Source organism: Monodon monoceros, unplaced genomic scaffold (genome assembly GCF_005190385.1).
Source record: "Monodon monoceros isolate NGI ecotype Baffin Bay Population unplaced genomic scaffold, NGI_Narwhal_1 Super_Scaffold_16, whole genome shotgun sequence".
Taxonomy (NCBI): Eukaryota; Metazoa; Chordata; class Mammalia; order Artiodactyla; family Monodontidae; genus Monodon; species Monodon monoceros.
In genome coordinates, this window is record NW_021703772.1 from 28,819,360 (window position 1) to 28,963,538 (window position 144,179).

A 144,179-nucleotide genomic window follows, 5' to 3' on the forward strand; every position below is an offset into this window, starting at 1 on the left:
TTAATTACTGATATAATTTTCATCCCTGTCTTCCTTTAGTCTCCACGGGCAGGTGGCTCATACATAAGTCCTAAGAAAGTTCAGCCTCAGGTTGCTCTGGCCGGGTTGGCATGATGTGAAATGAGCGACACACCCTCTAATACCACCCTTATCAGTAGCTGTGATAAAGAAACATCTGCCCCCATAAAAAAGTCAAGGGCAGAGGTCATCTGGCATTCCAAGGGAACTCTCCACAGCAGGGAGCTTTCTAATTGGCTGGTATTGATCAGTAAATTGTGTCTCTGCTGTGATTAATTCTAGCCCCCCACCCCCACCCCCAAACTCCCTCAGCATGAGCGTGATAGGTCAAGGTTGGGGCCTCTAAGCATCCTTTACAAATGGAGCTCAGGTCCTTAAAGGTGCCGGTGAAAGACTGTAGCTTGTTAACTCTCTCCCAGCTGCTAATGCTAACCCAGGAAGCTGGTTTCATTAAGTTTCCTTGCTCTCCCTAATAGCGGCTTAATGGGATGCTAATGTGAGGAACAGAAGTTATCAGATGGCTTGTAAGATTTATGATGGATTTATTACCACTCTGAGTTCCCTTGATGTTCAGTGCATTATTTCCCCATCCAGCCCTGTTATTGGCCTTAGTAAATGGTTTCATAATTAATTAATTTTTTTCCTGGAGGGGGTTAAATTATTTTTGCCCTGCTGCTTTTCCTCCATATTTAATTCCCAATGGATGATTCTTCTCTGTGTGCCTACTAAAAATGGAGAGAACAGATGTTAGTTAGTATATTCCTTTCCTGCCAGCTAATGCCTATTCATCTTTCTACAATAGTGGTTCTCAAACTTGACTCTTCACTAGAATTACCAAGGAGAGCTTTTAAAATACTTATGCCCGGGTCCCATTCCCAGAGATTCTGATTTGATTGTTCTGGAGTACTGCCTGGGTATCAGGAGTTTGAAAAGCTCCCCAGGTGATTCTAACGTGCAGTCAAGGTTGGGAACCACTGGATTAGACTCTTAAATTCATCTTAACTGCTACCTCTCCCATGATGCTTTTTCTTGTCTCCCAATGGGCATGATCTGTCATTCCTTGGAATCCGTGTATCACTTTGTATATGTCCTTGGAACTCAGTGCTTTGTATATTTCCATTGGCAGTTTACCTATTTGTGAACTTGTCTTATTGCCATTATTAGACTGTGAGCTTACTGTGGGCAGTGCCTGAGCTGTCTTTGTGCCCGTTGTGGTGCCTTGCACCTACCTGGGACACAGTAAATATTTATTGACCTGAGTTTTACCAGTGACCATGCTCTATGGGACGCTGTTCTCTAACCTCCAATCTCGCATACATCTCAGGCAGTGTGAGTGGATTCTATTTTATGATCTTTAAGATAGATTTTGCCTGCCAGTATGTCCCTGCTGCCTTCTACCATCCCTTCTCACCAGGGAGACTACATGTCCTGGTTTGCTGGGGACAGTCACTGTTTATGCCTTTTGTCCCAGCATCATTATGTATAGCACCTCCTTTCACTCTCAAAGGTGTCCCAGTTTGTCTTTCCTCAGGTCAGCCTAAAGACAAACTTCTTTAGGGCTCAGACCTTCTTTATGTGGTAAGCTTAAGTAAACTGCAAAAAGGCTTGTACTAATAATTCCATATATAAAATTCCATGTCTAATTCCATGTACAAAAAATTATAAATCAGACAACTAAACTACAGTGTTAGGAGTCAGGCTAGTGGTTTTCTTTAGAGTTTTCCAGGGCATGGGATGGGGTACACAGGGGCAGTTCTGGGATGCTGGAAATATTCTGTTTCTTCATCCAAGTGTTGGTTATACACCTGTGTTCATTTTGTGAAGTCCTTCTTGTCTGTATGTATGTTATACATCCATAAAAAGTTTTCCTAAAGGGAGGGCTAAATTATAATCAGTACAGATGCAAAATTCAACACATCCTTATCAACTAATATGATCACCCTGATTGACGAATTCTTTTTTTTTTTTTTTTGCGGTACGTGGGCCTTTCACTGTTGTGGCCTCTCCCGTTGCGGAGCACAGGCTCCGGACGCGCAGGCTCAGCAGCTATGGCTCACGGGCCCAGCCACTCCGTGGCATGTGGGATCTTCCCGGACCAGGGCATGAGCCCGTGTCCCCTGCATCGGCAGGCGGACTCTCAACCACTGCGCCACCAGGGAAGCCCACAAATTCTTGTTAAGCATGAGCAAAGTGCTGCAATGGACAGAGCACCCAAGAAATCTACTGTTTATCTTCTTGGAGGTATATGTTGTTATTGTTTCATTAAGAAAATATATATTGTCTATCACCAAATACAGTGTAGTCTTGTTTGTTATACAGTTCTTCCAGTGACTCTCTGACCTAGGTGGCTGTTTTCTCATATTACAGATGAGAAAGCTGTCACAGATCTGGTAAAAAAGTAGGCTGAGTTTTCATACAGGCTGAATTTATGCACAGTAGTTTGAAAAATCAGCTGGTTTTTCAGCTGTCTCGATGACAGAAGCAGATTAAATGTATCAACCTTATTGACTGGACAGAAATCAAGTAAGAGAGCTTAAAACAAAAAATTACACTACAACTAGAAAATAAACAATTTCTTAACTTTAAATAGAAAAGACCAGAGAGTTGGTAGCTGAATAGAGATTAGGAGCGATAGTTGCTGAGTTTCCAGAAAGCATTATAACAATCCAGGTACCTATGAGGGTCTTAGTCTCAAATTGGAAGAATTCTCTGAGGGTTCAGTGTGAACCTTGCCTGTGTTTAAGCCCTGTTCTCCTAGCCCAGAACAAGAGGTTTGTCAACATGGAAGCATCCCAGAGAATCCTTAATGACTGTCTCTGTCTCCTTTTCATTCTACCCCTCTAAGCATGATCAGGAAATAAATGTCTTCCCTTTTTAGATGTAGCTAACTTGGGCAAAAGAAGTGAGTTAGTTTTCACTATTACAGATAATAAATAAATCTTGTGGTGAAATAAATAATATATAATAATGGACTAAAAATTATGGCTGAAAACACATAAAGCTCTATAAAAGCAGAAACTATCAAAAGTAGAGAAAGTCAGAGAGCTAATCTGTTCAGACAAAAATACAGCAGCAAAACCCTGGGGCCTCATGCACTATACCAAAGTGAGTTTTAGCTACCCATGCTGTGTTAACTCCCGATGAAATGCCATTGAGCTTAAAATAAAATAAGTTTGTAGTCCCAGATAACACTTCACAAGATCAAATAATGTTAGGCCACTCTATCCAGTTATATGAAGAAATAACTCATAGCTATGTACCAATATGTCAAGATTTCTCACAGGAGGCAATATGAAAGCTAGCTGGATGGTGTCAGGCTTGTTTAAAAGCTCATTTGCCCCCCTTCGTCACTGTCCTTTCACCTTTCCATGTCATATATCCTGGTCTCTTGTCAATGTAGTTGTCAAAAGCACCAGCTTAATAGTGCTGGTCCCTCAACAGAGATGTGTTAATGTAAAGATGGCAAAGTTCCCTGCCGAAAGGGAAATGCAGAGAAGTGGAGCCAGCTGAAGTCATGAGATATCAGGTGACAATAAGACTGTGTCATTTCATAGCACATTTCCCTGAGGTACCAATGAACTTTACATAGAGTTTTTTTCTGTTTTGTTATTCTGACATCCTGAAAAAAAAAAGGTTGAGGAAAGACATTTCCATTCTACAGAAAGAGAAACTTGGATTCAGAGGAGTAAAATGAATTGTTCTAGATCACTTTAGTTTTCGGGATTTCCTGGCTTCCGTAAACAACCGCCAATCTGCCTGCACCTCTCACACACATGACAAGCACACACCTCTCTCCACAACTCCATAGAAATCTTTGCATTCGGAGGAGCAGATTTAATGTCTGGGATGGGAGAGCGGGTGTGTGAGGTGAATGAGAAAGTCCATGGCCTCCTGTCTCCTGAAGTGATCACAACATGTATCATCCACAAAATCCCATCCTGGTTCAGTGCAACAAGTGTTTCTTTAATTAAACTCAGCCTCTATGGGCTTCTCTTCCACCTCCTGATACTGCCCATCTACAAAATCCAGTGAACACCCCCAAGTCATAGGAGGCTGTCCAACGAGAAGACTACACACTTTCCAGGTTTCAAGTCACAAGACCTGAGTTCCGCTTTTAGCTCTGCCCACTCACTAAAGACAATACCCAGTGTCTGTCTTCTGTCAAGTGGTCAAATTCAGTAAATTCTTTTGGCTTCTTATTTCTTATCTAAATGGTATTTATGATAATTTAATGGGCTAACTAATTTTATTTATTTATTTATAATAAATTTATTTATCTAGGCTGCATTGGGTCTTCGTTGCTGCACGCGGGCTTTCTCTAGTTGCGGCGAGCGGGGCCTACTCTTCGTTGCAGTGCGCGGGCTTCTCATTGTTGTGGCTTCTCTTGTTGCAGAGCACGGGCCGTAGGCACGCAGGCTTCAGTAGTTGTGGCACTCAGGCTCAGCAGCTGTGGTGCATGGGCCCAGTTGCTCCGCGGCATGTGGGATCCTCCCAGACCAGGGCTCGAACCCGTGTCCCCCCGCGCTGTCAGGCGGACTCCCAACCACTGCGCCACCCGGGAGGTCCCCTAACTAATTTTAAATGGTCTGACACAGGAGTTGTCAAAGTACAGTCTGCTTGCTACCTATTTATGGAAATAAAGTTTTATCGGAACACAGTCACGCTCATTCATTTAAGGCTCTTATATGCTTATTGTCTATGGCTACTCTTTTGTTACAATATCAGAGTTGAGTAGTTGCCACACATAATAGGTACTCACTGTATATTAGTTGCCTATTCATTTTGTTTTTTACGTTGGTTCTTACTCTTAAATAAGTGCTCCTCATTGGTCACTCTCTGATCATCCTCTTCCTCCCTGGAAACGGATTGACTACGATTGACTACACTGCCTTTGAACTGTTATTTCCTGGAGAGTTTCAACTTTACTTTGGGGACTTCTACATCTTTGTAATAATAGGAAATTCATCTGGAGTAGGTAGGGGTTGACAGTCCTAGAAAACAGGAGAGAATGGAAGCATCGCAGCTCCCTGCTTCTGAGTAGGCTCAATGAGGAGACACCTCAGATGCTGGTTCAGGCTCATGTCTCTATTTTTTTTGCCAAGGTTTCTATAATTTGATTTTTAGTATTGAAGTCTTCAAACAACTACGGGTTGTTATTTGTTTATCTTTAGCAGGGGCATATGGTGTAAGGGGCAAGTCTAAATATTTTTTTTTCTCTAAATTTCAATATCACTAAAAAAAAAAGTCCATTCTCCATTATTTTGTGGGAACAACATAGTAACAGGAGGTGTGCTTTGGGAGTTCAGAAAATCTGGGCTCAAGTCCACATTCATCTTCATTTTATTATGTTGGGCAAGTCTCCTAATTTCTGAGTATCAGTTGCTTCATAAAGAAAATAGGCATAATAATTGTTTCACTGCATGGTTTTGAAGCATAAAAGATAATGCAAGTAGAAAGCTTTGTAAACTACAGAGCCATCTATAAATGTGACATTAAGTGTAACAGGGTCTGTTCCAGGGTGTTTGATCACTTTCCTTTGGTTTATATTTTTACATTTGTATCAAACTCACAGTTTTAATTACTGGTATTTTACACCTATGTTCTGATATCCGACAAGATTGATCCCTAAGAATATATTTTGCTAACTTTTCCTCTTTAGAGTTTTGGGCCCTTGTTATAAGATAAGCACCAAGCTTGACAATTAGTCCACACTAATTCTAATGACTTCCCAGAAAAGTCCTGTTGTATTTTTGGATAGAATTATTTTAATAAGTTTGAGAAGCCTTGACATCTTTATGTTGAATTTTTCCACCTAATAAAAATGTAATTCTTCCTATTAATTATTAAAATTGTATCTCTCAATCAAGGTTTTAAAAGTTTTAATACATTTCTCATTGAGTTGGTAGGTCTTTTATATTTGTTGCTCTTTGAATAGCTTTTCTTTTCCATTATATGGTCTATTTAGTTATTGTCAGTATATAGGAGTACTATTGCTTTTTAGGTAGTTATCTTATTCCAAGCCACTTTATAACTCTTTATTAATTAAGAAAGCTTTTAGCTAATTCATTTGGCTTTTCCAGATATGTGCTTATGTGATTTTCAAGTACTTTAGTATCTTAGTTCACAAAATTGATTCTTTTTGTTTCATGACTTATTGCCTTAGCCAGAGAATCTAAAGTGATAATAATATTAAAGGACATCTTTGTGTTTGTTTCTGATTTTGAATATTTCCAATGTTTACAAATTAAATGTACTCTTTATTTATTTTAAGCCAAGAGCACCTTTATCACATTTAAGGGGCATCCTAATTTTATTTGAATGTTTACTTCATAATTAGGGGAATGTGTTGATTTTATCAAATGTGGTGTCTATGAAATGATCACATAGGTTAATTATTGTTGAATCAGTGAATACTCAGTGGATTCTTTTTTTCCTTGGAAATCAATCTCTGTGATCAGGTGACTGGCTCTGCTAACAAGGACAAATGTGCAAATGGTGCCTTTATGAGTCTGAACATATCAGGACCAAACTCAATACACAAGAAAGTGGGCCAATGCAGAAGCACGTGTTATGGGAGAGAACCCCCCTGAGTTTCTCTCCTTGGGCACATTCTCTAAAGTTGGTAGCTTTGGACAGTTTTTAAAGATAATGACAGCTGACATCACAGTTGTTAACACTATGAAGAGAACACATTAGAAGGGGCACCATGGAATACAGTGGAGAAGTTGAGGACATGCCATGTCAATACATGATGCTTTGGCATGTTAAGTACTTTGCGTTAAAGGCGCTTGAAAAACAGCAGAGGCAATAAGGGCACTCTGAGGTACCAGGAGAAAGAAACATTCTCATCAGCAGGGATGGGGAGTTGAAGCTGAGAAAAATTTGTACAACGGACCTTGTCAGAGTAGTTCATCCTCCTTTTGTTCACCCCTTATGTTTTAGCTACTTTCCCTAGACTGCTACTCTTTGTTCAACCTAGTATTGATGCACATAGGTCTAGTCCCTTCTTTGGGTCTTCATTTTTCTTGTGAGGATCCCCATTTACATGTAACTAAAATGTGTATACTTTTCTCCTGTTAATCTATCTTTTGTCAGTCCCAGCTGGAGATCACAGGAGGGTAGAGGAAATTTTACTTTCCCTACAATGGGAATGAAAATCAGCGGCCTGCTCATGAAATGTGAAGTTCAAAGGGTGTCCAAGATGGTGCCTTTGTGTGTGTGCCTCTCTTTCCAGCCAAAGGTGCAGGCCCTGCTCCCTCAGCCAAGCCAACAGGTCCCTCAATTGCATCCCCCTAACCCCTGCGCTAGCTCATACTTGGCCAGCTCAGGCCTCTGGGCTTAAGACTGAGAGTAGAATTTCAATGCCATGAGCCTTGCATTTTAAATGCCAAGCCTAAAAATATCCTCCAAAACGTAGACAAATGAACTACTAACATCAGTGTCTATACCAGGTCCTTGCTGGCACTCTGGCTGCTTGTATGACTTTCAACACAGCGTTTGAAAAAATGATCAGCGCTTTCCTCTTCCCCTGGCAGCTCAGAATAGCTCTGTTTCCTTTCCTATAAACAAGTCATATCTCTGGGAATTTCTAAAGCCGAATATTGTCTGCTTAGAAGTCGTGACTCACACTCTTTCCTGGCAGTCCTGACAAATTCATGAACGCCTCTTGAGGAAAGGATCCCAGACAATAAGAGTGGTCACAGAAAGCCTCAGATTCCTTTATGTCAAACCCAGGAAGCTGAGCGACAACGGAAAATACCAGCAAGAATCCCTGGCCACGGCATCCCCCTCTTCTTGGCTGAACTGTCAGAGCAGGAAGGGGAAACCCGCCTAGAAACTTGTCCCAGTCTGGCTTTAGGTCATCACCCAGCCAGCCCCCTCTGTTTGGGAATTTACCTAGCTCAGCTTCCTCTTGATTCTGATTCGGTAAAAGTTCTCTGAGGGGTGACTCCCCGGGGAAATTACCAGGAGGTCACACACCCCGGGTGGTGGGGCTACCTAACTACTTTTAGCAGGAACTCTGTGGACAAAAAAAAAAAAATCTTTCTGCACATTCTCTTCCCAATACTTTCTCCCCTCCTCCACTCCTGGTCCTGTCTCTCCATTTTTTTGTCCCTCCTTAGTGCCACATCTTTTTCCTCAGGCTTGTTAAATTGTCAAGAAACAAAGGAAAAAAATGTTTATTTGGCTTCTCCCTCTCAACAGCATAAAAGTCGCTGTGTGTTTGTGTGTGTGCGCACGCGCGTCTGTGTGTGTGACACATATGTAAACAATAACGCAAGGACCTTTGTTGAAGAGGCTGCATGAGAAAAACTGAAAAAGCTCTGGATACACAGGGCATTGTTGTAGTTCCACCCATTTCTTGGTTCCATACTAATGAAGGGACAAAGGATTGATCTGCTTATGGCCCAGCAAATGCCCTGTGGTGGAAGGTTTAATCCCAGCTGGCCCACAGTGCGTCCTGAAATCAGTCTCACTATAACCAGAACATTGAAACTCTGAAGCATCCATAACTGTGTGATCTGTGAGATGATAATGCTCACCATACATAAAATGCGACATAAGTGTCCAGTATGGTGGTAAGTACTTCACATGTATTTTCTCAATTGCTACAACCTAATAGTTTTTAGTATTTCACAGATAAAGAAGCAGTACTAGAGAAGTTTAATTAGTCATTCAAGATTTTTTGAAAAACTCATGGCAAGGCTGAAACTTAGGCCCATATCTATTGGAAACCAGAGTCTGGTTCTTAGTCAATGTGCCAGAGAGATACCCTGAGAGACTAAGATGGGATGGGAAAGGAGAGAGAGACAGAGAGAAAAAGAGAAGACAAGCATGTGTGTGTGTGTGTGTGTGTGAGATACTGTGATTTATAATAAGAAATATATATTTGTTCTTCATCCCAGTTTCTTGCACAGAGCTCCTAAAACCCTTAGAATTTTCTAATCAATGAGAATGATAAAGGTGCCTTTTGTTATATTAGTGAGGTGACTTTTGAACCACACCTAAGGATGGGGGCTGGTTGCCAGTGGAATCAACTGTGTGATCAGAGGGTTAGAACTTCCAGTCCCCCCACCCCTTACTCCTCATCTCCACGGAGGCGAGAGGGACTAGAGATTGAGTTCAATCACCAGTGGCTAACGATTTAATCAATCATGTCTGTGTAACAAGGGGTAGTCGGGGTTCAGAGAGCTTCTGGGTTGGTGAACCCATGGAGATTCAGGGAGGGTGGTGGCTGGGAGAAGGCGTGGGGGCTCCGCACCCTTTCCCCATATCTTGCCCTCTGCATCTCTTCCATCTGGCTGTTCCTGAGTTATATCCTTTTATAATAAACTGATAACCTAAGTAAGTAAAATGTTCCTCTGAGCTCTGTGAGCCACTCTAGCAAATTCATCAGACCCAAGGAGGAGGTTATTGGAACCTCCAATATAGAGCATGTCAGTCAGAAGCACAGGTGACAACTTGGACTTCTGATTGGTGTCTGAAGTTGGGGGATGGGGGGCAGACTTGTAGGACTGAGCCGTTAACCTGTGAGATGTGACACTATCTCCCAGTACATAGGGTCAGAATTGAGTTGAATTGTAGGATGACCAGCTGGTGTCAGAGAATTACTGATTGGTGTGGGAAAAACCTCCACACATTGGAATTGGTGACAAGAATTATAGTGACTGTTACACTAATATGATTTACTAATTTCATTTCTTCCTCAATTCTTTAGGGTGAACAGCTTATCCAGGACCTTTGTTATCCCATCTGGAGAGAGTAATTAAGACCTCAGACACCCTCCATAGTTGAAGAAACATGGTTTCCAGGGGCATCAATTCAAATGAAAAATCTAGGACAACCCCTCTCCTACTCCCACTTTCTCAGAAGCAAAATAGAGACCTGGGGACCTCGTCTGTACTATAGCCACTGCCTGGGTGTTAGCATCTGTTGCTGTCTCTCAAGGGTCCTTCCTTGGCTCCCCTCCCCCAAATGTTCTTATTGTTATTTTAAAGTCCTAAATTTGGCTTGACCTAGGCTGGGGAAAGTTATCTTTCTTTTTCACTTCTCCTTCAGGTGAAAAACGAGGCTGACATATTTATGGATTTTTGTTACTTCTTTAATAAATGGCTCCCTGGGATGCGATTCTAGGAAAATGGCCCTTTAAGGAATAACGTCTCAGAAGGTGGTGACTGGGCAGAATTAGCCATTGTGGTAAGAGGTACTCCACACTAGGCATTTCCAGGAGACTGGTGGTGGTCAGAAATGCTCCTATTGATTCTGTCCACAAAAGTGTACACGTGTTGGTAAAATGCCTTTCACGGACATTTATAGGACTTTAGGATGAAGAGAGAGATGCTTTTCCTCTCCACTGTCGTTTCAGATGGAAGAAGTAGGGCTGAGACATGCCAGAGAACTTGTCATACTTCTTCAAGAATCTGAAATACTTTTCTGAAGAACAATTTCCTCCAGTCTCTTCAGTGACACTCTGTTTCTCTTGAGGGAACAGGAAATAATGACTCTGAGTATTTCATAGGGTGCTGGAAGAAGAAGGAGTCTTCCTGATGTAGTTGTATAATTTCCTCATTTTTAAAGGTGAGGAAACTGAGGCCCAGGGCAGTAAAGGAAGTCACCCTTGATCTCACAGTGAGTTTGCATGTGTGAGTCAGGCCAAAGCTCAGTTTCCCTTTTTGGTGCCCTATAATTACCTGGGAATAATCTCAAGAAAACATGTTCCAAACCCTGGAACCCAAGGCCTCAGCCCCTCCTTTTCCCTTTTTTGCTCGTTGCTCACCTGTGCTTTGTTCAGTAATGGCCCTGATGTAGCCTGTTCACCAGGCAGCCCATGGACTCCTCAGAGGGCATTAGCCTTGGGCTCTTCCGTCAAGGGCCCTGATTCATTTGTAGCCATGATTGCATCAGGGTGCACATGTGTCTCTGTGTGAGAGATGTGGGTATTTCTCCAGTCACATGTGGGACTTTGCCTCAGCTCCCCACCCCCATCACACACTATCAGCTATGGCTAAAGAATAAAGCCAAGAAGGAGGCAGCCGCGTGGGATTTCATACAGACTGGAGGTCTGGTCCTCTTAAAGATTATGAATGCTGCCAAAGGAAACATTAAGAATTAAAATCATGATTTTATTGGGCGTTTCCTTTGTGATCCTCACTAGCATTTTGAGTCAGTGAATAAAGTGAGGCTGGCGTTTTGATTGGCTTCTTGCAAAAGTGGTTGGGCAGGTACTCAGGCTTTTTGGGGAAGTGTATGGACATCTTCAGATAAAAGGTTTTATATGAGGGAAAGGTTATTGCTATTATTTTGAACTTTCAGAGCGGTTTCGTTTTTCCATATTTATGCTATTAATATAGCTTTAATAGAAGGCTTAATGTGCAAGTCGCTAAGCACATCGCCCAATGGAAAAAAAAAATGATACAACTACTGCAATGAGAAGGCAGTTTTCACCTACACTTTCATTATCTCTCTTTCTTAAGTAGAAAGACTTGATGAAATCTTAAAAGTATGCTGGAAAAGTTTCTAGAATGAAATAGTTTAATTTTAAGATTTATGTTTTAGGTAAAGACTAAATAGTATTCTCTCCATTTGAAAAAACAAGAAAAGGTGAAAGTTAAAAGTTTCATAATTGTGTGATATCTGTTACTATCAGAGAAATTGGATGTTGAAATGGACAAGCAAGACTGAAAACTGAAGTGGATATATTCTTAAAAACTGTGTGAAAGAGGCAGGGGGTGTGGGGTTCTTTAATGAAATAAATCTGACGTTGACCTAAACCTATTTTAGCACTAGGCTTTGGTGTAGACTATGCATTACTTGAGTAGGAAAGTTTGGGCACAGTTCTTTCTTAAATAGTGGAAACTGTGGCTTTGGGCTTGTAGATCATGTTTTATTAATTTTCAAGAAACTGGATGCTGTCCACTGTGTCTGTGGATGGAAATTTTATTGCAGAAACTGTTTACTGTTATGTAAGTCTGTTTCATACAACCACGCGAGTTGGCTCTGCTACATATTTACAATCTCTAGCTTTTGCTGGGTCCTCACTGCACCCATAATCCTATGCCTCCTTTCCCCAAGAAAAGATTTAAATTTTTCACTGTTATTCTGAGCAACCCGGCTCATGACATTACCTCTTAATTCACAGAAAACGTACATCCGATCCAGCAAGAACTCTCTCAGCTTCTTTCTTCTGTCATGTAGAAACAGTGACATGCACACCTCTCCTTCCCTCCCAAGTCCCCCTTCGTTCAGACCTAGCCCCTCTACGTGAGTTCTGGGTTGCAGTCACTTCCGCCCCCCATCTTCTCAGGGAGCTCAGTTAATCACTCTTCCCTCTACTAGGTGCTTTCAACCACTCTTTTTCTATTGGTTTCTTGTTCTCAGCACATAAATATGCTCAATTTTTCCCCATCTTAAAAAATACATAAACGACTTTCCCTTGACCCAGGGTGTCCTAGCTATCGTAAGTCTCCTTTCCATATACAGTCATAAGAGTAGCTTATACTTATTCTTTCTACTTCCTTATGTTTCATTTATTACTTAGCTAGGCTCCACCTTACTTCCACCCCCACCGCTCCCCGTGAAATGCTCTCACCGAGATCATTTAGCGTCTCCTAAACTCCGAATCCAGTAGACCTTTTGTTAGACCTCTGATTATCCGGCTCTCTGTGGTAGCTGCTTAGGGTAAAATCTTCCACGCGATCTCTGACTCTCTCTCTCACATCCCACATCTGACCCAACAGCTCTACTTTCAAAATCTATCTAGAATTCAACTACTTCTCACCATCCCATTGCCACCTGGGCCAAGTTAGGATCACTTTTTGCCTGCATTATTGCAATGGTTTCTTAACTGGTCTCCTAGCTCCTGCCCTCACCCTCCACACCCTGTTATCATCCTGCAGCCAAAGAGTTTAAATGCTTAAACTAGGCTATGCTGTTTCTCTCCTCCTCACTCTCCGATGACTGCCATCTAGCTCTGGGTAACGAAGTTCTCAGTAGAAGCCGCAAGGCCCCACAGGGTCCTCCCCCTATTCCTGTCTGTTTCCATCTCCTACCACCACTCTTCCCTCCCAGAGCTAGGACTAGCATGAAGCTCTCAGAAAGCGCCTGGGGTGCAAAACTGAACAAGGACCCCACTCTCAGGGTCTTGAAACACTATTGACAACTTCTTAAAATCCCTCTTCTTAAAACTCTTCTTTCCTTGCTTATGTTGCCCAGTTTTCCTTCGATTTCTTCAACTTTCTCCTTAATTCCACCCCACTCCCATCAAAGCAGCATGGTATAGTCATGGGATGGTCAGGTTTTTGCTGTGCAAATATGGAGTTAGAGTGCTTGAGTTCAGTTTCTAGAGCCATGTGACAATAGACAGTTACACTTTCTAAGCCTCAGTTTCCTCATTCGGAAAATTTAAATAATAATGTCTACCCTGCAGTGTTGTTGTCTGATTAAGTAAGCCATGTAGACATTTAGCATGATGCCTGGCATAAAGCAAGTGCTCAATAAATATTCATTATTATAATAATAACAACTGATATTATTACTTCTGTTTGCATCCCCTTAACCCCCCTGTCCTCTCTGGTAAACCAACTGAGTTTTTCCAGAACTGCTGCAAAATAATTCCTGATACAAATCAAGCGATTTTGTTTCTAAAGGCAAAGAAGAGAATGACATAGTTCACATTTCCTTTCTTGCAGGAAAAATGTTACGGGTCAGACTTTTGCTAAGAAGCTTGAAAAACGAAGTTAATTAAAACATTCCTAGAAAGAAAGAGGAAGAGAACATTACCAAAATTCCCTTATCAAATCACATGTTGAAGTTATACAATGCCAGTGACATATAAGATGGAAGAGAAATTATAATCACATGTGTGGGGACCAGCAGGGATTTTTACCTGATATACCAGTGGGCTGAATCTTGGCATATGAATGGTATATACATACATAGGTGAAGTGTTTGATGACTTTAAGTTACATTTTTCTAAAACTCCAGGCTACTGGGAGAGAATTTGTTTAGCTAACAGTGATTTTTGTAAGTCATCCTATGAGATGCAGCATTAGGATTTATACTGTTGGAGCACTAGCTATGGGCTCAGCAAGGAACTAGATGTGTTCCTTTTGCCTGGCATAGTCTGTCTTCAGATTCTCTCTCTCTCTCTTTTTTTTTTTTTTTTTTTTTTTAACGGTACGCGGGCCTCTCACTGTTGTGGCCTCTCCCGTTGCGGAGCACAGGCTCCGGACGCGTAGGCTCAGCGGCCATGGCTCATGGGCCCAGCCGCTCCGCAGCATGTGGGATCTTCCTGGACCGGGGCACGAACCCGTGTCCCCTGCATCGGCAGGCAGACTCTCAACCACTGCGCCACCAGGGAAGCCCCAGATTCTCTCCTGACTGTCTCCTTCTTGCCACTTAGGCGCCAGCGCCTTAATCTCCAAGAGTCAGAACCCCTCACAGTCCTTCTCCATCTCATTATCCTGTTGTATTTTTGACTGACAACCAGCAGTCAGAGAAGGGAGTGTGGTCATCTTTCTGCTTCCTTTCTACTCTTACTTCCCCATATTTCTAAACTTGCTTTCTGACTCCTCAAGTGTTGAAGTTCAAGGCAGGACTTAGTAAATGTTCAATGTTTTATCTTTCTCTTCTGGACACTTCCCTGGATTCTTTGGAGATACTGCATGTGGTCTTGTAACCTGGAGTTCCCTTAACATAAATGAATGTATTTCTATTGTGGCAGTGTATGGGAACCCTCAGCCTGGCCTCATTGCGTAGCTACAACAACGAAAAAATTCCCAAGCCAGTCTCCTTTTCCTGCTCTCTCAACACATTTTCAGACAAGCTTTGGAAGCCTGCCTTGCTGCCCTCAGATAGCCTCATTATATAAGTAATGAACCTTTTCGTACCCCTTTGGTGTGGTGTCATTGGTCTTGACATTGGAACCAAATTTTGGGTAAGGGAGTCCCTCTTGCAAGGGACCACAAAAACTGGTGCAGCAAGCTGGGTGACCACATTATTTATTTTGCTTGATATTAGTATAGCCATTCTTATGGCTCTCTTATGGTTTCTGTTTGCATAGTATATCTTTTTCCATCCTTTTACTTTCAATTTATTTGTTTCTTTCGATATAAAGTATGTCTCCTATAAGTAGCAGAAAGTTGGATCTTGTTTTTGTTCTTTAAATCCAATCTGATAATCTCTTCCTTTTGATTAGATTGTTTAGTTCATTCACATTTAACGTTATCATTGATAGAGTTGGACTTACATCTGACATTCTGATTTTTTGGTTCTCTGTGTCTCGTGTCTTTTTTCTTGTTGTTTTCCTTATTTTCTGTCATTGCAAGATGCTCTGGGTTCATCTTGTATATTTCTTGCCCCTGTCCTAGAATCAGTCATTTCTCTTAGAAAATCCTGTTTCTCTAATAAAGAGAATGGTATTAGAAACCAAAATCTGGGTGCTAGGTGTGCCCGTTAGTACTGTTTTGCATGTCTCACAATTTTTTTGAAACTGGACAATTTGGTAGTATAACAACTCTAGATACTGATTCCCTCCCTTACTCCCCAGGAGTGGTGGTGGTGGTTGTTGGCTTTGTCAGTTGTTTATTTATTTAGTGACTTGGCGGAACTAATCCTGTGACATCTATTTCCCCCCTAGTGTGCAGCCCCTGTTACCAATGCTTACATTTTTTCCCCCTTGTTTTTGTCTTTTAGCCTGGCTACCTAAGGATCATCCCTGGGTCTGTGTTGGCATAAGCCACTTATTGGTCAAAGGTTGTACTTAGCCAGTTAGATTTTTGCTCTCTCTATTTTTTTTATTGCAGTGTAATTGCTTTACAATGGTGTGTTAGTTTCTCCTGTACAGTGCAGTGAATCAGCTGTATGTATACATATATCCCCTCCCTCTTGGACCTCCCTCCACCCCAAGCCCACCCATCTAGGTCATCACAGAGCACCGAGCTGAGCTCCCTGTGCTATCCAGCAGGTTCCCACTAGCTATCGATTTTATACATGGTAGTGTATTTATGTCAAACCTAATCTCCCAGTTCATCTCACCCTCCCCTTCCCCACTGTGTCCACATGTCTGTTCTCTACAATCTGCGTTTCTATTCCTGCCCTGCAGATACGTTCATCTGTACCATTTTGTGTGTATGGCCTCGAGGTTGCTATTACAGTTCAGGGAATTTGTGTTTACTGCCCCATGTTCGGCCAAGGGCTTGTAGCTTGGAGGTTCTTTCTCTGATTGTTCCCAAGAGGGCTCAGCCTTGGGCATGCCCATAATCTGCCAGGTCGTCAGGGGTGAGTGTAATTTTAGTTTTAAACCTAGGAGTCACCCTGGATCAGAATACCTATTGTTCACGGTTTGGTCAAGGGTGGTGTTTAAGCCCCTTGTGCCAGCAAGGCTTCCATCCTGGGATGACTGATCCCAGGAGGGCTTCTCCTGGCTGCTCTTTTCCCAGTTCTCTCTGTTAAACTTCTGGCTGCACTGCTGTTTTGCTTGTCTCCTGGAGCTATCATTCTCCTCTTAATTACTGTCTACCAAGATCTCCAGTGTTTTCAAAAACACCCTTACGTATGGAACTCTCTACTCTCCGTTCCAAACAGTCAGCCCCCTCAGGCAGAGCTTCAGAACTCTTCATCCTTTGGGTCTGCCTCACCCCCTGGGTAGAACCCCCATGCCACCGCACCAGAGCTATACTCCAGTTCTATAAGAGGGCACTGCTTGGGGGGCCAGTGCCAGCCCCTGGCCTTCTCAGCTTGCCCTTCCCCAAAGGGAACCTCTATGATGGAGCTGGGCAAGGGTGATCAGGGCCCCTGTACTTTTAGTGGGCTACAACTGCTGCAGGACTTGGGAAGGGAGCTGCATCCCCGAGATCATTCCTCCTAGGAACAGAGCTTCTGTAACACTAGGTTGGGGTGGGGTGGGGGAATGAGAAATATTACTGGCAACATGCCACTCTTGGGGTGAAATCATAGCTCAGACTGTGCGCTTCCGGAAGGGGAGGGCTCTATCTTCCTGGCTGCATATGCCCAGGGTGTGGGAGTTAAAGGAGCAGGTCGTGGCTGACATGCCATGGGTGCTTGTTGTTCTTATGAAATTTAGTAAATTGTCTTGAATGAATAGTCCTCCTTTTGCTCTATGCCCTTAAGATAATTTCCAGGGACTTTTAAGTGATTTTACTTTAATTTTTGTAATTTTCTCCGGTTAAATTGTTGTTATGCTGAGGAGAGTCCACTGGAAGTCCCATCCACCCAACTTTTATATTCTTTTACACCAACAATTATGTTCCCTACCATGAATACGAGAGACAGTCTTCCACTATGTTGATGTTGCTGCTGCCACGGATTGCTTGGTGGGGAGGTGGGGTTTGAGAATCAATGAGAATGTGACAACTATAGGAGAGCTAAGGAAAGAACTGTCCCTACCATCAGTGAGGAAGGAAACAGGTTTTATTTTTTATCAGTGGCTTCTGATTGTAATTCAGGTTGATGATCACCATCCTGGCCCTCTTACTGCATTCATTTCAGCCTTCTGGGGGTCCTGATATAGCCATCTGATGCTTCCTCAGGCATCTGAACTAATGTCAGCATCAAGTCGCATCTGTTCACTGTGAGGAGAGAAAATGCGCATTCATTGCAGCAGGAGGAATTTGGGGTAAATGTGAGGAGATAGTCCCTGATCAAAAGCATTAGCCTGAGAGGTCTTTTTCAAGTGTAAATCAGATCATGCCACTCTCCTGCTTCAAGCTCTCCAATGGCTGCCCAATGAAATTAGAATAAAGCCCAATCTCTTAACCAAAACCTACATTTCATTTCACTCTCTGTCATTCACCATGCTTCAGTAACTCGGGCTTTCTTTCTGTCCTTCAAGTCCACCAGGCTTGCTCCTGCCCTAGGACCGCTGCGTTCACTGGTTCCTCTGCCTGGAATGCCCTTGCTCAGATCTCCACATGGGTAACTGTGATCAACCATCTTAATGCCAAGGTCACCTTCTCAGGAGGACTTTCTGGCCCACGATATCTAAGGTAGGTTCCCCTTACTCCCACTCTTCATTGTTCGCTCTTCATTATTAACTTGCTGCCACTCTCCCACTAGAGTGTAACTTCCAGGCGGCAAGAATCTTGATGAATCTTGATTACGCTGTCTGCTCTCTTCTAAGTACTAGAAGTGCTTGCCATCCAGTGGGAATTTAATAAATCCAAAGAATAAATGGAAGAATGAAAACATGGATGGAATGAATATCCATAGTTTTCTTTATAGGTTTTAAAGAAATGAATAAAATACTCTCTTGATGAGGTGTCTCAGAAGAGGGGCCTAGATAAGATTCAGTGGTGAGGTCTTGTAATGTGGGGATTCACTTTACTAGTAGAAGAGTGCTTTACAGAAAGTGGCAGACTGAAGTGTTTTCCAGGGAAATAAATCCTCCAAACAGGAACAATTCAACATATATTCAATTATTCAGTTGTTCAGAACCTGGTTTTTAGTTCCACTTTGGCCCCTGACTGAAATAATTTCATGTGCACTTGTGCCCTGTTTTGTTATAACACCCAAGGGCAGGCGCAGTAAGAGTGATAGCACCACTGTTGACATCATATACTTGTGATTGCAATATCTTTGAATATTATGACTCATGGAAGACACAGAAACCCCAAATAATGCTGCCTTTGCCAATTTAAACAAAGCCTGGCTCCTTTCTATTTCATCAATCAAATGAATGTCCCTTTCCTTACCCCAGTGATTAAACCAACTATTTTGTTCCAAGATGTATTTTCTTTATCAATTACTGTGCTGAGAAATTCTTTCATCTTGGATTTAGAAACTAATCTTCTTATGAGAACTGCAGAAAAATGACCCTGGTTTTAACAAGTCTAGGACTTTGAAATCTGCATTACGGAAGGGTATGGAAACATGATATTTGATCAGGGGAGGTAAGGGAGAATTGTATAGGCTCTGACTAATAAATAATGAACCAGATACATCTATACATGAACTATTGTGTACCTGATCTGTTTGCTCTTTAAACTCTTAGCAAAGATTACACATAAAGAATAATTATTACATATTTCCTTTGAAATGGTGACCAAGCGTACTGAGAAATTACACAGTGCACCGAACAGGGCATAGTGGCCAGATTTTAAGTGGCCTCCCCCCACAAATCCCCAATTCCCGAAGTAGAAATGTGAATTCTCAAGTGCCCAAATTGTTAATAACTTCAGAAGTTCACACAAGAAAACCAATATTTCAAAAATTCTTTTATCATGATAATTTTCAAACATACAAAATTATTGAAAGAATAGTACAATTATTTACCCATATACCAACCACCTAGATTCCACAATTGTTAGTATTTTACTAATCATTTGGATGTAATACTTTATATTTGAATACTTCAGTATTCATCTCCTAAAAAGAAGAACACCCTTTGGTATAGTCACATTTAGGACCATTAACAGTAATTCTCTAATATCATCTAATAGTTAAATTCAAATTTCCCCAATAGTCCCTGAAATACCTTTTATGTATGTTATTTTTCAAATGAGGATTCATTCAAAGTCATGCGTCGCATTTGGTGTTTCTGGTCTCTTTTAATCTGGAACTGATTCCACCCCTATTTTTTTTTTTTTTCCATGATGTCAGTTTTTGAGAGACTAGGCCAGTTATCTTGCACAGCTTCCCACATTTTGAATTTTTCTTACTGTTCTATTGTGGTGTTATTTAACTTTTTTCCCTCTATCTCCTATACTTCTTGTAAATTGGAAGTTAGGTCAAAGGCTTAGTTCAATTCAGGTTAAACATCTATGTCAAGGGTTCTTCAAAAGTGATCCATACTGCATCACAGCAGGAGGCATGTAAGGTTAGAATATTCTACTACTAATGATGCTAACTTTTAAAGTTCTTTAACTTCAGTGTTTCTATAAGAAAACAGTTTATATTTTGGACAGTAGAGAGCTCCTTTGTGCTAAAATTAAGGTGATTTGCAGCTTACAAAACAGATACAAGCAACAGTTTGCAGGGATAGTCTAAAATGATGACTCATTATCCATTATTCCATCAGTGATGGGGGAGATACAACTGGATGTCAAAGGGACTTGAGAAATAGCTGAAGTCAGGCTACCTCTCCCAAGGAAGATGAGCAAATTCCCATGTGGCCTGGATCCCGGCAATAACTTCAGGGAAGTGGACTTGGGTACCTGGGTGACACCAGGTAAAGGGCTTAGGAGGTTGGTGTCGCTCTTCCCCTAAATTTTAGGAAAATTTCCAGGGAAATAATTGAACAGCCCAAGTGGAATTTCTGGCCCTATTACTTGTACTGCTGTTATTTCAAGTGCAACGACTTTATCCATTTGATTTAAAAAACTGGTTCCTGCTTTAAAAAGCTTTGGGGCACCAGAACAGTAAAATTGTCCAATAAAATGCTGTTGAATCAATTGACAGCACCACATTTAGAAACACAGTGTATCACAGAGCAACATAAATGCCACGACCAGTGTGAGATTCCCTGTGGCTACACAGATTTTTAAAGACAGGCTTTACACTGGATTACACATGTGTAAACCTGGGTCTGGTTGAACCAATGAAGGCAGACGGCATGATAGAAAAGCATGTCCTTCCCCTGATTTAGATGCACAAGGTGGGGAGCTAATAGCACCCTCAAATTACTATCAAAGCTAAACTTTATCTCTTGTTTACTGGGCCCTGGGCTAAGAGACTCACATTTTGTGCCTCATTTAATTGTCACAACAAATGTATAAAGTCACTTGTTTAATGAATGAGATATGTGTGTGCGTGCGCATGTGCATGCATCCTACTACGTGCAAGGAATTTCACTCTACTGGGCTCTGGAACAAAATCAAAATCCAAAACACACAGGGCTCCTCAATCCAGGCTGACCTCAATTCGGGCTGACCCTAAATAGTAAGGGTCTTGGATTTGTAGATAAAACCTGATGAGGGGCTACATGTCAACAAGTTATGTAACTGCTAATGCAGGCATTTCAGGTTAGTAAATCTTTCCGTTCTGACCATTACATGGACTGTGTGCTAACAGGCATTTTGGAGGTCTGTTAAAACTGATCACAGTGTAGGCAACATACTAGCATAAGAATGGGCTCAAGGAAGCTGATGTTGTAAGAAAGGAGTGATGGAGGGAGAATCAAGAGGCAAGAGGTTTACGTGAAAAGTATCTCCCATATGGATTGATCATATTTGCTGTGTTTTCTTTCAGTAATAGAAACTAAACATAATAAGAAAAAAAGCCCACTTTAACAGAACACATTTATGTTTCTATTTTGGGCAGAAGGATTTTTATGAGGAGATGTAGTAGCTTATTTCAGAGAGGGGTGTTTCAACAGTAACAGGGCAAACAGGAGAGACTTCTTTTCATTTGCACAGTTTGGTTGAAAGCTTATCAAACTTATACAAGTGCAGAGACTATGGGGTGAAAACACACTTGAATTTTTTTTTTCTTTTTTTTGCGGTACGCGGGCCTCTCACCGTTGTGGCCTCTCCCGTTGCGGAGCACAGGCTCTGAACGCACAGGCTCAGCGGCCATGGCTCACGGGCTCAGCCGCTCTGCGGCATGTGGGATCTTCCCGGACCGGGGCACGAACCCGTGTCCCCTGCATCGGCAGGTGGACTCTCAACCACTGCGCCACCAGGGAAGCCCTGAATTTTTTTTTAAAAGACCGAGAAAACAACAGCATCTGTCATTGTTTGGGACTTTATAGTGTTCAAATCCCTTTCAGATACTATATCAGAAATACCTTATGTGTATCTTTTCATCCTCATTGGATTCTCTCACCCTCACTCACCCCATGGCCTGGACTCTCAGCTCCATGTTCTAAACAGCTGCCCCTCCTGAAGCTGTGGGGCTGTAGGATTTCACCACTGTGGACAACTTGCCACAGGCTTGGGGACTCTGGATCTTCCAGACACTTTCAGACTTGGATGAAATTTCGCACTAAAGGACATAGGAGTAGGCTTCCTGGGTGATTTCAAGGGGTGGAGGGATGGGGCAATCTGGAAGTATTGGACAGTAAATTCTTCAGTGGGCAAATATTCATCAGTGTTTCATCTTTCCTTGATGGGTTGCTTTGAGGTATAGTTTCTGCATAGATATCTTGCATGGTCCTGTGAATATGCCTGTCAAATGACTGCTTGTGACCCTTTGTGGCTTCACATGAAGCACTGGTCAATGTGGTAACTCATCATCTTTTCATTCCTTCCCATTCTTCTTGTCTCGTTTCCTTTTGCCTTCACTCTGGATGCCCTGGGATTGTACCTTCCAGATAAAGCACCAGTACTTAATCCCTGCCTCAGGCTCTGTATTTTAGGAAACTGGGTCTCATACACATATTTGTTTCCAACTCCTTCCAATACTTTGAAGTACACAAGAATGTTAGTGTTAGTCATACTTTAAAGGTGAGAAACCGAGGCTCAGAAAGTTTAAGTGATTAGTCTGAGATTACATTCATTTATTTGTTCATTAATTCACTCATTTATTTAACAGACATTTCCCAAGCACCTTCTGTGTGCTGATGGAGTCTGAGACAGACAAGATCTCTGCCTTCACGGAACTTAAATTGTAAGTTAGAGGAGACAGATGGCACGTAAGTACCATCAGTATCTGCTGAATGAATGAATTAATGAATGGATGCAAGAGTCTTATCTTTCCCAGGTTGACTACTTAGATTTTAAAAAAACATATCAAATTTCAAATTATTTCCTCCAAAAAACCTTTCTTGGGGTGCTGTTGTTTTATTGTTGTCCTGTACTTCTGCTTAATCTGCCCATCGAGTAATCCAGTATCTGTTGACTACCAAATGATTAGTAGGCTCCAGGTACGTTTAGGACAATATGGGCAAGAGGGGACAACAGGTACAAAGATGACAAAGTATAAACAAAGCCTGGGTGACTTCAGAAACAGAAAAGAGGCTGGTGTGTCTCGGAAGTAAAGGGTGAGAGGGAGAGAGGTGTGGGATGAGGTCAGAGAGATGAGCAATAACCAGAGCATACAGAGTTCTGAAGAAGGCTTATGATTTATAAGGACAGTGGGAAACCACAGGAAGGTTTTAAGTGATATGATTAACATGATTGCTAAGTGGTAATTCTCAGGCCTTCTGACTCCTGGACCTAAGGACTTCTTCTACACGAAGCAGGTGTCAGAGCTGGGACTAGAAGCTAAGCTCCGAGGCTCCCAATTTCTGATAGAGTGGAGCCAGCTTCATAATGGTAGCTCAGATAGGAGGCCCTCCGATAATGCAGCAACATGACTCCAGTGGCACCCCTTCCCCTACAATAGATGAAAAGACAGACTCATGGAGTCACTTCCAGCCAAACAGGACTTTACCGTTCCATCTATAGATTGGGAATGATATAACCTTTTATTCAATAGTGAGGTGGAGGGGCAGAGACCTTCAGGTCCTTGGGAGCAGGGAGCATGTGACCTTGGGCTGCTGAGAATCAGCTGTGGTTCAAATCAGTCTGAGTAATCCAGGCATCAGATCAGCAGTGCCTGTCCTATTCATTTAATAGGTGAAAATTATGATATTGCCTTGTCTGGTGTAAGAGAACTGGGTGGTTATGTTCAGTGACAAGAGAGGTGTCAGCATGGGCTTCACATTGTTTTGAACATCATCCAGAAAAGTCACAGGCAAGATGGGTAAGTGCAGCCTGATTAGTAAAGTTTTGTTTTGTTTTTGTTAGTTTTGTGTGAAAGGATGTTGGATTTTCCTACACGGGGTGCCTTTGCAAGGGATTCTGTGATCCTCAATAAATGGGTATGGGAATGAAAATGTAGGGGTCACTGTCCTGAAGAGGATTCAGGACTTATCCATAGGTTTGAAGTTTGGCTCTCCCTTTGCCTCCCAACTTCCATTTTCTTAAGAGAGAACTCCAGCCTGGGGACACAGCTCCCCTTTTCCCTGGGATGCTTCCCTCCAGGAATTGTGGATCAGGCAGTCAGTCCTCAAGCCTTCAGTAACTCACGAACCTTGGGCCTTTGCACCACAAGTCCCCTGTGTGGACACCCCTTAATCCCCAGCCTATTCTCTCTTCTGGCTCTGCAGCTCTCAATTCAATAGTTTGCCTTGAGGCCAGCAGAGACTGTTCCTATTCAGCTGACCACTAATTGATATTTTGACGTTATTAATGTGTATTCATCTACTCCCTTTCTTCTCCCAAAAGGAGCGAGGGAGACAAACATTTCAGAATAGAGATGAGGGGACTGGTGGGGTGATCATGTAGGTTTGGGGGAAAGGGGAGAGGAAATTGAAAACATGGTGAGCTTGATGGAGCCAAGGAGGTAGAGCAGATGCCAAGGAAAGCTGGTAAACAACAGTGTTTGTGCATCGCAGAATCACACCTGCTCCGAGTCCACTGTCTCACCAGCCTGCCCCCGTCAGCCCGGCGCGTCTTAGCAATTCCCCAGCTGTCAGCTCCCTACCTGCCCGGCTCTGGCTGCTCGGCTCAGAGCTGCTCCCCTGGGCCTCTCTCTGGCTTGTCAGTGGGCTGCGTCAGCATCACGCCACACTGTCTCCCGTTGGCCCGGTGATCAACGCCTGACGGGCCGGCCCTCTCTCCCCTCTCAGCTAGGGCCAATGGGAGTCAGGGGAAGGTTTTGGTTACAAATGAAAATAAAATAAGTAAGTCATACTCCTGCACTCCAGAGTCTGGGAGAAACATCTTCATGGCCTCGTAAATCTTTCTTTTTAAATTTGTCCTTCTCCTTCCAGATGCCCCTCCCAATCCCCTGCGCACACTTGGCGGCCCCTCACGGTGCAGGGAATGCGAAATGAGAGGCTTGGGCTTAGGCTAGATGTCAGTAACCCCTCCCCCGCGAACCCCCAAAGGCATTTGTGCTGTGCGTGTGTGCGTGTGTGTGTGAAGAGAGGAACCAGCCAGCCAGGATCCAGGCCAGTGACAGCTTGTCCCCTCCTCTTCTGACCTTTGCAACAAGACACCCAGCCCCCTCCCAAATCCCCCCTCACCTGGCTAAATTACCCCCAAAGCTTGTGGTTTCTTTATTTCTTTCCATTACAGGGGGCTCTGATAATTAAATGCAATACTCTATTTTAAGATGCCTAGGAGTTTTTCTAACTAGATATTAGACATTTTATTAAAGCTCGTTGACTTTGAATGTTTTGCTTAAGACTTCGTCGTCTATTTAAAGACACATCTTAAGACAGGGGATGCTATTAATCTCATACACCTGAATGTGAATAACAGTGCCCAAAAGTTGGGCCTCAGAGCGTCAGGAGAAAGAGCTAGAGGTCCTGAAGTCACCAGGTGGAGACGTGTGTGAGACACCAAGGGGCGTAAGCTGGAAAAAGCCGTAGACCCCTTTGTGGTTTGCCGAGGGGTGCCCAGGTCACGTCATAAGGAGGATTAGTTGGGGTGGTGGTAGGAGGGAAGCATGGTCACAGGGGCCAAAGGATTAGAAGGGAAGGAAAGCAAGAGGGTGGCTGCTTGGGCAACCAGTACTCAGGGCAGGGGAGCCTTTCTCGCCCTCCCAGCCCCGCAAAGGATCAGCTTTGTCTTAAAAAGTCTTTTTAGGGCTTCCCTGGTGGCGCAGTGGTTAAAAAGTCTTTTTAGGGCTTCCCTGGTGGCGCAGTGGTTGAGAGTCCTCCTGCCGATGCAGGGGACACGGGTTCGTGCCCCGGTCCGGGAGGATCCCACATGCCGCGGAGCAGCTGGGCCCGTGAGCCATGGCCGCTGAGCCTGCGCGTCCAGAGTCTGTGCTCCGCAACGGGAGAGGCCACAACAGTGAGAGGCCCGCGTACCGCAGGGAAAAAAAAAAAAAAAAAAAGTCTTTTTACTTTAGGCTAGGGTGGACAGTCCTCCTTGACCACTGCTATCCCACACTCCTTCCCCTCTCTTACTTCAGTGCATTATCCATGAAGGGAGAGGAGGTGTGCCATCCATTAACTGTGGCCAGAGGGTTCATCTTGCCAGTGTCCTGAGCTGCTGAGGGGTCGAGGAGAGATTTGTACCCGATGTGTTATCTTACGGGCTTAAGGAGGAGGAAGAGACTGGGAAAGGGTTATAGGTTTAAGGAAAAGTTGCCCAGCTTCTGCCAAATGGGAACAATGGAGGCACCACAGGGCAATGGGGCTGCCCTCTGAGGGATGCCAAGATGGGGCCATGGCAGTTCGGGAGGGTAGACAGGCAAGCTGTCCGCTTTCACATTGTTATCCAGGAAGACTTCAGTGTTCAGAGCCATGTACATTTCTATCTCTCTGAACTTTTTCTATCTGCTTCCCCTGCATGGTTGCCATGCTGAGGTGAGGTTTTTATAAACTGTACTTTTGGTGGGTAGAGTAGCTTCCACACTGGCTTGGGGCCAAGACAAAAAGGTGCCATCACAGAGACTCTGGGTGCCATGTAGAGGTACATTTGCCACAAAGCTGGTGAAGTTTAAGGTTTAGAGTCCCTCATTTGCATGAGCTCTGTCCATGGCGCTGAGGTTGGCCTGGGAATATTTACACCAGGGTACAGTCTGCCCTTGGGAGGACGGACAGAGGAAGAGGCCTAGGTCGGCCCTGTCTGAACAAGAAATTCCAGGATGCCATATATATGTAGCAAGATCAGGAAGCGGGAGGCATGGGCTTTGAGTATACGTATGCATGTTTCTTTGACCCCATAGACGCCTTGCCATGTGTAGAGGGACAGAAAGAGTGGAGGAGCAGAGTGTAGCCTGTAAAGTATGGATTCCCTCTAGCCTGGGTTAAGGGTGTTTCTGCTAGTATCCCAATAAGGTGCCTAAGACTGGGAGTACATGTGTATACAGAGAGTAAAAATATTTCAGATGTGCAGGGCCAGAAGCTAGTCTGTGGAAAGTTCTTCCAAATCTTAAATCTCATATGTCTGAAAGACACGATGAAGATTTCCCCAGATTTGACAACCATCCTAACAGTTTCCATGACAATACCAGTAATCACTTCTGGGACTGAAGAAGCTTTTCTAAAGTATCAATAACAAAAGGCAAATTTTGACCAACCATGCTAGAAGAAAGACTGAATTACCTTTCTATTTCCTCTAGAGGATAAGATATGACAAAATCACTGTCATGTGAAGAAGTCATCAAAGAGCAAGCAGCCAAAAATATAGAGGAAAAATTATTATAGAGCCACGTCAGGAAGTTAATTAATAAAAATATTACTTTTTTTTCTATTCGTGATGTACGTGATATTTATCCACTAATTTTGTGTTTTGTGTTTTGTTTCTTCATTCTAAGTAAATAGGTTTTTTTGGTGCCTAGTTTTGAACTCGTAGCTTAGCACTGTTTTTCTTTCAGAGGGGCTTCTAAGTTTTATAAACTTCAGCCCGCATGAAACCTGTACCAGCCGCTGCCACCCTATTTTTTTCTGGGTAACAGTATTTAATGTCCTTCATGACTGTAGCTGAGAATGAAGGAAATTATTGTAACCACTTCATGTCCTCAGTAGATTGGGGCTTATAGGCTAAGCCCAAATTTCATAATGTTTGTGATGTTATAATGTTTATAACGTTTGGGATGTTTACCAAACTTGCAGTTTCATATGATCTTCAGTAAGCTACTGAACGTTTTGGATTTTGGATTCTTCATCTGTAAAGTGAGAGAGGCAGATAAAATGTTTCCTAGTTTTCTCTCCAGCACTAATGTTCTATGCTTTTCCCACTGAAAACTGAACTCAGCATTAGCAACTGGTATAAGCTGAGGACTGTCGGTATTAATTATAATCCACAGCAGTAACTAGATCCCCAGATAACGTCTTCCCTGAACAGCTTCCAATCGCACTTCCCCCCATATCCCACCTCCACAATGGTGTGGCTCACAATTTACACAACATATGTGCTTCTTCGAAGTCATATTTTTCTGATTCAGAGTATATAATGGATATGCTGGGGAGGCCTTTAAGAAAGAAAATCTATCATGAAGTTCTTATTGGCAAATGTAAGCAAATGTGACTTTATAAAAGGATTCTTCAAGTGGATTCCCTCCATGCCAAGATATTCACACCTCATATATAATTTCTTAAAATTCATATATTCAGATTAAGTTATATGAAGCCACATTAACAACGGCAAAAGTGACAAATAAGAGCCAATTTTGATCTTAGAATGGGGACAATGGGATGAGATGGAGAGATTTGAGGTCTGGAAGTTGAGTATATGGATAGAAAAGCGCCCCCTTATCCCCAAATGTCTGGGTGACACCAAACTGAAAGACAGCTCTTGGAATGTGTCTCAGGTGCTACACTAACTCCTACTTTGACTATATTACCTTCTGGCACCAGAAATATGGCCAAGACAATTCCACGCATTCCTATAAATGGGTCTGTTTCTGCACATTGTGTATAATACGTTCAAAACCTCTAAACATTCATATATGTCCCTAACTGGGAGATCCACGCAGTGATGCAGCTAAGGGACTTATGCCCAAAGGAGTCTTGATCTCCAGCTCTAACAAAGACTGCTCTGATTCCTTGCGATTGTTCAACAGGCATCTCTCCCCTCTTTTACTATCCCTGGGAAACTGTTTCTATGCACTTCCCACCTCTACCTGCCCTTCAGATGCCCACTAGCTGGGTGCGTATGTTATTCTGAGGCAATAATGACTCTGAGTACACGTTTCTTAACTCATTCTGCTGTGTCACTGTCTCACCGGATCAATATTTGGCCCGGGAAGTGCTAACTCAAAGTGAAGGCTGCTTCCTCCTTCCTCTTGTAGAAGAGCCGTGTCTCCCTGGAGTGTGGCTAACCCTTGTGCACTTACCAATTCTTTTTTCCTCCTGCTTCTGTCTTCCTTCATCATCTGAGGCTGACCCTGGTTTTAAGGATGAATTTCAGGATGGAGGACTTAGATCTTTTTTTTTCTTTTTTTCATTCCTGTGCAACGTTTTACTTTAAAACAAGGAAATCATCTGTTTATTTCTTAGCCCAGGCAGTCCTGGAGAGTTTAAGCACGTGGATATGGAGAAAACTTCCTGGGTTCCAGTATTTCCTATCTGTGTGTCCTCGGGCAAGTCACTTAACCTCTTTACGTCATAATTTCACAGTTTGGGAAATGGGGATTAAAAAAGTAGCTCCCTGAGGAGCTGTGAGATTCGGCGACCTGATGCCCGTCAGGTTCCTGGCATGGCTCTGACAGGTGAACAGTAAACGCTCAATGAGTGTTAGCTAGCATTTATTGCTTCCCATGTTTCCTCTACATTCTGTACTCCCGTGGGTAGGGGGTTTGTTTTTATGAGCTGAGTTTCTGCAAGAGAGACAAGAGGTTGGCTTAGATCTATATTTTTAGCCTTTTGGCCTTGTACTGTGGCCTTTCCCCCCTTTATCTTTCTTGCTTTTCTTCCCTAAAGCCTAAAATATTTATTTTTATTTTTTTAACATCTTTACTGGAGTATAATTGCTTTACAATGGTGTGTTAGTTTCTGCTTTCTAACATAGTGAATCAGCTATACATATACATATATCCCCCTATCTCCTCCCTCTTGCATCCTTTCTTGCCTGCCTTACCTCACATACACATCTCACATACACATTCACCTTGACTGGGAGTTTCTCAGTGGTCAGTAGCAAGTGCCTTTGTCTCTCATCCCCAACTGCTGACTGAGGACACAATTTAGAGCATATGTCCAATAAATGTCGTTCAAGTGATTTCCTTTCTATAGTCTCATCAGATTCTTGTCTTGTTATTTTTATTAGAGCCCTACATTCTGAACATTTGCTTGTTTTGGCAATGGAGTCTATGTTTGTAAGATATTCTTATAAGACTGTGTCCTAAAATATTTCCCAAAGTACGTATGACCGGCAGGGACACTAACCCAACGAGAAACATCAGGAGAAAAGATGTCTGTGGTTGTCGGCCTCTCCTCTCCTGCTTTGTGAGGAGTGGACACTTGTGAAGAATTGTCTGGTGGAGAGAAAAATTACAAGTTGAGACCTGCAGAGGAATGTTAAGGGGCCTGTGCTTTCTTTGTACATTTAGCCTTTCCTGCACAGAGATTGTTTAGGGAAGACCCTATCCAACATCCCTACCTGGTCCCCTTCACCTTGAAACTCTTCCCCTCCCTCTTCTCAAGTCATTCTCCTCTAACCTACTAGTATTTGTGGGTATTTGTTTGGCCACCAGAATTAGCTACCAAACTTTGCCACATTGTTTTCTACTTCTCCCCTTTTTAAGGATGTCCAGTAGCGTGATGCCTCCTCCCCCTGTCCTTCCCAACAGGATTCTCCCCCTAAAAAGCATTATTTTTCATTGACCTCTCCACAAAGAAGAGTCATAGTAAATTCAGTCATCTTAAGCTAATTCCTAGAATTGAGAAGTTGGGAGACACTGATCTAGGGTAGTAATTCTTTTTTAAAATGTAAATAAATATTTTAAAATATTTTTCGGTTTACAGAAAAATTGCAAAGATAGTACAGAGAGTTCCTATATAAGCCTCATCCAGTTTTTCTTTTCTTTTTTTTTTTTTTTTTTGGTATGCGGGCCTCTCACTGCTGTGGCCTCTCCTGCTGCGGAGCACAGGCTCCGGACGTGCAGGCCCAGCGGCCATGGCTCACGCGCCCAGCCGCTCCGTGGCATGTGGGATCTTCCCGGACCGGGACACGAACCCGCATCCCCTGCATCGGCAGGTGGACTCTCAACCACTGCGCCACCAGGGAAGACCCCCTCATCCAGTTTTACCTGTTGCTTATCTTCTCAAAGAACCAGCTTTTAGTTTTATTGATCTGTGCTATCGTTTCCTTCATTTCTTTTTCATTTATTTCTGATCTGATTTTTATGATTTCTTTCCTTCTGCTAACTTTGGGGCTTTTTTGTTCTTTCTCTAATTGCTTTAGGTGCAAGGTTAGGTTGTTTATTTGAGATGTTTCCTGTTTCTTAAGGTAGGATTGTATTGCTATAAACTTCCCTCTTAGAACTGCTTTTGCTGCATCCCATAGATTTTGGGTCATCATGTCTCCATTGTCATTTGTTTCTAGGTATTTTTTAATTTCCTCTTTGATTTCTTCAGTGATCACTTCGTTATTAAGTAGTGTATTGTTTAGCCTCCATGTGTTTGTATTTTTTACAGATCTTTTCCTGTAATTGATATCTAGTCTCATAGCGTTGTGGTCAGAAAAGATACTTGATACAATTTCAATTTTCTTAAATTTACCAAGGCTTGATTTGTGACCCAAGATATGATCTATCCTGGAGAATGTTCCATGAGCACTTGAGAAAAATGTGTATTCCATTGTTTTTGGATGGAATGTCCTATAAATATCAATTAAGTCCATCTTGTTTAATGTATCATTTAAAGCTTGTGTTTCCTTATTTATTTTCATTTTGGATGATCTGTCCATTGTTGAGAGTGGGGTGTTAAAGTCCCCTACTATGAATGTGTTACTGTCGATTTCCCCTTTTATGGCTGTTAGTATTTGCCTTATGTATTGAGGTGCTCCTATGTTGGGCACATAAATATTTACAATTGTTATATCTTCTTCTTGGATCGATCCCTTGATCATTATGTAGTGTCCTTCTTTGTCTCTAATAGTCTTTATTTTAAAGTCTATTTTGTCTGATATGAGAATTGCTACTCCAGCTTTCTTTTGGTTTCCATTTGCATGAAATATCGTTTTCTATCCCCTTACTTTCAGTCTGTATGTGTCTCTAGGTCTGAAGTGGGTCTCTTGTAGACAGCAAATATATGGGTCTTGTTTTTGTATCCATTCAGCCAATCTGTGTCTTTTGGTGGGAGCATTTAGTCCATTTACATTTAAGGTAATTATTGATATGTATGTTCCTATTCCCATTTTCTTAATTGTTTTGGGTTCGTTATTGTAGGTCTTTTCCTTCTCTTGTGTTTCTTGCCTAGAGAAGTTCCTTTAGCAGTTGTTGTAAAGCTGGTTTGGTAGTGCTGAACGCTCTCAGGTTTTGCTTGTCTGTAAAGGTTTTAATTTCTCCATCGAATCTGAATGAGATCCTTGCTGGGTAGAGTAATCTTGGTTGCAGGTTTTTCTCCTTCATCACTTTAAGTATGTCCTGCCACTACCTTCTGGCTTGCAGAGTTTCTGCTGAAAGATCAGCTGTTAACCTTATGGGGATTCCCTTGTGTGTTATTTGTTGTTTTTCCCTTGCTGCTTTTAATATGTTTTCTTTGTATTTAATTTTTGACAATTTGATTAATATGTGTCTTGGCGTATTTCTCCTTGGATTTATCCTGTATGGGACTCTCTGTGCTTCCTGGACTTGATTAACTATTTCCTTTCCCATATTAGGGAAGTTTTCAAGTATAATCTCTTCAAATATTTTCTCAGTCCCTTTCTTTTTCTCTTCTTCTGGAACCCCTATAATTCGAATGTTGGTGCGTTTAATGTTGTTCCAGAGGTCTCTGAGACTGTCCTCAGTTCTTTTCATTCTTTTTTCTTTATTCTGCTCTGCAGTAGTTATTTCCACTATTTTATCTTCCGGGTCACTTATCTGTTCTTCTGCCTCAGTTATTCTGCTAGTGATCCCATCTAGAGTATTTTTAATTTCATTTATTGTGTTGTTCATCATTGTTTGTTTCATCTTTAGCTCTTCTAGGTCCTTGTTAAATGTTTCTTGCATTTTGTCTATTCTATTTCCAAGATTTTGGATCATCTTTACTATCATTATTCTGATTTTTTTTTCAGGTAGACTGCCTATTTCCTCTTCATTTGTTAGGTCTGGTGCGTTTTTATCTTGCTCCTTCATCTGCTGTGTGTTTTTCTGTCTTCTCATTTTGCTTATCTTACTGTGTTTGGGATCTCCTTTTTGCAGTCTGCAGGTTCGTAGTTCCCGTTGTTTTTGGTGTCTGTCCCCAGTGCCTAAGGTTGGTTCAGTGGGTTGTGTAGGCTTCCCGGTGGAGGGGACTAGTGCCTGTGTTCTGGTGGATGAGGCTGGATCTTGTCTTTCTGGTGGGCAGGTCCACATCTGGTGGTGTGTTTTGGGGTGTCTGTGGACTTATTATGATCTTAGGCAGCCTCTCTGCTAATGGGTGGGGTTGCGTTCCTGTCTTGCTAGTTGTTTGGCATAGGATGTCCAGCACTGTAGCTTGCTGGTTGTTGAGTGAAGCTGGGTGCTGGTGTTGAGATGGAGATCTCTGGGAGATTTTCGCCATTTGATATTATGTGGAGCTGGGAGGTCTCTTGTGGACCAGTGTCCTGAAGTTGGCTCTCCCACCTCAGAGGCACAGCACTGACTCCTGGCTGCAGCACCAAGAGCCTTTCGTCCACACTGCTCAGAATAAAAAGGGAGAAAAAGTAGAAAGAAAGAATTAGTAGAAGAAGAAGAAAGAAAGAAAGAAAGAAAGAAAGAAAGAAAGAAAGAGGAAGAAAGGAGGGAAGAAAGGAGGGAGGGAGGAAGGAAGGAAGGAAGGAAGAAAGGAAAAAAAGAAAGAAGATAAAGTAAGATAAAATATAATAGTTATTAAAATAAAAAAATAATTATTAAGAGAAAAAAAATTAAAAAACAGAAACAAAACGGACGGATAGAACCCTAGGACAAATGGTGGAAGCAAAGCTATACAGACAAAATCTCACACGTAAGCATACATATACACACAAAAAGAGGAAAAGGGGAAAAAATCATAAATCTTGTTCTCAAAGTCCACCTCCTTAATTTGGGATGATCTGTTGTTATCTAGTCATGTATTCCACGGATGCATGGTACATCAAGTTGATTGTGGAGCTTTAATCCGCTGCTTCTGAGGCTGCTGGGAGAGATTTCCTTTTCTCTTCTTTGTTCTCACAGCTCCCAGGGGCTCAGCTTTGGATTTGGCCCCGCCTCTGTGTGTAGGTCGCTGGAGGGCATCTGTTCTTCGCTCAGACAGGACGGGGTTAAAGGAGCCGCTGCTTCGGGGACTCCGGCTCACTCAGGTGGGGGGAGGGAGGGGCACGGAGTGCAGGGCGAGCCCCCGTCGGCAGAGGCCGGCATGACGCTGCAGCAGCCTGAGGCACACCGTGCGCTCTCCCGGGGGAGTTGTCCCTGGATCCCGGGACCCCGGCAGTGGCGGGCTGCACAGACTCCCCGGAAGGGGGGTGTGGACAGTGACCTGTGCTCACACAGTCTTCTTGGTGGCGGCAGCAGCAGCCTTAGCGCCTCATGCCTGTCTCTGGGGTCCGCGCTTTTAGCCGCGGCTCGTGCCCGTCTCTGGAGCTCCTTTAAGCAGCGCTCCCAATCCCCTCTCCTCGCGCACCAGGAAACAAAGAGGGAAGAAAAAGTCTCTTGCCTCTTCAGCAGGTCCAGACTTTTCCCCGGACTCCCTCCCGGCCAGCTGTGGTGCACTAACCCCCTGCAGGCTGTGTTCATGCCGCCAACACCAGTCCTCTCCCTGCGCTCCGACCGAAGCCCGAACCTCAGCTCCCAGCCCTGCCCGCCCCGGCGGGTGAGCAGACAAGCTCTCGGGCTGGTGAGTGCTGGTTGGCCCTGATCCTCTGTGCGGGAATCTCTCCGCTTTGCCCTCCGCACCGCTGTTGCTGCGTTCTCCTCCACGGCTCCGAAGCTCCCCCTCCGCCACCCGCAGGCTCCGCCCACGAAGGGGCTTCCTACTGTGTGGAAACCTTTCCTCCTTCACAGCTCCCTCCCACTGGTGCAGGTCCCGTCCCTATCCTTTTGTCTCTGTTTATTCTTTTTTCTTTTGCCCTACCCAGGTACGTGGGGACTTTCTTGCCTTTGGGGAGGTCTGAGGTCTTCTGCCAGCGTTCAGTAGGTGTTCTGTAGGAGTTGTTCCACGTGTAGATGTATTTCTGGTGTATCTGTGGGGAGGAAGGTGATCTCTGCATCTTACTCTTCCTCCATCTTCCTGGAAGCCCCCTACCTGTTGCTAACGTCTTACATGATTATACTGATTCCAAATAAAGAACCAGCATTGGCACATTACATTACTATTAATTACACTGCATACTTTCTGTAGAAAGTTTTTCCCATATTGTGTCATTCCTGTTCCAGAATCCCATCCAGGATACCACATATGTCTCTTTAGCCTCTCCTGCTTTGTGACAGTTTCTCAGACTTTTCTTGTATTTGGTGGCCTTGACAGTTTTGAGGAGTACTGGTTGGATATTTTGTAGACTGTTACTCAGTCTTTTTTTTTTATAACAGCTTTATTGAGATATAGTTTACATACCATAGAATTTACCCAGTAAAGTACATTTTTTAGTATATTCACAGGTATGTACAAACATCACTACAGTCAATTTTAGAATATTTTCATCACCTCAAAAAGAAATTCCATATCCTTTAGCTATCACTGCTCCCAACCGCCGGCTCCTGCACAATGTCCCCATTCTCCCTAGCCCTAAGCAACCACTAATCTACTTTCTTTCATTATAGATTTGCCTATTCTGGACATTTCATATAAATGGAATTATATAGTATATGGTTTTCTGGGATTGGCTTTTTTCATTTAGCATAATGTTTTTAAGGTTCATCCATGTTGTAGGATGTATCAATACCTCATCCTTTTTTTTTTTTTTGCGGTACGCAGGCCTCTCACTGCTGTGGCCTCTCACGTTGCGGAGCACAGGCTCCGGATGCGCAGGCTCAGTGGCCATGGCTCACGGTCCCAGCTGCTCCGCGGCATGTGGGATCTTCCCGGACCGGGGCACGAACCCGCGTCCCCTGCATCGGCAGGCGGACTCTCAACCACTGCGCCACCAGGGAAGCCCCAATACCTCATTCTTTTTTATGGCCAAATGCTGAGGTCAGGTGTTTGCAATTTGTTCTTACCCCAGAAGGCTAAAAATGGCTGGGGTACTTTCCTGCAGTTGGGAAGGTACTTGCAGAGAGAACTAGATTGCTGCCTGTGCAATAAATGCCTATTGATCCCAAGTAGATGAACAATATAGTTTTATAGTTAATTTAAAGTAATGTAGGGAATTAAGAGCACAGCTTCTACAGTCAGACTGCCTGGGTTTGCTTCTTGGCGTTACCTTTTATTCACTGTCTGACTTTAGGTAAGTTAATTAACCTTCCTGTACTTCTGTAAAATGGGAATAATTGTTTTCACCTTAATAAATATCAGCCATCAGGTAGGTTATACACATAGTGGGCTTTTGAGTTTTGGTAGATAGATAAATGGAATCATCTAATGACAAACATGGAATATCAGTTTTCAAAGAAGGAATTAATAATGCATTCAATTATGATCAGTGTAGCTAAGTGTTTCTGGGGAGATTCAGAAAGCACTTAAGCATTTTACAGGAACCCAGCATCATGCCTCTGAGAAGAAGAGGTGAGGGAGATGGATTGAATCCAACCTGGCCCAATGACATCCCCTGGAAGTTAATTTGGTAATGAACCCTTAAAATCTGCTTAGCTTACTTACCATTTTTCTCTTTTGTAAAATAAGAGTGCCAAATGTATGAAGAAAAAAACCCACTATTGTTTCGATGCTTTGTATACGAAGTTTTATTGTGTTACAAACACAACAGGTGTCACGGCATTTCCCGAGGCATTGGATAAGATGAGCCATAATGTCTCTCCATCTTGAGAGTTCGTGGTGCTTCCTATCAGCATCATCAATACTTCTTCCTCCAAAGTCTCGCTCATGGTGCTGCCAGGAAGCAGCCCCACAGAGCCACATCAGTGAAGTAAAGCTTACTCTTACTCCTTCTGTGGTCATTATAAATTCATCATTTCCAGCTGCTCCCAAACTCATTTCTACCTTTCTTCTTTGTGCTTTACAAATTGTGTTGCTTGGGGGTGGAAAGGGGATAACTTTAGTAGGGAAGCTATTGCCAAAAACATAAAATGAAAGAACCACTTTTCTTTGTTTCAATTCTGCTATCTCAGAGGATTTCTTTTATTTTATTTTTTTTCCTGTTAAATTACATCTCCTAATTAGGTCATGCTACTGGAGGTGACCTACATTTCAGAAGCCAACAAGCAACAACAGAGAGGCAGGGAACTGGGTGAGAGAGAAAAAAGAATGACTTCAAAATGGCTTCAAATTCAGCTTTTGTCAAGTGATTTGCTTGTGACAGAAGTTTCCATAAACTTGATCTTTAAATGACTGTTGGTTCAATGCAATATTTTGAAAGCTTATCTAATGGGATACACTGTGCTCTTTTATTCATTAACTATGCACACGTTTATTGAGCACGTGTGTGTGTGTGGGTGTATGAAATATACACATATACATATACACACATATTTACATATATATGATGTGAGATATCTATAGTTACCTATATCTATATATCTCTATATGTATATATAATGTATATTTATGTATGTATCTATATCTGTGTATAATTATTGGGCATGGTTGAGGATGCAAAGAAATACAAGAAATGATGCCTGATATCAAGGAGTTTGCAATCTAGGAGGAGTAAAGGTCTTCCCCAAAAGAGTTAAGAGATTGAGCTAGTTTATGATAATAGGAGTTGTATTATTTATCTATTGTTGCTGATAAAATTACCCCATCACCTAGTGACCTAAAACAGTAGGTATTTCTTATCTCATATAGTTTCTGTGGGTTTGGAACTCAGGAGTGGATTATCTAGGTGGTTTTGGTTCAGAGACTTTTATAACGTTGAAGTCAAGGTCTCAGCCAGGCTAGAGGCATCTGAAGGTTTGACTGGGGTTGGAGGATATGTTTCCAAGTTGGCTCACTCTCATAAATGGTGAGATTGTGAGGGTTGTTACCATGTGTATGTCTCCATAGGGCTTCCTGAGTGTACTAATGACATGGCATCTTGTTTCTCCCAGAGTGAATGGTCCAAGAGAGCAGGGCAGATGCAGCAATGTCTTTCATAACCTGGCTTCAGAAACCACGCATCATTTTCATAATATACTCTTGGAAATATACATCAGTCCTATCAAAAAGGGAGGGAGCTACACAAGGGCATCAATACTATGAGGTGGACATCCCTGTGGGCTCTGTGGGAGGCTGGCTACCAAAGGGCCAAATGATTTGTTTAGAATTTAGGAGCTGTAGGACTCAAGGAATAAAAGAGGGTGATCATGGGTAGGAGTAGTGTATTAGTTTTCTAGGGCTACCATAACAAATTATCATAAACTGGTGATTTAAAACAACACAGATTTGTTCTCTCACCATTTTATAGTAAAGTCAAGGTGGTGCCGATTTCCCTCTAAGGGCTCTTGGAGAGAATCCTTGCTTGCCTCTTTCTTAGTTTCTGATGGGTACAACACTCCAATCTCCGTGTCCATTTTCACGTGGTATTCTTCTCCCTGTGTGTCTCTGTATCTTTACATGGCCTCCTTATAAGGACACTAGCTACTGGATTTCGTTTCCACCCTAATCCAGTGTCACCTCATCTTAACTAATTACATCTGCAAAGACCCGATTTCCAAAGAAGGTGATTCACAGGTACCACGTGTTAAGACTTCAGTATATCTTTTAGAGGGACACAGTTCAACCCACAAGTGATCAGGAAAAGGGGTCATGAGGAAACAGAATTAGATTTTCATGTATGGTTAAGATTTGGATGGAGAAAGAATAACGTTCTAGGTGGGGGAGGTGTGATTGCAAAAGAGGCCGAAAGAGGAAATGAGGAAGGTAAGATACTGTGAGTTTTATTCAGTAAAATCAAACACAAGTAGGTCAGTCTGAATGGAGAAGAGTTTTATGTAAGGGAAGTGGTGGAACTTTAATTTGAAAAATTAGGTTATGGATATATTGTGAAAGGTCTTACAAAACATTAAGAAGTTTGGACAATAATGAATCATTAAAGATTTTCTTTTTTCTTTCTTTCCTTCTTTCCTCCCCCCACCTCCCTCCCTCCCTCCTCCCTCCTTCCTTCCCTCCCTCCCTTCCTTCCTTCCTTCCTTCCTGTCTGTTTCTTTTTCTCAGAAGCCTGTAACTGTATTTATTTCTTTTTATTATATTAATTGAGGAATAACTTACATATATAAAAGTGCACAAACCTCAACAAATTTTTACTTAACACACATATGCACACATATACAACCATATAAATACCTCCTGGATTACACTATAGGACAATTCCAGCTTTCTGGAAGGTACCCTTTGTGCATCTATCCAAGCAATACCCTCCCCCAGAAGCAGTCACTATTATCATGTCTATCACCATAGAGTATTCTGCTCTTAAATTTCACATAAATGGAATCATACTGCATGTATTCTTTTATGACTAGTTCCTTTTTCTCATTGTTTCCTGTGAGATTTATCCCTGTTATGTGTAGCAGTAGTTGGTTCTTTTGATTGCTGTATACTAATCCATTATATGAGTATATCACATTTTATTTATACTTTGTACTATTGATGAACACACTTAAAACTTTTTAATGTATGGCATGACTCAATGAAAAGAACTGTTTGTGGCATGTGTTGTTCGATGCATGAATGAAAAAACTGCAGGTGGATTGAATGGGTAGAGGAAGATTTCTAAAACTTTAGGGTAGACCAGTAGCATGTGGCGAAAGCTCGTTAAAAATTCCATCCCCCTGATATATATACACTACCAAATGTAAAATAGATGGCTAGTGGGAAGCAGCCACATAGCACAGGAAGATCAGCTCCGTGCTTTGTGACCACCTAGAGGGGTGGGATAGGGAAGGTGGGAGGGAGACGCAAGAGGGAGGGGATATAGGGATATATGTATACGTATAGCTGATTCACTTTGTTATACAGTAGAAACTAACACAACACTGTAAAGCAATTATACTCCAATAAAGATGTTAAAAAAAAAATTCTGACCCTTGAGAGCAAAGCCCAGATATTCTGAGATACAAGTCTGGGGGCTAGGATTTTGCATTTTTAATAAGATCCCTTGGTAATTTTGGAGGTGATCTTTGGGCCACCCTTTGAGAAACACTGAGGAAGAGTTTGGAATTTAGGAGACAGGAATTGAACAGTCAAAAATTTTCTCACTGATGTGTCCTAATGATCACCTGAAGTAGGATGTTGGCCCTGGGAGTGAAAAGGAAGGGATGGTTGTGAGACGGGAAAGACAGAGGGATGCCTCTATAGGCATTGTTGGCAGACCGGCAGTGAGGAGGGAGGGAGAGAGAGAGGTGAGTCTCAAACGACTCTGCGATGTCACGTCTGGATGACTGAAGAAAAGGGGACATCATTTACAGAGATAGGAAAATCATACTAAACAACTGATTTTATGGAGGTGATAGGTTCAGGGCAGTCCTGTGGTTTGAGAAAATGATGTAGACCCATGACAGCATCTGGACGGTGACTGAGGAGGCTGTGTTGAGGGTCGCTATTATTTTCTGATCAGATCACTGCTATCTTATTGAGCTTAATGTCACTCAAGGTCCTAAACCTTCAGATATGAGAGGTCCTCAGACTTCTTCTGATCTTCTCTCTGCTGCTAACCAAACCCACCCAGAAACAAGGCTAGGTATAACTTTGCTCAGTATCCAGGTGGACCCATTGCCTCTTCTGATATTGTTAGAGATGGTTCTGAGTAGCCCTCTAGCTCAAAGATTGAAACACCTGTTCAAATGTAAGTAAAGTATATCTGGCTGTTCTTGGACAGCCTTGCTTTTGCCGTCAGTTATTTCTTAGAAGCACTGGTTGTGCGCATTCCTTCATATACAGGGTTGAGAGCCCCCTTCTACCAGTCTTTTCTTCTTCTCAAGGATATATGAAGCCAGTTCCATTAGTCTTCCTGCATAGAGCGAATTTCCCAAACCTTTAATCAATTTTCATGCCTCTCACCTGGAAACGTGATTACATGCTTGACTAAGAGAAGCATTCATTTTCTCCATACTGCGTTGGGATTGCTGGAAATTGCTGGAAAAGTGTGATCTACAGGTTGTGTTCCCTAAAAAACGTGCATGTAAAATCACCCTTTGGGGGGTGAAATTGAATTGTACTTTCCTTTTTGCTCAAATTATAATCTCAGCAACGCTTTCACTTATTTCTCATTGACCTCTCTGAACTCTAATACTTTAGTTGTAAAGTAAGTTCCTCTTCCTAAGTTGTCAGCAGCTACAACAATTTTTCCCCTGCAAAACATGATAAAATACATGTTAAATTTTCTCTTTATCATGATTTAACAATTATCACTTCCTCAAAAACTAGATTTATCTAATTGGAAATTTTTAAAGTCTCTTTAAGTTAAGGAATGGTAAAATACCAGAATGTCAAAAACTCTGTCAGGAGCTCGGGTAGCAGGTAGAGGCCACTAATTCAAAACAAAAGGATATTGAAAGTGATCCAACTTCTCCTTAGCTCAGAGAAGTGTATGCCCACCCCACATCTTGTGGAAGGCAGAATACCATCAATCCTCTTGGTAGAGCTGGGCAGGGATTATACATGGAGATGGGAAGGGAGGGCACAGCAAGTAAGGCTGGCCTTCCCATTCAGAGAGTCACTTAAATTTGTGAATGTTCCAAGCAATATATATGCATCCTTTATCCTGCTCCTTTGAGTATTTGAAGAAAGATAAGGGCAAATTCAGTTGGTAAAGTATTTGCAGCCCAGAGAGGTTAAATGATTAGCTGAAGATGACAATGTAAGTAAGTGATAGGGCTAGAAGAACTAAAGATTACATATCTAGTGTGTTCTTGCCAGAAACCAGAGGGTTATGATCATGGTGAATGATGTCAGGCTTGATAAAGATGTTTCTCGTGGGGGCAGCATGGATACATACCCAGAGAGGCAGGAAAATCCTGTCTTCCCTCATAGACATCAGCCTTTCTTGCCTCCACCTGGAGAAAGCAATCCATACCCATTTCCCAGGAAGGTAGGATAATTTACGCAGGATTTAAAGAGACAGCAGAGCCAGAGTCGGGAATGATGTTCGGTTCTCCCACCTGTTTGTGCTGATTGACGGGGTTTTGTCGATTGCCTCTTCTGGGTGTCCATGTTTATACTGATGCTTGCCCACCCCCCACCCCACCCCCAGTTTCAGCACTAGGCTTTGTTTCCCCATTTGTGAGCTTCCCTATCTTGCTTACAGAGGAGGTTCTGGACTCTGAAAAGAGCAGTAGCGTGGGTGAGAAAGGCAGAGCTCCATGTTCCCCAAATGGAATCATGCCAGGATGCATTAGCTTTGGTATATTTCTTGAGGAAAGTTCAGACCAAATGAAAAGGCTCCGTTTCTTAATTCTGGCAGCAGAACTGTAATATTGCTTTTACAACATCCTCTCAAATCTGAATAATGCTCAGAGGCAGTCTGCAGAATGCACTCTTTCCCAACCAGGTTGTTTTCTCAAAAGCCAACACAATCTCTTCTAGGGAGCGAGGATGTCCACACACTTGGCAAGTAGGTCATCTAACTAGAACCACAGACATACCCTCTGAGGAATTCCTGGCTCTACGTGACTGAGTTACAGCAAAGCTGAATAAACACACACTCGGGGATATTTGGCTCAGAAAGGCCATGGGCTTTCCCCTTCTTTTAGGGTGAAAACGTCTTGTTTACCACAATAGTATGAGAAGATGAGGGCTTTTCTTGTGATTGAGAGTTCTTATTCCCTTAAGTCTCTGAAAAATGCAAAGTGTTCTGCTCCACTGCCGAGAGCATGGAGAGCATAAGTCTGTGTAGCACTTGGGTCAGCTATGTTTGGAGGGGCACTTTCTTAGCTGTCTTCTTATTTTTACTTTTTAAGTAAGCTTTTCTGACTGTGTAAGCAGCCTACAGATGAATAAATAGAAGATGATCAGGACTCCAGAAGCCACCTCATTGCCCCTTCCTTGCACTGCCCTCCTCTCCCGAGGGTTACCACTATCCTTGACCTCCAACACCATAGATTATTTTTGCTTTTTAAAAAACCATACAGAAATGAAACAAGACACGGTTCTCTGCATGTCTGTCTGCTTTTGCCCAGCACTATGGGTGTGACATTCATTCATGTTGAAACAATAGTAATAGCTCGCGCACTGTAATTTCTGCTTAGTATTCCATGGTATGCGTATAGCACAATTTGTTTCTCTGTTCATGGACATTTGGGTGATTTTAACATTGGATTTTAGCTGTCTTTTGATGTGCCTCTGCCTGTGCACAGAGAGTGTACCTAGGGTGGCACATAAATGTCTGTGCCTATGTGTGACCTCGTTCTCTGCAGAGATATAGCAGCCAGAGAGCATAGGTTCTGAGGCTCGGGCCTGATTTCAAATACTCAGATTTCAGATACACCCATCATTTCGTGAGTATACTTGAACTTTTCAAATCAGTTATGCCAGGTTTGTGTTTGGAGAAAGTGGTTTCTGCAGATGTAAGACATGTAAATATACTTCTTACAAAAGTCTGTTCCTTCTACATGGATATTTTGATGCTTTGTGATTTTCAGCTATGCATTAAGTATGTGTATTTAGAAAAAGCTTAAATTGCATATAAAACCAATTCAAGTTATTTATATAGAATTTGAGCACAGCAAACTTTTACATGACTGATACAGAGAACATTTTTACCCAGATTATACTTCTTGCCCATCTTAGTTGGGTCATCTTGCTGAAGTATATTCTCTTTATTACACATTATTCATTTTATAAAACTAAGCATTTGTTTACAAACGTGAAGTGAAATGTTTTTTGGAAAGAGCATGTGTGGCTTTTGTTGTAAGTTTATCTAACATGAGATTTTTACTTTTCATATTTTCAGCCATTAGGGATGAAAAAGTGGTTCATCTTTCTTTTTAGTATATGTATGAACCAAATTATTAAGGTGGTTTTTACTAGATTATTGACTACCCTTCCTCAACCCTGCTTGACTTGTGAAAAATCCTCAATTATGTTAGCCAGTACCAATAAGTAGCTGTGATAAATTATCCTACATGCCAACTAGAGGACGAACATGGCTCTTCCTAGTATAAAATGAAGCAAGCAACAAAATTACCAAGAATACTTTCCCCCTAAAATTACAAGCACTTTTTAATGGATTCAAATATGTGAACAAATATTTGGAGAATAGTTGTGTGTATTTGTTTTGAGTAAAACATATTTACAAGAGTCACCAATGAATTACTAACACAATAATTAATTTACAATGCAGCTCTAGTTGGGAAAATGGCTTGAAATTGTAAAGATGTCTTGTAAAGAATGATTTAATGATTTAACAGAAAGTATTATCCCCTTTAAACTCGAATTTATGGAAAACCCTTCTGTGGTGTCTTCACGTGCCTAGCATGGTAATTTAGTGAGGAAAGAAGCACCATTAGAGGAGAGACAGACCCCGCCACTCCAGGAGGGGAAGGTGGAGAGAAATCTCCCTGCTTTATCAGTGCTCTTCCCTACTTTTCTTCAAGGAGCCCTTCTTGAGGCTCTCTCACCAGCCTGTCCTCCCCTATCTATCTTCACCTCCTATGGGGTAACTGGAGATGTGGCCAGAGGAGTGCAGACATATGTGCACATAACTTCCATCTGGGCCCAGATGGAGTCGAGGGCAAAGGCCACTTATGAGTGTGTATTTTCATTTGTGTCAGCGACCAGCTCTTGTGATAAAAATTCAAGCAGAAAAATCCCGATGACTTCCATGTTCTTGGATTAGTCAAATAATTGGCCATATACAGCCTGAGTTCCCTCCACTTCTCACTATGACCTTGGACAGTCACTTAGCCGGCCTAAATCTGGAAATGTGGATGACCACAACTCCCTTTGTTGCCTTGTGAAGCTCAAGCAAAATAATATCATTGGAAAGCTCTTTACAAGAGTAAAAAGAGTAAAGCATTATAATTTTTATTATACTTGAGTAAAAAAGTAGATTTTTTTTCCAGCCTGAATTGTACCAGCTCTTCTGGCTCACTCCCTTCAGGGAGTCCTTAACTTAAAGGACCCCCTTCAGGTCCTTTAATTGGTTTGTGGAGTATGGATTTAGCCTGTTTGTATTCTGATATTTCGCATGTTTTTGGAATGGTAAAGATCGTGGTGTTCTATGGATTATACAGAGTTCTTATCCAGGCACAGTGGAAAAGCTTCATGTATTTTTAAATAAATGATAACAAAAAATTTACTATTTTAATGAGCCAACGTATGGTCTTTAAGTGCCTGTTATGGACTCTGCTTTGTAAGATTTCTTTTTAGTTTTTAGAAGCAACAAAAACATAAGAGAAAAGTTTTATGGTTTTGTTCCTATAAAGTGTAATAGGAATTTCACCTGGGCTCCAGCCAAAAGATGTAGTTAGGTAGAAATTAAGAGTAAAATAGCTAGTCTGTGTTTGATCTCATTCAAGTTCTTCCCTCTGGTTTCAAAAAGGTGTGTGAAGGTGTAAGGAGAAGGACTTTGTAAGATTCATCACAGTGTTTTCTCCTAAGATTCCCTTGTGAGCCTTGTGATTCCCATGTGATTCCAGCTGATTCTCCGTAGAGGACCTGCCTAGCAATGATTCAAGGACTCGCACAAGCCTGGAAGGATCTCTATGCAGCTGGAAGCACATGCTTTCAGCTTGGGGAGGAATGATTGAGGCCAGGAGGTGACTGTGGTTTGCTGGTCGCCCTCATGTCGAGTGGAGGGAGGGTGCCTCATACTGCTTACAAGGCTATATGGTGCTTCTTCCCAGGACAGGAGTGTGGCCAACTGCTTAACTATTCAGTTTGCTCGTTTTTAAAATGCAGCTGTAGTATTATCCATGCTGACAGTTGTTCTGAACATTCAGTGAGATAATACTTATAAAGCAATTAGTGCAGTGTCTGGCTAAGGTTAGCTTTTTAGCTGTTATTGCAGGTCTCCCGTTTTCACCTGGATGGAGAGCTCTACCTTGAAATTTCAGCGTCCTTGCCAAGTGCCACCAGATTCTCTCTGGAAGTTGCAGAGGTCTGATCCCATTGGTGAGCTATGGGAGAGGGATACAGTACCCCCCGCAGATCTGCAAGATTCCCACCTTTGTCTTATTTCTGCTCATCCAGATCCATCCTCCATCTCCGTCAGCATATTCACTTTTTTGAGCAGATGGTAGTTCCCAAAAGGCACGTGCATGATCTTCTCTAGGAACCAGCAGTCCCGGTCTTTGAAGGGATGACTGGGAGCGTATTTTAAAAACAAGCAACAATTCCAATCATTAGAGCAAATAAATATTGGTTGGCCTGGACTGGGTTCTTTCTTGTACATATGACAGGGAAAGGGGGGTGAAAGAAAAAAGTCAAACCCTTTGCTTTAGCCTCTTCTGTGTGGGGAACTAGGGACGCTTTCCCAAGTGAAAGGGGCAATGCTACTTGTCCTGGGTGAGACACAATATGACAGTAACATGCCCCCAAATTCATAAATGTTGGAGGGAGTTGACAGCTGGTATTTTAAGGGGAGATGATTTAGTGGCTAATTTTATTTAACTTGCTTCCTTTGCCAAGATCAGCTGCTTCTTTGCCCTGTGCCATTAAGTCCCAGGGGGTCCATAGGCAGCAATTTAGAAATCTATTCCCTTTCCTGTGGCTAAGGTTCTCTCTACCACCATGGATTTTTCATAGAGAAAATAGAGAATCTAGAAACCGTATAACCAGAGACATCTTTAATGTTTCATCAAAGGCTGTCCTATATGAGTATTTATTTATACTTAGCCCTGAGTGAAAGGCCCCAGGAGGCTACAGCCTGAGCAGATTTAGTTCAATATCTGCTAAAGGAGTTTAAATAAGCTTTTTACCAATGAAGAAAACGTCCTCCGTGAAGACAAAAAGTGGGGCTTAATTCTGGCGGACCTTGGGACAAAGACAGGCTGGAAACCATTCAACGTCAATGGCACAGCTAAGCAGCATGTACACATGTCTTTGTGAGTGTGGCTATGTGTAAATTGGGCCAGGCATAGAGGGAAGGAAGCTATAACCTCATGCAGTCTCCATGGCTGCATTAGACTGAGAGGAGGAACTGATGTCTTATAAGGGCAGATTTTAAAAATCAACACTTCAAAAAATTTTGACAGTCTGGTTTAAATAAAATCATAACAGATGAATATGAAAATGATATTGCTGGAGATTAACAGTTGTATAATGGATATCCTGCTGTACAACATTTATGAATAATGCATTATTATCTATTATCTTTAAATCTATCCAGAATTAACAGCTTTGCAGATTATTTAGTATCTACGATTTAAGGGATAAAATCAATACATATATGTTTTGATAATCAATGATTATCAATTCATTAAAAACAAACATCAAGCCAACTTCCGTGAAACACTTAGAGGTGTCCTTGTGCTGGTTTCTTTCCTAAACTGGAGCTACCATGCTGGGATGATGTCTTCATAATCTATTTCAATATTTGGAAAAAAAAAAGAAGAAGAAAAAGAAAAAGAAGAAGAAAGCAAAGACCTCCAGATCTAAGCAGGGAAAAAAAAAAAAAAAAAAAATCTTCTCCAGGAGTTTCAGTCTAAAGAAACAGAACTTTTTATTGTCCTTGGGGTTTTGCTGCTACATCTCCTTGGCACTGTGGCTTGAACAATGATTGGTTTCCTTTGATAAAAAGTTCTACGGGAAAAGAACAGCTGAGTCAGAGAAGGCCACCAGGCCCTGTGACCCAGCAGTGCGGGTTTGGGCAGCTCTGGGAAGGAGCACAAAGGAGGCGCAGCCACTGCCTTTGCTTCCTGCTGTCCCCAGGGAAAGCAGCTGGCCTGGAAAAGGTGGCTATCTGCTCCACTCGCATTTGGAATAATCTCTATTTTTCCCCATTTCAACATGGATGACCAGGTAGAAAGGAGTTGAGCTTAGCTTACTGACAGCGTGAGAGTCAGGAGAGATTCCCCCACCCCCAAATCCTGTGCTATACCTCTTTGTCCTTGAGTTTGTCTTCTCAAGGTGACCATATACCCTAATTTCAGAGTTATTATGTTTTCCCTCTCCCTCCACCTTTCCTTCCCTCTTTCCTTCTCTGTAATGCTGAGCTTTTGACAAATACAACAAATAGACAACCCATTTGCAGCCAAAATGCAGAGTTTATGTGCATGTTGATTGTTTCTGATGAATGGATTGAAACCTCAGCTTCTCTGTGCCCTTGAGCAAAAAGAGCTGAACAAGTGGTGTGTTTCCACATTACATATTGTCAAAATAACTAATTCCTCAGTTGCAGGATATTGTCATATATTGGATTCTGGGGTTGTAGCTCAATTCACTGTCCTTCATAACCATTGCACACACTCTCCTGACCGTGTGTTACAGCTTTTTGTTTAGACCGATAGCTGGTTTCACAGGGGTTAGAGGCTTGTGTTTGAGAAATGTGTTTTGCATCGATTAAAATTTCTTAAAGGACACGCTTCAATTGAATGACAGGCTATTTTTAAATTATTTACAAGCCCGACATTTTACTCAAAGCAAATTGTCAACTAAATCTAGTTATCATTTAATCTGCTGGACCCGTTCCCCCTGAGCATACCAACCACCAAAAAGATTATCCCCTCAAATTATTGCTTTAGTGATTCAGTAGACACTTTTTGGCACCCCCCTCCTAGTACTAAATGGTGATAGGAAGGCGCTGCTGAACTTTGGGGAACATTTGTTTCCAGAATTTCCCCAGACACAATTTTTCAATTGCATTATTGAGGAAGGGCATGATGTGAAGGCTTTTTCTGGATTTAATTTCTACTATAATCATTCTACTGATACTATGGAAAAATTAGAGATTACTTTTCCACTTACCTTTTCTCCATGTTACTAATAATATAAGTTGACATTGTTTCCTTTGTAATCTTCTGTCATGTACGAATTGCTATTAAATATCATTAACACAGTTCCAGGCTCTTCTCCATCTCACTGCTTTTGCACTTTGATTCCCTCTGACTAGGACATTCTTCCCACTGAATTTTGCTTGGCTCTGTCCTTATTATCTTTCAGATCTTAGTTCAAGTATCAACTCCTCTGGGGGTCTTCCCAGGCCACCTTATCTAATGTTGCTTGCTTTCCTTAACACCATTCCAGTGGCCATCCATTACCATGTTACCTATTTAATGTCACTTATCTAAATGCTCCTTTTTATTACCCTACATGATTACCGTTTGCTTCTCTCAATAGAAGGTAAGCTCCATAAAAGCAAGGATCTCATTTTCTTGTTTATTACTGTTTCCCAGTGCCTGGGATATAGTAGGCACGCAGTAAGTATTTGTCACACAAATGAACGGATAAGTGCATGATTGTAGTCGGGAGACCTAACTACATTTCTGCCTGTACTTTTGGCTTTTTGCGTAACTCTGGACCAACCACTTTCCCTTTGGATCCATTGATTTTCTGCAAACCCATAAAACTATAGGTTTCAGGATCAAAGATATCTTAAAGACGACATAGTCATGAGGAAATGGAAGCCCAGAGAAGTTGAATCACCCAACTAGTAAGTAACAAACATGGGGTTTAAACCAGGTCTCCAGTTTCCTTAGAGCATTGATTTTCAACCAGGGCAGTTTAGCCGCTAGGTTACATCTGGCAATATCTGGAGACATTTTTGGATAACTTGGTGGGGATGGAGTGATGTATGTTACTAGCATTTAGTGAATAGAGGTCAGTGATGCTGCTAAACACCTTACAAAGCACCGGATAATGTCCCACGACAAAGAATTATCCAGCCCAAAATGTCAATAGTGCCAGAGTTGAGAAACCCTGCTACATACAGCAATAATGAAACTTCTCCCTTCTGTTTGAGGATGAATGAGATAAGATACATAGAGAGAGGGGTTTTTATAAATTTTTTAGTAGAGTTATCAGTTGGCATTTTTCTGCAACTAAGTTTTAAAAATTTTTCAAAATGAAAGTAGCCTTAGTATTTTTTGATTATGGAAATAGTGCATACTTATTGTAAAAGAATACAGTAAAACACAAAGGTATTAAGAAGAAAGAGAAAATCATTCATAATCCTACCACATGTAGATAAACATATAAGCATGTTGGTGTGTATTTTTCAAGACTTTTTTTCCATGCATACGTACATACAGATACACACTTTTTGACCAAAATGGAATAAAGTGTTTAATATACACTATTTTGTAATTTGCTTTTTTCACTCGACAAGATTTTGTGGGCATCCTATACGTCTATAAATATGAAGCTATATTGTTATTTCTCAAGATTTCATAATATTTTGCTGTATGGATAATCTAAAATGTGTTTTACCCATCTCTTATTGATGAGGATTTAGGTTGTTTTTGATGTTTTAATATTATAGACAATCTTACAGTGAATATCCTTGTTCATTCATTCTTTGTTCATGCTCAGTTACTTCCTTAGGTTAACCTAGTAGAGTGAGATTGCTGGGGCAAAGGAAATGTGACACATTTTGCCAAGTTGCCTGCCTTAAGGTTTGCCTGATTACTAATGGGAACCAAATAATTAGAAATCTTAGTATGCTGGAATTCTCTGTGCCACCTCACTTTCAAATGAGATGGAATTCACAAGGCAAAAAATTATATTAGGCTTATTTCTTATCCTTTATGCGTTAGTATCAAAAAATATTCATTCTCATCTACACTCATTTAAATTTAATTTGGGAAAAAATTATTTCAGAAAAGTGAAAGGAACATTCACTGAGTCCTACTATGTGCCATGCTACTATATACTAGGAACTTATTTTCTTCCAACAACCTACCTGTGTGTTAGGCAGTCTCTTCCGGCTTACAGATGGGAATGCTGGGAATCAGATACTCCCACTCAAGAACACAAACCTTGTACCTGACGGAATCAGAATTTGAATGTAGTCCTTGCCTTTAAGAAGTTTATAGTCTACTCTAGGGCAAAATGTGCCAGGGACACTTTCTATCTCAATGCCATGTATGATGAGATTAATGTTCAAATTATGACCATGAGTATCTTAAGATTTTGTACCTGTAAAGAAATAATCAACTATAGTCAGGACATTGTACTTACCAAAGCAGGAGAGTAGATTGATATGTATTTGAAAAATACTTTCAGTAAATAATGCTGAAAATACAGAGATGTCCAATCCCTCCTTAGGAACCAAAGAAACTTATCATTTAGTTGAAGTTTGTATTTGATAAGTTCCTTATTTCAAAAGACCTCAGGATACTTACCAATCCTTGACATAGAAGATATACTGCTCAAGTCAATACCTACGTCATAAATATAATTTCTTTCAGAATGCTGAGAAGCCAAGAAGAAGGTCTTTGAGAGAATATTGGAAAGCTCTCTTGTCTAAACATTTTCTTATGTCCTTTTATCCCCCCTCATCAGAATTCTTGTCTTCTCCTCAAGGAGAAAAAATTGGGCAGGGCCCCGGCCAAGAGAATGCAGACAGTTAGTTTCCGAGTGAGATTTGCAAGATGGGAGAAAACCCATCTGGGAAAAAATATCTTTCCATTGGCCTTTGTGGCTTGAAACCCTGCTTTATCTCATGACTCTGCAATCCCCTTCTGGGTAATTCATTAGGGAAACACTCAAAGATGTACCAGTGTATTAATTACCACACTGTTTTAAAATAGTGAACTATTAGTAACAGAGTAAATGATCATAACTAGGGGATAAATATAAACTATGACATACATACTATGGAATAATATGCAACAGTTAACAGAATCTGTTCTGGATATGAGTCTTTTGTTAAATACTGGGTTGGCAAAAAATTCGTTTGTTTGGGTTTTCTGCAAGATGTTATGGAAAAACCCGAACAAACTTTTTAGCTGACCCAATATATTTCTTGTAAGTATCTTTTGTGGCTCGCCTTTTCACTCTCTTAATGGTGCCTTTTGATAAACAGAAATTTAAAGTACTTTAACTTATCACTTTATACTTAGAGCTTTTTATATCCTGTTTATGAAATCTTTTCACTCAGCATGGTCATTAAGATATTATTCTTTGTTTTCTTAAAAAAATTTATTGTTTTACTTTTCATAGTGAAATCTACAGTCTATCTAAAATTTATTTTTGATTATGATGTGAGGTAGGGGTTAAAATGTATATTTTTCCATATGAATATCCTTTTGACCCAACATGATTTACTGTAGAAACATTTTTTCCCCACTTTTTATCACTTCCAGCTTTATTTCAAATCAAGTGATAGTATATGTGTGGAATTTCTGTTCTTTTCTATTGATCTATTTGTCTATCCTTATGCCAATACACATTGTCTTAATTAACTGAAGCTTTAAAATAGGCAAAAGACTTGAATGAAATCTTCATAAAAGTGGATATCCAAATGTCCAATAAACTTATTAAAAAGTGATCACCCTTATTAATATTCAGGGAAAAGGTATATTAAAACCATAATGAGATACCGCTACTTATCTGCCAGGATGGTTAGAATGAAAATAACAAGACTGACAAAAAAATACCAAATGTTGGGCTTCCCTGGTGGCGCAGTGGTTGGGAGTCTGCCTGCCGATGCAGGGGACGCGGGTTCGTGCCCTGGTCCGGCAAGATCCCGCGTGCCGCGGAGTGGCTGGGCCCATGGGCCATGGCCTCTGGGCCTGTGCGTCTGGGGCCTGTGCTCCGCAACAGGAGGGGCCGCAGCAGTGAGAGGCCCGCGTACCGCAAAAAAGAAAAACAAAAAACAAAAAACAACCAAATGTTGACGAAGATGTGAAACAACTGGAACTCTCATATACTTCTGAATATACATTGGTGCAATCATTTTGAAAATGTGTTTGGCAGTATCTACCAAGCTGAATATATGTATATTTTATCATTTAGCAATTTCATTCCCAGACACATACTCAACAGAAATGCTTACATACACATGCCAAAATACATATACATACATACATATGTATAAGAGAGTGGGTGGCAAATGTATTCATAATAGCACTCCCCACCCCCCAAACAAATGTCCATCAGTGGTAGAATGAGTAAATGATTTCTCTTATATTCAATCAATGAAAATGAACAAACTCTTGCTACCATACAAAACATGGACGGCTCTTACAAGGATAATATTGAAAGAAAGTAGACACAAGAGAACACACTCTCTGTAATTCCATTGACATAAAGTACACAAACAGGCAAAACTAGTATAAGGTGATACATTTAGGTTAGTGACTGGGGCCTAGAAACAGGGAGAGGACATAGGCAGGATTCTTTGGTGATTGTAATATTCTATTTCTTGATTTTGGTGCTGGTTACTGGGGGAATGTTCACCTCGCGAAAATTCTTTGAGCTATACACTAACGACTTGTGCCTTTCTCTTAGTGTATATTATTTTCAATAAACATTTATTTTTTAAAATGAATCAGATATTTATTTACTGTTGAGTACAAATTACTGAAATATATGTGTGTGTGTATATATATATTTAGCACTTTTATATAGTACCCACAAAATAATACCTTATATTCTTTATGAACATATACATAAGTGCATATATATATATCTAGGGAGGGTATTAGATGTTCAGCATATGTTGTTTCTTTAGAATCAAAACGATTTTACTGGACTCTATTCTCACAATTCTGCTCGCATCAGTGTTGTGATCAAATTGGAGATGAGATCAGTGGGTATATCCAGGTTTCCTAAGAGAGGGACTCTTAGCAAAAGGGGTGATCAGGAAACTCCTATTTTCCTAGCACTAAATGGAGCGGAAATTATAAGTTGACCAAAAATTGAAGGATCCTTGAGTGCCAGTTGATCATGAATAATCTCAGGCATTGTACAAACTACTTTAACACTTGCTATCAACTTTAACCAAAAAAACAAAAAAAAAAACATTGAAGATCAAGTATTCAAAAAGGCATCTATAAAGAGAAGCAACCAAATTCTAAAAAAAATGGGTGCTCTTTTACAAACAACCAGAGGAAATTCAATCGTACCAATTTTTAGGTGGTTTGGGAGAATAAACATAGGGCCAACATATATATATTTGAGAACGATAGAAAATGAAAATTTGCTACAAAAAAGGTGAAAGTCAGGACAGCCAATTGAGAAGGATTCTCTGTGCATCTGTCTCCAGCTTCAGGAGGGTAAGAGAACAAATGCAATTTGACTCTTTAAATGGGGTTTTGGATAACAACAAAGCCAGGAGTCCTACTGAAGCTTCCTGTGGATTTGGCCCCACGAAAGCAGGTAAGGCCAGCGAGGGATCTCCCCATAGTTAGACAGCGTCTTCTCTTTTGGGGAGCTTTGGGGCCTGTGGGTCCTAGGAGTTCTAGGACGTGTGGCAGCAGAGGAAAAATGGGATCCAGGAGTATTAGGAGAAGCCCTTTTATGCTGGGGTGGAGGGAGGTCAGAAGGGACATTAGCTCATCTGTCATTTCTTTTGTTTGATTTTTGGAGGAGAATATAGCCAGTGATATTAATAAGTAATTAAAAATAAATCCCTCTATTAATATAAAGGCTAGATTGGCTCTTTAGCCTTGGATGGTAGAGACCTTGTATTAGATGTTTATACTGGAGAAAGGGCCATCTTGTGTTCTGGATGACACACCTGCAGAGGGTAAAAATGCCTTAGAGTTCATGAGTTCTCAGCCCAAGCTATCTGTTAGATTCACCCGAAGGACTTTTACAGCATTGAAACTGAATCTCAGGGGTAAGGGCCAGATATTTGTATTTTTTAAATGTCCCCAATGGATTCTGATGCCTGATGTGGGTTGGGAACCACTGATTTATTTGGTCCATTGATTTTCATCTCTCTAGGACTCTGTGGCCTGCCACAGAAGTTTCAACTGAGATGCCCCACCTTATTCTGCTTTATGGTTTCATAATTTGAAGGAAGGGTTCTATTTCTAAAGGCTAAAATATTTAGGACCACTGATGTAGGCTAATGAGCTTCTAGACTTTCCTCTCCCTTCACCTGAATTTGTCAGGTTGATCATTTGGCAGTAATCTCATGACGAGATTGAAATACGTAACAGCCATCTCAGGTTGGACTCTCCAGAAACAGAAACTGAGCTGGAGTTTTCAGAGCAATACGCTCATTGGGTTCAACACCTGTAGAGGGGAGGAGCCAGGAGCAGATTGGGCAGAGGAAGAAGCCCAAATGTGATGCTGGGCCAATTTCACCAGGAGTATTGGAGTGAATAGTGCCCATTGGAGTCGTGCTCAAGTGGGCAGCTGTCTCAGGCAAGGGTTGTGGGCTGTCGGGAAAGAGTGTGACCTCGGGGAGGAGGGTCTCTGCAGCTGAGGCAGACCCCAGAACAGCTGACAGCTGGCACACGACTGCTGCCAGCTATCCCATCAAATCCTCCCTTGAAGGAGAATCTGGGCAGCACATCTGTGGCTCTACAAGACAGGTATGAAAATTTCGGGAGGTAGGGAATGCCTGTGGACTGATGATCTCTGATTCAAGAAGAGGAAGGTACTCACAAGGGCAGCACAAGCATCGTAAACCAGGCTCATGGCAATGGGACCTGGGAAAGGCTCCTGTAGGGACAAAGAGAGGTGATGTGAGTTGGAGAAGAAACAGCGCACCTCTCCTCTTCTTGGGACACCTCACATGGTAGATCTCCTTTCCATAGCTTCCTCTTGAGGATAAAAAGGAAATTTTAGGACTGGGGGTGGGATTAGATAACATTCCAGAGGATGTGGTTGGTAACCTCTATCTCTAGGATTAGACTAACTTTAGTATAAAGGAACTTTGATTGTTGCACGTCAGATTCAGTCTGCATTTATCAATCCCCTCGCATAGGCTACCCTCTGTGTTAGGTATTTTTGTGCACAGTCCCACCCGCCCATATTCTCATCTTAATCAGGTTGTCATGAAAATTACCGTTGGAGTGACTGTCTTTTTGTTTTTCAACTTACCTACATGTTTATTTAAAAACTAAGTGTAGAAGACAGAGTTTTTCTGAAATGAAAACAATAGAATCCCTAGAATGTTGTTACTAACGTGCCGTATCTTGTTCTCATTCTGTTTAAAAGATACACTGTTATCAACACCTTAATTATAATTGTAAGATAAATCTTTATGAGCAGAAATGCCTTTAGCTATGTTTTAATTTTAAGAGATATAGCACAGCCCTTTACAGTGGTTGGGTACACTAGATTGAGAGCAGTGAACAAGATTGGTGGCTTATATCAGCCTCCAATGACCAACATAGATTAGAAAAGTAAACATACACTGTTTTCTACTACAAACCACAACATATGTAGTTTCCCATAGTGAACATTTATAGTTTCAAAGCCATAACAGTTCTTAGAACTCTTAAAACAGACTTTTTAATATCACAAGAAATCTCTTTGCAGTAAGAAATAGGCTTAGGCAGAAACTTTAAGTACAGACAATGGATTGATGCAGCTTACATTATGGTAACTGGTATGTAAATATTCAATAATAATTTCCTTAACCATTTATCAAGATGTAATTTCTAACTGAAAGATTTGTCTACTCGAACTACCTGTGTTGACTGCCTCCCAAGCTTTCAAGTTTTCTCATTAATCTGCTCACTGAAGCTTGTAACTTCTGGCTTCAGTTATCATTTCTAGCCAGAGGTAGGTAAAAGAATATGGAGCCTATTAATTCCTGTTGCCACACTAACTAGATTTTAGGTTTTGAATAAGCTATCTGTTATGCACATTCTCATTAGGCACAAGCATAGACATTAGAACAGGCCCTGAGGCAGTGGCCTTAGGCAGGGGCAGATCCTACAAATGGCGTGTGAGTGGATGGACACCCCCAAACCCAACCGCCATCCTGTGTTTCTGATAAGCAGGGTAAAGAGAGGGTCAGGACCAGAGCTGGACAGATGGTGGCAAATGTGAATGAGGGAGGGACTTGCCCAGAGCTATTTCAGGGGTCCCTGGGCCACCCCAGTCCTATGACCTCCAAATTATGTGCAGTATACAGTATGAAAGGGAGGCTGGTCATCAGGGGTGATATCTTTTGTTCATAAATGAAGGCTAGAGCCGGCAGGCACGTGGAGACATTATGACTTTCACGGGCCCTGTGCCCACCTCTGTGAGGGTCTAAGGGAGCCGTGTGTAGAGGTGCTGTCCAGATGCAGTTTCAGAGTTCCGAGTTCCAAGTCTCAGTTCCACAAATTCAACATATCAGGAGCAGTGCCACCTCCTCTACTTGACAGTGAATCTAGCCACTTCAGCCTCTGTAGGAAAAACAGGTAAGAGGTACTCCTCAGGGACATAGGTGAAGCGTAGCATCTGGTGGAAGAGTCCATCAACATAATAGCTGTTTGAAAAGTTTCTTTCAATAATTAAAGTGGGGGGGAAAGTGGGTAGGTTCTAGGGAGCTAACATTCTGTTGAACCTGCTACTCTGGGAACTGAAAGACCTCAGAGGGAGACACACAAAGAGGTTAGGAAGGGGCTGAGATTAATACTCACCTACCATGTCACTTCATTATCAAAATCTCTTGAGGGGAAAGCCTTCAAGTCCCCTGCTTCCATTTCACATCTTATCTCTAAAACAGTCTGCTTTTGGGGCTGGCCCTTTAACATCTGTTGTGACATGCCACTGAGTGTACAAAAAACAGCCTGAGAAGCTTCCTTCAGACCTTGAGGAATCTATTTAATTTGTGATGGTTTGCATTTTGTTTGTGGGAGGGATAAAAACACAACAAGTCCTAGAAAATAACTACTTCATTGCATATTATAATTTATTCCACCAGGGGGTTGGAAGTATGCCTCCAAATTGCCCTAGCACAATCTTTGAGGATCTGGTGGTTCATACTAGCAAATCTGAAGTCAGTGGAAAATTTCCACACGAGAGAATTATAGGATTGGATCCTTTAAAATGACAACACGTGCACATAGCCCCCCCCCTCCGCCTGCAGCCCCCCATCCTCACCCCCGGCATTTCTGAATGTCTGGAAATCCTGATCAGGAATTTGAAAAGCAGGATATATTGCATCAACTGTGTTCCAAAGTATTTATGCAGTGTATGTTTTAATACTAAAAAAATGATTTGGTTAGACTTAGCAGGCTCAGCCTCATTCTCTGAGAGGAGTTCTTAATTGCTGCCATAAAATATGTCCTGATTTAAATCATAAGATAGTATACAGGGGGTTGATGGCTTGGATTCTTTTTGAAAGTTAGGTAAATAGTGTAGCATGTGGTTATAGCCCGTTGCTGGTTTCTATAAAATAGCTAATGGGAAAGAACCAATCTTTCTTTTTTTGTTGTTTTGTTCTTTCTTCCTTTCTCTCTTTTGTCCCTTCTTCTTTTCTTTGTTGCTGAAACAATCACGAGTAAGACTAACAGTTTGCAAGAGCCACTCTCTTTAGATATTTTATCTATTCTTGTTCTCAGATGGCAACTGCAGACATCTCATTTTGACCCCAAATGCCTTGAAATCTGGAAACAGATGGTGGGTAGAAAACTAGAAAGGTGCTGATTTTCAATGTCTGGTCTTGCTGTTCTGATCGTTTCAGGGCTACAGTACATGGTCCAATGCTTTCCCTTAACAGTTATCCTGGCTTGGAATTGCTCTCCCCACTTGGACCCATTTTCATCTAGATAGAGCCTTTTCTTCCTTCAGACCCATATTTTCCATTCTTATGGGAATCTAAATGCAGGCAAGGAGAGGTAGGAAATGGAGAGTTATAGGATGGACCCTGGGCTGGACTTGGCAAGAAGTGTGACAGGTCGGGCTTCCCTGGTGGCGCAGTGGTTGAGAGTCCGCCTGCCGATGCAGGGGACGTGGGTTCGTGCCCCGGTCCGGGAGGATCCCACATGCCGCGGAGCGGCTGGGCCTGTGAGCCAAGGCCGCTGAGCCTGTGCATCCGGAGCCTGTGCTCCGCAACAGGAGAGGCCACAACAGTGAGAGGCCTGCGTACCGCAAAAAAAAAAAAAAAAAAAAAAGGTGACAGGTCAGTGGAGGCTGTAGGGGTGGGGAGACCATCAATCCTAATCACAGTTATGATTGTGGGGGTGGGAAAGGGACTTGTGGGACTGGAAGGATCCCAGTTCAAACTGGGCCAACCAATCAGTTAAAGGAGGGCCCTCAGCAGAAGATGCCATGTAGCAAGCCACTATTTATACCAGGGGTGCTTGGGAACATAATGGAAGTCTCCTCATTAAAGCCCCACATCCGAACCACCAGCAAGTCCTATCGACTCTACTCCCCAAAGATATTTAAAATCTAATATTCTCACCACCTCTGCCACTAATACCTGGTCGGAGTCACCACCTTCTCTTACTAATCATCAGGGAAATGCAAATCAAAACCACAATGAGATACACCTCACACCTGTTAGAATGGACATTATCAAAAAGACAAGAAATAACAAGTATTGGCAAGGATGTGGAAAAAAGGAAACGCAGGGCACTGTTGATAGGAAAGTAAATTGGTGCAGCCACTATGGAAAACTCTATGAAGGGCTTCTCAAAAAAATAAAAATAGGACTACCATATGATCCAGCAGTTCCACTTCTGGGTATTTATCCAAAGAAAATAAAAACACTACTCTGAAAAGTTATATGCACCCCTATGTTCATTGCAGCATTATTTACAATAATCAATATATGGAAGCAACCTAAATGTCCATCAACAGATGAATGGATAAAGACAATGTGATATAGATAGATAGATAGATAGGTATAGATATATATACAATGGAATATAACCATAAAAAAGAATGAAACCTTGCCATTTGCAATGACATGGATGGAACTTGAGGGTAATATACTAAGTGCAATAAGTCATACAGAGAAAGACAAATACTGTATGATTTCACTTCTATGTGAAATCTAAAAAATAAAACAAATGAACAAATGAAACAAAACAAAACTCATTGATATAGAGAACAGGTTGGTGGTTGCCAAAGGGGAGGGGTGTTGGGAGAGTGGGTGAAATGAGTGAAGAGGATCAAGAGGTACAAACTTCCAGTTATAAAATAAATAAGTTGGGCTTCCCTGGTGGCGCAGTGGTTGAGAGTCCACCTGCCGATGCAGGGGACACGGGTTCGTGCCCCGGTCCGGGAAGATCCCACATGCCGCGCAGCAGCTGGGCCCGTGAGCCATGGCCGCTGAGCCTGCGCGTCCGGAGCCTGTGCTCCACAACGGGAGAGGCCACAACAGTGAGAGGCCCGCGCACCGCAAAACAAAAACATAAATAAATAAGTCATGGGGGTGTAAAACAGAGCATGGTGACTATAGTTAATGTTATATTGCATATTCAAAAGTTGCTAAGAGAGTAGATCTTAAAAGTACTCATCACAAGAAAAAAAAATTGTAACAATGTGGTGATGGATGGTAACTAGACTTATTGTGGTGGTCATTTCACAGTGTGTACAAATATTAAATCATTACGTTATACACCTGAAACTAATACAGTGTTGCATGTCAATTATACCTCAATAATAAAAAATTTTTTAAATTAGTTTTTATTGGAGTATAGTTGATGTACAATGCTGTGTTAGTTTCTGCTGTACAGCGAAGTGAATCAGTTATACATACACATATATCCAGTCTTTTTTAGATTCTATTCCCATATAGGTCATTACAGAGTATAGAACAGAGCTCCCTGTGCTATACAGTAGATACATATTAGTTCTCTATTTTATATATAGTAGTGTGGATATGTCAGTACCAATCTCCCAATTTATCCCTCGCCTCCTCCACTTTCCCCCTTGGTAACCATAAATTTGTTTTCTACATCTGTGACTATTTCTGTTTTGTAAATAAGTTTGTTTGTACCATTTTAATTCAAAAGTTAAAAAAAAAGCCAAAATCCTTACCAGGGCCGACAGGGCCCTCCATGGGACTCTCCCTTCCCCTCTTCTTTCTGACATTATATCCTCTGTCTTCCCCTTCCTTTGTCCTGATGCAATGGTCCATCTACTGTTTTCCTTTTCATTCCAGGCACACTCTGATATCCGAGCTTCGTTCTTCCCTCTGGCTGGAGCACATTTACCCCAGAGAGCTGTGTGGGCCACTCCAACTCCTCCAGGTCTTTGCTCACAGGTCACCCTCCTGGTGAGTGTTCCCTGAGCACATTTTAAAACATCTTACCCCCTGCCCCGCTCTGGCTTGCTCTGTCCATCTTCCCTGCTTTACTTTTCTCCATAGCACTTATCACTCTCTGATGTACTATATGTTTTATTTTTTGGTTTATTTTGTGTTTCTTTCTCAGCAGAACATAAGCACATTTGCTTTCTAATGTAGCCACAGAGCTTAGAGCAATACATAGCATGTAGCAAGCACTTAATAACTATTTATTGAATGAATAAATGAATGAGTTCATTAAACAGACCCCCAGTAGTGACAGGGAGAACAAGACAGCTCAAGAGTCAATGGAATTGTCAGAGTCCCAGTTCATGGTGACAAGGCTAGGTTTTTGGGAAAACAAAAGCAAATAAGATGTTCATGTTTCTTAGATGCTCATAGTAGAGGAGCCATATACAGATCAGTTTGTCAGAGAATGATCAATGCCTGTGCTCAAATAGATTGAACACAGCCAGAGGCTGGCATCAGGACTCTAGCCCTTCTGTGAACGTCTGTAACAATCACTGTCTCACCCATTCACCCATCCATCCATCCATCCATCCATCCATCCACCCAGTCTTATGACAGTTGTTTATCCAATGTTTTTGCAAAACCAGCTTTGCATTGCTCAGATTTTCTGAACATCTCTCCTACAGAACTGAGCATTTTTGTGAGCAGGAATCTCCACATCATTAAATCTTGAATACTCCCATTCCCTGACATGAAGTCTTGAATGAATGAACCTTGGACAACGGGTTGTGCCTTGTGTTTTTTCTTTAAAACCTAAGAGAAAGAATAACAAGAATGGATGAATTAATATACTAAAGGTCTTGGAATTTTTCAAAGTTAGAGTTCAGATGTTTCTAACTGGCGCTGGGTACTCTCCCCGTTCTGCACATTTGCCTTTGCTCATCCAGTTGTGCCCTCCACATGAGATGGCTGATCTCCCACGATCATTTCCTTTCATTTGGGAACCTGGTAAACCCAAGGCTGGTCCCAACGCTGGAAAAGAGGCTTCGTTCCTGGTTATTTATTCCATTAATTGCTAGGTTGTTTTTGTCTATCTCACTGACTTCATTTCTCTTTCTCACTCCATATTCTACTTGATATTAAATAACTGTAGACTTTTCACACAATCAGGCTCTTAAAATGGGTGTGTGAGTGTTCCTCTAAACATATTTTAATTTCTCACTCTGTCTTAGTCTGCTTAGATTGCCATAACAATAATATCATTGGCTGGGTGGCTTGAACACGGAAATGCATTTTCTCACAGTTCTGGAGCCTAGAAGTCTGGGATCAGGGTGCCAGCCTGGTTGGGCTTTGGTGAGGCCTCTCTCTCTGGCTTGCAGATGACCGTCTTCTTGCTGTGTCCTCACGTGGCCTTTCCTCAGCGTATGCAGTTGGGAAGAAAGGTCTTTCTCCCTTCCTCTTCCTATAAGGCTACCAGTCCTATTGGATTATGACCCCACTCTTATGACCTCATTTCACCTTAATTACCACCCTAAAAGTTCTTTTTCTAAATATATCATTGCATTGTGAGTTAGGACTTCAACATAGGAACTTGAAGTGGGGGACACAATTCAGTCCGTATCACGGCCCTTCTTCAGATACACAATGTCAAGTATCAATGGGGTTAAATTCGTTGTAACTTTAATTTGATCATAACTTCAAGCTGTGTTTATGCCCAGTTTTTGTATTTTCTTCCTCACTTAGCATGCGTTTCTGTTCACCACTTAAATCAACTTCAGGGAATGTGATTTATAGATTAGTTTTGCTTTGCTCCCATTGTCAAGTTTTTACTTTACTCTGAATCTGGTTCCTTTTATTTTTGTTAAAAAGACAAGTCAGTATGGAATCCTCTGTCCCCATTAAACACTTGGTACTCATTGTCCCATCTAGCCCTCATCTCCTCTATCTTATCTGTAGTTGCACAGACATAAACACACACACACACACACACACACACACACTCTTCTCATGGTTGCTTTCTTCTTTTTTTTCCCCTCCTTGGTACTAGTATCTTTTATTTTTGTGAATAAAGCCATAATGTTAGAAGATTTATCAGTGAAATTTTCCTTTGTTTATCTTTTTTTTAATATTTTAATTTTATCGGAGTGTAGTTGATGTACAATGTTGTGTTAGTTTCAGGTGTACAGCAAAGTGATTCAGTTATACATATACATGTATTCATTCTTTTTTAGATTCTTTTCTCATGTAGGTTATCACGGAATACTGAGTAGAGTTCCGTGTGCTATACAGTATGTCTCCATTAGTCATCATTCTTGTTTATAATAGTGTGTGTATGTTCATCCCAAGCTCCTGATTTATCCCTCCCCACTACGTTTCCCCTTTCTTAACTACAAGTTTGTTTTCAATGTCTGTAAGTCTGTTTCTGTTTTGTAAATAACTTCATTTGTATCATTTTTAATATTAGATTCCACATATGAGTGATATCATATGATATTTGTCTTTCTCTGTCTGACTTACTTCTCTTAGTGTGACAATCTCTAGGTCCATCCATGTTGCTGCAAATGGCATTATTTCATTCTTTTTTATGGCTGAGTAATATTCCATTGTATATATGTGCCATATCTTCTTTATCCTTTTGTCTGTTGATGGACACTTAGGTTGCTTCCATGTCCTGGCTATTGTAAATAGAGCTGCAGTGAACATTGTGGTACATGATTCTTTTTGAATTATGGTTTTCTCAGGGTATATGCCCAGTAGTGGAATTGCTGGGCTGTAGGGTAGTTCTATTTTTAGTTTTTTAAGGAACCGCCATACTGTTCTCCATTGTGGCCGTATCAATTTACATTCCCACCAACAGTGCAAGAGGGTTCCCTTTTCTCCACACCCTCTCCAGCATTTATTGTTTATAGACTTTTTGTTGATGGCCATTCTGACTGGTGTGAGGTGATACCTCATTGTAGTTTTGATTTTCATTTCTCTGATAATTAGTGATGTTGAGCATCTTTTCATGTTCTTTTGGCCATCTGTATGGTGTCTTCTTTGCAGAACATGGCTGCTTTCTTCTAATCATTCGAGTTTCTGTTAAAAAGCTTCACTGAGATCTTGCCCAACTATCATATCTACAGAAGTTAGTCCCACCACATCACCTATTTTCTTTTCTCTCTAACACCTAAGACTACCGTCATTTTGTGGATGGGTAAAATGAGGCTAGAGAACATAAGGGATTTGTCCACAGTTGCTCAGTTTCTAAGCAGCAGAGAGAAGGCCTGAGAAGCAGAGGGTGGTGCTCAAAGGGGTCTGGAGGTAAACCTAACCTATTACAAAACTTACCTCCTAGCAGTCCCAGGCCTTCCCTCATAAAAAGCAAGACAGCAGTCATTGGCTCTAATTGCTTCAAAGTCTTTTCATAGTGGCCCTTGCTTCTTTCCTTTTTCTGTTGCCTTGATAAAACTGTCTGGCAGAGTGGAGGGACAAGCATGGAAGGACACATTTGCCACATATAGGGTTGACAGATTTAGCAAATAAAAATGTAGAAGCACAGCTGTCTTTGAATTTCAGTTAAACAATAAATATTTTTTGAGAATAAGTATGTCCCATGCAATGTTTGGGCCATACTTAGGCTAAAACGTTATTTGTGTTTCATGTGCAGTTCAGTTTAACTGGACCTCCTGTGTTTTATCTGGCACCCCTAACTAGACGGCTGCTCTACAACTACATGCATCCTATGGATAATGGTTGTAAGCCCCAGGTGAGCGTGCTGGGGAAAGAAAACAAGCAATAAAAGCCCTTTGAGCTCTGTTGTCTTATTTACTTAGGTGAAACTCTGATGTTCTTTGACAATAGAAACAACACCACAAATATTCCGAAAAGAATATATATTTTACTTTGGAAGCTTTGACTTATATCTTTATCAGCTCGGTTGCTTTGGTTTTCTGTGAATTCACAGCATTTAATATCTAAGCAGCAAAGGAACTAGAAAACTGCACGAGTTCATCACCGCTGGACTCGTGTTTGGGTAAACTTGGACAAGCTGATTTACCTCTCTTCATTTGCAAAATGAAGATAATAATAGCCTGTGTCTTATAAGATTGTGAGGGGTAAAGGAGAAAATGTATATGAAAGTGGCTAGTCCAGTGCTTGCCATATAGTAGACACTCAATACATAACAGCTTCACTTTTCTTGCCTCACCACTGCATTTCTGAGAGTGAACAACATCACTTCCCCAGACCATGGCAAAACGTGAGGCTGAAGAAATTACTGTTACGTCTCAAAGAAAGTATTACCCTTACTTACCAATAACCAGATAACCAGCAGAGCCAAATCAATCGATTTGTTCATTCAGGCACTTAGTCAGCAAGTATTTATCGAAGACCTAACATCTGCCAGGGGCAGTGTTCTAGGAGCTGGGGACACACGGTAAACGGAGCGAAGTTGCTATTTTCCCATGAGAATTGCGTATATTACAGTGTGTGTGTGTGGCGTGGGGAGGCAGATGGTGAATGGATAAGCAGGAAAACGTATTACATCACATTTTACGTGGAGCAACCAATTAGGGCAAATGTTGTGAAACGGAGTCCTTGAATTTGGTTGTGTGGAGATCACTGGTGGCCTTGATAACAACAATTGTTCCCTGAGGTTGTTTAAGGGAACGAGGGGAGCAGCAGGAAGTAGAGAAAGGAACTTTGCTAAAAAGCAAGCAGAAAAATAATTGGGTGGCAATTCAAAGGGGATATGGGGTTAAAAGACTGGATTTTTTAATGGGAGTCATGATAGCATGTTTAAGCCGAAAGGAATGACCAATAGAGAGGAACGGATAATGCAGATGGCAGAGGACAACTCTGGGAGTGAGTGCTTGACAAGGCGAGAAGGCAAGAGACTCCAACGGACAAGAAGATTTGTGCTTAGAGCGCTACCGGGACCTTTTGCTCGCTGCAGAAAGAGGGGAGGTCGAATATATGAGGTTGAGGGTACAGGGGCTTAGTCAACTCGGCAGTGGGAACATGTGGAAGTTCTGTTCTACCTCCTCAGAGAAGTAAGACGTAAAATACTTTCACTTCTCTTATCAATAATTATCAATTATTAAGTTGAAAATAATTACTGATGTTAGAAATGATAGCTTCCTCTTGCCAAGCACCCACTCATATTTGGGATATGTATCATTGTCCCCCCACCCCTCCTGTGCACAGCGGATTGATACTTACTTTATTCGCAGCCAGCTCTTTTCAGCCCCCTGTGCTGTTCCCAGGCGGAGGTGCTGGTATTTCGATAATTTTCAGCCATCACATGTTTCTCTCCATTGAGATAAACTTCTTCCAGAAGAAGCTGCCCATCTTGACAAGTCTGTTTTGCGTCTGTGCTCCACTGCACAGCCAGACCTGAAGGTGACGGGAACTGACAAACTCTCTGAACTTGTCCCATTGGATTTGTCTAATGGGCCTTTCCCTGACATAGATGAAAAAGTCATTGACAGAAACAGACCATTTACCAGGAACCTGAGCAGAGGTATAAACAGCAACAGATGAAATAGGTCTCGAAATAAAGCTGGGAAATGCAGGACATATGTGACGGGCTCAAGGAGATCTCTGCTTTCAAGTGTCAAGATGAAATGGACGGTGTTGGGTTTTGCAGCCTCGAGTCATTCAGCTGGTTAGTAAGAAAGCCAGACCCCCACTCCCCATCTCTCTATCTACACCAGAGACAGAAACAGCTAAGTGTTGATGTGAGGGTCAGGCTTTCAACAGGACGCTCCAGACCCGAAGGGTGAGTTCTCTTTCCAAGGGCAGTGAGACCAAAAAGGAAAAAAAACAAAAACAAACAAAAGAAAAAAAACAAACAACAACAAAACCCCACCATTTAAAAATTTACAGCCATTTAGAAATTCTAGTTGGAAGGCAGAATTCCTTTTCTTTCTTTCTTTCTTTCTTTCTTTCTTTCTTTCTTTCTTTCTTTCTTTCTTTCTTCCTTCCTTCCTTCCTTCCTTCCTTCCTTCTTCCTTCCTTTCTTTCTTTCTTTCTCTCTTTCTGCGACGGGTCTTTGTTGCTGCATGTGGGCTTTTTCACTAGCTGTGGTGAGCGGGGGCTACTCTTCATTTTGGTGCATGGGCTTCTCACTGTGGTGGCTTCTTTTGTTGTGGAGCATGGGCTCTAGGCACACAGGCTTCAGGAGTTGTGGCATGTGGGCTCAGTAGTTGTGGCTCGTGGGCTCTAGAGCGCAGGCTCAGTAGTTGTGGTGCACGGGCTTAGCTGCTCCACGGCATGTGGGATCTTCCCAGACCAGGGCTCGAACCTCTGTCCCCTGTATTGGCAGGTGGATTCTGTTTTTTTTTTTTTTTGCGGTACGCGGGCCTCTCACCGCCGTGGCCTCTCCCGTTGCAGAGCACAGGCTCTGGACTCGCAGGCCCAGCCACTCCGCGGCATGTGGGATCCTCCCGGACCGGGGCACGAACCCGCGTCCCCTGCATCGGCAGGCGGACCCTCAACCACTGCACCACCAGGGAAGCCCGGCAGGCGGATTCTTAACCACTGTGCCACCAGGGAAGTCCCTGAAGGCAGAATTCTTGTTGAAGGAAGCTTTCCAAACAGAAGAGTCACATCTTAGGAGTGATATTTTTAGGTTCTATAATCAACACCTAATGTGAACATCATATAAACTTAGTATTATCCTTGAAAAGCCCTTATATCGCCCATAGAACATACAACCTTGTGTTCTAATTTCTATCCACACTGAAATTTGAAAATTATTGCAGTTGATTAAAGGAGAAAACAGAAGGGAAATCCGTGTGTAGATGTCTGGTCTTCAGACCATTCTGCCTCTAAGGCAGCTATCCAACCCCTAGCTTTGAATGAGCACTGGGTGGAGAATGCCATGCACTCTTTTTGGGCCATAGGTTTTACTTTATTTCCTTTTAATATTAAACCTTGACATCCTTTATAAGTGGTATAGGATGTGTTTGGCATTGTGAGGCTTAAATGGAATAGTGACAGTGCATCAAATCCAGGTTGGGGTGAATGTCTGAGTGTTGATTCATGCTGAAGTAATACCACTTCACTCTGTTTTCTTTAAGAAAAATCTTCAGATAGTCCAGTGGATATGTAAAGTCTGAGTCTCCTTTAAAAGGAGTACGTTGGCTCAATGAAGGGTTAAAATTGCTTTATTAAGGCAATTTAATTTATTAAAGTATTAAGGCAATTTCTTAAATGAAAAACTTAAAAAAAAATAAAACATGCAACCCAGGTAAGAGTGTCCTCTACCAAAAGATGGTTGGTTGGTTTTCAAAAGGAAAGAGAAGGACATCTCAGTAGCAGCCCAACATTGGAGTCTGGAAACTAGCACTGTGAGGAGAGAGAGGGAGATGGTGGGGCAGGAAAGGCGCCGAGGAGGAATAGAGCCTGAGCAGCATGGGCAAGCAGAGAGGACCAGCAAGTGCAGACGTGCTCAGGGAATAGAGACATCAGGCCTCCACTTTCAGTTTTCTATCCTGGCTTTTGAAATGCCCTGTGATCGTCTCAGTGCTTCGGTAGGGTCAGTGACCTGCTGCAGCTAATGTGGCCGGGAATTATGCAGTGGGTTAGAGTCCAAGCTGGGATGGGAGAACGGGGAGTGCTACCTAACCTTCCCAGGACCACCCTTACCCCAAGGGTGGAAGCGTCACTATTAAAGACAGATGGTTTTTGCAGGTCCAGGGGGAGGTGAACGGCAGCAAGAGCATCAGAGAAGTCCAAGGTGGAACAGAGATAGAGACTCAGGAGCTAGGCAGTGGACAGGACACAGCTGCAGGACCCCACACAGGAGTGGACTGAGACAAAAGCCCCTTCTCCCGAATATGCTAGCATTGGCGTTGCTGACTCAGATGTCTGTGGGACCATCCAGTAGCACACAGAGGACTGAGGTGCTCAGTGTAAACTTAGTGCTGAGCTCCTTCTACTGCAATTAAGCTTCACATCTGCTAAGTTACCTTGGTTTTTAAAACATTGTGGGGATGAGTCAGACAGTGAAACAAAACACTTTCTTGGGTTTCCTACTGCTGCAGGCTTCCGGACTGTGGCCCCCGTCCTGGGGAAGGTAACCCTCTGAGGCGGAAGTGCCATTCTCTACGATGTGGACGGGACCCACGCCTGTTTGTGTTTTCAACAAAGAGTCCTGAGAAGTAGCACTGCCTGTTCACCCTCTCAAGAGAGGATTTATGAATGAGGGCCCGCGGATCATACCCAAAGTAGCATCTCTGCCTGCCCCACGGGACGCAGCTTAGCCTTTCGTCGTTATAGAGATGAGCAGAAATCTGTGCTATTTGTTTAGCGTTCGGGGGCTTTAAAGAAAACATGCACTCGTGTTTCTGCCCGCATTTCTTAGTCTGCCACCACAAGGCTGACTCATCCATCTTGGTCTGGGTTCTCCTGAAAGTAGAGTCTCAGTCAAAGACTGAGTGTAGATAATTATTTGGGATCCAATCCCAGAAAACGGGAGGGAGGTCGTGGGGAGACTGAGGCAGGGTATCACCATAGTGCATCATTGAGGTATCCACTGTCTGTATACAGAAAGGGGCTGGGGCACTGATCCATGGACTCTTGTCTCTCAGTAGTTGCAGGTTGGGGGAAGGGAGCATTAACTCTTCTGTCTGAGCTTTCCTTGTGCGAAGCTCCTATGGCTTCAGAAAAGGCCCTAAGGCTGAAAAGCAGAGAGAGCTGGCTGAAGGAGAGAGCTTGAGGTAGGCATGAATTTAGGCGAGGGGGTGTGATGCAGGGCATGCAAAGTGTCTGCTACCATCTCTAATGCAAGAGATTGGGACCTGTCATTCTCGGGGCGTGCCGAGGTCTGGGTGCTGCTGACCTGACCAGGACTTGGCTTGATAACCCCTCTTTTGCCCCCTCCCCACTGCTCCATTACATAAGCCCAAGATGCATCTCCTAGACTGTGCTTTTCCTCCTTGCTTCTATAATACTCACTCTCAAGGTTTTCCACGCATCGGAATATGTGTAGAACCCAGCGTGTAGCAGCAACTCAGGGGAACTTTGTTCCCTTTTCTGCTTCCTCCTTTACCTTCTACTGACTTTTCCTTTCCCTCTTTCTTTTCCTCAGAAAATATGGTTGCCTGTCAGGTTTAAGCCCTGCAGACTCTTATCTCTTTTCTCTCCACTGTCCCCAGTTATTTGGTCCCAGGTTCAGCTCTCCCCTCTATGTCACTACCTCCACTGGAATATCTCCTGGTAGGGTCTCTCTTCCCAGGTCTGGCCCTGTTTTAACCCTCAGCCAGCTCAGAATCTCCTGGCTATTTTTATGCTCAAGTTTAGGAACCTCGCCTCTAGCGTGGACTCTCCTATAGTTAGTTGAATGCTCCTTTTTGGCAGTCTCCCACTCACCGCAGTTCCATATGCCGAAAAGTGACCTGGCTTTCTACTCCCACCCCATGTCCCCCTCACTCTTCCCAGTATCCTCCCTGTCCCCACAGAAACAGAAAACACAGACTCTCGATTTCGGTTCATGCTACTGTCAATTCATATCTACATGTTTTCAACACCCTGGAACCACCTTTGACCCCTTAGCCTCTCTGGAAGAGGCAATCTGCCTGGTGCTCATAGACCACAGTGTGGGGTCGAACAGAGGCAGTGGCAAGACTGTCTGGGAGGACAGATCAGGAGGTGAACGGCCGAGTTTGCTAGGGCTTCAGCAACACACTGGGGGCTGTAGAATCTGAACGTCAAAGCCAGAAGAATTGTTAGAGAGTGGCTTGTACAACCCCTCATGCTACTTATGAAGAAACTGAAACCCAGAGAGATGAAGGGCATTGAAAAAGGTCACGTGGCCAGTTCAGTCAAGCGGGACGGAGCCCTTCCTTCCCAGAGCCCTTTCTGCAGTGACACCATTCAACAAGGAGCCTGTGTCAGGGACGTTTTAAGAGCAAGGAGCAGAATACAGAGCTCAAACAATAAAGTTATTTCATATAAAGGAAATTTTAGTTTAGAGGTGTCTGACTTCAGGGGACATTCGAACCAGGAGCTTAAGTATTTCGACAAGGACAGGTGGATGGAGGGCCCTGATGAGCTGAATCCAGACCCTGTGACCCCCGGGATCATGTGTGAGACTCACATAGAAATAAGGGCTGTTGGAGACAGGGAAAGAAGACACTAGATGCTTACAGAGCCAACAAAAAATCACTACAAAATCAAAAAAAGGACAGAGGTATGTGATCTGAAGTCTGAATGGTCTAAGGTCATAGCCAGACTATGTTCATTTCAGGACAATCAGGGTGGAGGACTGGGTTTGGGGTTGAAGCCAGAGGGAGCTCTGGGACTTCTTGTTTGACAACAGACCTTACGTAATTAATCCCTGTGCCCTGAACATTCTTCCTGTCTGTTCAGAGGACAAGGCTACATTCTTGGGATGACCTAAGACTCCCACTGGAGGGCCTGGTGAGGTGGATGGTTTTGCTGTTTCTAGCGGATGGGAAAAGGGAGGGAGTCTGGGAGAGCTGCCTGGCCAGGACCTAGACCTTCTCTCTGGACAGTTGTCTTCCTTGGTGAGCTGGTCAGGGGTCAGGACCCTGTACCCTGTCTCTCATAGTCAGTAGGACTCGAGGCTCTACTTCTTCTTCTTCACAGACATCAATCTCTTCCTCTTCTCCCCACTGCCAACCCTCAGCTCAGGTGTGAGTCTCCTGGTGTCTGGGCCACCGCTACAGTTTGCAAGCTGGTCGTCCAGCCTTGCTTCTTACCTGTTCCAGCGCATCACATGCCCTGTGCCAGGGTACTCTCCTCCAATACCAATTTTGTCATATTTCATTCTCCTGCTCGAAAGCCTTCAGTGAGCCCATACTCACTAAAAGCAGGAGCAGGTCTAGGCTGCTAACCTGGGTTCAAATATCACCTCGTCTGAGACCCCTTCATGGGGTGATCATTCTTGCTTCCAAACCCCAATAGCACTGAGTATCTGTCACACTTAGTTGGAACTGACCATTTTTCCTGCTTTCCATTGTGAATTTTGGTTTTATATTTCATTGTCTCCTTACTCTGATTCCATGATCGTGGAAGACAGTGGTGTACATATCTATCACTCAGTATACAGCTCTGTGCCCTGTACATAGTGGATAAACAAATAGTATTAATTCACTGGGGTTAGACTCTTGGGCTTGGAATCTTGGTCACTTAAGACTTTCTTCTTACCATATTTTTAAATCTCTAGAAATATAGGTTCAAATTATGAGATAGGAAGAAGATAAATGGGAGACATTTTCCTCCCCCTTTCTTACAATTAATTTTCCTTGTCTGTTTGAGCACATATCAGCATCAATATCTAGCTCTGACTTAATTTACTACAAGATGACTTTAAAACCTAACCAGTGTGCATTCCTAGAACTCAAATGGGCGTATGGATTGAAATACCAAATTTGTCATGTCTCCAGCATGCAGGCTCAGAGGAGGATCTCAAAAAACAAAACACACACACAAAACATGGGTTTAAGGCCCAAACAATTTTAAATGGGAGTTTTTGAAGCATTAAAAAATTTCACAGGAGTGTCCTTTGTTGACTCTCATCCATTTAACTATTCTGTAGTTATGAGGCCAAAATTCACTGTTTGAAAGGTCTCAGCATCCTTGTCTTGAAATGGGCTGGGTGCATGTTTGGGGCTTCCCTAGCAGGGATAGATTTCAAATGGTACAGACTTCGGTCTTGGATAGTAGGAAATGAGGCTCCTTCAGTGACTTTTGGCTCGGGTAATGTGACACGGCCACTTGATGGGAATTGGAGGTACCCTGGTGGAGGAATAGCACAAAATGGAGAGAGTCAGGTATAAACCTGCCACTTGGAGTTTTCCTGTAACTTAGGTTGGTCAAATGCTGAATCCCAGTTTATGTTCAAAACAAATGGAACCTCATTCTGTGACCAAAATCGATTGCTTGTTTTTATTGTTGATAAAGAGGCAGCCAGGCAGAAGCTGCCTTCACTCAAAGGGACCAAAATGAGGGAGTCCCTTGGCAGGAGTGGAGAAATAAAAGGCAAAGCACTGATAGGCCCCCTCCCCACCGCATCCCACCATAATTATTCTTGCTGTCCTTCCTCCTTCTGCAGTTGAACAATTGACTAAAAGATTAATACATAAAGAACCCCTTCCTGGGCTTCCTTGGTGGCACAGTGGTTGAGAATCTGCCTGCTAATGCAGGGGACACGGGTTCGAGCCCTGGTCCGGGAAGATCCCACATGCCGCGGAGCAACTGGGCCCGTGAGCCACAATTACTGAGCCTGCGCGTCTGGAGCTTGTGCTCTGCAATAAGAGAGGCCACGACAGTGAGAGGCCCACGCACCGCGATGAAGAGTGGCCCCCGCTTGCCACAGCTGGAGAAAGGCCTTGCACAGAAACGAAGATGCAACACAGCAAAAATAAATAAATAAATTAAACCACATTAGAGAATGGCTGAAAACACTTCAAAAAAAAACCCCTTCCTTTCTGTTATTACAGAGAGGCTGTGGGATTATTTTGTCTTCACCTTGGTGGGTGGGTGGGCTGGAAGGAATGGTGGTGCCTGCAGGGAAGTGGACACAGCAGGGGCAGAGCCTGAGTCTTCCTGTGTCAACGGCAGGACATGTGTTTACCGAAACGTTTATGCACACAGAGACTCACATATTTGGTCCTGCGACACAAAAAAATCCTAATTGTTTTTATGGGCTGAATGGTGTCCTCCCCAAATTCATATGTTGAAGCTCTGACCCTCAGGACCTCGGCATGTTACAGCATTTGGAAATAGGGCCTTTAAAAGAGTAAATAATGTACAATGATAAGAGTAAATAAGGGTCATATGGGTGAGCCCTAATCCACTGTGACTGGTGTCTGTATAGAAAGAGGAGATTAGGACACAGACACGCACTGAGGAAAGACCACGTGAACACCTTCATCTAGGACTTTCGGCCTCCAGAACTGTGAGAAAATAAGTTTCTGTTGTTTAGGCTTCCCAGTGTTCGGTACTTCGTTATGGCCACACGAGCAGGCTGATACAACTGTCAAGAAAGAGCAGAGGGAGAGAGAGAAACAGACTTAAAATGGAAAAGCACAGCTTCGGGGCAGCCCTGAGTTTTATTATGAATGAATAAAAGAAGGAATCCGTTCATCCCTTCAGTATACACTTTTATTTCAGACCCTTAGAGGGTGGCACGTAGCAGCTGGAAGAAGCCCTCCCTTTCATCATCCCCAGCAGAGAAAATGAAGCATACCAGGGAGGTTTAATAACCTGTGCTCTGTCTCTGGGAGGCAAGGATGAATCTGGGGATCCACCGATCACTGCACACATAACCATGACCACTGGAATTAAATAACTATTATCTTTTCATATTTTCACTGAACCTGATCTCGCAGAACCAGTGTTATCCCCGAACTTTATGTCCTCACTTTGTATATAGCCCTGGCTTGAATTGTGAGTGTTCAAAATAGATAAAATATTTAATATCTTTTTATTGCCCCTCTCAGCAACGCGCAAGGGCCTGGCTGGCCTCGCGCATGCTGTATGGACGCGCGGCTCGCTCACTTAGCTGCTCTTACCAGCTGCTTTGCAAATGGCTCTAGCAGGTGGTGCAATGTCGGCGGGGGGGTGGGGGGGGGGGGGGGGGGGTGGGGGGAGGACTTGCAGTCTGTCCCTGGAGACTTGGCGAGCGTCTCTGGGTAAATGGGTAAAGTACCATCTTGTCGGCTTGAGAAGCTGAAGCTCCCCACGCCCCCCTTCTTGAGCTTATTTCTCCCTTCTGACTCATGTCTGCTGCCTCATTTGAGTTACTGTGCAAACGTTTAGCCAAGAAGCCATACCAGGCCTTGCGCTTATTTACGACCCCCCCAGGGAGTCACAGGGAGGCACTGAGGAGGATTCCATGCCGAGCTTTCTGGTCAAATAAGGACAAAGTGAACCACGCCTTCCATTCTTAGCCAGTGAAGTGTGTGCTTCAGCATGCCGTGTGCTGGGCGCAGAAGCCTCCCCCAGTGCAGGTTGATCCTTTCCTGGCTCCCCAGTGACCCCAAAGTCGTAGAGCCGTGAATTAGAAGAGAGAAGGGCGGAATATTGTGCCGGGACAGACGGTGCTGGGGGAGAAGAGGGCCCCCTGTTTGCTCCCCTTTCTGAGTTTCCTGCAGGAAGTTGATTGTTCATTCTAAGGCAAAAGTGCTTTTGCCATTGTGTATGTCCTATTTGGCAGCAGGAAGCCTTTTAGAAAAAAACCCTCAAAGAGGGGCATGAAACAATGCAGTCAGTCTAAGACATATATGTGTGTACGTGCACACACATGCACGCACATCCAAAACAGAGCCCAAAGGAGTGGAGCTGCCAAACTGGAGGAAGGACCACAGGAGAAATCAACCTCAGTGGGGCGATTTGAAAATCAGGGTGGCCCTGGCAGGGTTCCGCACTTGAAAAGCCTTCAGGTGTGCTTGCCACCAGCCAGAAAATTTGCATTTGCTCTCTGTGACTCAGGCCTGCTTCTTCACCTTGTGAGTGACACAAAAACTCCACACACCTGGCCAGGAGGACTTTAGGATCCAGTGAGGTGGATGGGTACTAATTAAACAAAAAACAGCTCTTCTGTAGTTCAAGACCAAAAGCACAAATGGTCAACATTGGGGGTAGGGTTTGATGACCAGGGGAGCAGACCCTTCCAGAAGTTCTGATGCTGTGCTGTTATCCCATTAGCCTAGTAAACGATAAGCCTAACATCTAAGAAGTAAGACCTACTGTGTGCAAACCCCCAGGTAGCAGGCTGTCTAGTGGAAATAGTGTCAGCTAGGACTGTTCCACCTATCAGCCCTTGCATGGAGACTTGCCTGTCTGTAGAAGGGACCTAATGCTACCAGCTGTGTACTTTTCAGGGTGGCCAGGAGGAGAGAGCAAACAAAATAGTGCATGCTGGTGCTTGGAACACTGTAAGTGCTTTACAAGGCATCTGAAGACAAGAGGGTAAGTGAGCTTCCATTTCCTCCTTATATATTGGTGCGCAGCACATACTTGGATAATCATGATGGGGAGGGTTTTAAAGGAATCCCTCTGGGGTAGAGACGGAGAATGCTTCTTTATAAGCTTTTATAAATATTTATAGCTAAAATAAAAGAGCAAAAGGAAAAGGAAATAGACCCTAGGCTTCCCATAAATATTTTCCCATCTCTTGGTCCTTTTTCTTAGAAGCATCTCTTTCTGTCCCATCCTCTCCAGCCCCAGCCCCTTTACCTGCTGCTCCTGGCTTGTCTCCAGGGAAATTCCTCCCCTCCACCCTCCATTACAGCTGTCCGCAGGGGAAGGATTCCCCACTCTGCTGGCTTGGAGAGGTAAAAAGGGCCCACTGATGGGAGCTGTTTCTCCATCTCTTTAATCAGCTTCCATCCCCGTGCATGGTTTTATCAAGGAGCCTCTCTGACACACATGCTTTCACAGCTTGGATAACGAGGGCTGGCTCTGCCTCACTCCCCTTCCCACCCTTCTTCTCAGTGCCCCCCACCCCCACCGCCTTCCCTTCCCCTGCCACATGCTTTATCTAGAGAACAGCCTTCAGGAGCACTGGGGACATCCCCATCCCCGTCATCAGGGTCAGGTGGCTGTGCAACTTGCAGGGAGTGCAGACCCTTGCAGGCAGCGTGGCTGAGATGTGAATTCACTGCATGTACATCACGGATACACTGTGAAGAATCCTCTTTGGGGGAGGGGGGAGGGATAGGAGGAAACAAAGGAGGACAAAAGAAGAAAGGTGGGCAGCTCAGGACTGCACCTCTTTATTGTTCATTTCCAAATGAGATGGCGAACCTCCGTGAAGTCCATAGGGGATGTGTCTGGCATGAGTCAGCAACCAGTACAATTTACTGCCAGTTGATTAAATTAGCATTTGTTATAAGCCAGAAAGGAAAGGGGGAGGGTGTTGTGTGCAGGGATAGATGTAGAATGAAGAAAATCTTCTTCATGCCTTTTGAATTATTTATGGCCTGGAACATTACATGCTAAAACCTAACCAGACTTGATAGAGAGAGCCTGAGAAGGATTCTCTCTTCCCTTAAAGCCACAGAGCACATGCTTTTGGTCCCTTGGAGGACTAGGAGAGTGCTAACAATGACAGGCTAACAGTGAGAAAGTGGAATTCCTAATTTTATTGTGACCTTGGAAACAGAAATGCTGCTTCCACCAGGCACAGGAAGACTTAGGTTTCTCAGTAACCTTGTGAGCTACGGACATGAATGTGTGACTGCGTTTCACTTTGATTTTGCGAACTGGGAACTGGGATGACTGTCAGATCAGTGGACAAAGGATAGGTCTCTTCGATCTTTGCCTCTGGCTTCCAGCCAGATGGGAGAGAAACAAAGACTCTGGAGCCTCTGCCTTCGTCCCCGACTCCTCTGCCCGCTCCCTCCTTTTCTCTCCTCTCAGAGCCGATCATTTGGATAGAGTCTGCTGACTGCTCTTACATTTTGGGAAATCTTGTCTAATTGTTTAGGGTGTAAAATGAAGTGATACAGTCTCAGAGAGGGGCCCTCCTTTTGGACGATGTGTAACGCAGAAGAGAGAACTCCATGCTGGGTGTGGGTGCAGGGAGCTGGGCAGGGGGGCGGTGAGTGTATGCTCAGGGGAGAAGCGTGTGTCAGACACCCGGCGGCTCCAGCTGGGTACCGAGGTGGCCTGGTGAGCATCTTTTGTTCTTGGCTGTCTGACTGCTGGAAGCAGCAGGACAGCCCACTGTTCGTCCTTAAGGTCTGAAGCTTTTGTCTACGAGCCCCAGTAAAACGACAAACTGTTGGGATCCCCCTGTAGATTCATGGCCTGCCCCCAGAATAGCTTGCAGGATAGGACTCCTTTTCACCTGAACTGTTGCCCATGAACCACACCGTAATCAAAGGTTTTCACTGAACTAAAGCATCCAGGGGCATGTGACTCTTCCCAAGAGATACTAGAAGACAGGAGTAAGGGAAGAGTGGCTGAATGAGGGAAAGACAAAAGCAGCGTGGCAGATAACAGGGACTAGAGTCAGACAAAGAAATGGGACATGTGCTTTGGCAAAAAAAAAAAAAAAAAACAGGGAATGCAGTCATTTCCATGCTTCATCACTGCTAGCTCAATTTACCCATCAGATAAATACATTAAAAAATAAATTGAGTCCAAGGCTGACCCTTTAGTAAGAACTAAATCATTTCTTCCAATTCTTAGTCTAAGTCCTATATTTTCACCTGCATACAAATGAAACAAAGCAGGTGGTGTCTATTGCAGTCTGAGTAAATGAGGAACACCCACATTTTTCTCATGGAAAACAGACAGGATCATAGTGTTGAATGGGAGTGTGGGGTTTTCCCTCCATCCCCATTTCAGCACCAAAGGGGATCCATGTACCCCTGGCCACAGCGGAAGGGCTTGGACCCTATGGCCCACATACCATGCAGGGCCCACCTCTCCCATAGCTATACCAAGAAGTAAATCGAGGTCATTTTCATAACTGAGGCAAAACCTCCCTTTCCACTAGAATTACTATTTTAGTCAAATGCAGTTTTCAAAAAAATTAAATGGCAGAATTTGCGTTTGGGAACTCATTAAAAAGCAGCGAGACTTCCTGTATTGCATCAATTATAAATAATTTGGAGGAAAGAGGGTTTGCTTTTTTCTTTTAAAGAAATTATCTGGAAAATTACCCAGGTCTTCGCTTCCTCTTTTCAGATGAGATCTGGACAGATCTGTGTTAAATTCTATAACCTAATTAAGGATGGGTCTAGATGATTAAAGCAGGGGAAGAAACCAAGAAGCCCAAAGTCTGCCCTCAGGCTTGTCTCCAACCAGCCTTACCTCTGATAAGTCAGTTCATCTCTCCAGGCACTAGTGTCTTTTTTTCTCCCCCCACTGAAATGAAGCCAACCCCTTTTGCCACTTGTCTACTTTATAGGAATGCTCTAAAAATTAATATTCACTGTGAAACCAGGAGAGCCTCAGAGGAATGATCCTATCTCAGTACGAAGCATTATCAGTTTTGTTTTGCCTGCCACTCTGAGTTGGCAATGATATATTGTTCAGAATCTTTCTAAAAATCTCCCTTCTTTTTCTGAACCCCATGACCAATAATGATGGGAAACAGTGTACTGGAATAAATCCAAGAAAGAAATAATTTTGCCTGTTTATCAACTCAGCCAATAGGGTTTTGTTTTTTTTTTTTTTTTTTGCGGTACGCGGGCCTCTCACTGTCGTGGCCTCTCCCGTCGCGGAGCACAGGCTCCGGACACGCAGGCTCAGCGGCCATGGCTCATGGGCCCAGCCGCTCCGCGGCATATGGGATCTTCCCAGACCGGGGCACGAACCCGCGTTCCCTACATCGGCAGGCGGACTCTCAACCACTGCGCCACCAGGGAAGCCCCAACCAATAGGTTTTAAAGCGACTACGATCATTTTAAGTGGTTCAGTGATGGTATAAGCTATGTACTATTGAAGGAGCTTCAGTTGCTGACAATCTTATCCTTCCTTGCCCAGGTTTTTCTTAGTGTTAAAACTGGTATAGAGAGGAGAATGAAGATTTGAGTCTCAGGGATTTGGGGAGACGAATCATGCTGAGGAGCTACGTGATTTTGGTTACTAAATGTTTGTAGAATCTGTCCTCACCCTTTCCATCCCTAACACCCCATTTTGATTCAGGATCTTATTGTTTCTTGCCTGGATGTCTGGAGCAGCCTTGGAAGTGGTCCTCTTGACTCTAGTGTTATCTGTTAAGCAATCCTCTATACTGCTGCTGACAGTACTTCCGAAAAGAAGGCTTTGGCTTCTTGGAGCCTCCACTGCCCAGTAGATACAGTCCAGGTCCTCCCGGGGAGGGACTTCCATGCTGTGTTCACACCGTAGCCGCTTGTATCTCCAGCTTCAGCTCCCATCATTCCCTGCCTTACAGATTCTTGTTCAGCAAAAGCAAACTGCATGTCCTTTCCCGCCATGGACAGTGCTGCTGTTTGCCTTTGAACTTTTACCCTTGCTGCCCTCTCTGCCAGGACTATCTCAAAGCAAGCAGACAAAAACAGACAAACAAACAAGGAGCGCCCATAACTCCTTGTTCACCCTTCAGAACTCAGATCATGTGGCACACACCCTGTCCCCCTTTTCCCCCTTCCCCTCTTTCTCCTCTGGGGTGTGCCTGTCTTCTGGATTCTTCCCCTCTGATAATCTGGGCAAGGCTATAGCATTAAGCTGACATGTAATGTTATATGCATCTTGATATATGCTTGTCTACACCCTGAACAGTGAGCTCTCTGAGGAGAAGGAACTTGTCTTTTTCATATCTGTGTCCTAAGCAATACCTGCTTTAAGAAGGGATCCAGTACATAGCTAAGCACACACTTAAGTAGCTCCTAGGTGTAAGGCACTATGCTAGGTGTTTGGAGAAAGTTTCTAATACTAGGCTGTTCAAAGAGAAAAACTGTTTGATAAGCATATCAATGCATACTTGTAAAGTCTTTATTTTCCTGAATGAAAGATCCAGAGTTATGCAAATAATTAGCAGTTGGGGGAACTCTGTGTCAACAGCGGGCCATCTGGCTGTGTGAAGTCATAGCAGGTTGCTTCTCTTTGCTGCCACCACTCTGGGGCCCAGGGTTTTCTTGTAGCTGTGGCCTTGGGTATAGAGACCTCCCCCTTCTCTGAAGTTCTCTGCCTTGTATTCTGTTGCCATGGCAACAACCCACTTTCATTCTGGAACTTCACGCATGGGAGAGGGAAACCCTTTACTAACATGACATACACGATGAAGGTTATTTAAAAAATAAGTTGACAAGGTTAGTCATCAACGTATTATGCTAGTTCCACAAATTCCGATTTAGTGGTAGGATTGTTTGTTAGGTATTTCTGAAAATATTGAAAAATGGATTAGTGTCAGCATATGAGATTTGGTGTATCCTTTGTTTAAATATTGGTCTATGTGTCTGTTGTGATTCTTTTTTTTTTTTTTTTTTGCGTTACGCGGGCCTCTCACTGCTGTGGTCTCTCCCGTTGCGGAGCACAGGCTCTGGATGTGCAGGCTCAGCGGCCATGGCTCATGGGCCCAGCCGCTCCGCGGCATGTGGGATCTTCCCGGACCGGGGCACGAAACTGCGTCCCCTGCATCAGCAGGCGGACTCTCAACCACTGCGCCACCAGGGAAGCCCGTGATTCTATTTTTAATGCAAAAAATATTTTTATTCTCTAAGTATATGGAAAACCTGTTTTCAGTCAATCTACTGTATCAAAGAAGAGAGCAACATTTCTAGAAGGAAGGCTGAGTGATCTTGAAAGGCTGGGAACACTAGGATACTAACACTTGTCCAGCACTGTAACAAATCTGCTGTTAAAAGATATGTGGAAACATAGTAACGTATCATTTAAAGTACTTTTCTGGAATAGAGTCAGAAAAAAAAATTGCTAGCAGACTTGCTTTTTAAACTCCTTTATATATTCAGGTGAGCAAGTGCAGATAAATATTGCAGAGCCTATTTCATTGTTCAGTAACTGCACAAGCCTGATAGAGAGATTCCACGTGCTCTAATGACTCTAAGATGTCTTAGTCTGGTTCCGTGAGCCCAGCCTCCTTGTAGCTCAGCATCTCTTCTCTTTTCTCCCAGAGAAATCAGTATTCTCTTCCTAGTTCAAATAGGGGCTTAGCCCTGGCTTAGGCTGAGTTCCTTTTGTCTCTTTACCCAGGCAGCTTCTCTTTTCTAGTTTCCAGCTTTTACCCCCAACACAGACGGAGAACTCTGGTTTATTGAAGAGGCTGGTCTCTGCTGAGTTTCCGCATGAAATGATATGGTTCACTGTCTCTTGCCTCCAGATGCCTGGGTTCCCCTTTGATCACATATGCCTTGCAACTCCAGCCCATTTGTCTTCTCTTGGAGGAGCCAGACAAGGTTCTCATTTATTCCCTGGCAATCAGCTATTGCCATCACACAGAGACACACAGCACATGAGCATTATTACACCAGGGACATCGATGCTCAGGCACGGGCCAGGGCGGGGTAGAGGTTGGACTGGCAGGCTTATCTGTGACAGAATTCATCAGTAGGCGGTTTTTCCGACAAAAACAAAGGTGACAGTCTTCTTACCAGGCATCATTCTCAGTGGCTGCTCTGGGCCTGGCCCTACGTGGCCGCCATGTTTAGTTCCTTATGACTCAACACATAGTTGCAGCCGATGAGATCGGGGGGCGCCTAACGGAGTGACCCAATTGGATTTTGTCCACTGAGATTCTGAACTCAAGAAATCTCAGTGATAGAGTGAGCAATGGGAGGTTGGTGTAGCCACAACGGGCCATGTCCAGGCTGAAGGTGTAAGGAAGCAGAAACTAGGAGTAAGTAGAATCTATTGGGTGGAGAAAGGAGACACAGAGCATACAGAAAAAGTACGGTAGTCAGGGGCCAAAAGAGAATGGAGTAGACACACGGAGGGGGAACAGAAATGCTGAAACAGAGAGAGGTGGAGGGAGAAGAGTGGAAAGAGAAGGGTGAGGAAGAGCAGGACTGAGAGAAGGAGAATACAAGAAGGGTGGAGAGAAGGATGACGAGAGGGAGAATCCCTAATCTACTTCAGTTCCACTCAGGTTCCCATGGGATAGCATAGACTAGTCCTCAAAGGAGCCAGCTCATCTTGGTTCAAACCCTGGCTCATCACTTACTAGCTTTGTAACTTTGGGCAAGGTACTTAATCTCCTTGTACCTTAGTTTCTTCATCTGTAAAGTGGGTATAAGTGCAGTATCTACCTGATAGGGATATAGTGAGAAACAAATAAGTTAACACGTGTAAAGTATTTATCAGGGTGCCTGGAACACTATGTAAGTGTGATCTATTTTTACTATCAAAGTTCTTGGTTTCTACTGAAGGTCTCTTGTACTGCCTCACGCGGGTCCTGACAGCAGTCACCATCCCCCCAGACTCCATCTGAGTTGAACACATTTGTGAATATCTGCTCCTTATGATCAAAAACAGCTTAACTGTAACACCTTAAGGGTACTTTCCAAATTTTAAATGTAAAAACGAGTCACGTTTTCTTTTGAACTTTATAAATTTAGGATAAAAATAGAAACCAAGTGTGTGCCTTGTGGGAACAGAAATAGGCAGAGTGAAAGAGGAGCTTTTCAAAGAGTGTACATTGTCAAAACAAGCCATCTCTAATTTGGGCAAATGGGGAGGAGAGCAGCCTGCACCTTCCCTTCCTTAGGGTTACTTCTGGGTCTGAATGCCACATGGGCCATGCTTTCCTTTATGGAAAGCTCTCCTTACTACTTTATATTGAATAAACATGCTTGTTTTTTGTTTCATTCCATCATATTATTTCATTTATTCCCTGAATATTGCAGGCTTCTCTCCTTTACTTCTTGGCAAAAGTGGGATTCCTGTACCATCAACCCACTATCTGACAGCGCTCACCGTGGGTGATTTTGTTCCAAGAGTTTTTACAAGTGTTGGCAGCAAAGTTTCATTTTCAAACACTGAGAACAAAGGCCATGGATGTGTCCCACAGTAGCTAACACTGTCCCAAAGTCTATTTTGTTCTTTGCATATGGGGCTAGGAGACCTCAGCTACGAGAGTATTGCAGACCTATGGTTGCCCTTCTGGCATAATGACAGTATTAGTTTGCTAGGGCCATCTAACGAAAGTACCACAAACTGGGTGGCTTAACAGAAATTTATTGTCCCAGAGTTCTGGAGACTAAAAGTCTGAAGTCAAGATGTTGGTTCCTTCTGAAGGCTGTGAAGGAGAATCTGTCCATGCCTCTCTCCTAGCTTCTGGTGCTTTGCTGGCCATCTTTGGTGTTCCTTGGATTCTGCTCCATCACCCCAATCTCTGTCTTCATTTTCACATGGCATCCTCCCTGTGTGTGTGTGTGTGTGTGTGTGTGTGTGTGTCTGTACTCTCTTTTTGTAAGGACACTGGTCATATTAGGATCCACCTTAACGGCCTCATTTTCACTCTATTATCTCAGTAAAGATCCTATATCCAAATTAGGTCACATTCTGAGATGCTGGGGGTTAAGGCTGCAACATAACTTACTGTGTTGACACAATTCAACCCATAACACTGAGATATTTGAGAAGTGAACAGTGAAATGGCTCTTGGGGTTGACGGGGTGGTGACTGGGCTTAATGTCATTTGCTGTTAATGGAGTATTTGTAAAGCAAGCCCAGTGACTATAAAAATTGTGAATCATACCCTCATTGCTTAATACTTTCTTGGCTTTTGTAATTTTATACTCTCTTGTTTTTTCTATACTGGCCTTTCCCCCTTAAAATCCTCTGCTTGTTTGCACTTTCACCCCTTTCTTCCCCATCTACACCCTCTCTTCTGGGAATCTCATCCAGTTCTGTGGTTTTAAGTAGCATTTTTAGGCTGATGTCTCTCAAATTTATCTCTCTGTATCTTCAGCCCTGATCCCTCCCCTGAAATCCATGCTCATATATTTAATTATATGTTGTCTTCTTGTCATATTCACTTGGATGTTTAATGGGCATCTCAAACTTTTACTCTCTAGAACTGAAATCCTGATTTTCTCCCAGAAGTATGCTCCTTCCTTTGTTTTTCTCAGGAAATGACACCTCTGTGGTTCAAGTCAAATCCTTGTAGTCCTCCCTGGAATCACTTGCTTTTCCTCACTTCCCACCTTTTGTCAATACAGCTGCAAGTCCTGTTGACTCTTCTTTTTTTTTTATTGAAGTATAGTTGACTTACAATATTAGTTTCAGGTGTACAACCAAGTGATTTTTTTTATAGTGAGTTATATAGATTATACTTCATATAAAGTTGTTATAAAATATTGGCTGTATTCCCTGTGTTGTACATTACATCCTTGTCATTTATTTTATACCTAGTAGTTTGTACCTCCTTCACCTATCTTGCCAAGTTGACTCTTCCTCTAAGATCTCTCCAGCATCTGTTTAGTTCTCACCAACCCTGTGGCCCCCATGGCAGTCCAGGCCATCAGCATCTCTCACCTGGATTACTATAATAGCCTTCTAAATGATCTCTCTCCCTCTACTCTTTCCGTCACAACTATCCTTCCTGTTGGTGTTCAGAGCCAGCTAAGTCAGATCTTGCTCCCCCCCTTTGCTTTAAATTCTCCACAGCTCCACGTGGCACTGAAAAAAAAAAAAAAAAAAGCTCTTTACTCTGACCAAATGGCCTACAATGGATGGGCATCTGCCCACCACGCTCCCGCTCCTTGTATAAAGCCCTCTAACTCCGTTCCTGCTTTAGGGCTCTCCTAGCTATTCCCTCTTTCTAGAAAGCTCTTCCTTCAGATGTTCAGTTGGCTTAACTCCTTCTTGTCATATAGGTCTCAGCTCAGATTTTACTTCCCCAGAGAGGCCCTCTGACTACTCAAAATAAATTATTATTGTTTATATATTTTTATATAATTATTTTCTATCGATCCTATCCATATCCAGTTACATCCTATTATATTTTTCTGATTGATTTTAATCCTAGCACTTATCACTGCCTGCTCTCTTTTTATCTATTCAGTGTCTGTCTACATAGAATAGAATCTGCATACCACCAGGTACACTGTCCTGCTTATTCAGTTTGTATCCTTAGGGCCTGAAGCAGTGCCTTGCCCAATTTAAGCAGCAGTGTGTATCTGTCAAGTGAACGAACAAAGACTTTCTGAGCATGAAAAGTGAGAGGAACCCGCAGTTAGAATGTGTCAGGCGAGGTTCAAGCCTTTACCACCAGTATTCATTTTGATCCTCATAAAATCCTTTAAGTTAGGTATTGTCCCCATTTGACAGGTGGGGAGACTGAGGCTCTGAGAGACTAAATAAGGAGACCAATCCAACAGCTCATAAATTACAGAGCTGAAGTTCTAACTGGTTTCCACAAACTTTCTACTATGACACAAACTGGAGATGATATGTACGTAATATAGCCAATATTTTAGAAATAAGGGTGCAAGCAAGCTATTGAAAAGTATTAAGAACAATGTTTAGTTCTGGGTCAACTAAGGAAGATACCCTTTTTGACCTAATCTTTCTATAGCCAGAAAAATTAATAGAAGGAGTAAAGATTTCCACAATAGAAGGTATGCTCAGAGCAGATGACTTAAAATAGAAGTTTTAAATTTTAATGAAAGGAACGTTTTTAAAAGGGAAAAAAACAGTGGAATATTTTTACTATCCTGTTTTGAGATTCAATACCAAGAGGAATAATGTAAGTCATGATTGGTGGTGGTGGAGGGGACACAAATGGTTTTCCAAGATGCTCTTTGCCTAGTACAGTCCTACCCAGGCATAGCACCATAGTAGGTGTTCAAAAATATTTGTTGAATGACTGAATGAGAGAATTAGAGTATGCAAGTCTATGTAGGACTCTTTCCCTCTCCCATGTGCCCTTTACTATGAGCAGAGGTGAGAACAGGGAGACTTCATGTGGCTATGTGGCTGGAAATCAGTCAGCAGACTTCCCCAGGATGCATAGGTCAGCCCCAGTGCTACAAGTGTGTGAACATTCTCCTCCTGCTTCTGGGTCCCCATCCTATCACCTCCATGCACATTTATCCCTCTTACTCCTGTAAGGGAGTGAAGACTTGATGGGTTACTTTACAAAGATTACCAACTCTCTCTCCTGTTATATCTTAATGACCCAGCATCCATCTTTTGCTGTTGTAGTTATGTGTTGGGAGAGCATGATTTAATCCATGATATATTGCATTCTTGGTGATAACAAGCTATAAAGAATGGGGTCCCATTGTAACTTATTTCAATAAATTTCAAATTACTATATAGAAGTGCTAGGAATAATCTCATGAATAAAAGAAATAAAGGGGGAATTTATGACATCTTTACATTCTCTAAGGAAATAATTCACGTACCAAAATAAGAAACTAAATGTAGGTAATCAAAACTCAAGGTGTTTAAAGACGAGCTGTTATTTTACAAGATCTGAAATAACCACTTGGAATGCAATGAAAAGCGGGAAGGGTGCCAGCTTACAGAGAACCAGTGTCATGAACCAATACAACCATCTATGGATAAAATTATCCAGGTCAAAACAAACAAGGTGATTCAATTTACAAAGGACATAAAAGACAATAGGAAAAGATCCTTTGTATACCCAACAGAAAAGCAGAGGGGAAGCTCTATCTCTTGATTAGATGTGGAGATGCCAGGATAGATAATGCCAAAGATGCGTTTTAATGGAAAGTTGTGCTAACATTGGAATTGTATGTCAGGTTACCCAGGCAATAGACTCTGTAGTGCATATTTGTATACAGGTGATTTCGGGGGGGAGTGGTCTGGGAAACAACCCCTGTGGAGGTGTGAAGGAAGCGGGATGGGGTGGAGAAGAAATTGAATTGTGTTGCAGCTGCAACAGAGGCCTAGAGCTGGGATGGCCCTTCAGAGATATCCTAAATTGACGCAAGGGGATGGGGCCTTTGTACCCCTATATTGACCAATTAGAGAGATGTGTTCTGCCCCAGGGAAGGGGTGCATCTTTGAGCAAGGCAGCTCCCTTCAGCAATCCCTGGGGAGGCATTCAGCTGTGAACCACCTACAGCTACCACTTTTGGCAGCTGGGGGACTGAGTGGCTCAGTTCTAAAGGGGTGGGGAGTCTCCACAGAGCACCACAGTGTCTAATCTACTGGAGGCAACAGCAGGGGCTTGAAAAGAGAGAAGATAGTAGAATGTTGCTTAACATAAAATATTTTCTAAATGTGATGCTCTGTTGACCATCTGCTTTTCCTGGGCCCCTATAATAAATAGCCTTAGTATAGTTCACTTCCACACCTGGCCCCCTTCAGACTCAAGGTGGAACAATCTGGAAACATAAATCCAGTCGTATTATACTTCTGCTTACTACCCTTCAATGATTTCATATCTTACATATTATAAAGTCCCAACTCTTTGACATGCCTTTAGGTAGGGTGACCATAGAATTTATTGTGCAAACCAGAACACTTTGGAGAGGCAAAGGAGGCCTTATCAATAATTACACAGGGGCAAAGGTCTAAACCAGGACTGTTCTTGGCAAACTGGGATGTATGTTTGCCCTACCTGTAAGGCTCCTGATGCTGTCACAGCCCCTCTCCCTCCTGTCACCCTCTTCCCAAAGTTCACTCCCCTTTGCCCTCCATTAGGTCCTGGACCAAATGAAACTCTCACCCTGGGACCTTTGCGTTCATCACTTCCTTCCACCTACTTTTTAAGGCTACCCTTTCCCATTTTATTTAAACCTCAGCTTAAACTTTTCCTATTCAGTGGCCTTCCCATTTATTCTCCATCGTAGTACCTGTTTATTTTATCCACAGTCTTAACTATGATATGAAATTACAATCACTCGATTTTAAGCTCCATGAGGACATGAATCTACACCGTCTTGCATCCCAGTGTATCCCTAGCCATTAATTAGCCCAATGCTAGTCCATACATGTTCAGTACTCAATAACTACAAAGAAGGGAATAAATGAAGAGCTTGGGAAATTGTTCTGAAACAAAACTTTGTGTGTGTGTGTGTGTGTGTGTGTGTATTCAGTGAAATGCCCAAAGACCAGCCAAGGACAAACACATCACCTACACTGGGAATCGCAGATGTGGCTGCTGACCCTGGAAATGTGGACATAGAGGAATGCAAACCATTAAACAATCAATTTGCAAACACCCAGAGGATCACAGGCTGCTGGATAATAACCGACAGTTTAGTGATGGGGAGATAGTGTCAGAACAATCTAATTTCCTTTTAAGACAGAAGGACCTTCATCAAAAGCATTTATTAAGTGTCTGCCCAACAGGAGAAGCCTGTTGGAGGTGGAGGGGCTTGTATTCAGCTGTGAAGCATCAGATTTAATATGTGTCTTGACTTCAGCTAAAATCTGATTTTGCTTCTCTGGTAATTTCCTCTCACGGGCCAAAGAAATATGAGCTCCTTACAGTAGAAGGTGGTAGTAGAATAGTTACAGGGTTAAGCCCCAAATAATTACTAAAGCCTTTGAACGTTGAAAAAACCCCTCATGATTAAAGGTGAAATTATTTTAAAGGTGAAAAGGATGACCTTTTGCTCAGGTCACAGGAGGTTAACTTTTCAGTGCTCTGCCTCCTAACACCTGACCGTCCCAGAAACCAGAATTGCACTGGAATTAGCAGGTAAGTTGTTCTAAGTTCGGTTGGAATGTTTCCTTTGAGAGAGGGTCCAAACGAACTACTGGAAGTGTAAACTTTGATACTAATTCACACATAAGCATCCAGGTCAGAGTTGGAGGCAAAAAGTAATGCACTTTCAGGGGTCAAGAGGTCATGTGGATGTTCCCAGATATCAGTGCCAGGTATTTTAACCTTGACTTTTAGACAACATTTTGGGTCAAGCTGACACAGACTCATCTTAGCATCCAGCCCTACAGACCTTGCATGTGTGTGAACTGACTACAAAGCAGCTGAAAAATTACACAGCAAAAAAACAGTTAAAAAATCTTAAAGGCAAGGTCCTGGGGAGATGAGACCCTTAAACATATTGATAGTTAAGGGTATGACTTGTCCCAGCTATGGGGATGGGCAGGCCACCAGGAAAGTCCCACCAGCCAATGAGAAGTCCACATCAGAGAAGTCAGCAATGGTACTGGGGACCTGGCCTCAGCTGCGACATCCTACCCTATAAAGACCGAAAAGCAAGATAGGATCCCAGACTTTAGAAACCTCTTTGGGGAATGTTGAAAAAAAGCCTTATATCTGTCCACAGGGGGATATGGTAGGGACAGCAATGGTTACCAGAAGAAGCCAAGTGCGGCAGCAGTGATGGTAGGAGACCAAATGGGATTTGACATTCCTTCATGTACTCAACGTTTGAATTTATTTGTGGATGGGTACAGTACTAGGCTGGGATATAGTGTGAACAAGACAGATGCCAACTTTGTTCACATGAAGCTTAGAGTTTCCAGAGAATCTATATGAACTAACCTGCTGGACCATTATATTTCCAGGCCTATGGAGAGTGGTGGAGTTTGGGGAATAACTGAATGTAGGAGCACAGGGATTAGGAAAAATGGGGGTAATTGGTTTTAAGTAATCTCAGTTATCCAGTAGCAGAAGCCTGCAGAGACAGAGAGCCCAATCCATACAATCCATTTTATGTTCTGGGATGTGTTATTGTCCTGAAAGGGGAAAAAGGTATTTGAATGTTTGGCACATTCAAGGTTGCAGGAAGGTTTCTGCTCTCTGTATCAGTCAGGAGCATTCAACACTATTGACCACAGTCTCTTCTTGCCCATACTACCCTCTTGGTTTTGGTGATACTATATGTACCTTCTCATCTGCCCCTGCCTTTGCTGGTTGTTCCTTCTCATCTTCCTTTGTTGGCTTCTTCTCAATTGCTCAACCCGTAAATGTTAGCCTGTCCCAGGTCTCTGTCCTGGGCTCCTGTCTCTTCTAATCACTGTCCTCAGGTGAACTCATGCAACCCAAGGCTTATATCATCTTCATGCTAGTGACCCTCAACCTACTTCTCCAGTGCTGACCCCTCCCCAGAACTCCAGGCCCACGTGGCCCTCACATGCTTGGTCTCTCTCCTGTCCTAGTAGATGTCTCAGACTCGAGTTGCCAGACCCTCAAGCCTGCCCTCCCCTAGCCTCTTGCATTTCAGCTCATTTAATTACCGAACAAAGATCTAGATGTTACCCTTGATTCCTCTCTCTCCTTTATCTCCCACATCCAATTCATCCCAAGTCCTGTCACTTCTTCCCCTAAAACATACTTCTCTTAATCTCCATTACTATAACTCTGGCTCAGGCTAAATTATTGCAGGAACTTCTTAACTGATTCCCTTCTTCCACTTCTCCTTAATAACCACTCTATGCCCATCAGCCAGAGGGATTCATTTAAACATTAATCAAATTGTGTTGCTCTCTCTTGATTTAAAAAACGATGATGGCTTGCTTCGTGCATTTAGCATAAAATCCAAATTCTTTTTCCCGGCTTAAAAGCCCTACATGCTCTGTTCTTTGCCCCCTCCCACCCGCCTTGCCTTTCCCATTGTGCTCTAGATACACAGTCTTCTCGCTGTTCTCGAGACACCCCATATTCCAGCCTCAGGGCTTTTGCACTTGCTCTTCCCTCTGCTTAGAGTGCTGTTCCCCCCATCTTCACATGGCTCACTCTATGCTGGTGTTCAGATCTCAATCTAAATGTTTCTGCAATGAGACTTCCCTGGCCATAAACCTAAGGTAACCACATAGTTACTCTTTATCATATACCCTTTCAAATAGTCTGTATATTGCTTACTACTAGCTGATATTTTTATTTATTTGCTCATTTATTTATTTATTTGTAGTTGGTCTTCACCCATTGGAATGCAGACTCTAAGAGAGCAGGGACATTGCGTCCCCAGAACTTGGAATGGTACCTGATTTCTGTAGGAGTTTAACCAATATCTGTAGAATAAATGAGTATGTGAATGCATGAAGGGTAGAGTTGAACCACCCTGTCATGCACATGTCCTCTCCCTTAGATGAATAAGTACATCAGCTGACTATTGCTGTATAACAAGTCACCCCAAAACTTAGTGACTTAAAACAACAAGCATTTATTATTGCTCACAAGTCTACAGGTCAGCTGGGCAGTTCTGCTGACTAGGGCCAAGTTTGGCTGATCTTGGTTTGGCTCACTCATGTATCTGCGGTCAGCCAGCAGGTTGGCCGAGGGCTGCTTGGTCTAGGAAGGCCTCACTTTCTCACAAGTCTGGCAGTTGTTTGTCTGTCAGGAAGGGTGACCGTGGGACTGGGCTGTGCGTCTCTTGCATTCAGCAGTCCCAGCTTGTTCATGTAGTCATAGAGTTCAGGAGAGTGTGCAAGTGCTCAATGCCTCTCCACGCTGAGGCTTAGAACTGGCACATCATCACTTACCCCACATTCTGTTGATCAAAGTGAGTCATAGAGCCAGGCCAGATTTAAAGGGTGGGGAAATTAACTTCACTTATCAACAGGAGGAAATGCAAATTCACGTTGCAAAGGTGTGGCCACAGGGAGAGGGCAAGGACCGGGGGCATTTTTGTAATCCCTCTACCGCATTAAGGATGACAACAGAAGTGGTCACTGTTCATGAGCCCCTTTCCAGAGGAGATCGTAAAGAGCCTGTATGAGTCCTTTCCATCTGTCTACAAGCATGGAGTTGGTCACAAGATCCAACGTGTCCTCGGTTGCACAGTGGCAGTGACTGAGGGGTGGCAGAAATTGGCCCCTGGGTACACTGCTGTCCACACAGCTGTTCAGACTCACCTGTGGCCAGTGGATCTCCAACCCTTCACTCTCACTGGGACGGCACCTACTTCCATGTTGCACTCAGGGCAGGGCCTAATGAGGTGGTAACGCCTCTGTGAACCCACCTCAGAAGGTGGCAAGCATCAGGAGTACTTTTAGCGCCAGACAGCTCCCAACTTGCAGGCATCTGGTGAAAAACAATGTTAAATCAAAGGGCTCTTTTCTGTTTTTGGAATAGAACTCAAATGACTCAGAATGAAAAGGGCTTGACACAGGTGTCTTAAGGGAACGCCTTAAAAAGTGAGGAAAACAGCGTGCTCGGCCTTGTCCATTCCTTCTGTACAGAGTAGTACGTCTGCATCCTGAGAAATTCAAGGTTAAGCAAAAAGAGAAAGCATTTGTTCTAACAGACACGTTCTTACATTTTTCCCAAAAATGCATACACTGTCATCAGTATTTAACCGTTTTTCATGATGTCTCGATGAACCAAAGCTTGCCATTGGATCACAGAATTTAAAAGCTAACTCTAGGGGGATTAACAACTTGTTTTAGGTGTCTCACTGAGTGGAAAAAGCTTCCCTGTCCTGCCTCTCTGTCCGATTCTTCTCTCCCTCCCCAGCTGCCATTTCAGGTTTCAGTTCTTTCTCCACACTCGGACGACTGTGTTTGACTTGAACATATCGATTTCAAGCAGGTGAGAGTGGACGTAGTGAGTCAGCTTGACAAACATTTAGATCACTTAAATGTCCTTTGCTATCACTTGAACTGAATGTTTCTTTTCCCCAACCATTTCACTCAACCATCTGTCTCTCCAGCGTAAAATACTCAAATTCTTTCTAAATTTCATGTATTAAAAAAATACTTCTAGGGCTTCCCTGGTGGCACAGTGGTTGAGAGTCCGCCTGCCGATGCAGGGGGCGCGGGTTTGTGCCCCGCTCCGGGAGGATCCCACATGCCGTGGAGTGGCTGGGCCCGTGAGCCATGGCCGCTGAGCCTGCGTGTCTGGAGCCTGTGCTCCGCAGCCAGAGAGGCCACAACAGTGAGAGGCCCGCGTACCGCCAAAAAAAAAAAAAAAAAAGTACTTCTAGACCTTGGCTACATGATAGCTCCACTGGGAGCCTTGTTCCTTTCCATATCCTGAGCAAACCAGATCTAAAACAGATTAAAATGGCTCAGCATTTGGACTCAGGTCTCTCTCTGTGCCTACTTAATTGGGGAGTCAACCAGCCTTTGGGACTCTCTTGCAGTCCGGCACAGAAAGAAAAAAATGTCAATGACTCTGTTCCACTGTATTTGAAACTTCTCTTGCTTCCCACAGACATATTCCTGAAGGCACCAGTTGTGGATGAAGAACACTGGGGGGTAGGGCGGTCAGAGCTGTATCCCACTGGGCTGTTTGGGACTTACGGGCGAAGCAGCAGAGACTCATGACTCACGGCTCTCCACACCAGGCCGCGGGATTTACCCAACTTCACCACAGAAGGAAACAGATCGTAAGCTTGGAGGGCCAGGGAGGAAAACCAGAGGCATGTCTGGGATGATTAGAAACATGAAAAGATCCCCATGGTAGGCTGTGCTTGTCATCCTCTCTGGCTGGAGGAGGGCAGAGTACAATAAAGACAGCATTTGAATGTGGATGCCAAGGCTCACACTGGATATACAAATAGAGTAAAGGCTTCCTGTCATCTTTGCTAGAGCAAGGGATGGCTTTGGATAGCAGACATGGCTTTCATGATGGGGTGAAGGACCTGAGCGGACATGGTGGTTATGAACTGCTTCCTATTCCTCTGCACAGGGAGAGCCCACTTCTCTGTAACCATGGAGGCTCCGATGCTTGATGGCACCACATTTCTGGCCTCTGATCGCTGGGTCAGAGAAAGGGTAGCAGGACTGGTTCTGGCAGATCAGATATCTCCTGACAGCCTTAAAAGGAAACTAGGATATTTGGTGCTGTTGTAACCGACAGATTCCCACGCTTTACTAGCTGGTGAGTAAGAATAAAGTCCCATTCCCTCTGATACTCACCTCCCCACCAACTCCATAAAAGTTTGCAAAGTTTTCCTCCATCCCCTCCCCCTTTCAATGAAATACATTCCAGAGCTGAGATGGGAGCATTCAGATATCTGCCACCAGCTTCAGCCAGAACCATGACTTCCCTTGGATTTCAGGGCCTGATGCTGGGTCCGGTTCACACTCCAGGCTCTTTCCCTCATGGTGAGGACTTTCTCAGGTGGCCTGCCTTCCCTCCATGCAAACTGACTCAGGTTGCCTCCCCTTCTCCCTTCCCTTTCCATTAGATGTGTTCATGTGTTTGAACCCCAATGGTGCCCGGGAATTGTGCATTCTCTCGGGGACCCCACAAGCCCCCAGTAAATGAGTTGAAGTAGATAACAGCAAAGGGGGGAGTTTGGCCTAGCTTTATCAGCCAGCCGAATTCAGACCTCATTACGGCCCAAATGTGACTTTGATAAGTGATGCCATTTCTGTTAGGTGGCTTGTACATGGCTCCCAGTGTCTGAGTCCCTGAACTCACAGGGCCACTAGGGTTGGCTCATTCAGGATACCAGCCCCATGGCATGTCCCACGGAACAAGGGCTGTGTTGCCCAGGAAAAGCCGGGGGGTGGGGGGAGCAAACTGAGGTCTCTATTTGGTTTCTAAGAAAGCCTTAATTATTTTTATATAAGAACTCCTATGTAAAGAAATAAGATAATTTAAGTGCCATGGAAAAATTAACTTCAGGCTTCCCTGGTGGCACAATGGTTGAGAGTCCGCCTGCCGATGCAGGGGACGCGGGTTCGTGCCCCGGTCCGGGAAGATCCCACGTGCCGCCGAGCGGCTGGACCCGTGAGCCATGGCCGCTGAGCCTGCGCGTACGGAGCCTGTGCTCCGCAACGGGAGAGGCCATAACAGTGAGAGGCCCGCGTACGGCAAAAAAAAAAAAGAAAGAAAAATTAACTTCAATGAAAGGATATTAATAAATTTGATATTCTTGGCCAACTAATGTTACCAAACATCTTCCTTTTGGAACATAAATTCCTGGTTTATCTGCCTTGTTCTCCACTGACGCTTCTCCACTTTATCTCCAGCACCTAGAATAGGGCTGGGTGCACATTAAGTGCTCAGTACATCTTTGTGAAATAAATCAATGTAGAGTTTTAGGAGTTGAAGGGGTCTTTTAAAATGAGGGAGAGGCTGAGGCATAAATAATCTCAGAAATGAGGCAAAATTATGTAATGAATTGGAGATGAAGTTTGAAATAGAAGCTGCGATATAGCTTAGTGTCCCCAGCAGATAATCGGCATGTAAACTTGGCCTCATCATGTAACCACGGCAGGCCTCAGTGACTTTGTAAAGTGAATGGGAAACAATCTGGAGGATCTTCCTGCTTTAAAAATAACCCTCCATTCTTTTCCAGTGTGAGGTAAGGGTGGTCCCATTGGCAATGGCTCCATTGGCTTTGATTTTGAATTTGTTGCCTCTCCTCCCACTTCCATCTCCACTTGGTGCCTGGATGGCCCTTTGATCACAGCCTCAGAGAACTGAGCAGTGTACGGCATCAGTCAAACAAGGCCTTGCTTAGAAGTAAATTTCTCATCCAGGTTTTCAGTTTCACTTTATGTTTTCTTCATTTTATTCTGTATTATTATTAGTTACAAACATTTAATGTATGGATTCTTCCTTCAGTTCCTGCATTCCTGCTTTCAAGAGCATGATGACTTGTAAAATAACAAAAATCAGCTGGGCAGCTAAGATTACGTGGCCTGAGAATCAGAGTCTGCATGGCCCACAGGAAAAATTATGGTCCCATCCCCACCCTACTTTCTTCTGGTTCCTTCTAGGAAAGGTAGCTGGAATTTGCTTGGCACCGTCCAGGTATTCAACAGATGTCCATGCCTTCCTTTTCTTCAAGAAGGAGAACGTGATTTTAGATGCTGAGGTCTGATTCTATATAAAGAGCTGGGATGTTGCATCTATCTGAACAGTCTTGGAGCTCTTCACTGTGCCCTTCACTTTTTCTGCTTTATGTTATTCAACATTCTTCTTTTTCCACTTGGTCAGTTTCTTCCCCTCCATCTTGGCGGTTGCACTGACTTATTTTAATTAGCTAGAAATGGTGATAGCAATGGTGGCAGCAACGACACAGAAAGGGGTACGTGGGAGGTTGTTCTCTGACGTGGAATACAACATAAACGTAATTGTGAGACCACCAATTCAGTTGTGAGTGGGCGCAATGGCAGCAGCAGGGGATTGCCTGAGATAATCTGGGAAGGTCTTCATCTTTCACAATGGGGGTTGCACATTCGCAGCCTGGGAGTCAATTTCAGCCATAAACACAATATTTTAGACAGCAAAGTGTTTGAAAATGCTCCTGCTAGGTAAAGCGTAAGAGAGGTCCGTGGTGCTCATCACTCCCTATTGTCTTGTCCCGGATATGTAACGCACTTATACAAATCACCTGTCCCCTTTTTGGAGTTTACTTGAACAATCCATACATTCTCTGATGTCACCTGAAATTCCTGTATGGAGGTTCTCCCACCAGAAGAAGACCTACACCAACTCATCACCAGCTCCCTTACCCTTCATCTTGGCTTTGCCCAGAGTAATTTAGACCATCATCATGAAGTTTGATGACCATGTCTGCCAACAGTAACTGCAAAAATTACCATCCTGATTGACTACTAGAAATCGGCTGACTGCATGTTTCAGAGGCTGTCCTTCTACTTTTCCCTGCCATGCTAGATATTTGACAGTCCAAGCTTTCTTTGTGTCAATCTTCTCCGTACTGAGCTCTGTTGGAAGCCTCTGGGAGCTCGGTGTGCAAAGGAGATAAACCAGGAACACGATGCTTGTTTAACGGTTCTCTCTGTAGTGTCCTTGTATTCTTAACTCCTTTTCACTTGCCCATTTCCTTGGCCTTTTATCATAAATTCTCTGTGTTGTTTCTATACCACTCTTGGCAGGATGGCCCACTATATTTCTTTATTAGCTTGGCTCTGCAAGGAAAATGATGCCATACTATCCGGTGGTTTTTTCCTGCTAGCTCTTGGACACTAATATTTACTGGACTATCACATTTTAATACGTTTCCATACCATCCTTTTGTCCCTTCCAAGAAGTTGTACTCTTTTTCTGACCCACGGTTCATCACCTTACCGAGTTCCATGGCTACCCTGGTGTCAGAGATTGGCCTCCCTGATGTGGCACCACCTCCTCTTAACTCCTGTGTGAGTTAATGTGGAACCCCAAACATTGAGAAGTTTCAACAAAAGGCCACTTGATTCTCTCTTAAGGATATCACTGAGGGGATTTTTAAGTGACTGGGTAGGAGGTTGGATTTCAAGACCCCTTCAGTCTATTACCTTTCTAAAAAAAATTTAATGCAATAAGTTGATTGGGGGAGTACTCTCAGGATAATATTGTTGAGGGAGTGAATAAAACAGGATTGAGCAGAGGGAAATGTTGAACTCCAGTGCAATTACAGTATTTTTCTACCATTTTTTATAGGGCACTCTGGAGCTGGAATAGATTTTCCAGAGATGTCTCAAATCAAAGCTAGGGGGCCAGGTCTTTATACTCCACATCAACCAGTAAAGTGATGTAGAGTGCCCTCGGGAACGTGGCATGACCTTGGTCATATTCCAGCCTTTAGATTCAGAAGATGTTTTAAAGGATGCATTTGGCCACTTATGCAGAGGGGTCTGCATATATAGCCACAGGTGCACGCACAAAGCCCTCAGGATCTGATACCTCACTAAGATTTTCCATGATTATTGTCTTGAAAATACTGTCTGGAAATCTGGGAGAGACCTTCAAGATGGCGGAAGAGTAAGACGCGGAGATCACCTTCCTCCCCACAAATACATCAGAAATACATTTACAGGTGGAACAACTCCTACAGAACACCTACTGAACAAAGGCAGAAGACCTCAGACCTCCCAAAAGGCAAGAAACTCCCCACGTACCTGGGTAGGGCAACAGAAAAAAGAATAAACAGAGACAAAAGAATAGGGACGGGACCTGCACCAGTGGGAGGGAGCTGTGAAGGAGGAAAGGTTTCCACACACTAGGAAGGCCCTTCGCGGGCGGAGACTGCAGGAGGCGGAGTGGGGGAGCTTCGGGGCCGCGGAGGAGAGCACAGCAACAGGGGTGCGGAGGGCAAAGCGGAGAGATTCCCGCACAAAGGATGGTGCCGACCGGCACTCACCAGCCCGAGAGGCTTGTCTGCTCACCCGCCGGGTCGGGCGCGGACGGGGAGCTGAGGCTCGGGCTTTGGTCGGAGAGAGGGAGAGGACTGGGGTTGGTGGCGTGAACACAGCTTGAAGGGGCTAGTGCACGACGGCTAGCCGGGAGGGAGTCCGGGAAAAGGTCTGGACCTGACTAAGAGGCGAGAGACTTTTTCTTCCCTCTTTGTTTCCTGGTGCGCGAGGAGAGGGGATTAAGAGCGATGCTTAAAGGAGCTCCAGAGACGGGTGTGAGCCGCTGCTAAAAGCGCGGACCCCAGAGACGGGCATGAGATGCTAAGGCTGCTACTGCCGCCTCCAAGAAACCTGTGTGCGAGCACAGGTCACTATCCACACCGCCCCTCCTGGGAGCCTGTGCAGCCTGTCACTGCCAGGGTCCAGTGATTCAGGGACAACTTCCCCGGGAGAACGCACGGCGTGCCTCAGGCTGCTGCAACGTCACGCCGGCCTCTGCCGCCGCAGACCTGAGCTGCACTCCGTGCCCCCCCCGCCCCGCCTGAGTGAGCCAGAGCCCCCGAATCAGCTGCTCCTTTAACCCTGTCCTGTCTGAGCGAAGAACAGATGCCCTCTGGCAACCTACACGCAGAGACGAGGCCAAATCCAAAGCTAACCCCGGGAGCTGTGCGAACAAAGAAGAAAAAGGGAGAATTCTCCCAGCAGCCTCAGGAGTAGCGGATTAAATCTCCACAATCAATGTGATGTACCCAGCATCTCTGGAATACCAGAAGAGACAACGAATCATCCCCAAATTGAGGCAGTAGACTTCGGGAGCACCTGTAGACTTGGGGTTTACTTTCTGCAAATAATTTGTTTCTGGTTTATGTTTATCTTCATTTAGTATTTAGAGTTTCTTATCGTTGGTAGATTTGTTTATTGATTTGGTTGCTCTCTTCCCTTTTTTTTTAATATATAGATATGTATATATTTTTTCCTTTTTCTCTTTTTGTGAATGTGTATGTGTATGCTTCTTTGCGTGATTTTGTCTGTACAGCTTTGCTTTTACCATTTGTCCTCGAGTTCTGTCTGTCCAGTTTTTTTTACTTTTTAATAATTAAAAAATTTTTTTATTTTAATAATGTTATTTTATTTATTTATTTATTTCATTTTGTTCTCCCTTTTCTTCGGAGCTGTGTGGCTAACAGGATCTTGTTGCTCCGGCTTTGTGTCAGCCCTCTGCCTCTGAGGTGGGAGAGCCGAGTTTAGGACATTGGTCCACCAGAGACCTCTCGGCTCCACATAATATCAAACAGTGAAAGGTCTCCCAGAGATCTCCATCTCAACGCTAAGACCCAGTTCCACTCAATGACCGGCAAGCTACAGTGCTGGACACCCTATGCCAAACAACTAGCATGACAGGAACACAACTCCACCCAGTAGCAGAGAGGCTGCCTAAAATCATAATAAGGTCACAGACACCCCAAAACACACCACCAGACGTGGACCTGCCCACCAGAAAGACAAGATCCAGCCTCAACCACCAGAACACAGGCACCAGTCCCCTCCACCAGGAAGCCTACACAACCCACTGAACCAACCTTACCCACTGGGGGCAGACGCCAAAAACAATGGGAACTATGAACCTGCAGCCAGGAAAAAGGAGACCCCAAACACAGTAAGTTAAGCAAAATGAGCAGACAGAGAAACACAGAGCAGATGAAGGAGCAAGGTAAAAACCCACCAGACCAAACAAATGAAGAGGAAATAGGCAGTCTACGTGAAAAAGAATTCACAGTAATGATAGTAAAGATAATCCAAAATCTTGGAAATAGAATGGAGAAAATAAAAGAAACGTTTAACAAGGACCCAGAAGTACTAAAGAGCAAACAAACAATGATGAACAACACAATAAATGAAATTAAAAATTCTCTAGAAGGAATCAATAGCAGAATAACTGAGGCAGAAGAACAGGTAAGTGACATGGAAGATAAAATAGTGGAAATAACTACCACAGAGCAGAATAAAGAAAAAAGAATGAAAAGAATTGAGGACAGTTTCAGAGACCTCTGGGACAATATTAAATGCACCAACTTTTGAATTATAGGGGTCCCAGAAGAAGAAGAGGAAAAGAAAGGGACTGAGAAAATATTTTAAGAGATTATAGTTGAAAACGTCTCTAATATGGGAAAGGAAATAGTCAATCAAGTCCAGGAAGCGCAGAGGGTCCTATACAGGATAAATCCAAGGAGAAACACGCCAAAACACATATTAATCAAACTATCAAAAATTAAATGCAAAGAAAAAATATTAAAAGCAGCAAGGGAAAAACAACAAATAACATCTAAGGGAATACCCATAAAGTTAACAGCTGATCTTTCAGAGAAACTCTGCAAGCCAGAAGGTAGTGGCAGGACATATTTAAAGTGATGAAAGGGAAAAACCTACAACCAAGATTACTCTACCCAGCAAGGATCTCATTCAGATTAGACAGAGAAATTAAAACCTTTACAGACAGCAAAAGCTAAGAGAACTCAGAACCACCAAACTAGCTTTACAACAAATGCTAAAGGAACTTCTCTAGGCAGGAAACACAAGAGAAGAAAAAGACCTAAAATAACAAACCCCAAACAATTAAGAAAATGGTAATAGGAACATACATATCGATAATTACCTTAAATGTAAATGGATTAAATGCTCCAACCAAAAGACATAGACTGGCTGAATGGATACAAAAACAAGACCCGTACATATGCTGTCTACAAGACAGCATACTTCAGACCTAGGGACACATATAGACTGAAAGTGAGGGGATGGAAAAAGATATTCCATGCAAATGGAAATCAAAAGAATGCTGGAGTAGCAATTCTCATATCAGAAAAAATAGACTTTACAATAAAGACTATTGCAAGAGACAAAGAAGGGCACTACATAATGATCAAGGGACTGTTCCAAGAAGTAGATATAACAATTGTAAATATTTATGCACGCAACATAGGAGCACCTCAGTACATAAGGCAAATGCTAACAGCCATAAAAGGGGAAGTTGACAGTAACACAATAATAGTAGGGGACTTTAACACCCCACTTTCACCAATGGACAGATCATCCAAAATGGAAATAAATAAGGAAACACAAGCTTTAAATGATACATTAAACAAGATGGACTTAATTGACATTTATAGGACATTCCATGCAAAAACAAGAGAATACACTGTCTTCTCAAGTGCTCATGGATCATTCTCCAGGATAGATCATATCTTGGGTCACAAATGAAGCCTTGGTAAATTTAAGAAAATTGAAATTGTATCAAGTTTCTTTTCCAACCACAACGCTATAAGACTATATATCAATTACAAGAAAAAAACTTTAAAAGTACAAACACATGGAGGCTAAAGAATACACTACTAAATAAACAAGAGATCACTGAAGAAATCAAAGAGGAAATCAAAAAATACCTAGAAACAAATGACAATGAAAACACGAAAACTCAAAACCTATGGGATGCAGCAAAAGCAGTTCTAAGAGGGAAGTTTATAGCAATACGATCCTACCTCGAGGAACAAGAAACATCTCAAATAAACAACCTAACCTTACACATAAAGCAATTAGAGAAAGAAGATCAAACCCCCCCTAAAGTTAGCAGGGGAAAGAAATCATAAAGATCAGACCAGAAATAAATAAAAAAGAAATGAAGGAAACAGTAGGAAAGATCAATAAAACTAAAAGCTGGTTCTTTGAGAAGATAAACAGAATTGGTAAACCATTAGCTGGACTCATCAAGAAAGAAAGGGAGAAGACTCAATTCAGTAGAATTAGAAATGAAAAAGGAGAAGTAACAACTGACACTGTAGAAGTACGGAGGATCATGAGAGATTACTACAAGCAACTATATGCTAATAAAATGGACAACCTGGAAGAAATGGACAAATTCTTAGGAAAGCACAACCTTCTGAGACTGAACCAGGAAGAAATAGAAAATATAAACATACCAATCATAAGCACTGAAATTGAGACTGTGATTAAAAATCTACCAACAATCAAAAGCCCAGGACCGGACGGCTTCACAGGTGAAGTCTATCAAACATTTAGAGAAAAGCTAACAAACACCTATCCTTCTCAAACTCTTCCAAAATATAGCAGAGGGAGGAATACTCCAAAACTCATTCTACAAGGCCACCATCACCCTGATACCAAAACCAGACAGATGTGACACAAAGAAAGAAAACTACAGGCCAATATCACTGATGAACATAGATGCAAAAATCCTCAAGAAAATACTAGCAAAATGCAAGGATTCTTCAATATACTCAAGCCAATCAATGCAATAAACTATATTAACAAATTGAAGGAGAAAAACCATATGATCATCTCAATAGATGCAGAGAAAGCTTTCGACAAAATTCAACACCCATTTATGATAAAAACCCTCCAGTAGGCATAGAGGGAACTTACCTCAACATAATAAAGGCCATATATGACAAACCCAGAACCAACATCATTCTGAATAGTGAACAACTGAAACCATTTCCCCTAAGATCAGGAACAAGACAAGGTTGTCCACTCTCACCACTATCATTCAACATAGTTTTGGAAGTTTTAGCCACAGCAATCAGAGAAGAAAAAGAAATAAAAGGAATACAAATCAGGAAAGAAATAAAGCTGTCACTTTTTGCAGATGACATGATACTATATATAGAGACTCCTAAAGATGCTACCCCAAAACTACTAGAGCTAATCAATGAACTTGGTAAAGTAGTAGGATACAAAATTAATGTACAGAAATCTCTGGCATTCTTATACACTGATGATGAAAAATCTGAAAGAGAAATTAAGGAAACACTCTCATTTATCATTGCAACAACAGCAAGAAAATACCTAGGAATAAACCTACCTAAAGAGACAAAAGACCTGTATGCAGAAAACTATAAGACACTGATGAAAGAAATTAAAGGTGATACAAACAGATGGAGAGATATACCATGTTCTTGGATTGGAAGAATCAACATTGTGAAAATGACTATACTACCCAAAGCAATCTACACATTCATTGCAATCCCTATCAAACTACCAATAGCATTTTTCACAGAACTAGAACAAAAAATTTAACAATTTGTATGGAAATACAAAAGACCCCAAATAGCCAAAGCAACCTTGAGAAAGAAGAACGGAGCTGGAGGAATCAGGGTCCCAGACTTCAGACTATACTACAAAGCTACAGTAATCAAGACAGTATGGTACTGCACAAAAACAGAAATATAGATCAATGGAACAGCATAGAAAGCCCAGAGATAAACCCATGCACATATGGTCACCTTATTTTTGATAAAGGAGGCAAGAATATACAATAGAGAAAAGACAGCCTCTTCAATAAGTGGTGCTGGGAAAACTGGACAGCTACATGTAAAAGAATGAAATTAGAACACTCCTTAACACCATACACAAAAATAAACTCAAATTGGATTAAAGACCTAAATGTAAGGCCAGACACTAAAAACTCTTAGAGGAAAACACAGGCAGAATGCTCTATGACATACATCACAGCAAGGTCCTTTTTGACCCACCTCCTAGAGACATGGAAATAAAAACAAAAATAAACAAATGGGACAATGAAAGTTAAAAGCTTTTGCACAGCAAAGGAAACAGTAAACAAGACAAAAAGACAACCCTCAGAATGGGAGAAAATATTTGCAAATGAAGCAACTGAAAAAGGATTAATCTCCAAAATTTACAAGCAGCTCATGTAGCTCAATATCAAAAAAACAAACAACCCAATCCAAAAATGGGCAGAAGACCTAAATAGACATTTCTCCAAAGAAGATATACAGACTGCCAACAAACACATGAAAGAATGCTCAACATCACTAATCATTAGAGAAATGCAAATCAAAACTACAATGAGGTATCATCTCACACCAGTCAGACTGGCCATCATCAAAAAATCTAGAAACAATAAATTCTGGAGACGGTGTGGAGAAAAGGGAACTCTCTTGCACTGTTGGTGGGAATGTAAATTGATACAGCCACTATGGAGAACAGTATGCAGGTTCCTTAAAAAACTAAAAGGAGAACTGCCATATGACCCAGCAATCGCACTACTGGGCATATACCCTAGAAAACAATAATTCAAAACTAGTCACGTACCACAGTGTTCATTGCAGCTCTATTTACAATAGCCAGGACATGGAAGCAACCTAAGTGTCCATCACCAGATGAATGGATAAGGAAGATGTGGCACATATATACAATGGAATATTACTTAGCCATAAAAAGAAACAAAATTGAGGTATTTGTAGTGATGTGGATGGACTGAGAGTCTGTCATCCAGAGTGAAGTAAGTCAGAAAGAGAAAAACAAATACAGTATGCTAACACATATATATGGAATCTAAAAAAAAAAAAAAAAAATGGTTGAAGAACCCCAGGGGTAGGACAGGAATAAAGACGCAGAGGTAGAGAATGGACTTGAGGACACAGGGAGGGGGAAGGGTAAGCTGGGACAAAGTGAGAGAGTGGCATGGACATATATACACTACGAAATGTAAAATAGATAGCTAGTGGGAAGCAGCCGCATAGCACAGGGAGGCCAGCTTGGTGCTTTGTGACCACCTAGAGGTGTGGGAGAGGGAGGGTGAGAGGGAGATGCAAGAGTGGGGAGATATGGGGATATATGTATATGTATAGCTGATTCGCTTTGTTATAAAGCAGAAACTAACACACCACTGTAAAGCAATTATACTCCAAGAAAGATGTTAAAAAAGAAAAAAGGAAATATTGCCTGTTGACGACACTGGTGACCCCACTTACTAGTAATAGGGCATTTTTCTCAGCTAGGAGTGAGGGAATAAAGAAAACACAGCATGCCAGCTGGTAAGACTGGACTCCAGAGAGGATGACAGGGGCTGGGGGTGGGGTAGGAAGGAGACCTCACCTCACAATACACCTCCCAGAATAGAACCTGCTCAATTTTTAATTTTCTGCCTTGGGCATGAAACATGCCTCATTTTATCTTTAGCTTCTGCTGTGGGAGTCTGAGTATTTTTTCAGCTTACCTTTTCCAACCTTTCAGGCTCTTCACTCTGGGGTGCCTTCCTTGTGGTTTTAACCTTTTATCTTTCTTTGTGATGGTTGTTTTGAGTTTACAACTAATCAAATATTCCACAGGCACCCTGAGGCTTGACGGGTCAGTGAGGAGCCAGAGACAATGCAAAGCTGATTTCCCACTTTCCAGACTCACTGAGTGACTTAAGGAAAGGAGGGAACTGCTAACACAGTGAATTGTGTGCATAAGCAACTTGAAACCCAGGCAACCTTCAACTCAGGGTTTCCTGGTAATCAGCTGGGCTTTCTGGCATAGCAATGAGCAAGTGGCATTAATGAGGTAGGCAAAGATGATGCCACGGGGGCTTGGACAGTAAGAAGGAGGCAGGCATAGCAATGGAAGCAATAAATGAGCAGTTTATTTTATCCCCTCCTCACTTTTTTTTACAGTAGCAACTTTTTGGCTGATTAAAGTACTTTTCGGTGTTCCAGGAGGGAAGTGTCTTTTGTACTACACACTAGAATGTCAGTTCTCATTATGAAGCCCTGGCTGTTCAAATGGTATCTGAATCTCCCCAAGGCCTCCTTGGGGAGGCTGTAGGCAGAAATTTCAAGGAGCTTATGCCAATTATTTTCTTTCTATCTACATATTGATGGCTGACCCACGGTAATCATGTGAGTCAGGTGCGTTGAACAGTTTCCTTGATTTCACTCATGGCTTTTAAGACAGATAAGATTTTTTTAAGACTCTTTTATCCTTAGCCTCTGGAATCGCTGCTTTTGTTCTCTACTTGACAATGACATGGCAGATCAGAGAGATAGTGACCCAGGGTTTTTGTTTTCCAATTATTTGGGCCTTTTTCACACGGATTACCAGAGTTAGAAGAGGACATATAACAAAAACACATTCGGAGGCCTCAGTCGTGGCAGCAGGTGTAGAGCTCTGGGCTTCATTGTTTAAAAAGTCTATAATTTAGGGTCCCTTTATTGTAAGCTACACATATTAACCTGGCAACTCACAAGGGAAAAAAGCAATTAATTGAAGGATATGTAGCAGTCATTTAGTAAAAGCCAAAGCTGAAGACCAAGTAAGAATATACTAGAACCAGAGAATTTAGGTAGCACGAAGTAATGGACAGTCTCTCTGGGGAAGTACCAGTGTTCTGAGTCGTCTTCAATTTATGTCCTTGTTCTGTTCAAGATTAAAATTCCCGAGAGAATCTGCTTGATCTCGGCTTGGGCCTCGTGTCAACCTCGTGGTTAGATAAGGGTGAGGAGACTTAACTGATAGTCCTTCTAAGCTGTTCACGACAAGGGAAGAGTGCAAAGTGTAGCAGAAGAAGAAGGGCGGCTAAGCTCTGGACAGGCTAAATCAGCAGATGCCCATCACAAGTTGAAAGGTTCCAGATTGCTCTAGAAAGGGATGTCCAATGTCCTAACCTTATACTGATTCTTGTCATCATTACAAAGTGGCAGGAGAGCCCACTATGGACTGCATGTTCACGCTCCTCCCAAATTCGTACGTAGAAGCCCTAATCCCCAATGTGATGGGTTTTGGAGGTGAGGCCTCTGGGAAGTAATTAGGGTTAGATTATGTCATGAGAGTGGGGCCCTCATGATGGGATTAATGCCCTTATAAGACGAGGATCTGAAATGAGATGTCTCTTTCTCCCCATGTGTACACATCAAAGAAAGACCATGTGAGGACATAATGAGAAGATGGCCATCTGAAAACCAGGAAGAGGGCTCACAACAGACACCAAATCTGCCAGCAACTTTATCTTGGACTCCCCAGCCTCCTTGGAAGAGTCTTTGGACTCTCCCAAAACTGTGAGAAATAAATGTTAGTTGTTTAAGCCACCCAGGTTTTGGTATTTTGTTATAGCCTCTGGGACTCAGTGTGACAGAGGTTCTTTCACCTTTTCTCAAAGCAGCCACATGGACTCCATGTTGCCACCTTGGAGGGAAGGAATGAACCACACTTATCCTTTTGCAGAGAAAACTGATCACCAGGAAGAATCAGATTTAGCAGATTCCATCCCAGCTGAGGACAGGCTAGGGTACAGGGTTGGCAAAAACTCTGTCTTCCCAGGATTCAAAGACTTTTCTTGAGTGGCTAGAAATGCCAGAGAGGAAGGTGATGACTCTCTAACAACCCCTGTTTCTCAGGCCCTCTGATCACAGTCATTCTCTTCAGCTGATCGTACAGGCTTCTATCAAGTCTTAACAGGCCTCATGTGTATTATTTATTTGATTAAAAAAATTGTGTCATTTGCTTTTAAGGAGCCTCTGGGAATGAGCATAATTAAGCATAGATTAAAATGTCTAAAAGGCTGAAAACCACCATAATGATATAGTGAAATGAACACAAGAAACTTAAAAACATCCTCACAGTGTCATTCCATCAAAGCACCCCAACTTGCAATGAGAGCGTAAAAACTGAGCCTCACTGGAAATGATCAAATTGAGATTTCAGCTGTTGAACATGGGCAGTGATTCTAAAAATTTGAGAAGATTAACTTGGAAGAGAGTTCATCTGTCTCATCAAAGGAGGCATAAATGGCATCAGTCAGATTTGACCAAGGAGAAGGAAGAGAAGAAGGAAGAGAAGCAGATAAAAAATGAAACAGGAAAAGGAAGAGAAGGAGGAGAAGAAGAGGAGGACGGAGGAACAGGAGGCGGAGGACAAAGAGGATAAGGACCCACTGTGACACCTTAGCAAACACAGCAGAATTAGCTGGGGATTGCACACCAATGTCTGAACACTTGCTATGAGCCAGGAGATGTTCTAGGTAAGACAGGCAAACTGTCAAGTGCAGAGAGATTTTAAACAAACAATTACATAGCATGAGATGTTTCATGAAGGAAACACACAGTGTATAGGACAGAGATTTGGGTGAAGAGAAAAACGCAGCCCTGTGAAGATCTGGGGAGAGGTTTTCCCTGCAGAAGGAGTAGTGAGGGCCAAAGCCAGGAAGTGAGGCAGGATGATGGCCAGGTTATCTTTCCTGGAGTGTCCTGGGGAGGGGAACAGATGTGTGAGTCTGAGTGGGGCACACAGTGACCAACACTGAGAACAGAAAGTCATTCACACCCTTTCTAGAGGGCTGCTTCTAGGTACCTCTATTAGTTAGGTGCTTTGGGCTGCAAGTAACAGAATACCTAACTAGTGGTAGATTAATAATATGAACTTTAACGTTTTTTTTAAATCAAACCATATATCAGAAAGCTGTCAGTTCCAGGGTTGGTACAGTAGTTCAATGGTATTATCAAGTTCCTAGCACTTTTCTTCCCTCGTTTTTATCCTCAGTGTATTAGAGGTGAACTCCCTCATGGCTGCAAGAAAGATGCCACAGCTCTAAGCTCTGTGTCCTCACGTAGCAGCAGACCCAGCAGGAAAGGGGATGCAACCTAGAGCATTTTCCTTGTGGAGCTCTCTCTTTTTCTCTGAGAGGAAATCCTTCCTCCAGAATCCACCAGGAGATTTCCACGCACACTTCCCTCAACAGGACTGACTAGGTGTGCAGCCTAGACTTGGAGGGTGAGGAGGGACTAGAGGGCTGCTGGGGTGCTAGAGAGGACACCGCAGACCAAGTTGTCCTGAGTGTAAGATGAGGGAGGCGGGTAGGAGCTAGATGGGAGGATGGTGTTAGCTGGGCAGAGTCCAGGCTGGATGGAACAGGCGCAGACCCCGTGGGTGCATATCCTAGCCTGACCGCTGACTAGCCATGCACCGCCCTCTACCTCACCATCTGTAAAGTGGGGGTGATAATAGTACCTGCCTTATAGGATCTTGGGGCAAACAGACACTTAGTACACCTAGTAACAATCCCGCACACAGCACGCAGTCCCTAAGGATGGCTGTGATTTTATTGTTACTCTCTACCTCTCACCTCTTCCTGTGTCAGATTATCCTGTGTTCGTTTGCAGATCTTCGCATTTCCTTTACATATCACAAAGAATCTTCGCTTGTGCTGCCTCCCTGGCTGCTGGGTCACACCGCTCTCTTTATAGCCCCTCGTGGCCGGAAGCCTGAGAAAACTTTGCGTGGTGCTTGCCCCATAGACAGTACTGGAGGGCTTTGTGAGAGACTGCCCTGGGCTCCTTGCAGGAACGGCTCACAGAGGGCGTGCTGTGCAAGTGCTGCTGAGAGCCGTCTTGGATGGAGCCTCAGTCAGAGCCAGCAAATGCAGCAGCCGCCTCTTTGATACTCACAGGGTCAGGAGTGTTCTTGGCATTGCCTCAGTTGCTTCTCACTGCGCCTGGGAGCTTGGGGTGAAGGGGAGAGGGGTGAATGGAGAAGCCTGACCTTTTGCTTTCTTTCCTTACCAACAAGAGCATTTACTCCCGCTGGAATTGGGGTATCTGTGGGAGAGCCGAACTCTGTTTTGTAGTGAGGATTTTTTTTTCCTTCTTTTTTTTTTTTTTTTTTTTTTTCTTTTCCCATCAACACTTGTCAGGGATTCAAGGCAAAAAGCCTGGCAAAGGCCCGGGCTTCTGCACCAGCTCAGGCAAAAGATGGGTATAAACAGGGAACAGAGCAAGGCATTGTTCCAACACTGCAGAGTGGGAAAAGTAGGTCAGGGAAGAAAATGCAGGTTTGACAGAACTGGGAATTGAACTTGTCACCTCAGAGCCTATTGGTGTAGAAAGTGAACAGCCAGCAAGGGACCGGAGAGTAACTGAAGCCCACTGCCCCGCTGGGGGCAGGCACACCGTGTGAGAAGTCGCTTGCACAGGGGTCACTGGCTTCTTCCAAGGCGAATCGCCGCCATCCCCTTCCCCTGACATATTCACCCCCTACCCTGGGAAACTAAACCAAGTGATGATTCTAGACGGCAAGAGCAGCTGAGACTCTCTCTGGAGAGAATGCCAGGCGGCAGCTTCCCAGCCACCAGCTGCATTTGCAGGACTGGGAACTGAGACAACTCCCCCTCTCAGAGAGGAGGCTCTAATCACAACCAACATCACCTTCTAGGAAACTTCTTGGGTGAATGGCTACCAGCAGAGAAGAGCTTTTTGCTCACCACCCTCCTGGTTAGTACTGTAGCCGGGGATTCCAGCTGTAGCCCGGGAAGTGAAAAAACACCTCTTTCAACAGGACTTGCCCAAACCTTGGTAATTCTCCTACTTTCTCCTGCAGTCAAGGCACTGATTTCTTTGGGACGGAGGGTGCTTTCTCCCTGACTCTTAGGACCTTTTATTTTGGACATATTCCAAATTTCTTGATCTGGTTTTGCCTAATACACACCTCCTCTTCCTTGCAGTTCTCAAAAATCTTTCAGTAGCAATAAGAGCGACTTCGGTCATTTCAGACCACACCATTGGCACCAAGAAGTGCAAGTTCGTTGTACGCTCCTTCATTGAATACTTTCAATGTGTACTTGGGTCTGAATGAAACTTGTAGCTAAAGACCACAAATCTCCATGCCTACCAGTCATAGAGAAATTACTTGGACTTTCTTCTGTAATTAATGACGTTTTCCCCCTCTCTGTGAAATGGGAATAGCATTGAGAATAACACCACTTATTTATAATGGAACCAGTACTGGACTGGATCCAAAGACTCAAATTCCAGTTCTGCAAGCTATTTGTCTTGTGATTGTAGGCCATTTACCAAAATTCATCACCTTTAGATTCCTCAGCTGTGAAATGGGGCTAGTTATCATTCAGAACAGAGTTGTAAAGTTTCAACCAAACATAAATGAGATTCATGTGTGAAAGCACCTTTCCCAGGTCTGGGCCTGGAGGAAGACTGATCCAGAGTTTGCTTCCTTCCTTCCTCATTTCTGTTAACACTGAAAGAATTTCTGAAGGAAGTGTTTGGAGTTAGATATACTTAAGGCTGGCTAAACAACAACAACAAAAAATGGAACAGAGAATAGGATATGTCTTGACATCTAGTCCTGCACTGTCCAATACAGTAGCCACTAGCCACAAGTGGCTATTTAATTAAAATTTAAAAATGCAGTTCCTCATGGTGTTAATATTCTGTTGCTTGACCTGGTTACTAGTTGTATGGGTGTGTTTACTTTGAAAACTCATGGAGCTGTACACTTAGGATCTGCACACTTTTCTGTATGCATGTTATACCTTAATTTTTTAAAAGCTTATTAAAAAAATGAAATACTATCCACTCAAAAAAAAAAGAAAATTGGGATTATATTTGAAAAAAAATACCATATTCACACACTTAAAAAAAAAAATGCAGTTCCTCAGTCACAATTCAAGTATTCAGTGGCCCCGTGTGGCTGGTGGCTGTCATACTGCACAACATAGATAAAGAACATTTCCATCATGGCAGAAAGTTCTACTGGACAATGTTGAAAGAATTCTTATGGAATTTACCATAATGACAAGAACAAGTTTCTTAAGGTAAAACCCAGATCTCCTTTTACCTTGGAGTATGCCATCTTCTCTCAATAGCATTACATTTAAGACACACAGTATTTTTTTTTTTACATCTTTATTGGAGTATAATTGCTTTACAATGGTGTGTTAGTTTCTGCTTTATAACAAAGTGAATCAGTTATACATATACATATGTTCCCATATCTCTTCCCTCTTGCGTCTCCCTCCCTCCCACCCTCCCTATCCCACCCCTCCAGGCGGTCACAAAGCACCGAGCTGATCTCCCTGTGCTACGCGGCTGCTTCCCACTAGCTATCTACCTTACGTTTGGTAGTGTATATATGTCCTTGCCTCTCTCTCACTTTGTCACAGCTTACCCTTCCCGCTCCCCATATCCTCAATAAGACACACAGTATTATTTCAAACCATAACCAAGAAAGCACACTCTATGCACAGGCATGCTCACATCTTCCTCTTAGCCCTGCACATGTGAACATGTGTCTCTTAACCAGCTTCCACTCTTCCTGCCAAGCTTATCAGGGAAAAAGGCCTGCAAGTACAATTTAGGTGAAAATTGAGCTTTCATAGACCTTGCTGCCCTGTATGGCTTTGTGGCTGGAAAACGATGGGAAGATGATGCCACACTCTGTAATGGACTGGGGGATGGGAGAGGTGACATTAAAGCAGGTAGGAGTGCCTGCTTCTGCCTGCTTTCCAGAGCTGAGTGAGAAAAGAGGATTTTAATTGTTTTGGGTGGAGTGAAGGAGGTCGTTGCTCCTGTTGTTGGTAATGTGAGTGAGGAAGTTGCGGGAAAAAGCAATCTTTGAAGAAAAATGAGTGTTGTGAAATTAGAAAGAGGGACATTTTCTAAACCCCAAGTTGCTTTAGCCTCTGGTTATCAGTATTAGTGGAAGGACATTTGGTGGTCATTTTCCACGGGTGTGGCGGACGCCCCAAGGGCCCCGTCTCTCTCTGCAAGCTTCCACATGACACCCCTTCTCGCAGGGTGAGAAGCGTATCCAACTGCTCTCACTTCCTGTGATCCAAATAGAGCAGAAGAAGTTTCCTAGAGGGATTAAATTGCACACCTGAATGACTCCAGCCAACTCCAGCCTGGAAGGAAGCAAAAGCAGGGGATGGGGGTGGGGAAGCATGAAATAAGGTTAATTCAGCATGTGAGGAAAGTTTGAATTATTCATTTTCTGACCCTGTACCAGGTACTTTTTACTGCAGTCTGTTACAGTCTCTTCTGGGGCATTACAGTCACATGCATTTTTCAGCCATCTTTTTAAAACATGCTTGTCCTCTAGTTTTAAGCAAAGGGATTGCTGACATAGACTCTTGTGTCAACAGCAGTCTGCAAGATGCCTTTTAGAAGCACCAAAATGTGTCCCAGCTGAGAGGAGGGAGGGGGCAGCCACTTAGCACTTCATTCCCACTGGGGCTAAGTGACTTGTGAGGGAAGAGAAAAGAGATTAAAAGCAAGAAGTGAGAAAAGCATCTGAAGGTTTGGAGGAGAGTGGGAAGGAGGCAGAAATTTCAGAGAAGATGCATGATTTGGTTTCCTTAAGTCATTGGAGCTCTTTCTTTTGTCTTTAAGTGACATTTCCGAATGGAAGCTCATCTGAACAAGGAAAAATGTAGACAAAGCTGTATTGACTTAAGGAAGCAGGGAACATCATAGAAGGAGGCTAGTGCCTGTTCAGAGAAATCAGCACTGTGGACCTTGGCTAGGGAGTTCTTACCTGTTAGGAGCTATTTCTTACATCTCGCTGCTCTGTGACGTGAGTGTCACAAAACATGCCAAGAGGTTTCTGGATCTCTGAGGCTGTTCTTGGCTGGCATTTTATTTAGCTTGTGACATTTTTGACTGTTCAGATTTTGGTGGGCATGGAAACTGCCCAAACCTGTGATTGTCACTGAATTTAAAATCGTATTCAGATGCCCTTTTGTTCTAATTGCCACTTCACGGCCACCGTTCCTGACCAGGCTGAAATAGCTGAGTGTGTGTATTCCAAAGCTGCAGCTCTGCATCTGGGAGCATGGCAGCCTTATGAACGGTTTAGGCTCCCATGCAAGGCTAGAGGTAACCGTTCCAGGAGCAGGGACTGAGGAGTGTCCATGTGCAAACTGTGCTTAGGAGCTCTAGAATGTAACCTTTTATTTCTGGTTGAGTCTAACTCAGAAGCCATTTCAAGTAGAGGTGACAGCTCAACTCCCTGCAGGGCCCAGGTAGATGTAAATGAATCAAGTAAATGAGTGAAGTGGATTGAGAGTAAGGTCATAGCGGGTGTTGAGGACTGTGGTGAACTGGAGAGCGCATGGCTGGCATAAGAGGAAAGCTGGTACTGAGCTTCAGCAAACTATAGTGTCAAACAGGAACACTGGCACATCCATTCTAGACTTGCTGGGTTTTTTTGTGAAATCTCTTGACTTTTTAATATTGGCCTAAAATGAACGGTCTGGCCAAGCAAAAAGCATCCATGCAACAGATTCAACCACTGGCATGCCAGTTTGCAAACCATGATTTAGAACCATCTGTGACAAGGCTGGTTCTACCAATTTGTCACTACAGTTGTCTCTACCAATTTGCAAAAGTAATTAGTTTCATAGCTCCCATGATCCTGAAATCCCCCCTAAATGGCTCTAGTATCAAACAAGGCCAAGGGAGAAAACCCCACACTCCTTTCATGCGTAGCCATTTTGCTAAGTGGCTCTTACCAGCCCTCGGCTGTAAAGCTCCTCACCCTGGTCCAAGCACGGCCTGGTCCTTCTTGGGGGTTGGAAATTGTGCTCACTCCTCTTCCAGCTAATTGCTTTAATGCATCCTGAATGTATCTAGGCTGCCGCCCCTAACCACTGGGTCATCATTTATTCACAGGCCTGAAGTCCCTTAAGCAGCCTCCTGCTGGCCCTCACGCTGCAGGGGATTAATGTAGTCTGGTTGGTGAGTCAAAAAGAAAGATGACATCATTTTCAGGTCAAGAATGAGATTGTGTGTTTGTGTGTGTAAAGGTTATAGAGTGCAAAGAGAGGAAAACCGGGGCTGCTGCTTGTATGAGGAGGCTCAGTGTTCCCCCTCCCCCCATCTTTTGCTTTCAATCCAATCTGGCTTCTCCCAAGTGAGTTATTAATATGGGACACAGCTTGGCTTCTTCCCTTCTGTCTCCTCATATAAATCCAACTAATTAATTTACTTTAACAAGAGGAATCTTTTTCTATCTCTTTCAATCTTTGTCCTTTCAGTTTAGATTCTCTTAATTCAAACCCAAGACACACAATTACTTGAATAATCGCATGCAGAACCTTATCAGGGAGACTCAGGGTATCTCTTATTTTGCATCATGAAATCCACTGTCATAAACTGGGGAGGAAAAGGAGTTTTAAGTAAAGCGGCCATCAAATGAGAAGACAGTTTGGAAAGTCTGGTGCAATTAATGAAAAGAAGGAATCCTGCCTGTGCTGGAAATTTGGCAAGCTGAAGAGCTTCACAGATGTTTTTCCTAAAGCTCCACCACATTGAGTCGATGTCACAGAGCAGTGGTGTAGGAAGGCCTACTCTTGAACGGTTACTTAGTTAAGTCTTGTGTCTCCTTTCAGTATACAGATGGAAAACCCCACCGAAAGATGCTGTTTGTTGCCAGTTTAGAAAATTGCCCCTCCCTCAAAAAAAAAAAAAGGAGCTGAAGCAATCGGGGCCGTGTTGGTGTCGGTGTGGCCTGTTTTCTATTAACAGTGTCAGCATGCCACAAGCTGAATAAGGTTGATTTTGCAGGGGAAATTCAGGTCAGATGACAAAGGTGAGGCATGGGCAAACCAAGAGTAAATTGGAGGCCGCCTTCTGTTCTTATCAGCTGCAGGAAGGTGTAGGGCTGGTTTCCCACGTGAATGAGGACTGGTAGGACTTCCCAGATCATTCCTTAGAGCTCCTTTAATTCTTTCCTTAGTGCTGCAAGGGATTTTCTTTCTTTGTGGGAAGTGTCAACGCTTGTCTTTCAAAAGCCAAAAAAAAAAAAAAAAGGAAAAAAGAGGGTTTGCAAAAACAAGTGCCATGCTGCCCATTTGCACCCTTGTGTAGAAAGAGGAATCAGGAACTGCTCATGAATGTACCAGCTGTGTGTGGAAAATCAGCCAAGCTCAGCCTTTGGGCTTTCATTTCTCTGCTGAGATCCTTATTCTAGACTGTGTGAGAAACGAGCACGGCTTCAACCACCACATGAATAAAGAGCAATGGTGACAAAGGTGAACTATTAAAGAAGAGCCCTGTCTTGAGGCAAAGCAGCTATAATCCCATTATTACTTTCAGACTTGGTCTGATAACATCTTAAAATACAGGCAAAACACCTCCCTCCTTCTCAGGACCAGAGAGCTTTCAAACTCTGCTTTCCAGGATTTGAGGACTGGAAAGTTTGGTTACTTTTTTTAGCTCTCTCTCTCTCTCTCTTCCCCTCCCTCTCCCCTCCCTTATTTTTCTCCAGATTAATTGATGAATAATTGATAAATAAAATTATAATATATTTAAAGTACACAACATCATGATGATTTGTGTACATTGTGAAAGGACTCTCACCATCAAGTTAATTAACATATCCATTATCTCACATGTTTACCTTTTTTTTTTCTTTTTGGTGAGAATCTTTAAATTCCACTCTCTTAGCAAATTTCAAATATACAATACAATATTATCAACTACAGTCACCATGTTATACTTAAAATCTTCAGACCTTATTCATCTTGTAACCGAAAGTTTATACACTTTTATCAGCCTCTCCCTAATCCTCCCTGGCAACCAACATTCTACTCTTTCTGTTTCTGTGAGTTCAACTTTGCTTTTTAGATTCCACATATAAGTGATATGCAGTATTTGTTTTTCTCCATCTGGCTTATTTCACTTAGCATAATGCCCTCCAGTTTAACCCATGTTGTCACAAATGAGAGGATTTCCTTTTTTAAGGCTGAATAATATTCCATTGTGTGTGTGTGTGATATACGTATGTGTATATCTCACATTTTCTTTATCCATTCATACACTGACTGACACTTGTGTTGTTTCCACACCGTGGCTATTGTGAATAATGCTGCAATTAACATGGGAATACAGATATCTCTTTGAGATAGTGATTTTGTTTTGTTTGGATATATACCCAGAAGTGGCATTGGTGGCTCTTGCAGTAGTTCTATTTTTTTTGGCCGCACCGTGGGGCATGCAGAACTTCACTAACCAGGGATCAAACCGGTGACCCCTGCAGTGGTAGCGCAGAGTCTTAACCACTGGACCACCGTGGGAGTCCTAGTAGTTCTACTTTTAGCTTCTCGAGGAGCCTCCGTACTGTTTTCCATAGTGCTTCTAAAACTTTATGTTCCCACCAACAGTATGCAAGAGTTCCCTTTTCTCCATAACCTCACCAGCATTTGTTATCTGTTGTCTTTTTTTTTTTTTTTTTTTGCGGTACGCGGGCCTCTCACTGTTGTGGCCTCTCCCGTTGCGGCGCCCAGGCTCCGGACGCGCAGGCTCAGCGGCCATGGCTCACGGGCCCAGCCGCTCCGCGGCATGTGGGATCTTCCCGGACCGGGGCACGAACCCGCGTCCCCCGCATCGGCAGACGGACTCCCAACCACTGCGCCACCAGGGAAGCCCCCTGTGGTCTTTTTGATGATGTACTTTCTGACAGGGGTGAGGTGATATCTCATTGTGGTTTTGATTTGCATTTCCCTGATGATTAGTGATGTTGAACGTCTTTCCATGTGCCTGTTGGCCATTTATACATCTTCTTTGGAGAAATTTCTATTTAGGTCCTTTGCTTATTTTTTAATTGGGTTGTTTGTGGGGTTTTTGCTATTGTGTTGCATGAGTTCCTCATATATTTTGGATACTCACATTTTATCTATTCAATATGTGGTTTGCAAATATCCTCCCATTCCATAGGTTGCTTTTCCATTTTGCTGATGGTTTCCTTTGCTGTGCGGAAGCTTTTTAGTTGATGTAGTCCCACTTGTTTTGTTTGCTTTTGTTGCCTTTGCATTTGGCTTCAAACCCAAAAAGATCATTGCCAAGACCAATATCAAGGAGCTTGTCACTCGTTTTCTTCTAGGAGTTTTATGGTTTCAGGTCTTAAATTCAAATCTTTAATCCATTTTGAGTTGATTTTCACAGATGGCGTAAGATAGGGGTCCAGTTTTATTCCTTCATCCTTTTAAATGCTACAAGCAATCTAGCTACTGTTTGACTGAAATGGATCAAAATCCCACCGCGTATGAACTTAGGGCTAACTGCAGCCTTGAGTAAGTCCACATTCATGTGCATATGTGAAGTGAAAAATATGGTTCACCCTTTGTGCAGCTCTTCTGCACATTCACTTCTATCATAATAGTAGCTACTGTTTACTGAGTTTACTGAGTACTTAGTATGCACAAAGCACCACACTGAGAGCTTTGCATATATTCCCTTATTCGGTGCAATTGCTAAAACTGGGGAGAATTGGAACATCTCCTTTCTGCATTCCAGTAACTCTTTATTAATGGATTCCTTCATAGATAGGATTATGCCACTACACTAGCCGAAGCCCACGTGATGACTGTTGCCAAAGATAAAGCTGTTTCGGTACATAAATATTATTCTTACTCTAAAGGAAAGAGGGAGAATGAGTTTTTCAAAGTGGCGAGTCCATGCTCATTTGGGGAAGTTTGCTCATAAGGGACTTAGATGCCTCACAGTGAATTAAATTATTTGCTCCCAAAGCTTGGTCTTAGGCAAGCTACTAAATCTCTTGTGCTCTAATTTTCTCATCTGTAAAATGGGATTTAATGGATCTATGTAAGGAGTTTAAAACAGCGCATGCTATTGTAAACGTTCAGTGAATGTTCACAGTTATCATCATTGTCGTTACTAAATTACCACAAAAACACTCCGAAGAAGGTATTTTCATCCCCGTTTTAGGATGGGGATACTGAGGCAAAAGGATTTACCAGCTCGTCCAAGTTGATACAACCAGTCAGTAACGGAGACAATGGCTCTAACCCTAGCTCACTCTTAACTCCAGAGCTTACAACTAGAATTCGATGTTGCTGCACATTATAGGAAGTAATATCTGGTCATGGCTGTTTAGAACACAATTTCTTTCTCCTATAGGAAACCTGAGTCCTAAAGCAAACATAAAATATCTTGATGACTGGACACGTGTCACACAAGAAGCATTTTCTATCCCTCTGGTAGAGCGAGAGTGCTTAATTACCATGTGCCACTGCTGTTAACCTCTGCAAATAAGTCTAATTATCACAGATTAATGAACATAGCTTAGGCACATCTAAAGGGGCTTTGCTGAGGGGTTTTCATTTCTGCATTTCATTATCTCCATCAGTGCTGTTGTTCCCCATGCATAAGGTTATGGGACTTTTATTATTTTTTTAACTGCGCTCTGTGAAATATCAACAACAGTGCCTGTGAAATAGTTCAGGGCAAGGATCACTTTCCAGGGAATCTTTAGGAAGCCTGTAAGTTGGGTGGATGCTACTTCAGTGTTTACTGATGAATCATGCCGCATTGGTTCATAGGGAATAAAGCTTAGACAGTTGCCAAGGAAACAGGCTGAGATTTTGGAAATATCTGAAACCACGGTGAAATTTCCAGGAAAAATCAATGTCTTAGTCAAGAGTCAGGTTAAGCCTTCTCTGCATCAGAGTGAGTAGCAACAATGCAAATACAGCTTGGAAGATTCATTCCTGTCTGCACCATGACTTAAAACCACACACACTGTGTTGTGACTCTCGGAGAAGGTTTTCTGTGAATAGATGAAACCAGGTTTCCTATACTCATACTGGATAATGGCCATCGTGCTGGTCCTCAGAGCAGGGCTGTGCAGGCAGCCACCTTTGAGTATGCCTGTGAGCTCAGAGAGGAAGTCCCTGGTGAGGACCTTGGAAATCCCAATGTCATATTGTGGCAAGAGAGCAAGCCGGCAGCTAGCAAAGGGCTTCAGCCACTCAGAGGCTGGGACCTAAGGAAGATCTTGGGCACAATCCACCAGACACGGTTCATTAATAAGTGATTAGATTTGCAAATCTTGTCAGTAGAGATTGCTATCCCAGAATTAATGAAATAAATAATGAAACATTTCCAGTGTTTCTGGCTGGCTTTCAGAGCAGAGTAGATCTCTGCCTTTGTTGCAATTTATGGCTGTCTCTTTGATCAACTCCTGGGGAGTTCAAGGAATGATTTTCCTGCTTCCAACATCTGCCTTCGGCTTTTAGGTTTGCTTTTTTTTTTTTTCTTTCTTAACTCGACTTTTCATATCATTTTGTGCTTCAAACACAAAGATTCCCCAGGATAATTTCAGATAAAGAAACCCTACAGGGTGAATAATCTGCAGTGAAGAAAATCTGAATCGTATTTGGAGAAACAACCCATTTGACACTGGGTTAGGAAAGGGGTAGGGGAGGGATTTTGCTTACAAATGAACACAAAAAAATGTTCGCACTTTTATTTGAACGTCTCCATTCTGCACAGCCTAAAGCTGAGAGCATTTCCTAATCCAGAAGCAAGCCAAGAAGCAATTCCAGCCAGTGTGGATTACCCAGCAGAGAGACAAAGCATATGTGCAGGACATTAGCGGTGCAGGGGTAGCTCATATTTCTTTTGTTGAGAAAGAAAAGAAAAACAGACTTTTCAAATCTCAACAAATGTATCAAGATAGTCATGGAGAAATCAGAATATTTTTGAGTTTCTTTACCCTTATTTTCTGACTCAGTATTATTTTAATTTGAGTTCCTATCAGATCTGGAAGGGCATGGAGCCCCATTCACTATATGGGATCTCCAAAGAGCTTCATGGGCCCCTTGGTAATATATAAGATTTCTTTCTTGACCCCTTCCAGTCATAAGGTGATGTGGCTGTTATCTGTGAGCCGGACACTTTGGGTAATCTTTCAGAGGAAAACATAATATTGACATTAGAAATGGATTTTCAGTTCTCTCCCTCTGCACCCCCATCCAGCATATGAACAGGAACACACAGACGCATACTCACTGTTTCTTGGAAATCACAGTGAGGTCAAAGGTCAGGGTCCCGATGGATTGTTTGCTCCTGGACTTATCTTCTTGGGAGCTGTCATTGTGCTCATTTTTAGTTTTTGCCATTGGGAAAGTTACAGTGGAACGAAGTTCAAATCCACCCAGTTTTTTAAAATCCAATTAAAAACATACCGTTGAGGGAATTCCGTGGCGGTCCAGTGGTTAGGACTCCGTGCTTCCACTGCAGGGGCCCTGGGTTTGATCCCTGGTCCAGGAACTAAGATCTCATGGCCAAAAACAAACAACCAACCAAACAAAAACATACCTTTGGGTATCTGTATCTCTTCTAGTTTCATTCTATGGCACAACGATTCTATAGGCAAGACACTTCGGACTTTCCTCTCTACATGATTTAGATTATTTCTTCTGTGATCAGATACTTTCTCACTAGAAAAAGATTTGAAAAATTAGTGAACTGTTAAATTGAGGAAACAAAATTAATGCTAAAATGATGAGGATCAGAACAAAACAAACAATAAAAACTCCCTTTTAGCCTCATTGAGGGGGGTAGAAGGGTTTATCTACAGGGATAAGCATTCTTGTCCTGTAATTTTATGATAGATCTTTTCACTTATCTCTCGTAAGTGGCTAGTTCTCTAATGGGAACATAAATGTATAGTTGGTTCTCCTCTCCAAGACGAGAATTAGATTTTATTGTCATCAAATTATTACTGTATTTCATTGATTCTAAGACACACATTTTTTCATATTCTGTCAATTCTGAAATCAGGAGGCATATCAACGTCACCGTCAGCAGGGCAGCCATTTCGACGACATGGCTGTCAATACTATACACGGGCATCGAAACTTTCACAACAGGTGCCAGCTACTGCAAAGGAAATCCTGGAGGCAGTAAGAAGCACTGCATCGCCGACAGTCTTAAGGGTACAGAGCATGATGTTGGGTGGAAAAATGTGGACACTGATGACAAAGGGTCAAAAATGAAACAGAAACCACAGCTGGCATGACTGTAGTATGATTAGCAAAGCAGATAAACTATACAAACCGTGATACGCACAGCAAACTCAAGTGTTTTAACATCAGCTTGTTCAGACCCATTCATTCCAAGATAAGACCACTGACTTCTGGCAACTCATCTTGTTACAAATTCTGACCTATCCCTGCCCAGCCCTCGCTTACGGTCTTCTGCTCCAAACCACCCTATGACTACTCGCAGACTTCCCTAAATCCTACAGCTACCCTGACTCCTCTTTAGAAAATGCTGCTGAGACTCAATGAAGGTGGTGCTTTCTCTTGTTCAGCAGTTTGACAAACCCAGTTTTGTGTGATCAGCAATTTTCCCGGGTGGTCTTGGTACAGAGCTTTGATAATTCAAAAAGAAATTCAGTAGAATCAGCTTCAGTGCTAAAAAACTTCAGGAATACAAAGGTATTTATTTAATGTACATTTCCCTTTTAATGTAGGCACAAGAGTGATGTGTGATCAAATACATATCTAATAATTTTAGAAGAACTTTTGCAAAAGGATAAAATAAAAAGCTAAGAAAGCATTGTGTTGCAATTTATTGGCATCAATCGTTTTTCATAGTGGCACATAAACTAATGGGGTGTCATACGATGATGGCATTTTGCACTTGATAAAACATGGTAACAATAGCTAGCTCACTTTTACTGGACATTAATCATGAGCCATGCACTGTGTGAGTGCTGTACCTGCCTTAACTCACTTAATTCTCATAGCATTGCTGTGATTACCCTGATTTTGTAGATGTACAAACTGAGGTGTGGAAAGAGTCCATGCTGCGTTGAAGTAGAGAACTAGTAACTGGTGGAGGAGTTAGAGCTCAGGTCCAGGTAGCGTGCCTCTGCTAGGCTAGGATAGGAGGGGAGAGATGGCCCTTGCAGCACTATTTTCTTAAGACCACAGAAAGCATTAATTAGAATGACAGTATTTGCACAAGGCAGTTTTGGGATTTGGCCTTTTAAGGGTAATATATTAACCAGTTCCTTGGTGCTCCTGGAAGTAAAATTGTTTCCCTTGGGTGTTTAAGAAAACGTACATTCTCAACCTAAAATATTTACCAGCTTATTTCTTCCAAAAAAAGAGAGTCTCTCAGTGTTCAAAGCCATATAGCAGGGTTAAAAAACAAGCAACCAACTAAAAACAAACGCAGCACTTGGGTCATCCACTTAAGTCACTGCTTGACAGCTGTTCTGGGAATGGCTGTTGCCATGGGTTACTGCAGGGCACTCAGTATCTCAGCCTTACCCATCACTTCCAGGCTAAGCCCCATCTCTCCAGAGAGATGGCTCTTCTTTCCTTTCCCTGTCACACCCCACCTTGGTGGTTCATATTAAAGATTTTTTTTTTCTTTGAAAGAAAAGTGAAATAATAATATGCTGCAAATTCCCTAGATGTCACCTAGGGTATCTCTCTGTCTTTGATGCTTTTGTTGCCCTCTGTTTTTCCTTGTAGATCACAGCATCAACACCGCTTTTTCTATAAACCTCAGCTCAGGGTTCCAACAGCTGCCTTCCACAGGTGGGGCCACAACTGGTCATTGTCCATCAATAAATGTATCAATCTAGAGCCAAGCAATTAATGTCTTCTTAATTGGATTCATCACATAGTTGGCTATGACAGTGTAGTTTCAGGACTTTTGTTGTCTCTGTTCTTGTTTTCCTTTCTTCCTCTTTTAAACCCTCCTCTCTTATCTTTTCCATGCATTCACATATTTCTTTTGACTAAGAGGAACCAATTTTCCTTCTACCACCTACTTCCCACACTTCCCACACTGAAGGGTTTAGAAATCCATTAAATGCCATGTCACCCTTACTTTTATGTTGTAGGAAAGGGCGGATTAAGGTAAAACATCTTACTTAGATAGTCCTGTTTATTGGAAACATACATGCAAAATACCAGCATTGCATATAATCTTCTAGGCTAATTGTATTTAAATTTGATGATTACCAAAGCCTTCAAATCATGAAACATATTTGTCACCTATGATACAAAAAAGAAAATCTGTAGGAAGCACTTTGAGATTCTTTAAGAAATTAGCATGTTAACATTCCTTTGTTTCAGGTATTGGGTAATTTTAAGAATCACAGCTTCTACTGATGCTCTGGGTCAAATCAAGTCTTGTCAAATATGCTGTTGTTTTCTCTGACATTTTATAAAAAGGAATTTACGGCCCATTACGCTTCTTTTTCCTTTGCCTTTTCTTCCCATCACCTGCTCCACCACCATTACTTTCTAGAGCACATGTCCCTTTTCTATGGTTTGCTTATAGATTATTAAGAAAAAAAATGTAAACTCACAGGAGGACTAAGGTAGACACAGCTGGTGTCAACAAAAACAGAGAGAGATGAAAGAGTATTGTGCATGTCTGAATGGGGCTTTCCTGTGACTCATCCTTGACCTTTACCCTCCCAAATCATGCCCAAGGCAAGTAAACAGCTTTTCAAAGTAGGCTATCTTCTGGGACTCTTCATACATTTTCATTTTAATCTCTTTGCAAAGTGGTCAGAAATAAATGTCTCTATGAGGAGAAGTACTACTGACAAAAGTTGAATTTAAAATGACATAGAATCACTCCGAAACCTATGACACAGAGGGTCCTAAACTGCTTATGGCCGTATTCCAATAAAAAGGAAAGGCAACAGTCTTCAGAGAGTATTTTAAACATCTTCGCACCATTCAGATGGTTACATGGGTCTTTGAAAATATTGCATTGAGGCACTATGGGTGATTTAATTTTTTCTTTGTATTTTGTAGATTATCTCTAATGAGCATGCATTACTTCTGTAATCCACAAAAAGACTTTCAACCAGAATGGAATTACGGTACCAATTTTTAAAATATAAAAATACCACCCGGTGAGTTATTTTTGTAAATGACTGAAATAAAGAAAGCAGCTTCTTACACATTGAACTATTTAATAATGTAGATAAATTGTCATATGCCTAAGAAATACTTTCTGGTGTAAAAGATGAGTTAAAGGTAGACTGAAATGTTTCTTCATTATAAGGTAAATGTTATATCCAAAACCAAATAATTCTCCCTTTGTATATTACTCAGCCAAAAGAAAAAAAGACTTTTTAAAACCTGTACCTGTGGTTTGCAGGATGTAAGTGATTTTTGTAATTAGATACACTCAGTCGTGTGAAAAGAAACATGAGACCCCCAAATCATTTAACCTATAGAATCTCAGTCACTATTTGATAAGAAATGAGGCTTTTGGAACAGTGCACACCAGAATGATGTGTGGGCAGAGATCTGCAATCATCCCGCTACTCTCCATGAATTATTTTCATCTGACAGTATCACTTACTTTATTTAAGGTCCCAGTCTGTTAAATCTTGCAAATATGGAGATGGTAGGTAACTAGTTCTCAGGGTCAATTCAAAGAGATGGGAAAACAGTCCTGTTCTTACGTTGTGTGAAAATGACTTCAAACAATCATTTTATCCAATAAAGTACTCATCAAAGGGAAAACCTACCCGAACAAAACAATAAAACTTACTTCAGTTAAAGCAGACTGTTGAGAAGTCTAACAGAGAAACGTGTTCCATGTGCTAGTCCCACTAAATCCTAAACATCCAGCTTTTTACAGACTTGCAAATCGAATTGCTTTATGGGTAAAGGAGCACTTAATACAGTGTGACCAGTTTAAAGTTAACATTTTGTATTCAGGATGATTAATGACACCATATTGTATTTCAATTACTACAAGATAACATGTCTGTAATAAACGATGGCAATAATATTCACATTAAGTCAATAAAAAGCATTTTCCAAGTGTGATGTATAAGTGCCATTATTATAGTACACGTTGATCACCTCATACAGTGAATTATAAACAGTGTAACAGGAAATCTCTATACCGAAGGACGTATTTTCATTTCAGCGCACAGGGATTTTGGCAGATCACCCTCATTAATGTTAACAGTAGTCAAATGAAGATCTTCACACACGTTAGCAAGAGGACTGCTTCTCGTTCTCCTAGCCTCGCTACACTCTACTCTCTCCAAACTGCATTTTTGTAGGTTCAAGTGTAAGAAATCAACTTACTTCTCAGAACACTTAAGTCCGAAGGGAAAGAGATGTGGCAAGTGACTAGGTTTATATTCTGGAAAATCAATACTTGGAGAAAACAAGTCTCAAATAATAGGTATTTATTTTCCAAAAGGATCTGTCCACTTGAGGGAGAGAGTTTGGGTACCATGAAACTTGGAGAAGCTTCTGGATGATACATCCCTCGGGGATCATGGCTTTTTAAATTGTTCTGAATGTTGCCTGGTTACAGAGTAAGGTTGTCAAGAAGACCCAGGAGCTCAAGAAGGTAGGCAGAGGGGAGAAGGTAGGGAAGGTGGGTGGTTTCTGCCCCCTCCCCCTTGGTATGCTCTACTGTCCCTCCCACTGTGGTTTCAGTTGAGCTGATCATGATGCAAGTGTGACTAAAGGAGAGGCATCTTTAGAGTGGTGCTGGGAGTGGGCGCCAAGGCCACTGGCCTAACGGAGCATCTAATTTGAAGGTGCTCTCTACCTAAAGGAGAGGCTGCAGGATGGAGTGAGTATCAGATGAAGGAGCAAGGTGCCAACGTACAGGGACAGAGATGTTTTATCAGTGAAGCTGTCCCTGCATGCTCGGGTGGACGCGTAATTGTCTGTTGCGCTTCCATAATAGTTGTGCACAAATATGATCTGCAGACTGTAGGGAGGACAACGTGATATCCTTTCCTTTTTGTACCATTTTAAAAATTAGATTTTTGAACAAACTTCTGTCTTGCAGACCTCATGCTATCAGATAATTCCTGGTAATATTGTGGAATCAAATGAGTTTTTAAATAACCTTAGATATATTCCCCACAAGTTGTCTTTAGCAGAAAATGGAGTCACCGATGTCAATGATCAGCGTCAGAATAAGTGACCCTCTTTACTCCAATACAACCCAAAGTCATCAAGGAAGAATTCCAAAATAGCGAGAGACATTTGAAAGCAATTGTAATGCCAATAAAGTGGCGGTATGAGATGAATACAGACCCCAGAATATAGTTAAATAGATCTACATCAAATCAAAATTTTCTTAGAAGTCTGGGTTCACTGCACATGAATGGCTTTGACTGTGACTATGTACATAGTCAGAAAAGTGGGATTTCTATCTCTAAATCGGATACCTATCTATAGCTGTGTTTTCAAATTGTAAGCGAGTTTTCAGATGACTGTGAGTATGTTGTTAATCTCCTGGGGCCTCAGCTTCCTCCTTTTGCAGTGGAGATGATGCCCATCATCCAAGATTCAATCCAGCAAGTATGTGGAAGTCCTCATACCCTTCATCACTTCACACTTCACAAGTGTTCTCTCAGTCCATGGTCTCGTTTGGCATTCTGAACCCCCTGGATTCTAAAAACCAAAAGTTGTTTTGTGTGTTTGTAAATTGGAGTCAAAACTCATTTGATGGCAAAGTCTGACCTGAACTGACATGAGGCTATTTACTGGCTCTGTTTAATCCCACTTAGTGTGATTTGCTGCAGAAATATGGATGCATTTACATTAATATAGTCAATGGATCTAAAGTCCAAAAATTCTGAATTCCAAACCACACCTAGGGCTGAGGGGTCCAGAGAGGCGACTGTGATGATGATGATGAAGATTATCATAGTCCAAACACTTTTACCTTCGTTAGCTTGCTTCTTTCTTCTGGTTATACTATTTGGTTCTTAAATTTTGGCAATCTTATCTCCCATTGACCACCCTGTATGGCTCCTTTGCTGCCATGGTGACACAGTTTCTGAGAAGAACGTACCACCACTTTCTCCTTGTTCCTGGTTCTGCTCTGTCCATTCCTGTTTTTTTTTTTTTCTTTTTTTTTGCGGTACGCGGGCCTCTCACTGCTGTGGCCTCTCCCGTCGCGGAGCACAGGCTCCGGACGCGCAGGCTCAGCGGCCATGGCTCACGGGCCCAGCCGCTCCGCGGCATGTGGATCCTCCCGGACCGGGGCATGAACCCGTGTCCCCTGCATCGGCAGGTGGACTCTCAGCCACTGCGCCACCAGGGAAGCCCCATTCCTGGTTTTGATTTGGCTCACTTTCTGGTGCTCTGGGTCCAACTGTCAGTGACTTCTGGGAATGCAGAACTTGGCTTTTTAACTTGTCAAATGGATCGGGACAAAGCTCTCTTGTTGAACTTGGCTGGGAAAAACAGATGGCTTGCTTAGTAAGGATGGAAGAAGGATATGGAGGGTGAAGACAATTCATCTTCTTATGAAATAGAATTCATTCACACTGGTACCTTATTTAGTTCTTATTCATTATGATTCATTGTATGCAAAAAGGCTCCATTCAAACAACACGATTTGTGGTATGAATTCCATTATCAGAAACAGGAATACTGTGGATGTCACCTAGGATGGGGTTCCCCTATTTGCTCCCTCAACATGTGATGTGGGCTATGGCTCCTTGGTCTCTGCCCCATAAGATAAGGATTCTATCTCTGTCCATTGACATATGGCCATAGCCCAAAGAGCCCTTTCCCTGTTTCCAGGGACCCGCCTTAGGCATCTGCCTTGGAGAAGGACCTCAGCCTGAGATAGTCACCATTGGCTTCACCTTGGCTACTACCGAGCCAACATAGAGGACACTGATATCTTCTTAGTCCTTTCTGGGTCCAAGTTCACATTGTTTAAAGGCATTTTCTTCTGAAATTTGTCAGACGAGGTGTCATGTGAGATGTGTACATTTTGGACTGCAACCAAATAAATCAGTTACTATAGAATCAAAAGGCTTTGTTCTAAGACAATTTCACTTGTAAGGTGGTCTCTTGGGTTGCAACTGAAAAACATCCTCATTTAATTACAAAAATAAGATGTAAATACATGAAAGAAGGAGTTCAAGCTTGGCAATATGTACCTTGCGACATAAATGACATGGGAAATAGGTGTCAACTACAGGGTTTGCTGGAGAAAGGAGACTAGCTTGGGTTGAAGTATCAAGAAGACATTTATGAAGGATGCTGGATCAAAAGTAGACTCTAAGTTTGTGTATATTTGGATGATGGAGATGGGATGGAGATGAAAGGGAAAAGAATGGTATGACCTGTGAATAGTAATGAAATGCAGGTAGGATGGGAAGATAACTTCTGATAGAAAAAGGCCTTGAATGAGAGGCCAAGATATTTGGTATTTGTCTTATGTGCTGGGAGTAGAGTTTAGGTTTTGCAACAGAAGATGACCTGTTACTGCTTTATTTTAGTAAGAGAAACTTAAGATAGGCATGTAGAGTGAAGTACAGAGGGAGGAAATTGATTATGCAAAATAATTAAAAGATAACGTAAGCACACTGGACGTATTATCTTGATTATTTTTAACAACTCTAGAGGTAGTCACTCACTGTTATCTCTGTTCTTTGGATGAGGCTTGAAAATACTAAGTAACTTGTCCAAGATCACCCACCTGGCAAGTGGCTGGTCCAGAATTTGAACCCAGATTTGTTTGCATCCAGAGTTGAATTCTTATCCACTTTACAATAAACTGACAATTGCAATGATTCTGCTGTTAGGTTATAATTACCGCTATTACAGTGATGGCAGTGGGAATGGAAACAATGGTTGGAGGTGAGAGATATTGTAAAGGGAGTATCCACAGACTTAGTGACTAGATGTGAGTGGCAAAGTGAGGACAAGGCAAAGATTTGGTTTCATTGCTTCAAGCCTGGATGTTTAGGAGAATATTGGTAACATTAGTTGAGAAAAAGAGTTAAGGGGAAGCCTGGGTTTGGAGAGACAGATTATGAATTATTAATGAAGCAGCAATCAACACTGGCCTCCAGTTCTTTCTTCTTCTATCCTTCTCCTCTATCTTATCTCCAATATCTCTACCCTTTATTACCAGCATCTGTGGAAGGCAGTAAGACGCTTGTTTTAGTCCTATGCTGAGTCCTATAAAATAAGGCTTATATAATGTGTGAGAGGGTGAGGTGAGGGCAGTGGGGAGAAGGGGGAATTCGCAGTTAATGAGGATCTTCAACAAAATTTATTCTCGATTCTCAGGATTTATTTTAAGTAGATTTCGCCATAAAAATAATATTATACTTACTTTGCCCCGTTCTCTCTGTAATGGCATCAGGCCCATGGTGGAGTTATAGGACCAAATCACAGCAGGCATTTAAAATTCATGATCTTGCTGCTGCATGGCAGAACAATATAAATTGAAAGGCACAGCCTGGATACCATCTTGTGGTCTTTATAAGAGGAAAATTAGTGGCACTTTGGTTCACGAAAGGCTTATGACAGGCCTGGGCCTGTGGTGGCACTAATGTAGCCATCACTGGAATGCCAAGAGATGGCCTGCTGGGTTAACAGCTGTCATTTTGTGCCAAACTCACGTAACTGAAAGCTTCTGGGCCAATAAAAAAAAACCAAGATGCTGCTCTTCTCCTTTGGTTATGAGATGCAAGAGCAAGCACTTTGGAAAGCAAGCTACTTTGTTTCCTGCTAAAATATGCCTGTCAAAGTGGCCAGTTTCTATGGTGAAAGACATTTTGAAACATGTTCATGTTGGTGTGTCTTTGTCTGGTAGGCGAGCCTTGCTGGAGCATCATCCTTCGAGCTGAGTACTGGGCTGGCAGTGGAAACTGACTTAGGATGGGAATTACTTCAACATTTCAGTCAGGATGGTGGTTTGCATGGGGACCAAGGTAACTCTGAGAGACTGTGAAACACCTGAGCTCTGGGGTCAGAAAGACCTGGTTCTGACACTTAGCAACTATTTAATTTGGTGCAAGGCGCATGACTGGTCTTAACCTGCATTGCCATGTCTATACAAGGGGGTTAACACCACCTTTTTGAAGGGTTGTTTAAAGATCAGAAACAATGTATAGGGACTTCCCTGGCGGCGCAGTGGTTAAGAATCCACCTGCCAATGCAGGGGACACAGGTTTGAGCCCTGGTCTGGGAAGATCCCACATGCCGTGGAGCAACTAAGCCTGGGCGCCACAACTACTGAGCCCACACACTGCAACTACTGAAGCCCGTGAGCCTAGAGCCCATGCTCCGCAACAAGAGAAGCCACCGCAGGCCCTTGTACTGCAAGAGTAGCCCCCGCTCGCCACAACTAGAGAAAGTTCACATGCAGAAAAGAAGACCCAATGCAGCCAAAAATAAATAAAATTTTAAAATAATAATAATAAAAAGATGTTTTGGGCTTCCCTGGTGGCGCAGTGGTTGAGAGTCTGCCTGCCGATGCAGGGGACACAGTTTCGTGCCCCGATCCGGGAAGATCCCACATGCCACGGAGTGGCTGGGCCCATGAGCCATGGCCGCTGAGCCTGTGCATCCAGAGCCTGTGCTCCGCAACGGGAGAGGCCACAACAGTGAGAGGCCCGCGTACCACACACACACACACACACACACACACACACACACACACACACACAAAGTGTCAAAAAAAACAATGAATAAAAGACATTATTTGTATATGGTATGATGTATTGCATAGAATACATTAAATGTATATAAAATAGTAATAGGAACAAATCCGAGTTTTTATCTGCCAGGCCCCATGCTAAGCAGTTTACATGCATTATATCATTTGATTCTCATAATTGGCCAAGGCAGTAAGTAGCATTTTTATTCCCTATTTGACAGATAAGAAAACTGAGTCTTGGAGAAGTGATTTCCACAGCTAGTAAGTTGGAAAATCAGGATTTGTACCCTGATCTGTTGGCTCTGGATCTTGTATTACTGAAGACTGTTATAAGGGTTAGGCAAATAGCAGTTATGTTTGTGATTTAGATTCTGCCCTGTATTGTATTATTCTAGTATGGGGAGTTTTGAGTATATATTATTCTAGTATGGGGAGTTCTGAGTATATCTCATCCATTACAGGTAGCTTTAGTTGAATTTTTGTCGTACTCTGAAATTGTATTTCCATGGGACTGCCTATTTATTTATTTATATAGGCAGTTACTGGGAAGAGAAAGTGGTTTAGCATTTGGAGAAATGGGACTAAGTATTGTGATTCCTCTTTGTTTTTACTTTACACGGCCACAAACTTATTGTGTGTCACATCCCAACCATTAGAAGCTCTACATTTGGATTAGCCATTAGGAAAATGCAAATAATGGCCTCATCTAGGAAATGTTTCAAGGAATCAATTAAAGTGCAAAATAGTCCTGCTAATCTCCCTTATGGGGCTGTTCTGGTGCTAACACAATGATCCTGAGGGGTTGAAGATCATTATACAATCAATGGTACCCAAAACACAAGGCATCTTTAATATTCAGCAAGCCCCCATCAGAGAGGAAACTTAACCTCCCTTCAATGTGGATAGTTCTAGAATGTTCCATGGCTTTGCATATTTCCACCCTTGTTCCTGGTGATTATAGTGTTTATAGGATGCATGGGTAACCCCTAAGAATTTGCTCTTCCATGAAAATGCACTTCAATGTTTAAATGCCTACAGTTCTGACTTAGCACGTCTTAGACTCTAGAGGTTTCTTCAAAGTAGGTGATCGGATGACTGAAGTCAAGATGGGTTCTATATCTATAAATACTTTCCAACATCCAAAGTGCTAGCTTTTTTCTTAAAGTAATTTGGGTACTTATTCTGACTCCTTTTGTGGTACTCAACATTGTCCTTTACCTTGTGACAGCCCTATGGGGTAGATGCTATTTTATCCCCATGTCATAGACGGGGAAACTGAAGTTCAGAGAAATTAAAATTGCCAATTTGACCAGCATGTGTGAAAACTGGAATTCAAACATAGTCTTGGAATTACAAAGACTCAAGCCATAGAATCTTATGACTTTTCTTGAAGGTTTTATTTCAGCATTGGCCAAGTAGTGGCTTTACTTACAGGTAATAGGATACTTCCTGGGGAACAGGGCGTGATGATTATTGAGCAAAATGTTGAGGTTGACTTGGGGTTTTGGAGCCCAACTGCCTGTAGCTGTGTAATCTTGGGCAAGTTACTAACTCTTATTGTGCCTCATTCTTATAAAGAAATATCTTATAAGGTGGGTGTAAAGATTAAATGAGTTAATACTTGAATCACATATAAGAACAAAGCGTACACCCTATAAAAGTTAGCTATCATTATTCTACCAAAAAGGTAAAATCAATGTTTTGTTCCTTGTTATACCTACAGCATCTGGAGAATTGTCTGGCATATAGTAGGTACTCAAGATATATTTATTTTCTAAATGATTAAGTTAAGGAATGCATGAGAGAATTATAAGAGATTATATCCAGTCCTGGGGGCCAAGTAAGATTTAGATTTTGTTAGCTCAGTCCTCTATCCAGCTTCATTTGGCAACAAAAACACAAAGAATAGGAACACTGGGGTATTTAGGAGCTAGCAGGGACCTGTTATATCATCTGCCATTCCTCACTGTGAATGAGGAGAGTGAGATTCCAAGAAGTTAGGTGAGGTAACTCAGTGAGTTGACAAAGCTGGTATTAGAATTTAGGTTATTTTGCTTCTTAAGCACTTCATAAGCTTGAGTGAACTATCCCAGAAATGATTTGAACTCAGACCTTTTTTTTTAGGAAACTATCTTTTCATAGTTTTTCTTGGAAGGAGGAAAACACTGTAGAAAATAAAGGACCATCTCCTTTATTGAAGCTATAAGTTAATATGGAATGGAATCTCCATAATGTTTGTGATATAAATCTGCATTTCAGCTCTGGTTCCTGGTTTTGGATATGGAGATGGATTGGGATCCCAGCTCTGTAATTTGTAATCTCTGTGACCTTGGGCAAGTCATTTCACCTCTCTGAGTCTTAGCGTATCTTATCTGTGAGGTTAGTTATCATATAGACTCAAAGGGTCATCATGAGGCGTATTAAATGAGATGATGAGCACTTAACACAGGGCCTGGCACAGAGTAAGTTCTAATTAAGCAGTAACCACTATTGTGGATCATGTTGATTTTTCCTGTGGAATATCTCACTTAACTAACCCTTTTTATTTGTGGGGTTACTACCCTAGTGTAGGCCCTGGATCTACCACTGTTTCAATATGTCACTTCCTTTCCTCTTCAAGCCCTACTTCCTATGGCTGTCAGCTTTGTTAAATACTCTCCCAAACTGACCATTGGTCCTTATTTCTTCTTTCTACATCAAATCCAGACCTTCTGATCTGTTTTTCAAAATCCTCATCATGAAGCCTCACTTTGCCTCTCGCCTCTTCTCACAGCTCCTCTCAAACTGTACACTTCCATTGGCCCATCTTTGCTCTGTCCGTGGTCCTGACTTCTCAGGTTCATATTCTCACCTGCCCCTTCTTAGGCTCTCCAAATCCTCCTTATGTTTCAAGGCAGTTGAGCGTCCAGCTCTTCCAAGAAGCCTTCTATGATTATTCCAGTCCTCGCTGAGTTACTATTCTGAGTTCTGACAGTGTTTCTGAAACCTGTTAGGATAGTGCCTGATTTTCACTGCTTTGGGCACCCATTGACTGTAACTGAAAGAAAATTGTTGTTAATTATAAGTGCAATGTTATATTTGGTGATGTATCTAATCAAGAACACATCTCATATATTATCCTAACATGAATTTATCGTATTGGCATAATAATATGTCAGTGAATTATACACAGTCATACTAAATATATGTATGTATTTCTATAAAATAGGCACAGATGAATATCTGACATTAATTTGCTAAAAGGAGATCAGGGTATTTAAAAGAGTGTATTTTTCTTATTAAAATATTCATGTAAGTGGGAAAAATGCACAAAGATATTTTTGGTAGCATTGTTTATCAAAACATTGAAAACACTCTAAATATATGTCAGTAAAGCTTGAGAAGTTATGATACATCCATACCCAGGCAGACTATGTACTTACTGAAAAGAACAAAATGGATCTCTATATATTGACAAGGAATGATGTCCTTGGTACATTATGTACAAAAAACAAGCTGCAGAGTAGTAATTATGACTAAATTTTTGTAAAGCAAACACATATTTCAAATACATTTTCTGTTCCTCTGTGGATAGAAAACACCTAGATATACATTAAACTGTTAAAAGTGCTTATCTCTGAGAAGTTAGATATTTGAAATCGATTGGGGTAGCTAGAAGAATAGTTATGTTTTTCAAGAATCTATACAACAAATAAAAATCTGAGTCCTCTATGTCATAAGTTTAGACCAATTATAATATGTATTTAAAATTTTATATACAAATGTTATGATTGTTTTCTAATAATCTTAAGGGTATTTAAAAATATATAAAGTATATGACTGAAATAATGATTTTTTTCTCAGTATAAAGTTTCTCCCAGCAATAAGTGTTATTTGTATTGCCTTCCTTTAACCTTAGAGCTGCATTCACATTTGACATTATTCCTCTCAAAAACCAATATTCAGTGCCTCCAAATTCAGAAACCCATTAAGGAGTTGGGGAGGATGATTTTTTAAAAATATGTCATATCCTCAATAACTTCTGCACTGACCAGTTAGAATGGATGCTGGCTAGTATGCCAGACTAGGCATCCTGGTGGAACACCAGCCCTGGCCTTAACTTTGTGAACTGGCAGAAGGTAGTCTCTGAAATCTGTTCTTCACCTTGGTTTTCTTGTGCTCCATCCCTCCCTTTTTCCACCCAACACAGAATCAGGGGCCCAGAATTATTTTGAAGAATACTATTCACATAGTAAGGTGGAAGAGACAGCAGTTATACAGTTGCTTTGGTCAAGATGATAGAAGGTGTGAAAGGGATTTTGAGGGAGTGGAAAGGGTGTGGGCTTTGGAGCAGACAGATCTCGATTTGAGTCCTGGTTTGCTCATTTTCTCGTTGTGTGACATGGGACAAGACAGGTAATCTCCCTGTGCTGCTATTTCTTCATGTGTAAAATGATGTTAATCTCTACCTCACGGGGCAATTGTTAAGGGAAAATGAGGCAACCTGTTAAGTGTCTGGGGTGTAATTCGTGTTTGTAAATGTTAGTAATTCCCCCTCTTCCCTTCTCCCCAATCCTACTTCCCACATGCCCTTGATTTACTCTAAGAATGTATGATTCAGGTCTTTTAAGCAACCGCTGGTGAATCCACTCTTTCCTTTGCCATGTACTACCTATCAGAGTTACTGCTCAGTGCCAGGTCATGTGCCCATTGTGTCACTGTATTAAAGCATTGACGAGTGAAGTACAGGTGTTTATTAGGCAGCTTTGAGTGCATAATTGTCAAAACAGTCCAGATCAAAGAATACACCAACCTAGCAATTTGGCCATAATTACACAGGGGTTCACATGGGTCAGTTTCACCTCTTCTAACTCAATCAGAAGCTCCTTGAGGGCAGAAGTCAATTATTCTCTACATGTTGTAGAACAATGCCTTGCACAATTATGAACATGCATATTTACCAAACATTTGTTGACTGATTGACCAACTGGCCTATGGGTAACAAGTTCTCTTTAGGTGTGGACAAAGCAGTTTTCAAACTGGTTAACAGGGCTTGAAAAGATATAAAGCCCAAATCTGACTGTTGGAGCTTAATTACACTTTATAAGCAAGCACATCTACACCTACATCATTGCAAATTGGAGAAAATCTTCCATCTGTAGCTATTCTTCATATTCTCATTGGCTTTTCAGCGGCTCATTAGTGTAATGGAGATGCCTTGAGGCAAGCTTCGGTAGCCTTAGAGCACAGGCAGACATCCCTGAGCTCCGGAAAGAACATGGACAGGCCCTGAAAGCATGAGGGAAAGCTTTGGAGAAGGCAATTGAGAAACCTCCTGGCGAGACATTGTCTGCGGATCACTGGCCCGATATAGCATAAAGGCCCCATCTGAGCCATTACAGCCTATTGTGTCAATGTGTTTTCTGGGAGGCTGTCATCCATAGATCACAGTCGGCAGCGAAAGTAATGCCTCCATGGGAACTGTTACTATTTCCCATCGGTGAATTCTATTAGAGGTCCGTGGGTTACTGCCACTGGAGTTCATATTAACTCGGTCAAAGGGAGGGTGATTGATTCTGTGGAATTTTGTGAATACACACAAAATACATTTCATACTGTCATCTGGGTTTTGTATTGCACTTCCATGATCCCTGCTACATGGTTAATCCAATATCATCTACTCGAATTGCTACAGAGAAAAAACCAAATTTCCCATGCCATTTTAAAGCTGAGATACCTGCCCATTTCCTTTCTTCTCCAGTCACAAAAGATTTAGACCTAACTATAAACCATTGACTTCTCTTCTGATTTAACAACTTGATCTGATGGGAAAGGCATTTATTGAATGCCCACTGTGTACCAAGAAATAACAGTGGGAACTACAAATGATACCAAAAAATTAATACAGTAGGTTTGTGCCCCCATGGAATTTATAATATAATCAGAAAGAAGGCATTCATAAAATGATCAAAGAATATAATTACAAAACTAGTAACAGGAAGTGCCTGAATAAGACACAGTTGTGTCACAAACAGTGCAATAGCTATATTCTTGAAAAGATGAATGGGTACTAAATCTTGCGAAGTGCTGAAAAAAACAGCTATTTATAGGAGTCCTTTATGGTAAAGTGATTTTTTTCATAGCCTAACTTATTGATACTAAAATTTCTAAAGTGTGTGAATGGGTTCCTTGATGTGGGTTATATACTTTGGGCTCCTGGGCCACGAAAAACACCAAGTTTAGGAGTAACCTTAGAAAGTTTCCTCAATTAATTGAATTTTAAATGAGATGTTGAAAATGAAGGACATGAGTTGGTAGTGATTTTAGAGAAGGCCAACTCTCCTACATGCTCAAAGTAGAAAAACATAGCATCAAGTCTCTATTTCCTTCCTGAGTGGATATTGCACAGCATAGGGAGAGCGGGTGCTAAGATGCTCATGTTATTTGCAGTGGAGTTTTATAACTGGTATGGGAGTACTTTCTTGAACATCCCTTCCTGAAGTGCATTCTGATATATTCTGTATTCAGCACATCAATGGCTCGAGATCGTGTGTGTACATGTAGACACTTAGTGGTCCTCTGACCCCACATCTGGATTCCTAGAGGAGAAGCTGGTACTCTCAGGGCATCTCAGGTTATTGTGGTCAATGGGACACTGAGTGCAAGGACCAGAGAGTCTCATTCATTATGGAAATTCTTTTGTTCCCATGACTCCTCTCTCTGAAGGTCTTAAAAACTGGCAGAAATGCAGGAAATTTCACTTTATTGAGATTTCCATTTTGAAAAGCGATGATCTGGGTGGACAAAGTTCCTCCTAATTCCTTCCTAAAAACTCTTAAAATGTCCCTTGAGTTTGTACCTCCCCCCCCCCCTTTTTTTTTTTTGCAGTACGCGGGCCTCTCACCATCGCGGCCTCTCCCGCTGCGGAGCACAGGCTCCGGACACGCAGGCTCAGCGGCCATGGCTCACGGGCCCAGCCGCTCTGCGACATGTGGGATCTTCCCGGACCGGGGCACGAACCCGTGTCCCCTGCATCAGCAGGCGGACTCTCAACCACTGCGCCACCAGGGAAGCCCTGTACCTCCCTTTAATTCTCAAACTCCCCTGGCTGTTTGGATTCTCTTTGCCAGATAGATAGATAGATAGATAGATAGCAACAACCTCTTAGATGTTTATTCTAATTTTTGCCTCTCTTTGGTCCAACCCATTCTAAAACCTGCTGGAATGCAACTGTCCTCAAGTGCAGAAACCATCATGTTACTCCTCTGATCAAGAATTTCCTATTGCTTACAATAAAGGTCCACATTCTTCACTTTAATATCAAGGTCCCTAACAAATGCCCTCTCACTGCAAGTAAACCCCTAGATCTACACCTCTCTTTAATCATCAACATTTCTCCTTCCTCTCTACTCTCTGCTATCTCCTAAGTAAAGTTCGTTTCTTTGTCTTCTGTGGTTTTCCATGAGATATCCCACTGCTCAAAAGTGGATATCTCCCTTCCAAGCCACACCTTTCAAAGCGCAGGGATTTTTAGATTATAAGTTTAATGTGTTTGGAAGAACTAGCTATGCACTTAGACACCTTGTTTCCCTGGGACAATGGCTTCAGAGCCTGACAAGGAGGGATCATGGAGGACTGAGGAATGCTTGTGTAGGAGCCCCAGACATGGCAACAATGGAGCCCAATGTCCAACCCTCGCCCGCACCACCCCCTCCTTAGCAGGGAGCCGGTGTTGGCCAAATGCAAACATTCTGCAGGGCTGAGAAGGAATAGAGGATACTTGCCTCAGGCAAGAGCAAAAGCTGAGAACCATGAGCAGGGGAGCAATTTAAGCTAAAAAGGTACAGGGAAAACCTATGCTCAAGCCCCAGAAACACTGTATCCCAACAACCAGTTCTGAGGTCAGAGGGCAAGGGTCACACAGCTGAGAGGTGTGAGGCGAGAGTCAGTCAGCAACAAAGAGTCCCTGGGAGCTGATGGTGTCTTTTAATGGTGGTGGTGGGGGTGAAAGGTATGTGGTGTGGGACAACCCCCAGCCCCTTCCCAAGGGCAGTGACAGGGAACACAGTGACGGGAGGCTTCCTTCATGCTCTTGGCCTCTGGGGACTAGAGTGCTCCCTTGACATAGACTACCCTTTAGTCGGCCAAGTAAGCATTTATAACAGGGACTATTCCATCTACCTGATAAGGGAGCTTAGCTCTGTGAGACTACAGACCAGATCTGTCTTATTCACCACCATGTCCCCAGAGTCGAGCAGGCTGCCTGGTACCATTTCTAATCAGTTTGTAGCTGCTGAGAGGGTAAGGTAGTTGAGAAAATTAAATGAAATCATATAGGGAAAGGTGCTATGGGCTGAATGTTTATGTCCCCTCAAAATTCATGAAGCTCTAATTCCCAATGTGATGGTATTTGAAGATGGGGCCTTTGGGAGGTGATTAGGTTTGGATGAGGTCATGGGGGTGGAGTTCCCATGATGGGATTAGTGCCCTTATAAAGGGAAGAAGAGACCAGATGCCTGTCAGTCTCTTTCTCCTCGGCCATGTGAGGATACAGTAAGAATGCAGCTGTTTACAAACCAGGAAGCAGGCTCTCACCAGATACCAGATCTGCTGGTAGCTTGATCTTGAACTTCTGAGCCTCCAGAACTATGAGACATAAATGTTTGTTGTTTTAAGCCACCCAGTCCATGGTGTTTATATTATAGCAGTGTAAACCGATTAAGAACAAAGGGCTTAGCCAAAAGTGAATCACATATTTTGAAAGGCTAGTTTAATGACATTAATTAGTGAACAGATCTAACTTGAAATCCCACATCCATATGTCAACAATGGGTAATATTTTTGCTATAATGTGATATATGTACTCCTAAGAGAGAACTTGTGTTCTGTAGAAGCCCATACCCAAAATAGCAGCACTTTTGGGAAAAATAAGATTGAGGCAGACCGACTAAACACTGAGGTAACATTGTAAACGAAGTATTAATAAAACAGTAGCTTCAATCAAATTTTAGTATTTTATAAATCAGTCATACTGTTTTCTTAATAAATATACACTACAGCAAATATAAGACTTTAAAAATGAAGGTGGCTTGACGAAAGGGATGTTCAAGGAAGTATTGAGTCTGTAGATAATGGTACAAGGCCAAAATACAAAAAGATTGGGGAAAACTGTGTAAATAATTTTTTTTTTGCTCTGTCTTAGAAGTCAATAATCACTTCTAAGACAGAGCAGGGTGGACGGACCAATACTGTATTCCTCTGTGACTTGTTGCATTGAGCTAGGCTAATATACTTTGCATCCAGCTGCCATTACTGTGTGACACAAAACATTAATGTGCTGGGAGAAAACTGTGAAAAACCAGTGTGTCATTTTTTTTTTTTTAAGATGTTGGGGGTAGGAGTTATTAGTTAATTAATTAATTTTTGCTGTGTTGGGTCTTCGTTTCTGTGCGAGGGCTTTCTCCAGTTGCGGTGAGAGGGGGCCACTCTTCATCGCGGTGCGCGGGCCTCTCACTATCGCGGCCTCTCTTGTTGCGGAGCGCAGGCTCCAGACGTGCAGTCTCAGTAGTTGTGGCTCACGGGCCTAGTTGCTCCGTGGCATGTGGGATCCTCCCAGACCAGGGCTCGAACCTGTGTCCCCTGCATTAGCAGGCAGATTCTCAACCACTGCACCACCAGGGAAGCTGCAGTGTGTCATTTATGTTCTATTAACACAGTTCCCTTATTCACCACTCTTTTACATTCTGAAAACATGTTTTAAAGCAGAACAGACAAGATTTTCACATTTTGAATAAACGTAGACTGGAGAATTATTTCTCTTGACCATGAGTTTTACATTGAAGAAGATTCATAATGGCTTATAGAAGTCTTTTGTGTGGCCTACAAAATATTTTTGAAAGTTTTGAATTGGTATGTCCAATATTCAAACATTTAGAGATTTTAGGTAAGAAAGTGGATTTGCTGCCCCTTATTCCTATGTAGCAATAATTTGGCAGCCTGGATAGAGGCTGCCTCCATTTAAAGAGTGGCTCTATTCATGTATTTTATTTTACCTGCATGAGGCTGTAGGCATTGGGGTTGGCAAGACTGGTTATACCTTTTATTCCCCAGGTCTCTGCTCATACGCATGTGTGTTCATAAATTGGATATTTGTAATTTAGGGAATGCCCGCATTTTATTTATATCCGCAGTCCTTTCGTAGATTTTTCGTTACACTAAGATGTATACTCTTTAATTTAAAAGTGACCCAGATCCATACTAAACAGGTCACAGGTAAGTGAGATAAATGAATCCCAGAAATAGAAAAAGAAATAATGAGTTTTATGGGCAAATCAAACATTATCCTCCTAATTATCACAGTTAGATGCTTAAGAAAGATCTGTTGATCACCTTTGAGCAGTGAGTATTTTAGTGTATTCTTTTAAATTTAATTTGACTTGATTGCTGTTATTCTTGTGGAAAGACAAGTGTATATAATGGCAATGTAATTTTATTAGCTGCCTCCCACACAATTGCTTTAAAATAAGCTAATTCTTCATTGCTACACCTTAAGGTTCTGTTATTATTATTATAAACACACACAGAGCATAAAGCCTTTAATTTTTGTGCGACAACTGTCTAATACTTATTTTTACTGTTGATCTTGTTATTGAGATGAAATCAATACACATTTACATAATAAGTTTTTATTTTTCAAACAAGACGATGAACACCTCTCTATATTAATCTACAAGATAAAAACTGGCACTGGGCTACTTCTCAATATAATTCTTATGTTTAAAAAGTTTTGCCTTGGAGTTTGGCATTTCTTTATATGTGATTCTTATGGTATGTAAACCGCCCCCGCTCTCCGCCACCAAATAGAGTGAATAATCAAGAGCCCTATTTCTGTGTTTGACCATGGAAGGGTTTGTATTATGTTTAAGCCTTATTTAAAACAGCTCCTATTCCTTGACTTGAATTTAATGGATGTGTGTTCACTGCATTAAATTCACTTTGTTCTGTTCCAACAATGATTGACAGCCTTGATTTAAGACCAGTAAGTTAAAGGCAAGTTGTTCAAAGATGGCCACTATTCCCTATCAGGATGTCAATGGTCTATAGAAGATATACAATCCATAACCTTGGTTGTACCTTTTCAAACGAAGAGAGGAAATAAAGAGGGCATAAAAATATAAATATATTAAAATATTAATATAGCAGGTTCTTTCTCCTTCTGATTTTCTTTGGTTAAAAGATTATTGACACCAATTTGAGCAGTCATCTAGCATGAGATAATTAAGTGGATTATAACTGAATTTTTGCAAGTCATTATTAATTTAATACCCTACCAGACCTGGAAGCTCAACTTACTGGTCCTTTTGGTGTTATTGCTAATTAGTTGTGTTTTCAGGGTCAGAAATAGTCAATGCAGTTTTTTTCTGTCCTTCCACCACTGAAGTGTTATATAGATAAATATTTTTATAGAGTTTAGTTGTTGATTCTATAGGATAGTTGATTTACAATGTTGTGTTAATTTCTACTGTACAGCAAAATGATTCAGTTCAGTCTTATATATATATATATTTTTTCATAATCTTTTCCATTATGGCTTATCACAGATATTGAATATAGTTCCCTGTGCTCTACAGTAGCACCTTGTCGTTTATCCATTCTATATATAATAGTTGACATCTATTAATCCTAAACTCCCAATCGATCCCTCCTCCAACCCGCCCCCTCCACACACACACACACACACACACACACACACACACACACACACACACCCTTGGTAACCACAAGTCTATTCTCTCTGTCTGTCTGTTCTAACAAGAATTTCTACTCTCACCTTTGGTAATTTTATTCATGATTATTAAATAAGTTCTTGAATAGATACATGACTTGCCAGTAAAACATTAAAAGAAATCACTTTCAAGGAATTTCCAGCTGGAACGGAAGCCTGTAAGTGTGCACAGTATGCTTGTCACTACTGCAAGTCTTCACGACCCCAGGGACACAGCAGATACTGTCAGGGACCATGAAGTAACAGTGGACCCCAGGCTTCTGACACGCTAGCCACTTTGGAGAGAACACTTGCACTGGGGGTTAGGAGAGCTGTCCTGTCCTTTACAGTGTAAATATTTAGTCCCCCACCTCTTACCACAGATGGTTTGGGACAACTGACAACAATATCGCAACAATAATAAAGCCATAAATAGAAATAGTAAGTCAGGACAAATGAAAAGAGAACCAGAAATGTGCCACTCTGGGGTTAGCAGAGTGGCTGTTGTTGAACTTGAAGTCAGAAGGACAAGGTTACCATCTAGGGTCCAGCCACACCCTGGTGGCCTTGAGCAAGATGCTGCATCTCTTTGCACTGTGACTTCAACTAGAAAGTATAGGGATTACAATTCTTAGGTGATTTGTGAACTATCATCCAGCTTTAAAATTCCAGGTTTCTAGGATTTAGGGCTTTCATGAATCATTCAGCTAAATATAAAGAAAAAAATGATTTTAGGACTGAGGGTGTATCTTGTAAGTCTAGCCAGTTATCTTGCAGTTGAGGGTACTGTTGTTTGTGGTGTAGACAGTGCGGGAGAATGCGGAAGTGTGGACCCTGTCTCCCTTGGTTGGGGGAGGGCCTCGAAGCTGACCATGCTTTCATTTCCACAGGGATAGCCTGTGCAGTTAACCCCAAAAGAACAATGTCCTCTGCTTTGCTCTGATCTGCAAAGTCTCCTTTCAATTTTAGATGCAACTGATTTTTCAGATTTATTTATTCATTGACTGAGACATGAATATCTGACATTTCTTTTAAAGGAAAATTCCTTTATAGTTTTTATACAATATACATAATGTTTTATATTACAAAGATATTGTAAGTAATACGGAAGAGTAAAGGCAGAAAGTAAAAACAAAAAAAGGAAAGAAGCAAAGAAAAACCACACTAAATCTCACAACCCAGAAATCAGAATCATTGATTGCTCAGGTAAAGCTACTCTGAGAATAGATAAATAGGAATGTTTTTATAACACTGGGTCATATTATACTTACTATTTTAAACAGAAAGAATCAATTTTAATTTAATTCAAATTTAATACAAATGAAAAGAAACTGAAGTGAAACAAAGGGAATTACCGAACTTAAAAATGAATGCTTACTCCCAAATATTTGTTGCGGAGAGGAGACCTCTGCCCTAGCTTATCCCACACATCTACGTTCACTTATAAGGAGGTACAGAGACCAAAACATTTAATGCTGAACTTGTTCCCATTACTTGATTATTTTCTTCTACTGTGATATTTCAGTGCAACCATGACTATACTTTAGAGTGTAATTCCAGTTAAACTTGTGTATTTGGACCACTGGTACCATGGGGAAAGCTACCACCGAGCCAAAAGGAAAGAAA

The 144,179-nt window shown here is 42.4% G+C and overlaps 1 long non-coding RNA gene across 1 annotated transcript; it reads left to right on the plus strand.

The window, feature by feature from the left end:
- Positions 1–17,875: 17,875 nt before the first annotated feature.
- Positions 17,876–95,031, plus strand: LOC114896644. Its single transcript, XR_003793858.1, has 5 exons — positions 17,876–18,023; positions 22,507–22,581; positions 60,531–60,644; positions 75,461–75,548; positions 93,112–95,031. It is a non-coding gene; the product is annotated as an uncharacterized LOC114896644 (long non-coding RNA).
- Positions 95,032–144,179: the final 49,148 nt, after the last annotated feature.